Source organism: Salmo salar, chromosome 11, assembly GCF_965601325.2.
Source record: "Salmo salar chromosome 11, fSalSal1, whole genome shotgun sequence".
NCBI classification, from domain to species: domain Eukaryota; kingdom Metazoa; phylum Chordata; class Actinopteri; order Salmoniformes; family Salmonidae; genus Salmo; species Salmo salar.
Genome location: NC_138301.1, coordinates 114,514,771 through 114,658,949, shown reverse-complemented (window position 1 = coordinate 114,658,949; position 144,179 = coordinate 114,514,771). Strand labels below are relative to the sequence as shown.

At 42.6% G+C, this 144,179-nt stretch overlaps 2 protein-coding genes and 2 long non-coding RNA genes across 7 annotated transcripts; 2 read left to right on the top strand and 2 right to left on the bottom strand.

Annotated features, from left to right (window-relative positions):
- Positions 1 to 28,547: 28,547 nt before the first annotated feature.
- LOC106593431 (globoside alpha-1,3-N-acetylgalactosaminyltransferase 1) lies at positions 28,548 to 112,179 on the bottom strand. Of its 3 annotated transcripts, XM_045690178.2 has the most exons (11): positions 60,891 to 61,185; positions 51,651 to 51,705; positions 51,518 to 51,553; positions 43,766 to 43,837; positions 43,443 to 43,478; positions 38,489 to 38,623; positions 36,096 to 36,147; positions 34,109 to 34,264; positions 33,357 to 33,481; positions 29,358 to 29,520; positions 28,548 to 29,160 (listed from the first exon to the last, which is right to left on the bottom strand). In XM_045690178.2, exons 1-11 carry the CDS (start codon positions 60,898 to 60,900, stop codon positions 28,960 to 28,962), a joined length of 1,041 nt encoding a protein of 346 aa, XP_045546134.2. In that variant the 5' UTR covers positions 60,901 to 61,185; the 3' UTR covers positions 28,548 to 28,959. The 3 variants fall into 3 exon arrangements, with proteins under 3 accessions (XP_045546134.2, XP_082814424.1, XP_082814423.1); XM_082958298.1 differs by lacking the exons at positions 51,518 to 51,553; positions 51,651 to 51,705; positions 60,891 to 61,185 and adding an exon at positions 112,168 to 112,179; XM_082958297.1 differs by lacking the exons at positions 51,518 to 51,553; positions 51,651 to 51,705 and having other exon boundaries at positions 60,891 to 61,130.
- On the top strand, positions 45,482 to 50,033 carry LOC106563766 (uncharacterized). The gene is made up of 3 exons (XR_006757716.2): positions 45,482 to 46,017; positions 48,923 to 48,980; positions 49,091 to 50,033. It is a non-coding gene; the product is annotated as an uncharacterized LOC106563766 (long non-coding RNA).
- On the top strand, positions 61,206 to 66,485 carry LOC106563764 (uncharacterized). The gene is made up of 2 exons (XR_001319312.2): positions 61,206 to 61,449; positions 65,532 to 66,485. It is a non-coding gene; the product is annotated as an uncharacterized LOC106563764 (long non-coding RNA).
- Positions 86,493 to 109,304, bottom strand: LOC106593699 (globoside alpha-1,3-N-acetylgalactosaminyltransferase 1). Of its 2 annotated transcripts, XM_082958299.1 has the most exons (8): positions 109,011 to 109,303; positions 108,683 to 108,718; positions 95,689 to 95,823; positions 92,931 to 92,982; positions 92,505 to 92,660; positions 91,983 to 92,107; positions 87,570 to 87,732; positions 86,493 to 87,365 (listed from the first exon to the last, which is right to left on the bottom strand). In XM_082958299.1, exons 2-8 carry the CDS (start codon positions 108,691 to 108,693, stop codon positions 87,165 to 87,167), a joined length of 843 nt encoding a protein of 280 aa, XP_082814425.1. In that variant the 5' UTR covers positions 108,694 to 108,718; positions 109,011 to 109,303; the 3' UTR covers positions 86,493 to 87,164. The 2 variants fall into 2 exon arrangements, with proteins under 2 accessions (XP_082814425.1, XP_082814426.1); XM_082958300.1 differs by lacking the exon at positions 95,689 to 95,823 and having other exon boundaries at positions 109,011 to 109,304.
- Positions 112,180 to 144,179: the final 32,000 nt, after the last annotated feature.

Sequence of the window (144,179 nt, the reverse complement as noted above, 5' to 3'; positions counted from 1 at the left end):
GGAATGCTCAAAGACGGGATCGGTAGCCCTCAGACTTAGTCTCTGACCCACTCACAATAAACGAGCGTCGGTGACGTCTACGCGCCCTGAGTAGGAAACGACATGGGATTTTGTCTCTGATCTCAAAAACTAGTCAGGGACAGCTAAATAGGAGCCAAAATCAGCTTTTACAAACGGCACATCTCAATAGGTGGTCCAGGTAAGTCATGACATAGCTGAAGTGGGGGGGGGGGGGGGGGTTAAGTTTATTTGCCATATGTAATAAATATATTGGAAATGTAATCTTACTCACTTGATTGCTAAGGCGGGTTAACTGGATCTTGCCCATGGTGCTGATTGGCTAAGAGGCATTGATGGGTCTTGTCCATGGTCCTGATTGGATAAGAGGAGTTGACTGGTTCTTGTCCATGGACCTGATTGACTAAAATGAGTTGATTGGTTCTTGTCCATGGTCGTGAAAAGGTACAGTATTTATTACAAATGGAAAATGAACTGGAACTGTAATATCCTTGCCGTTATGGTCTTGTAAGACTAAGTACATCTGAGAGTTTGAATAACAGGTGATCTGACCGAGGCCATTGTGACCTGTTCAACCTTTAGATGACCTTTCAATTACCTTTTAATGACCTTCTGCCCAGGTGATTAGGGTCCAGTCGTGTCTCGCACTGATTGGTCGAAACGAAGGCCAATTGGGTCGACCTTTTCATTGGAAAGGTCCACTCCACACCCTCCTACCTGTCTTCTCCTCCCTCCCTTCTTCCTCCGGCTCTTTCGTCCATCTTCCCACATCCTGCTCTATCTCCTCTTCCTCCATCTCTCCTTCCCTCCCTCCCTCACACCTCACCATTCTTCATCCTGCTTTCCCCTTCTCTCTCTCTCTCTCTCCCTTCTCTCTCTCTCTCCCTTCTCTTTCTCTCCCTCTCTTGCTTCATCTTGCTCTCTCTCTATCCTCTATCCTCTCCTCCTCTTCCGTCCTCGTTTTGGTTCTGAAGTGGTAACACAATGAACCTTATCGACCACTGTGTTGTTAACCACAGCAAATTTGTAGCTGTGCTCTCCTACATTTCACCCATGCTCCCTCCCATTTCACTGCACTCTCCTAGTCCACGTCCAAATGGCACCCTGTTGCCTTTACAGTGCACTACTTTTGACCAGGAATCATAGGGCTCCAGTCAAAAGTAGTGCACTATATAGGATATATGGTGCCATTTGGGACACAGCCTCACCGTGCTCTCCTACTTCTCACAGTATGTTGCTATGAGAGAGAGAGAGAGAGACCTATGTTATCTGTCCTCCCAGCTCCTACGGGAAAGGTGTGGCCACCGCTCTCTGATACTGATGGTTTGGAAGCACATATTGGACTATTCCACAAAGAAATAGCTATTAGGTAAGGATAAGAAATACAGAGCTGGATATTGGACAGATATCCAGCTGATACAACGGGTATCAGTAAAGATGGGACAGATATAGATCTTAAAATGATATAGAAAAGGTTTTTGATAATGTTTAGATCTGATTGCTGCTTGGGGATATGGAATCTATAGAGAGTTTGGTGATCACAGACATGTCACATGCATCATGTGCTTCTGTGTGTTATTTAAGCAATCAGGCCCGAGTGGCTAAGGGCTGTTCTTGAGCACGATGAAACGCGGAGTGTTACGACACAGCCATTAGCCGTGGTATGTTGGCCGCATTTCACAAACCCCAGAGGTGCCTTATTGCTATTATAAACTGTCTACCAACATAATTGCGTCGTGCTCTCAGCCATGGTATATTGGTCATATACCACACTCCCTCGGGCCTTATTGCTTAACTATATAACACCACATACTGCAGGTTCCACTCATTGGTGGTGTTTGTTATCTCTTCATGTGAATTAGATAGATTTCTAAACTGACTGACTCTTGCCTTTTGGACCATGCCATTTGATAGAGAGAGGACATGGAGAGAGAGGTGGGTTAGGGGGTGATGGAACATTCCTATCACTATTCGTTGTGAGATCAAGTTTCAGATAGAGTGACAGACGGGATAGAGGGAGACAAGGTTGAGATCAATGCCATTTTAACTCTGCCAATTCAGAAAGGCAATTGAAATTCAATTCACTAATTGAAATATGCTTGTAGAAAGCAATGGACTATTATTCATTCATTTCTTACATTGACTGAATTGCGATAGCAGTGACCCGTAAACCCTGGTTGGAGACAGAGGAATGGAGAGGTGGAGATAGTGACTTCAGAGAGAGGGATGACAGAGGAGTGGAGATAGTGACTTCAGAGAGAGGGATGACAGAGGGGTGGAGATAGTGACTTCAGAGAGAGGGATGACAGAGGGGTGGAGATAGTGACTTCAGAGAGAGGGATGACAGAGGGGTGGAGATAGTGACTTCAGAGAGAGGGATGACAGAGGAGTGGAGATAGTGACTTCAGAGAGAGGGATGACAGAGGAGTGGAGATAGTGACTTCAGAGAGAGGGATGACAGAGGAGTGGAGATAGTGACTTCAGAGAGAGGGATGACAGAGGAGTGGAGATAGTGACTTCAGAGAGAGGGATGACAGAGGAGTGGAGATAGTGACTTCAGAGAGAGGGATGACAGAGGAGTGGAGATAGTGACTTCAGAGAGAGGGATGACAGAGGGGTGGAGATAGTGACTTCAGAGAGAGGGATGACAGAGGGGTGGAGATAGTGACTTCAGAGAGAGGGATGACAGAGGGGTGGAGATAGTGACTTCAGAGAGAGGGATGACAGAGGGGTGGAGATAGTGACTTCAGAGAGAGGGGTGGAGATAGTGACTTCAGACAGAGGGATCAAATCAAATCAAATTTATTTATATAGCCCTTCGTACATCAGCTGATATCTCAAAGTGCTGTACAGAAACCCAGCCTAAAACCCCAAACAGCAAGCAATGCATGTGAAAGAAGCACAGTGGCTAGGAAAAACTCCCTAGGAAAAACTCCATAGAAAGGCCAAAAACCTAGGAAGAAACCTAGAGAGGAACCAGGCTATGAGGGGTGGCCAGTCCTCTTCTGGCTGTGCAGGGTGGATATTATAACAGAACATGGTCAAGATGTTAAAATGTTCATAAATGACCAGCATGGTCAAATAATAATAATCATAGTAGTTGTCGAGGGTGCAACAAGCACGTCCGGTGAACAGGTCAGGGTTCCATAGCCGCAGGCAGAACAGTTGAAACTGGAGCAGCAGCACGGCCAGGTGGACTGGGGACAGCAAGGAGTCATCATATCAGGTAGTCCTGAGGCATGGTCCTAGGGCTCAGGTCCTCCGAGAGAAAGACAGAAAGAGAGAATTAGAGAGAGCATATTTAAATTCACACAGGACACCGGATAAGACAAGAGAAATACTCCAGATGTAACAGACTGACCCTAGCCCCCCGACACATAAACTACTGCAGCATAAATACTGGAGGCTGAGACAGGAGGGATCAGAAGACACTGTGGCCCCATCCGATGATACCCCCAGACAGGGCCAAACAGGCAGGATATAACCCCATCCACTTTGCCAAAGCACAGCCCCCACACCACTAGAGGGATGTCTCCAACCACCAACTTACCGTCCTAAGACAAGGCCGAGTATAGCCCACAACGATCTCCGCCATGGCACAACCCAAGGGGGGGCGCCAACCCAGACAGGAAGACCACGTCAGTGACTCAACCCACTCAAGTGACGCACCCCTCCCATGGACGGCATGGAAGAACACCAGTAAGCCAGTGACTCAGCCCCTGTAAAAGGGTTAGAGGCAGAGAATCCCAGTGGAAAGAGGGGAACCGGCAAGGCAGAGACAGCAAGGGCAGTTCGTTGCTCCAGCCTTTCCGTTCACCTTCACACTCCTGGGCCAGACTATACTTAATCATAGGACCTACTGAAGAGATAAGTCTTCAGTAAAGACTTAAAGGTTGAGACTGAGTCTGCGTCTCTCACATTGGTAGGCAAACCATTCCATAAAAATGGAGCTCTATAGGAGAAAGCCCTACCTCCAGCCGTTTGCTTAGAAATTCTAGGGACAATTAGGAGGCCTGCGTCTTGTGACCGTAGCGTACGTGTAGGTATGTACGGCAGGACCAAATCGGAAAGATAGGTAGGAGCAAGCCCATGTAATGCTTTGTAGGTTAGCAGTAAAACCTTGAAATCAGCCCTTGCCTTAACAGGAAGCCAGTGTAGGGAGGCTAGCACTGGAGTAATATGATCCAATTTTTTGGTTCTAGTCAGGATTCTAGCAGCCGTATTTAGCACTAACTGAAGTTTGTTTAGTGCTTTATCCGGGTAGCCGGAAAGTAGAGCATTGCAGTAGTCCAGCCTAGAAGTAACAAAAGCATGGATGAATTTTTCTGCGTCATTTTTGGACAGAAAGTTTCTGATTTTTGCAATGTTACGTAGATGGAAAAAAGCTGTCCTTCAAACAGTCTTGATATGTTCTTCAAAAGAGAGATCAGGGTCCAGAGTAACGCCGAGGTCCTTCACAGTTTTATTTGAGACGACTGTACAACCATCCAGATTAATTGTCAGATTCAACAGAAGATCTCTTTGTTTCTTGGGACCTAGAACAAGCATCTCTGTTTTGTCCGAGTTTAAAAGTAGAAAGTTTGCAGCCAGCCACTTCTTTATGTCTGAAACACAGGCTTCTAGCGAGGGCAATTTTGGGGCTTCACCATGTTTCATTGAAATGTACAGCTGTGTGTTGTCCGCATAACAGTGAAATTTAACATTATGTTTTCGAATGACATCCCCAAGAGGTAAAATATATAGTGAAAACAATAGTGGTCCTAAAACGGAACCTTGAGGAACACCGAAATTTACAATTGATTTGTCAGAGGACAAACCATTCACAGAGACAAACTGATATCTTTCCGACAGATAAGATCTAAACCAGGCCAGAACTTGTCCATGTAGACCAATTTGGGTTTCCAATCTCTCCAAAAGAATGTGGTGATCGATGGTATCAAAAGCGGCACTAAGATCTAGGAGCACGAGGACAGATGCAGAGCCTCGGTCTGACGTCATTAAAAGGTCATTTACCACCTTCACAAGTGCAGTCTCAGTGCTATGATGGGGTCTAAAACCAGACTGAAGCGTTTCGTATACATTGTTTGTCTTCAGGAAGGCAGTGAGTTGCTGTGCAACAGCTTTTTCTAAAATTTTGGAGAGGAATGGAAGATTCGATATAGGCCGATAGTTTTTTATAATTTCTGGATCAAGATTCGGCTTTTTCAAGAGAGGCTTTATTACTGCCACTTTTAGTGAGCTTGGTACACATCCGGTGGATAGAGAGCCGTTTATTATGTTCAACATAGGAGGGCCAAGCACAGGAAGCAGCTCTTTCAGTAGTTTAGTTGGAATAGGGTCCAGTACGCAGCAGGGTTGATGGAGAGGTGGAGATAGTGACTTCAGAGAGAGGGATGACAGAGGAATGGAGGGGTGGAGGTAGTGACTTCAGAGATAGGGAGGACAGAGGGGTGGAGATAGTGACTTCAGAGATAGGGAGGACAGAGGGGTGGAGATAGTGACTTCAGAGATAGGGAGGACAGAGGGGTGGAGATAGTGACTTCAGAGATAGGGAGGACAGAGGGGTGGAGATAGTGACTTCAGAGATAGGGAGGACAGAGGGGTGGAGATAGTGACTTCAGAGATAGGGAGGACAGAGGGGTGGAGATAGTGACTTCAGAGATAGGGAGGACAGACAGAGGGCGAACGGAGGGGTGTGGATGGATAGATGACAGAAAGAGAGAGTCACGGGATGGAGAGAAAAATTACAGAATGAGAGCAAAGGATTTCCTAATTAACTCACAGTATAACAGATGTATAGAAACTTAACATAGAAATGAAGAAAATTCACAATCTTTGGATTTTTTTGTATCCTGCATATCCTTGTGTTGACACTTATTCACTCACTCCATTCATACTGTTTGATCACATGACAGATGATTCTCCTTCATTTCCTCTTCTTTCAATGCTAGAAGTTTTGTATTTATTATATCTTGTAAAATGTCACATTTATATGCAATTACATTAGAGAGAAGTTGCAGAGAGGACCTATCTGACAGGAATATCTAAAACAGGAGAGAATAGTATTTTTTTCTGGTTTTGAGGGCTATCAACTAGCTAGCTAGTAATCCGATTGTTCTGATCACTCTTATTCTCTCCATGGTAATTTTATTTCTGCCAATATTTAGAAAAAAAATCAAAATGGATTGCATGATTGCTCATCCCTCTGATGTTCGAAAGCAATTTTCATGGGTGGATAACACTTTTACATGATCTGTTGCTGTTAGAGGATTCAAACTTTTTCAAAATGTTCCTACAACCTCTTCTGTTAATTGTATGCAGTTTTACAATGTTTTCTCATTTATTCTTGGCTTTATAATAATTTCACACTATGAGTCGTTGGATGAAACCAAAAATAGATATAGTTGAATTCTCATGCTTTATCTGTTTATTAACTTTTTGTAGGAAATTACTAGACACATTCCATGTTCATGGCAAACAACTGTAGATATAAGTTATTATTAAAAAAACACTGAAAAGAATCTTTGAAACCTAAACCTTAACCCTGTTTTACAAAATGAACTATATCTTAACAGTATCATGGTAGTCTAATATTGATGTATATGTTAGAACATGCTATTACAAAGTATGTAAAGTATCAATGACAAATATTAGTTTGTTTTGTTTTCAGATAGTCATGCATTTACATCCCAATAGGGCCTCTCTGAAACATTCTGAAACATTTTCACTTAGCAACTTGTCACGATTGTGTGGAGAGACGGACCAAGGCGCAGCGTACTCTGAGTTCCACATTTTTATTTTTGTGAAACTTACAAAACGGAAATAAACAACGAACCATAACATAAGCGGTGCAGCATGCACTAACTCAAAATAAGATCCCACAAAAACCAGTAGGAAAATGGCTGCCTAAATATGATCCCCAATCAGAGACAACGATAAACAGCTGCCTCTGATTGGGACCCATACCAGGCCAACATAGACATAAAACAACCTAGATAACCCACCCTAGTCACACCCTGACCTAACCAACATAGAGAATAAAAGTCTCTCTATGGTCAGGGCGTGACAGAACTACACACTTCTATCTATAACAGCAACAGACATTTTTACTGTGGAAATGTAAGGTTATTGACATGGCAAATGGCCATTCAAAATGTTCCATTCTTCCGTATGGAACAACCACTGACCTCTGTGTAAAATATGAAGACTTACGAGTAGAGACATGTGCTTTGGATATGTCAACTGGGAACTAGTCCTGAAATGCTGTTTAAAGAAGCTTAACGGTATCTTCCTAAGCTCAAGATATGTTCAAAAATCTACTAATTACTGATCGTCTCATAGGGGATTTATTGCAGGAAATCAGACAATTTAAAGGACTGTATTTCTGGAGTGCATTAGTCCACAGCCAAATCCTTTTGCATGCACACTGTACCTAGAGTGATAACACCTTGCAAAGGAGAAGAGTGTAGGTCAAAGCCTTGGGCTGTAGTACTTTGCACAAAGTGGTATGGCGATTTGGACCAGTAATTAGAAGATATTTGAACATATCTTGATCTTTGAAAGAGATAGTTAAGCTACTTTGAACACAATTTCAGGACTAGTTCCTGGTTGACATATCCAAACCACATGTCTCTACAACTAATTCTTCATTTCTTACACAGAGGTCAGGGGTCATTCCATATGGATGAATGGAACATTTTGAGGGACCATTTGTCAAATCAATAACATGATTATACTTCAATTACAGTTTTTCTAGCATTAATGGTTCACATGGGATTTGCAAATAGACATGAATAAGTCACATTACAAGGAAGCACTTTTGGTGAAAATGTTACAGAGAGCTATATGGCCCATAGATCTCAAGAGAACACAAAATGCAAGGAGGCCCTATAATTGTACAAGTATCAAAGAGGCCCTATCAAGTAGCAGAGAGACCATATCAAGTAACAGAGAGGCCCTGTCGGTATCAAAGAGGCCCTCTCTCACTCTTTCTCGCTATCTCTCTCTCTCTTTCTCCTCTAACCCAATCTGATAGCAGCTAATGAGAATGATTAGAGCTTGCTAATTCCTTTAGCTAAATCGCTGCTCTTCCCCCGTTCATTTCACTCCTCCGCTCTCCCCTCAACTCACCTGCCACGGCTATGTAGGAGGCATCAAGTCTGGTCCTCCTTCTAAGAACAGAGAGGGGGCAACTCACCTGTCACGGCTATGTAGGAGGCATCAAGTCTGGTCCTCCTTCTAAGGACAGAGAGGGGGCCAACTCACCTGTCACGGCTATGTAGGAGGCATCAAGGCTGGTCCTCCTTCTAAGGACAGAGAGGGGGCCAACTCACCTGCCACCGCTATGTAGGAGGCATCAAGTCTGGTCCTCCTTCTAAGGACAGAGAGGGGGCCAACTCACCTGTCACGGCTATGTAGGAGGCATCAAGTCTGGTCCTCCTTCTAAGGACAGAGAGGGGGCCAACTCACCTGTCACGGCTATGTAGGAGGCATCAAGTCTGGTCCTCCTTCTAAGGACAGAGAGGGGGCCAACTCACCTGCCACGGCTATGTAGGAGGCATCAAGGCTGGTCCTCCTAAGGACAGAGAGGGGGCCAACTCACCAGCCACGGCTATGTAGGAGGCATCAAGTCTGGGCCGTGAATGACCATGTGTCCACCTGCCTATCCACCCTCGAGCTGATATTTGGATTGAAATTGTGGGTGTGTGCGTGTGTGTGAGTGTGAGTGAACTAGTGTGACGGCCACATACGTCCGCAACACAAATGTCAATAATCAGCCGGGGTCACCCGTGATACAAGCCAGTATTCGAAGTCCATGTCTGAGGACATCAGGAGATGACGTGAAAACCGAGCACTAAGGGTAACAGTGAGCGCTGTAGATTTCGGTTTGGCTAGGGCGTTGTGGATGGATGGGGATGGCAGATTGGTGTAAGCATCTGTCTCTGATTCCAAAGGTTGTAAGTTTGAATCCAGCTATAAAAAAATGTTTTTAAGCTTATCCCAAACCTTACCCTAACATAACAAATTCAGAGTTAAACGTAACCTTAAGCACATTGAAATTTGACATATGCAACAACCTCAAAATGTGACGTTTGAGAAACAGGGATGAATGTCTAATTCTGATGCGAGACTGTGAGAGCTGGTTGTAGTTGTCAATAACATGCCTGCGCCTTAATGCAAAGCATCATTATAAGGGTTACTAATAAACCAAAGTAATCAATATTGGTGTGTGTGTGTGTGTGTGTGTGTGTGTGTGTGTGTGTGTGTGTGTGTGTGTGTGTGTGTGTGTGTGTGTGTGTGTGTGTGTATGATGAGGGCAAATTCTGATTGAACAACGAGGACAGGAGAGTTGCTCCATGCAAACATTTTCTCGTTCCCCTCCCTCTCTTCCATCTTATTTCCCCCTCTCCTCTCCATGTGGCTCTAGTGATAAAGTTAATTAAGGCCCATAATTAGCAATGGATACATGAGTTCACACACAGAGATGATCAGGTCAGGACTTAGGCACTGTGTATGAGTGATGCATACTGGTTTGATTTACAGAGATTTGTGTTCGGTATTGGCCTAATTATTTTCAGCATTACCTCTCTCTCTCTGTTTCTCTTTTCCATTCCTTCTCTTTCTGTCTCACCACCTCGCCCTCTCTCTCTTTGCCTCGCCACCTCTCCCTCTCTCTGCATCGCCACCTCTCCCTCTCTGCATCGCCACCTCTCCCTCTCTGCATCGCCACCTCTCCCTCTCTGCATCGCCACCTCTCCCTCTCTGCATCGCCACCTCTCCCTCTCTGCATCGCCACCTCTCCCTCTCTGCATCGCCACCTCTCCCTCTCTGCATCGCCACCTCTCCCTCTCTGCATCGCCACCTCTCCCTCTCTGTCTCTGCATCGCCACCTCTCCCTCTCTGTCTCTGCATCGCCACCTCTCCGTCTCTGCATCTGCATCGCCACCTCTCCGTCTCTGCATCGCCATCTCTCCCTCTCCCTCTGTCTCTGCATCGCCACCTCTCCCTCTCCCTCTGTCTCTGCATCGCCACCTCTCCCTCTCTGTCTCTGCATCGCCACCTCTCCGTCTCTGCATCTGCATCGCCACCTCTCCGTCTCTGCATCGCCATCTCTCCCTCTCCCTCTGTCTCTGCATCGCCACCTCTCCCTCTCCCTCTGTCTCTGCATCGCCACCTCTCTGTCTCTGTCTCTGCATCGCCACCTCTCCCTCTCCCTCTGTCTCTGCATCGCCACCTCTCTGTCTCTGTCTCTGCATCGCCACCTCTCCCTCTGTCTCTGCATCGCCACCTCTCCCTCTGTCTCTGCATCGCCACCTCTCCCTCTCTGTCTCTGCATCGCCACCTCTACCTCTCTGTCTCTGCATCGCCACCTCTCCCTCTCTGTCTCTGCATCGCCACCTCTCCCTCTCTGTCTCTGCATCGCCACCTCTCCCTCTCTGTCTCTGCATCGCCATCTCTCCCTCTCTGTCTCTGCATCGCCACCTCTCCCTCTCTGTCTCTGCATCGCCATCTCTCCCTCTGTCTCTGCATCGCCACCTCTCCCTCTGTCTCTGCATCGCCACCTCTCCCTCTGTCTCTGCATCGCCACCTCTCCCTCTGTCTCTGCATCGCCACCTCTCCCTCTGTCTCTGCATCGCCACCTCTCCCTCTCTGCATCGCCACCTCTCCCTCTCTGCATCGCCACCTCTCCCTCTCTGCATCGCCACCTCTCCCTCTCCGTCTCTGCATCGCCACCTCTCCCTCCCTCGCCACCTCTCCCTCTCCCTCCCTCTCTGCATCGCCACCTCTCCCTCTGTCTCTGCATCGCCACCTCTCGGTCTCTGTCTCGCCACCTCTCTAACTACCAACTCTATGTTTATCACATTTCCTCTCTCCTCCTCTCTTTCTCCCTTACTCTTCTCTTCTTCCTCCATCCTCTCCTATTCTCTCTCTATGTATTAGATGTATGTTTTTCTCTGCCTTGCTCTCCCCCAACCTCTCTCCATTCCTCCCTCTCTCCCTCTCTCTGTGGGGGATAGAGCAGAGACCTCAGCGCTGTAGACCATCCCTGTCCCCTGGGTAGGTTGGTAAACACTGTCTAATTGGCCTTTGTATCATCACAGAATGCTGTACGGAACCGTAAACACACCAGCACAACTCTGCTATACCTCTTCAGCTATATACAGCCTTCCCCCAGCTCGAGGGCCACATCACGTTTTGAAAAATACATTTAGGGACCAATTTGTTAGTCAAAATCAGATTGCAGGCCAGAAAAAGGGTAGTTATTTCAAAATATCTAGCTCCGTTATCATGTCTCCATACCAATATGTGTTTTATCTGGTTTCAGACCTTCAAGAGTAGCCTGGAGTCATTTATTTATTCAACATAATCATTTCCCACTAAAACAGATCTATTACAGTTTACACACGTTTGCTGAATCTTTGGCCACAAAACCACAAACACAAAACTCTACAAATCTCTAGCAAAAGAAAACACTGCATTCAAAACTGTTTTATCCCTTTCCAAAATGTTTATTTTTTTGCATCAAAATGACACACGCGTCATATGAATAGATCTGTCTGCCAACCAACAGCACACTGATGTGCTCAACACAAAAACACTACAATGAATATCCCATCAGTAGGTTTAGGCCTTTTGCATTTTCAGTGTTACACTGTAGCCGGTTGTAAAATATTTATACAGTAAGGTATGCCTACTAAAATATACATAAATAAACACACACAGTAACAAAAACATTGTCATTTATTTCCAAAATGCAGTATTTTTGAACACTTGTGTTTTGTATGTAACACTTTCCAAACCCAACAGGAGAAAACCAGGAAAAACATTCAGGAAGATAAAGGGTTTTCTGTTCTAAAATAAAACATGAAAGTGGCTCATTCTTTCAAAACTCTAAACACAAAAAGACAAAAACACGCAAAATGTAAGAAATAAAGAAAGACATTAGGCTGCATCCTGCCTCGTATTTTGGTCTGGTCCCAGCACCTCATCTACATCACAAGCCATGTTCTCCCTGGCTAAACAGTGGGGAAAGAATCTTCTGGAGTGACGGATCCAGCCGCTGAAAGCCCCCACATCAACATCACCACATGCATCCTCCATTGCCTGGAGAAGAGGCATGCATGTGAGGGGATGGCGGTCACACACCTTCCATCGCCATGCCAGAAAAAACAATTCAATTTGGTTTAGGAATGGGGAATATGGTGAGAGGTATAGAACAATAAATTGTGGGTGGTCGATGAACCAGTTGTGGACCAGTGCAGCCAGGTGGGAACACGTTATCCCAGATGACAACATACCTGGGCTGCTCTGGTCCACCCCTCTGCTCGGCTGGAATGAGGAAGCCATGTAGTGTGTCCAGGAATGTGATGAGAAGGACGGTGTTGTAGGGATCAAGGTTGGCATGGTGATGGAGGACACCTTTCTGGCTGGTGATATTCCCTCCACGCTGTCCAGAGACATTCACAATGTCACGGTGACCAATAATGTTCCGTCCCCATCCACTTCTTCTGGCTAGGTTGAAGCCAGCCTCATCAATGTAAATATAAACGTGCTGAATTGCAGCGGCATCCTGCTCCAAGACTCTCTGAAACAGACAACAAGACAATATGTGACGTAGACCTAGAGCAGTCAATATGGTGAGGCACAATACACTGGATTACAGTACTGTAATGTGTCCATACAGTGCTGATATGATAGTAAATTCACAGTATAGTACTTACTAGCACATATTCACAGCGATGTTATTTAACCCTCCCTGAGCTCAAATGGCACCCTGTAGACCTGTTTCATCTGGATTCGGTTGCGCTGTAATACAAGGTCCAACGTAGACAAGCCCACCTGGTGAATGTTATTGAATATTGTGTTGTCTGCAATTATGTGGTTCTGGATTTCTCATAGTCTAATGGTGTTGTTTGACACCACCATGTTCACAATACTGGTCTCCTGTTCTGGCGTGACCAGCCGGGGTCTTCCACCACGGCCTGGTCGTCTCTCTGTTCTGGTCTGAACGGTGTCTTCCACCATGGCCTGGCCGTCTCTCAGTTCTGGTCTGAACGGGGTCTTCCACCACGGCCTGACCGTCTCTCAGTTCTGGTCTGAACGGGGTCTTCCACCATGGCCTGGCCATCTCTCTGTTCTGGTCTGAACGGGGTCTTCCACCACGGCCTGACCGTCTCTCTGTTCTGGTCTGAACGGGGTCTTCCACCACGGCCTGACCGTCTCTCTGTTCTGGTCTGAACGGGGTCTTCCACCACGGCCTGACCGTCTCTCTGTTCTGGTCTGAACGGGGTCTTCCACCACGGCCTGACCGTCTCTCTGTTCTGGTCTGAACGGGGTCTTCCACCATGGCCTGGTCGTCTCTCTGTTCTGGCGTGAACAGACGGTGTCTTCCACCACAGCCTGGCCTTCTCTCAGCTCTGCAGAAGATCCACAAATATGATATGATTGGTTACAGTTAGCTAAAATAATCTATTTTCTTTCAATATGAAATGACATTACTGTAACATTGGCCAACAATCACTGAGTAATAGGCCTTCTGATATGTCGGACTGCAGTATACATACATAAAGAGCATAGTGTAGACGGTAGGTAACTTGTCATTTCTGAATGTACGGATGATAGATGCAACCGTGTAGCGGCTCAGGTTGGGCTGAACTCTCTGCCCAGCCTCCCTCATACTCAATCCATGGTTGAGCACATTGTCAACCAATGTGGTCCTGATCTCATCTGAGACAACTGTCCTTCCTCGTCCTCCTCTTCCTCTCACTCCTTCACCATTTTCCTCCAAAACAGGAGGGCTCATCTGTGGCCTTTTATAGTGCTAAAGCTCTGATTTCTAAGTGAACAATTCAGCAACTAGTGTTTACACCTGTGAGGAGTGGGTGTTGCCGATTGGTGTATAGAGCTCGGCATTGTGATTGCGTTGCTTTCCAAAAGGACTAAAGACATTTTAATTCATGTTGAATGTTGTGCCTAATGTAGAGAACTGTGTGTCGTGTTGTGCAAAAAGTGTGATATAGAATTGAAAACTGAGTGTAAAGCAGGAATTGCGCTTGCAATTTTTCCAGATTTTGGTTTAGAGATTTGGTTTCAGGTTACGGTGATTGCGTTTCAACTTCCAATTTTAGTGTGTAAACAAATTTGGGGAAAAACTGTAAATCCACCATGTTTATTTCCCTGTTTTAGATTGTGTATAGATATAGAGTCTAGGTTGAATGCTGTTAACCCTTCCAATACATGCACACTCTCAGTGAACCCACAGTGCGTTTTTAGATGCATCTGCAATTGATTGAATTTGGGCCAAAAGGCCATATACAGATTGTATGTGGTTATATCAAACAATGCATGAGTTATGCCCAACATATACACTTTTACACTAAGTGACTTACAGGTGGTGCATTCAACTTAAATATAACAACCACAAATTATGATCATTGCAAGTAGAAAAACATTTTATTTTTTTATTGTCAATATACTGCTTGAATGGCTATTGTTACAGAACCAATTAGACAGGCCTACTGTTACACTGTACTCACTGGGTTTAGGGGTAATATGCTTGCCTAATTGTTGCGTTACCTGGTGTGTGTTTTAACGTGAAACTATATGAGTGTGTGGACTGTGTTGAATGCACATTGCCTTCAGAATGTATTCACATCCCTTGGCTTTTTCCACATTTTGTTGTATTAGAGCCTGAACTTGAAATGGATTACATTTAGATTTGGTATCACTGACCTACACACAACACCCCATAATACCAAAGCGGAATTATGTTTTTTAACATTTTTACAAATTAAAAAAACATTTACATTTGAAATGTCTTGAGTCAATAAGTGTTCAACCCTTTTGTTATGGAAAACCTAAATAAGTTCAGGATAAAAAAAATCTTAACAAGTCACATAATAAATTGCATGGATTTTTTTATAATAAATTGGATGGATTTTTTATAATAAGTTCCATGGATTTTTGAACGACTACCTCATCTCTGTACCCCACACATACAATTATCTGTAAGGTCCCTCACTCGAGCAGTGACACCAGCCTTCACTTTGGCTCCCCCTCCTGTCCAGCTCAGGCGTTCGGCGTTGCAGGCCTTCTCGCTGCAGCCGAACCTACTGCTGGCAAACGCCCTTCACTCATCAACCCAGGACTTGTCTCGTCATCATTACACACACAGCTGGTTCCAATCCCCACTCTATCACTGTATATATACTCCGTCTGACATTTGTCTTTGTCGGTCATTGTAAATGTTACTTGTTTTCCAGAGAGGAATCTCTCCTACTATTTCCTGAGTGCTTTATATTTTGCACTTTGGGTTCGCCCTGTGCCTTTTTGTTTATGAAGATATATTTTGAGCACAACAGCGTTTGGGTTTCATCCCACTTTGTTCTAAGGTGCTAAATATATTCAGTAGTTCTAAACCTGCGACTGCCTCCTGCCTACTCCTCTCTACACCCGTGACAGGTCCCTCAGCCGAGCAGTGAATTTCAAACACAGATTTAACCATAAGGACCAGGGAGGGTTTCCAATGCCTCACAAAGAAGGGCACCTATTGGTTGATGGGTAAAAAAAGCAGACATTGAATATCCCTCTGAACATGGTGAAGTTATTAATGACACTTTGGATGGTGTATCAATACACACAGTCACTACAAGGATACAGGTGACCTTCCTAACTCTGTTGTCAGAGAGGAAGTAAACCACTCAAGGATTTACTCATGAGGCCAATGTGGACTTTAAAACAGTAAAGAGTTTAATGGGTGTGATAGGACATAACTGAGGACTGCTCAACAACAAATTCCAAATCAAATTCTATTTGTCACATACACATGGTTAGCAGATGTTAATGCGAGTGTAGCGAAATGCTTGTGTAAGAAATACATAAAAAAATAAAAAATACTGCATAGTTTCCTAGGAACGCGAAGCGAGGCGGCCATCTCTGTCGGAAGTAACAAAAAACAGAGCTCATCTGTGGCCTTTTATAGTGCTAAAGCTCTGATTTCTAAGTGAACAATTCAGCAACTAGTGTTTACACCTGTGAGGAGTGGGTGTTGCCAATTGGTGTATAGCACTAACCTAATTGACACAGTGAAAAGAAGGAAGCCTGTAAAGAATAAAAAATATTCCAAATACTGTTTGCAATAAGGCACTAAAGTAATACTGCATAAAATGTGGCAAAGTGATTAACTTTATTTCCTGAATACAAAGTGTTATGTTTGGGGCAAATCCAATACAACATATTACTGAGTACCACTCTCCATATTTTCAAGCATAGAAAGAGCTGCATCATGTTATGAGTATGCTTGTAATTATTAAGGACTGGGAAGTTTTTCAGGATAAAAAAGAAACGGAATGGAGCTAAGCACAGGCAAAATCGTAAAGCAAAACCTGGTACAGTCTGCTTTCCACCAGACACTGGGAGATGAATTCCCCTTCATCCACAACGGGCTCGAGAGGCGTTGGTCAAGTCATGCATCCTCCAGAACATCACCCGCCAAACCGTGTTTCTTAACACCGGCCCGCTTAATCAGGAAGCCAGCCACACCAATTTGTCGGATGAAATACCGTTTAGCCTGTCTGGGCTAGGGGGCAGTATTTTCACGGCCGGATGAAAAACGTACCCAATTTAAACAGGTTACTACTCTGGCCCAGAAACTAGAATATGCATATTATTAGTAGATTTGGATAGAAAACACTCTGAAGTTTCTAAAACTGTTTAAATGGTGTCTGTGAGTATAACAGAACTCATATGGCAGGAAAAAACCTGAGACAAAGTCAACTAGGAAGTGGAGGATCTGAGAATTGTAGTTCTTCTTTCTAGTCCCTTTCGAAACTATAGTATCTGTGGGGTTACGCTGCACTTCCTAAGGCTTCCATTGGCTGTCAAAAGCCTTCAGAAAGTTGTTTCAGCCTTCTCCTGTTACTGGGCAGATAATAGGAGCTCAGTTACTGAGTGGACTGCCTGTGGACAAAGGGATTGGATAGGCGCGGTCACGCGAGCGTGCCGTTCCTTCTTTTTCTCCTTGAATGAATACGCTATTGTCTGGTTGGAATATTATCGCAATTTTACGTAAAAAATACCATAAAGATTGATTTTAAACAGCGTTTGACATGCTTCTAAGCACGGTAATGGAACACTTTGACTTTTCGTCTCTGGTACCGCGCTCGCGTGTTATGCCTTTGGATAGTGCTCTGAACGCACAAACAAAATGGAGGTATTTCAAATCAAATCAAATTTATTTTTATATAGCCCTTCGTACATCAGCTGATATTCTCAAAGTGCTGTACAGAAACCCAGCCTAAAACCCCAAACAGCAAGCAAAGCATGTGAAAGAAGCACGGTGGCTAGGAAAAACTCCCTAGGAAAAACTCCCTAGAAAGGCCAAAAACCTAGGAAGAAACCTAGAGAGGAACCAGGCTATGAGGGGTGGCCAGTCCTCTTCTGGCTGTGCAGGGTGGATATTATAACAGAACATGGTCAAAATGTTAAAATGTTAAAATGTTCATAAATGACCAGCATGGTCAAATAATAATAATCATAGTAGTTGTCGAGGGTGCAACAAGCACGTCCGGTGAACAGGTCAGGGTTCCATAGCCGCAGGCAGAACAGTTGAAACTGGAGCAGCAGCACGGCCAGGTGGACTGGGGACAGCAAGGAGTCATCATACCAGGTAGTCCTGAGGCATGGTCCTAGGGCTCAGGTCCTCCGAGAGAAAGACAGAAAGAGAGAAAGAGAGAATTAGAGAGAGCATATTTAAATACACACAGGACACCGGATAAGACAAGAGAAATACTCCAGATGTAACAGACTGACCCTAGCCCCCCGACACATAAACTACTGCAGCATAAATACTGGAGGCAAAGACAGGAGGGATCAGAAGACACTGTGGCCCCATCCGATGATACCCCCGGACAGGGCCAAACAGGCAGGATATAACCCCACCCACTTTGCCAAAGCACAGCCCCCACACCACTAGAGGGATGTCTCCAACCACCAACTTACCGTCCTAAGACAAGGCCGAGTATAGCCCACAACGATCTCCGCCATGGCACAACCCAAGGGGGGGGCGCCAACCCAGACAGGAAGACCACGTCAGTGACTCAACCCACTCAAGTGACGCACCCCTCCCATGGACGGCATGGAAGAACACCAGTAGGCCAGTGACTCAGCCCCTATAAAAGGGTTAGAGGCAGAGAATCCCAGTGGAAAGAGGGGAACCGGCAAGGCAGAGACAGCAAGGGCGGTTCGTTGCTCCAGCCTTTCCGTTCACCTTCACACTCCTGGGCCAGACTATACTTAATCATAGGACCTACTGAAGAGATAAGTCTTCAGTAAAGACTTAAAGGTTGAGACTGAGTCTGCGTCTCTCACATTGGTAGGCAGCCCATTCCATAAAAATTGAGCTCTATAGGAGAAAGCCCTACCTCCAGCCGTTTGCTTAGAAATTCTAGGGACAATTAGGAGGCCTGCGTCTTGTGACCGTAGCGTACGTGTAGGTATGTACGGCAGGACCAAATCGGAAAGATAGGTAGGAGCAAGCCCATGTAATGCTTTGTAGGTTAGCAGTAAAACCTTGAAATCAGCCCTTGCCTTAACAGGAAGCCAGTGTAGGGAGGCTAGCACTGGAGTAATATGATCCAATTTTTTGGTTCTAGTCAGGATTCTAGCAGCCGTATTTAGCACTAACTGAAGTTTATTTAGTGCTTTATCCGGGTAGCCGGAAAGTAGAGCATTGCAGTAGTCCAGCCTAGAAGTAACAAAAGCATGGATTAATTTTTCTGCGTCATTTTTGGACAGAAAGTTTCTGATTTTTGCAATGTTACGTAGATGGAAAAAAGCTGTCCTTGAAACAGTCTTGATATGTTCTTCAAAAGAGAGATCAGGGTCCAGAGTAACGCCGAGGTCCTTCACAGTTTTATTTGAGACGACTGTACAACCATCCAGATTAATTGTCAGATTCAACAGAAGATCTCTTTGTTTCTTGGGACCTAGAACAAGCATCTCTGTTTTGTCCGAGTTTAAAAGTAGAAAGTTTGCAGCCATCCACTTCTTTATGTCTGAAACACAGGCTTCTAGCGAGGGCAATTTTGGGGCTTCACCATGTTTCATTGAAATGTACAGCTGTGTGTCGTCCGCATAGCAGTGAAATTTAACATTATGTTTTCGAATGACATCCCCAAGAGGTAAAATATATAGTGAAAACAATAGTGGTCCTAAAACGGAACCTTGAGGAACACCGAAATTTACAATTGATTTGTCAGAGGACAAACCATTCACAGAGACAAACTGATATCTTTCCGACAGATAAGATCTAAACCAGGCCAGAACTTGTCCATGTAGACCAATTTGGGTTTCCAATCTCTCCAAAAGAATGTGGTGATCGATGGTATCAAAAGCGGCACTAAGATCTAGGAGCACGAGGACAGATGCAGAGCCTCGGTCTGACGTCATTAAAAGGTCATTTACCACCTTCACAAGTGCAGTCTCAGTGCTATGATGGGGTCTAAAACCAGACTGAAGCGTTTCGTATACATTGTTTGTCTTCAGGAAGGCAGTGAGTTGCTGTGCAACAGCTTTTTCTAAAATTTTGGAGAGGAATGGAAGATTCGATATAGGCCGATAGTTTTTTATAATTTCTGGATCAAGATTCGGCTTTTTCAAGAGAGGCTTTATTACTGCCACTTTTAGTGAGCTTGGTACACATCCGGTGGATAGAGAGACGTTTATTATGTTCAACATAGGAGGGCCAAGCACAGGAAGCAGCTCTTTCAGTAGTTTAGTTGGAATAGGGTCCAGTATGCAGCTTGAGGGTTTGGAGGCCATGATTATTTTCATCATTGCGTCAAGAGATATAGTACTAAAACACTTTAGTATCTCCCTTGATCCTAGGTCCTGGCAGAGTTGTGCAGACTCAGGACAATGGAGCTTTGGAGGAATACCCAGATTTAAAGAGGAGTCTGTAATTTGCTTTCTAATGATCATGATCTTTTCCTCAAAGAAGTTCATTAATTTATTACTGCTGAAGTGAAAGCCATCCTCCATTTGCGAAGGCTGCTTTTTAGTTAGCTTTGCGACAGTATCAAAAAGAAATTTCGGATTGTTCTTATTTTCCTCAATTAAGTTGGAAAAATAGGATGATCGAGCAGCAGTAAGGGCTCTTCGATACTGCACGGTACTGTCTTTCCAAGCTAGTCGGAAGACTTCCAGTTTGGTGTGGCGCCATTTCCGTTCCAATTTTCTGGAAGCTTGCTTCAGAGCTCGTGTATTTTCTGTATACCAGGGAGCTAGTATCTTATGACAGATGTTTTTAGTTTTTAGGGGTGCAACTGCATCTAGGGTATTGCGCAAGGTTAAATTGAGTTCCTCGGTTAGGTGGTTAACTGATTTGGACATAAATATGTATTATTTCGAACAAAAACAACATTTATTGTGGAAGTAGCAGTCCTAGGAGTGCATTCTGACCAAGATCAGCAAAGGTAAGGGAATATTTCTAATACTAATTCTGAGTTTAGGTTGCCCCGAACTTGGCAGGTGTCTGTGTAGCTCTCTGTGATGGCTGAGCTATGTACTCAGAATATTGAAAAATGTGCTTTCGCCGTAAAGCTATTTTAAAATCTGACAAAGCGGTTGCATCCAGGAGTAGTCTATCTATAATTCTTTAAATAATTGTTATATATTGTCAACGTTTATGAGGAGTATTTTTGTAAATTGATGTGCACATTCACCGGGGGTTTTGGTGGGAATACATTTTCTGAACATCACGTGCCAATGTAAAATGCTGTTTTTGGATATAAATATGAACTTTATCGAACAAAACATACATGTATTGTGTAACATAAATGTCCTAGGAGTGTCATCTGATGAAGATCGTCAAAGGTTAGTGCTTCATTTAGCTGTGTTTTGGGTTTTATTGACACATGTCCTTGCTTGGAAAATGGCTGAGTGATTATTTTTGTCTATGTACTATCCTAACATAATCTAATGTTTTGCTTTCGCTGTAAAGCGTTTTTGAAAATCGGACAATGTGGTTACATCAAGGAGAAGTGTGTCTTTAAAATGGTATAAAATAGTTGTATGTTTGAGAAACTTGATTTATGACATGTTGTTTTTGAATTTGCTGCCCTGATATTTCACTGCCTGTGAGGTTTAAAGGTTAGCGTCCCACGTAGCCCATAGAAGTTAACTGACGACCAGGGTCAGCCTGCAGGCTCCCGGCCAAGTAAAGCCCCCGGCCTTCCCCCCTCTAACCCTGATGACGCTGGGCCAATTGTGCACCACCCTATGGGACTCCCGATCACGGCCAGTTGTGATACAGCACGGGATCAAACCCGGGTCTGTAGTGACACCTCAGACCACTACGCCACTCGGGAGGCCGATGAGTCTGAATTTTAACTGGGAACATGCATATGTATGGCATGCGCCAAGTTTATACATCTCAATATAACAGGTTAATCACAGGATTTGCTGTGATTAATCAAGGTTAATCTCAAATTCAGAATTTGCTCAAATTGAGCTGTAATTTAAGTTTTTTTTTATACAGAAAGCATTACAAGAATATTGACTTCTTGATTTTGTCCAAAGTAACGGTTAGTGAAATCAGGTAAATTGATAAAGCACACATTCTTTAACCTCAATGTCCTTGTTGGCGGGGTCAGTTTTAAGATTTAAGAACAACGACAAGCAGGTCTAAGCGGTAATGTGGTTGGTAATGGCATGGAATTTGAGAGTGGAAACACAAACAATCCAGACGTAATGCACATTGCCCATATGCTCATAGAACAAGAGAGGAGATATGCTTTATGTGCCAGTAACCCTTGTATTTAGAAACGTAAAAAAACTAATCGTGCATAGCCTCCCCTCCCCTCAATGAAGGCTGTTTATGTTTTGCATTTCTGAGGTGATAGCAATTTCTGAAGTAATAGTAGCCAAGCCTATCAATAAAGGCTTTGGCTCATGAGACTGCTCTGAAATTAATCTTAAAATCACCAAAGCTCCAAAGCGCTATTAAAAAGATCAAGTTTGTGAGCAGCAAAAGAGTGAACGGACATCTCTTTTTATCTATGTAGGCTTATATAAATTATTTTTGCCAGCTCCTGTTATTACCCCTTTCACATGTGTCCACCCAGCTAGCACATAACGTTCTGAGAACCGTTTGTTTCTTAGAGCATGGTTGTCCTATGGTTACTTTGCATACAACCTTCCCACAACTTTCTAGGCATGGTGCAGGATAGTTGCTTGGCTTTGGAACATTCTCAGCATGATAATTTTTTTTGGTTTTTCATTACTTTAACTGAACGTTTCAGAAAAGTTCAAAGATGGTTATATTTATTTCCATTTTGGTAATGTTCTCGGAACGTTATCCAACTGGTTTGACTTTGGGAATGTTTTCAAATAGTTCCAAGAATGTTAAGAAACAACCTTCTGTGGGAATTACAGTACTTCAGCATAACCACAAAAAAAACTTTAGTAATGTTCAAAGAACGTTCTAAGAACGTTATTTAAAAACATATACATCTGTTCTTCTCGGGATCAACTAAACTATCTCTATCAGCAATCTTGTTAAGTGTGTTCAGTTGTGTTGGCTGCACCCACTAATTGGCCACACCTGATCTATATGAGTTCTTGTTTCCTTTGAAACAGGATCTGTTTGAATATCCTATAATGAACAGCTTTGCATGAGTTCACAAAACACAGTATGCTAGCGCAATCTTGGTGGCGCAGTGGACTAATTCCATGGCTAGAGGACAGAAGATCATAGGTTTGACTCTCACCGATGCCATGCCACAATAAAAAAGTAATGTGTTTAAATTATTAATGCTTCAGCAAATTAATTTCCATGTGTCCTATCTGTGCTTTGAGTTCAAAATAGTTAACCCAAACTATGCTAGCAGTTTTACTAAAAGTCTAATTGAAACATGTTCTCAGAACGTTAATAAAACCTCCCAGGAAAATGTTCAAGGAACCATAATAAAACGTTCTCCGAATCTCCCTAAAATGTAACGTTTCTAGAACAGGTGCAAATATTTTCACAAACGTTTTGTTCCCAGAACCAAAAACGTACATTCCCACAACTTCCAGAGAACCAAATGTGCTAGCTGGGCATATGCCCATCATGAAACAAGAGATGAGATGATGCCGGTGACCCTCGTACTTAGAAACATTAAAGTTATTTTACTATAACAGTTGCTTGCTTTCCATTTCAACAGCAATACGTCATCGGGTGTCTTTTTTTAAATCCTGGCCTTGCAGTCAAGTAGCCTATTCCTAAAAATGGTTTAAATGTTCCATTTGTGATAAGTCCTTGAATTGAAAATATACTGTACATCCTAAAACATACACATATATGCCTACCTGCATAATTAATTGTACTTGTTCCAGTTCCAAGTATCCATCCCTTTTTCCAAAGAACGGCTCATCTGGTTATCAAATATGCGATCTTCCAAACTCATTTAAAATATTCAGTCCTATAGTTCAGTATCAACGATAGGCCTAGGCTATATGTTGCTCAATGACAACGTGCCTCACACATACAATACAATTTACGGAAGCCTAGTATTTTATATATATATTCGTTAAAGCCAATTACAACATTGTTGACTACCCATACTCCAAACATACAGTACGAGTCAAATATTTGGACACACCTACTAATTCAAGGGTTTTTCTTTATTTTTACTATTTTCTACATTGTAGAATAATTGTGAAGACATCAAAACTATGAAATTACACATATGGAATTATGTACTAAGCAAACAAATGTAACAGTTGCTAGCTAGATAGAGCTCACTAAGGACATTTTCAATTAGTGTATTTCGAAAGTGAGTTGTTGGCATGCACCGAGACGTTAGCGTTACAAGCTTACAACTGACTGGCTGTGGCTAATATTAGCATAGTTATTAAAAAAAAAAATCATGAAACTACAGTCTGGCACAGTGATTCCAGACCTGCTCTCTTAGTTGTACATAAAGGTTATGGGGAGGGCCGGTAGGGTAAGTAACTGATCTTGACACAGGTCTTGGTTGTGGTGGTCAGCTAGTGAAGAGGTCCCTACGTAACCACGTCACGTAGCCTAGTCTAGTCGTCACCCTACTGAATTTTAATCGTGGGACAGCCAAATAAAAAAAATTGATAAGAAAAGGCAATCGAGTTTGACATTTTTCAAGTCCAAAAATCCAGAGAAAGATGGTGAATGGAACCCAGAACGAGCCAGATAACTGTCAGTGACGGAGGAGTGGAGTGAGGGGCAAACTGTTCCTGATGGTGATGCCTTAGCTAGCAGCGCTGCTAATCTCACCAGGTCAACAACACCACCTCCACTAGCTAGTAGGCCTACTAGCAAGTCAGACTCAGCGGGAGAGGGAGACGGGGAGCTGGTGGGGAGGGGGGCAGTCCATCCACCAACGAAATGCTCGGAGCAGGTGCAATTTGCAGTTCAAGAACAAGCAAACGTATAACCCCTTGCTTGTCATGCAGAATTATAGGTAGGGCAATTGGGTCTAGAAATGACTGGAGGGATTAAACTGGCAAAAGAGTGGGTAGAATGTACAGTAAATTAACATCCTATGCATCAGACGTAAAAAAACAACGAGCCCTCATTTGGTGGCAGCAGGCCTTATACACAAGGCTAAAGAGGACACCCAGGTTAACACTCAAAATTAAGAGAAAATATATATATATTATTTTTTATACTATAGCCAGTCTTCAGAACAGCCTTAGAAGGAGGCTAAACATCATAACCACATGCCTGCTCATGGCTTTGAGCAAGAAGTTGACTCTCAGGAGTTAAATTGACTTTACATGGGGAGAGTCATTGGGGGAGGTTTATATTAGGACATTTTTTTTTTCTTTACCTTCACAGCAAAGAACAAGTTTGTAATCTGAATATGTGCTTCATATTATCACATAGGCAGGAGGCTTATATATTCTCATGTGTTCTGCTGTAGCCTACATTGATTTATTTTATTTCAAGTTATATTCCGATATTGTGATATTTGTTCTACTGTTACATTGATGTCTTGAAAATTACATAAAATGTGAGTCTTGTAAACCCACAGCTGAGTAGTGTGCATATGGCGGGTGTTCTGCAGTGTCGTTTAAAAATGTTGCTGTACATTGATGTCTAGAAAATTAGGTTATAAGGAATTCAAACTTGTGTAAGCCCCACAGCTATACTCAAGCATGTGGGCATACTGCAGTGAAGTCTAAAATGCTTTGAATGAATTAGCACCTTGGAGAGTGCTGACCGTTTCACCAACATAAATAGTAGACTATTTGGCTGTTATGTTGTGTTGGACACTTTTTTTTCCTCAATGTGTTCTGGTAACTCAGAGCTCAGACCCTGGATAAACCCCCCTCCCCCTCTCACGCCCATTATGTGTTCCGGATGGATACACTTTCTGGCTGTCGGCATGGTTGTTCATACCGTGAAACTGCAGGAGCAAACCAGCTGGGTACAGGAATATACATAATTTTTTACATGGTATTCTGATTGCATAGAGCGTTTGATTATTGAAATCAGCCTCAATTTAACTTCAGAGTTGCTTTGTTCTTTCTGAGTGCTAATCAGGCACATTTCCGGGGTACAGCTCTAGCCGGGGAAAGGTCACCAGAAATCAGGGATGTCTGGTCACCTTACCCGCCTACCCAAAACTCGTGGCTTGTTGGGAGAGTTGTCTGTCTGAAAACGACCCTCTCCACATTGGCCACGAAAATCCGACATGATTCCCAGACCTAGTGCCGTTGCCCTAGGTCTGGGATTTCACCATCATTCTAAAGCCCTAGTTATTTTTTATGAAGATTGATTTATTTAATGTGATTAGTGATTAATTTACGTCTGCCCCTCATTTTAAGATCAACGCTGTTACATGAACTGAACTCTTTTTAATAGTGAAACTATTCCCTTTATCCATTATTTTTTCAAAGGAAACAAAACATCTAATAGTCCAAATTCTAGTGTAAAAGCAGATCAGCTCATTCTACTTTTATATATCTATCTATAAAGGCATTTACAAAATAAATCCTCAAAATACTAGTTTGAATAAAAATCTAAATCCCCATACTTTGGCACGACTCCCATTGTTAGGGTGGAGACAAGACCATCTCATCATTAAATATAGTATCTCTGGTTAAGGAAGGATCACATAATTCCACCCAGGTCATCAGGAGGGCTAAGCTAATGGGCTTGTTTGACATTGCAGCCGACAGCGTATCCAACATTTCAGCCGACAGCGTAGCCGACTCGTTATTATTATTATTTGTAGATCAGTCAGTCACAATTTACCTATGATACATCACGGTTTTGATGCTCAAACATTCTATTGCTGCGGTTCAAACTCATTAAAGATATACCCTTGTCCACTTGCCCTCGCCTTATGCCCTTGGGGAACCCCCTCGCCATCTTGGTGGGCGGTCCAAATGATTAGCCAAGCAAGGGAAGTTTGCAACGTAAGCCCCTCAGCCCTCGTTTTTAGTCGGCTTTGCGAGTGTATTATTATGTTCACTCCGGGGCCTGAAACTCCCCATGAGTCAATTTGCAACGATTGTACATCCGCTAAGAAGTCAGCCAAAAATGTAAACCTCACCGTCAATATGGAGTCAACATACAAGTGTAAGTAAAAACGAAAATAAATAAATTAGAAATTGTGCTACTAATGCACATGACGGCACAAACACGTCTCATAAAAGTAATGATGTTTTTGTTTGGTTAGCTTTTGGAAATTGTAGAAATAAAACATTTTCCTTCTACAGAAGTTCTTGCTGGACAGGCTAATGTTATTTAGCTAATTCATTTGCTAGCTATCATACAGTAGGCGTATATTAATAATTATATATTTAATGTAAGTAGACATGCACTCATAATTGACTGCAGCACATTTAAAGCACCCACAAGCTACCGGTGGCTGAAAACAATCATCGCGGGATGAATGAGTGACGAATTTGCCTGCAAGTGTATACTTGTCAGACGTCATCAGAAGTGTCCACTTAATTTGAGGGCTGAGGGGATAGGGTGTCTTAAGTGTTTGGACTTTTAAGCCTATAACTGCAGGTGGCAGTAAATCTCCAACCTTGGCTTTATACAACACACGCCAGGTGGCAGTAAATCTCCAACCTTGGCTTTATACTTGTTCAAAACAACACACGCCAGGTGGCAGTAAGGATGCTTTCAGTTTGTTTACCAACTCATAGAAGTAGTAGAAGAAGAAAATTGACTACTTCAAAATGGACAATTGGAATTGGGCTTCCCGTGTGCTCACAGATGCCATGATGTGACAGATACATCATTTATTAACTTGGAAGGCATCTTGGCTGCGTAGATAACATTTTGATTTTGTAAACCAAACTTTCAAAAAATTCTACACATTTTTTCATTGAACTGAGAGAAGATTTTGCAGTTTTGAAGCAAATTTCAATAAATACTACACAGTTTGGCATGGAGCTAAGAGACAATTTTGCAGTTTTAAAGCTAATTTCCAGTAATTCTATGCATTTTGCTATGGCTAATGCTGTGTTCCTCTGCTCAAACATTAGAACAAAATCAATGGGCATGTTTCCTGAATACCCAGTTTTTGGAATGTTCTATTCTCCCTGACTGTCTAGCTTTTATTTGATTGTTAGTTCTCAGAGATGGTATTATTACAAAATATATAGTTAAATATATTTTCTGCATGCTTTCTATCTGGTTTTTCCATCCCATAAATGACCACTTAGATGACCCCGCCTAACAAGTTTCTACACAGACAAAACCCTGTAATGGGCTCCAATGTCCTCCGTATTAAAGAGAGAGTTCGAGTTTTTGGCAATGAAGCCATTTACACCACAAAAGTATGTGGACAGCTGCTCGTTGAATATCTCCTTCCATTTGACTACTTAAAAATGGCGGAAGCATGGTGGGAGCCCTCAATGGCGCTGCCGTTGCTACAATGGCTTTTTGGCCACTAGAGCTATCTATCATTCTCTATGGCTAGAACATAACTTTAGCACACAGGTGAAACAGGTATACCTTTATACAGATGGTCCCTCCCTATTAGAGCTCTGCTACCCAACCCTGCCAGACCCTGACACTATACATCAGGTTAGTGCCTGTTGTTTCATCAATAACCGGGGTACGGGCAGGGCATCACTAAATTGATCAGTAACATTTTGAAGCCGAGCCATTTGCTCGTGCTCTGCTGCGCAGTACAGTCATGTCTGACTAAGATCATAACATGGTGTCAGAAGTGCTTCAACACTGTCAGAGTCAACAGGAGAGATTATTTCACAGAGGATAACAACACTCCTTGAGTTGTCGGCGTTTACAGCGACAAAGAGTAGCTAGCTAACAGTTAACTGCTCTCCTAAGTCTCGTCATTGAGCAGCCCAAGACAAAGCCATTGATATGCATACTCACCTCGTTATGCATCAGGACGGAATTCCGTTGGCCGTACATCATTTTCACGCAGTCTTGGTCCGCTACTGGTTGGACAATGTCAGACACGACGACCACAAATGCCAGAAAGATAAATGTAATTTAATGTATAAAATGTCAACTGACTTAATAATAATAAACTTTATTTGTATAGCGCTTTTCAATACAAGTATTAAAGGGCTTCACATCATAATAACTGTAAAACCTTTTCACAGATCAGGGGATGCTAACATGTCGCTGTTAGGGTGGGCACCAACAACACGCTCAGTTGTCTAGAACATCATTCTTTTGTTGTGGCAGTTCTTAGAGATGAGGAAGACTCGAGCTTAAATGTAGTTAACTCTTGAGTCTTTAAAACTCTAGAGTCGTTGTCATCACCTCAGCGGGAGTCTAATTAGCGTAATAAAAAAATCCCGATCAAAATCTGTCTGTTTAAGCTATAGAAATCTGTCTGTTTAAGCTATAGAAATCTGTCTGTTTAAGCTATAGAAATCTGTCTGTTTAAGCTATAGAAATCTGGGTTTTGCATGGGCTGCATCTCAAGGGTTCTCCCTGACCTCTGCCTTGTTCTTGATGACAGAGGAGAAGCGGACCAGTTTAATCTCCTTGGTATCCTGTCCTCTAGCGTCGTCCCACACGTATTCAGGTGACAGCAGCTTGGTGGGCTTATTCTTCACCAGGTACCAGTTCAGGTGACTCTCCTCCTGCCACACAGCCTCAACACCCATGGACTTATCCACCTGGGGGGGTGGAGAGGAAGAGGAAGAGGGGGGTGGGGACAGAGGAGTGAGATAGGGGGAGAGAGTGAGTGACTGCGTGCCTGCCTGCCTGCGTGCGTGCGTGTCGGAATGCCTTTCTGTCTGCATAACTGTCTGTCAGGTGTGAGTGAGCGTTTGCCTGCCTGCGTGCTTGCCTGCGTGCGTGAGTGCGGGCCTACCTCCAGGTGCTCCCTGCACGTCTTGGTCAGCCTGTGAACATCCTCCAGCGCTCCTCCGAATATGTTGGCCTGGTAGTAGAAGTCTCCCTGGTCCTGGGGTACAGATGCTGTGGAGACAGTCCGCCGCTCGTAGGGGTACTGGCTACGGGGGTACATGTAGAACCTGCAAGACAATTTTATTTAACCCGGAACATACCCTAACTAAGGTCAGGGTAACACTTTATTTAGATAGTTTGTAGAGCACCTACGAATGTAACATTTCAACTAATTATATACTAGCCCTAACTCTGAACTTAATCCTTACTCTCACCCTAAACATAACCCTAGCCTCAACCCTTGCTTAGCAACAGATTTTTTGATGGTCATACTATCTGTAGAGTATCAACAGATGGAAAATCTTGTTGCCACTCCTTGTCACATTTTTTGGCCTTTTCCAGACAAAGAATAGATTTCAACTGCCTCTGAGCGATGAGCCCAGCCTAGGAGACTGTATATTAAACGGGACAGTCTAGCGAATTCAGCAATTGTGGTTATATCTAGCTGTGAAATTATAGGCCGGATTTAGAGCTCTCAACATGAAAAAAATCTGAAATAATTTAGTAGAATTGAAACACAACCACTTTCTCATGGTCACAGAAAGCTGAAGTTGTCACGAGTCTGCAGACATTCAAATGGTGCTTCTGCGTCGCTCAGAGGACTCTTGGTAGAAAATGCCGTCAGTTATATGAAATGGGGACTAATTTGTACTGTCACCAAATATGATCATATTTGTTTTACAGTTATAAGAAAAGTGAAACCTTAGTAAGTCGTTTATTATTTGATTGTTACTATAATTAGAAAGCATTTCAGTAATTTCAAGCCCCATTTCCCCACTTTTGTTTTATAGAGAGAAAATCAAACTCAGCAACAACAAAAAAACATCCTCTCACTGTCAACTGTGTTTATTTTCAGCAAACTTAACATGTGTAAATATTTGTATGGACATAAGATTCGACAACTGAGACAAACTGAACAAGTTCCACAGACATGTGTAACGGCCGTCGTCGCAATGAGATCAAGGTGCAGCGGAGGATGTGTTCATCATAAAGGATTTTAATAAACGAATGAACACTACAAACAAAACACGACAAGAAACGACAGCCAAACAGTCCTGTCAGGATTAACACAAACCTAGACAGAAAATAATCACCCACAAACCCCAAAGGAAAAACAGGCTACCTATGTATGACTCTCAAATCAGCAACAACGATCTACAGCTGTTCCTGATTGAGAGCTACACACGGCCAAACCAAAGAAACAAACCAACATAGAAAAATAAACATAGAACGCCCACCCATGTAACACCCTGGCCTAACCAAAATAGAGACCAAAAAAACCCTCTCTATGGCCAGGGCGTTACACCATGTGACTAACAGAAATAGAATAATGTGTCCCTGAATAAAGGGGGGGTGGGGGGGGGGGGTTAAAATCAAAAGTAACAGTCAATATCTGGTGTGGCCAACAGCTGCATTAAGTACTGCAGTGCATCTCCTCCTCATGGACTGCACCAGATTTTCCAGTTCTTGCTGTGAGATGTAACCCCACTCTTCCACCAAGGCACCTACAAGTTCCCGGACATTTCTGTGGGGAATGGCCCTAGCCCTCACCCTCCGATCCAACAGGTCCCAGACGTGCTCAATGGGATTGAGATCCGGGCTCTTCGCTGGCCATGGCAGAACACGGACATTCCTGTCTTGCAGGAAATCACACACAGAACGAGCAGTATGGCTGGTGGCATTGTCTTGTTGGAGGGTCATGTCAGGATGATCCTGCAGGAAGGGTACCACATGAAGGAGGAGGATGTCTTCCCTGTAATGCACAGAGTTGAGATTGCAGGAAATGACAAAAAGCTCAGTCAGATGATGCTGCAACACACCAAACTAGACCATGATGGACCCTCCACCTCCAAATCGATCCCACTCCAGAGTACAGGCCTCTGTGTAATACTCATTCCTTCGACGATAAACGCGAATCCGACCATCACCCCTGGTGAGACAAAACCACGACTCGTCAGTGAAAAGCACTTTTTGCCAGTCCTGTCTGGTCCAGCGACAGTGAGTTTGTGCCCGGATGTACCGATCCTGTGCAGGTGTTGTTACACGTGGTCTGCCACTGCGAGGACGATCAGCTGTCCGTCCTGTCTCCCTGTAGCGCTGTCTTAGGCGTCTCACAGTACGGACATTGCAATTTATTGCCCTGGCCACATCTGCAGTCCTCATGCCTCCTTGCAGGATGCCTAAGGCAGGTTCACGCAGATGAGCAGGGACCCTGGGCATCTTTCTTTTGGTGTTTTCAGAGTCAGTAGAAAGGCCTCTTTAGTGTCCTAAGTTTTCATAACTGTGACCTTAATTACCTTCCGTCTGTAAGCTGTTAGTGTCTTAATGACCGTTCCACAGGTGCATGTTCATTAATTGTTTATGGTTCATTGAAGCATGGGACACAGAATTTAAACCCTTTACAATGAAGATCTGTGAAGTTATTTGGATTTTTACGAATTAGCAAAAAAAGAAACATCCCTTTTTCAGGATGAGTTTATATATTTTATTTTAATATTTTTCATAATATTTGTATTACGCAATTTATAATTATGTTTACCAGAAAGGTGAGTTCCAGACCTTTCTAGAACTATGCAGCATTACTAGTTATTGTTTACGGCCATCTTATGAAAAACAGTTACTTTTGGGGATGTCCATTTAGGCGTAAATCTACATTTTGCCACGTTCAAGTTAAACGACAAGTTTTATTTTTTATAACCAATTAAAAAATACACTACATGACCAAACGTACGTGGACACCTGCTTTATCGAACATCTCATTCCAAAATCGTGGGCATTAATATGCAGTTGCTCCCCCCTTAACAGCCTCCACTCTTCTGGGAAGGCTTTCCACTAGATTTTGGAACATTGTTATGAGGACTTGCTTCCATTCAGCCACAAGAGCATTCGTGAGGTCGGGTACTGATGTTAGGCGATTAGTCCTGGCTGGCAGTCGGCATTCCAATTCATCCCAAAGGCGTTCCATGGGGTTGAGGTCAGGGGTCTGTGCAGGCCAGTCAAGTTCTTCCACACCGATCTCGACAAACCATTTCATTATGGACCTCGCTTTGTGTCGGACTGCCAGATGGTGACGTGTGATTCATCACTCTAGAGAACGCGTTTCCACTGATCCAGAGTCCAATGGCGGCGAGCTTTACACCTCTCGAGCTGACACTTGGCATTGCGCATGGTGATCTTAGGCTTGTGTGTGGCTGCACGGCCATTGGAAACCCATTTCGTGAAGCTCCCGAAGAACAGTTCTTGTGCTGATGTTGCTTCCAGAGGCAGTTTGGAACTCGGTAGTGAGTGTTGTAACCGAGGACAAACGATTTAAACGCGCTACGCGCTTCAGCACTCGGCTGTCCCATTCTGTGAGCTTGTGTGACCTACCACTTTGCGGCTGAGCCGTTGTTGTTCCTAGACATTTCCACTTAACAATAACAGCATTTACAGTTGACTGGGGCAGTTCTAGTAGGGCAGATATTTGACAAACTGACTTGTTGGAAAGGTGGCATCCTTTGACGGTGCCACGTTGAAAGTCACTGAGCTCTTCAGTAAGGCCATTCTACTGCCAATGTTGTCTATGGAGATTGCATGGCTGTGTGCTCTATTTTATACACCTGTCAGCAACAAGTGTGGCTGAAATAGCCGAATCCAATGATTTGAAGGGGTGTCCACATACTTTTGTATATACAGTGCATTCGGAAATTATTCAGACCCCTTCCCTTTTTCCACATTTTGTTACATTACAGCCTTATTCTAAAATTGATTAAATATTTGTTTCCCCTTTGAGTAGCTATTACGTGTTTAAGTAAGTATTAACAGGTGTGGACGCTGGCCCTTTAAGTAAGTAGGTAAGTAAGTTTTACCAGGGGTGGATGCTGGCCCTTTAAAGTAAGTAAGTTAATAAGTAAGTAAGCATTACCAGGGGTGGATGGCGGCCACCAGTCTCCCCAGCGCCTCGGACCCCACACGGCCATGGAACCTCATGTCTACATCCAGGCAGAAGATGTAGTGCGCCTCCCGGTGGATGTGATCCTCAATGGCAGTCTGCTCACAAATAGATGGTTGGTGGATGTTCAGTAGAACTTCAATCAATCAATCAATCAAAGTTGATTGTCCTCAGATGTAAATTTTGTTTGCAGGCAGGGTTAAAATGATAAATACACAGTCCATACAATCTACTGTCAACAACATTTAAACTAACTAGTATGCACTAGTAGGCATATCCTCTTAACTGTAACTCTACAAAGCTGTTGCCTATTATCAACAGTTGATATTTTATTGATAGTTGGGACATCTGTAGGGAGCTACTACTACTACTACTACTACTATGACATTTTCACATTTAGTCATTTAAATGCCTAGTTAAATAAAGGTTACATTTTTTATTAAAATAAAATTTAGCAGATGCTCTTATCCAGAGCGACTTACAGGAGCAATTAGGGTTAAGTGCCTTGCTCAAGGGCACAGACAGATTTTTCATGTAGTCGGCTTGGGGAGTCAAACCAGTGACCTTTCAGTTACTGGCCCAACGCTCTTAAACGCTAGGCTACCTGCCGCCCTACTACCACTACTACTACTACTAATAATAATAATAATCTAATAATATGAATAGTTCATGAAAAATAAACTAAAATAACTCATAATGTAGCAATAATATGAATAAAGTGTGACCTGGATGAGCTCCATGCGGCGGAGGGATATCTCCTGCCAGCGGTCGAACTTCGGCACCCTTACGATGCTGAGCAGCCTGCCGACACCAAGAGTCACGTTGCTAGGCACATCGCCGGGCAGGTCGGTGAACACGTAGTAGTGCACATCCAGCCCCACCTGGAATGACATTTCAATTAAATTGGATGGAATTTGTAATGAATTGTGTTACTTTTAAATGTAATAACATTTAATTTAATCTGGACCAATGAATAACATCACACAGGCAGGAGGATTTAATCCTAAATCATCACTCCTACAGCAGTCTTTATAAATATGGGTCCAGATTTACTCCTTTTAAAACTGTCTTCTAAATGATACACACACACACGTTCAAAAGTTTGTGGTCACTTAGAAATGTCCTTGTTTTTGAAAGAAAAGCAAGTTTTTGTCCATTAAAATAACATCAAATTGATCAGAAATACAGTGTGGACATTGTTAATGTTGTAAATGACTATTGTTGCTGGAAACGGCAGATTTTCCTTATGGAATATCTACATAGGCGTACAGAGGCCCATTATCAGCAACCATCACGTCTGTGTTCCAATGGCACGTTGTGTTAGCTAATCCAAGTTTATCATTTTAAAAGGCTAATTGGTCATTAGAAAACCCTTTTGCAATTATGTTAGCACAGCTGACACTGTTGTGGTGATTAAAGAAGCAATAAATCTGTCCTTCTTTAGACTAGTTGACTAACAGCGCAAACTGGCTCTAACCTGAATAGAAAGTGGGAGGCCCCAGTGCACAACTGAGCAAGAGGACAAGTACATTAGTGTCTAGTTTGAGAACAAGATGCCTCACAAGTCCTCAACTTGCAGCTTCATTAAATAGTACCCGCAAAACACCAGTCTCAAAGTCAACTTGCGACTCCGGGATGCTGGCCTTCTAGGCAGAGTTGCTCTGTCCAGTGACTGTGTTCTTTTGCCCGTCTTTCTTTTTATTGGCCAGTCTGAGATATGGCTTTTTCTTTGCAACTCTGCTGTTTTGTGAAGGGAGTAGTACACAGCGTTGTACGAGATCTTCAGTCTCTTGGCAATTTCTCGCATGGAATAGCTTTCATTTCTCAGAACAAGAATAGACTGACGAGTTTCAGAAAAAAAGGCCTTTGTTTCTGGCCATTTTGAGCCTGTAATCTAACCCAGAAATGCTGATGCTCCAGATACTCAACTAGTACGAGGATAGTGAGAGGACATCAGTCTGGAGAAAGCTATAAAATCATCTCAAAAAGATTTGAGTGCCATCATTCCAATGTGAGGCAAATCATTTACAAATGGAATGCATTTAACATGACAGTAACTCGGCCTAGAAGTGGACGCCCTTCCAAAATATCCCCAAGTGCCACAAGAACAATAATAAATCAGGTAAAAGCCAACCCAAACATAACATCTCCCTTGCTGCATCTCAGATAACTGTGCATGGTTCAACAATAAGAAGAACACTGAATCGAAATGCCATTCATGGGAGTGTTGCTAGGAAGAAGCCTCTGCTTTCAAAAAATAACCAAACTGCCCGTCTTAACTTTGCCAGAGACCACCTCGACAAACCTGAAGGTTTCTGAAAGTCCATTCTCTGGACTGATGAGTCCAAAATTGACCTTTTTGGTCACAATCAACACCACTATGTTTGGCGAAAACCCAACACTGCCTACCACCAAAAGAACCTTATCCCAACAGTCAAGCATTTACTTGGAATGTCTTTATTACGAATTGGGGATTAGATAAGGATTTTATGTTTATTTTAATATTTTATAGCTAAATAATGACCAGCCTTGTAGGGTTCACATACTTTCAAGCAGCACTGTGTGTGTGTAATATATATATATATATATATATATATATATATATATATATATATTACACACACACACACACACACACACATTATTGTTATCCCTGGACCTTCTTTATATTATACCAGTCAATCCATTTGATAGATAGTTCTGGATTCTCACCATGAAGTGCTTCTCAGCTGACTCTAAGAAGTCACGGAGAAAACGAGTGTATCTGTAAGGAAGAATAGAGATGAAAAACATATACAGAACCAGTCAAAGGTTTGGACACACCTACTCATTCAATGGTTTTTCTTTATTTTTACTATTTTCTACATTGTAGAATAATAATGAAGACATCCAAACTATGAAATAACACATATGTAATCATGTAGTAACCAAAAACATTCCCAGGACATAGACATATCTGATATTGGCAGAAAGCTTAAATTCTTGTTAATCTAACTGCACTGTCCAATATACAGTAGCTATAACAGTGAAATAAAACCATGCTATTGTTTGAGGAAAGTGCACAGTTATGAACTTGAAAAGTTATTAATAAACCAATTAGGTACATTTGGGCAGTCTTGATACAACAGTGTGAACAGAAATGCAATGGTTCATTAGGTCAGTCTAAAGCGTTGCCCATACATTGCTGCCATCTAGTGACCCAAATCTAAATTGTGCCTGGGCTGGAAGATGGTACAAAAACAATTACAAAAAAACGCATGTTTTTTTCTTTGTATTATCTTTTACCAGATCTAATGGTGTTATATTGTCCTACATTCACTTCACATTTCCACAAACTTCAAAGTGTTTCCTTTCAAATGGTATCAAGAAAATGCATATCCTTGCTTCAGGTCCTGAGCTACAGGCAGTTAGATTTGGATATGTCAATTTAGGTGAAAATTGAAAAAAGGGACGATCCTTAGACATGAAGGTCAGTCAATCCGGAAAATGTCAAGAACTTTGAAAGTTTCTTCAAGTGCAGTCACAAAAACCATCAAACACCATGATGAAACTGGCTCTGTTGAGGACTGCCACAGGAAAGGAAGACCCAGAGTTATCTCTGCTGCAGAGGATAAGTTCATTAGAGTTACCAGCCTCAGAAATCGCAGCCAAAATAAATGTTTCACAGAGTTCAAGAAACAGACACATCTCAACATCAACTGTTCAGAGGAGACTGCGTGAATCAGGCCTTCATGGTCGAATTGCTGCAAGGAAACCACTACTAAAGGATACCAATAAGAAAAAGAGACTTGCTTGGGCCAAGAAACACGAGCAATGGACATTAGACCGGTGGAAATCTGCCCTTTGGTCTTATGAGTCCAAACTTTAGGTTTTTGGTTCTAACCGCCATGTCTTCGTGAGATGCAGAGTAGGTGAAGGAATGATCTCCGCATGTGTGGTTCCCAACGTGAAGCATGGAGGAGGAGGGGTGATGGTGTGGGGGTGCTTGCTGGTGACACTGTCAGTGATTTATTTAGAATTCAAGGCACACTTAACCAGCATGGCTACCACAGCATTCCGCAACGATACGCCATCCCATCTGGTTTGCGCTTACTGGGACGGTTATTTGTTTTTCAACAGGACAATGATCCAACACACTTCCAGGCTGTGTAAGGGCTATTTGACCGAGAAGGAGAGTGATGGAGTGCTGCATCAGATGACCTGGCCTCCACAATCACCTGACCTCAACCCAATTGAGATGGTTTGGGATGAGTTGGACCACAGAGTGAAGGAAAAGCAGCCAACGAGTGCTCAGCATATGTGGGAACTCCTTCAAGACTGTTGGAAAAGCATTCCTCATGAAGCGGTCATCAAGGCAAAGGGTGGCTACTTTGAAGAATGTAAAATATTAAATATATTTTGATTTGTTTAACACTTTTTTTTGTTTCCACATGTGTTATTTCATAGTTTTGATGTCGTCACTATTATTCTACAATGTAGAAAATAGTACAAATAAAGAAAAACCCTTGAATGAGTAAGTGTGTCCAAACTTTTGACTGGTACATCTATGTGAAATGATTAAAGTTACTACATCTTCAATGATGGATAAAAAAAATAGACATGGAGAAAACAAGAAGGTGAAACATTCAGGTTGTAAATAATGAATAATGTGAAACGTTCAGGTAGGACAAGCAAGTGTGCCTGCAGGGGGAAATGTATGTAAAAGACACAGCTAGAGACAGACTGCATGCTTGTGACATGAGATGGCCTTATTCAGAAATATGAAGTCCATGTAGAGTTATAGTGCGTGTCCCAAACATTAACCTATTCTCTATATAGGACTCGGGTCAAAAGTAGAGCACTGCATAGGGAATAAGATGCCAGTTGACAAACAACCCCACTTACGAACGGTTTGAATAATGCAGACAGGCAACATAAAATGAGGTTATGATGAAGATAACATCAACCAAAGATATTAACACATGAGGTGAATGCATGTGGATAGGTGCATGCTTGTGTTAGTGGCAGCAGTCTTGACATTTCTTGTAGGTGATACATACACACATAGGAAGTGATGTAACCATTGCCTTGGCAACAGGTTTCTACACATGGAATCTGTAACTTACTTCCCTACAGCAAACACAGTGGTAGCGATGGTGAGGTTGTGGGACCTGAAGGCCTCGTCTATGACCAGGGGATCGAAGGTCCCCTCCCAGACTATAGGAGCCAGCCATGGGGTTACAGTCAGCACATCAGTCCTCCTGAATAGTAGTAATAATAATAACAACAGTAATAATAATAATTAGAAAATTAAATTTCCTGAAGAAAATATGAGTGCTTACTAGCTTGTTTTAAAGTATTTATGGTTTTGCAGTAAGTTATAGTAGTGGTTGCGACTGCAATAGAAATGGTTGTGACTGGTTATAGTTGAAAAAATAGGTAAATAAAAACATTAATTGAATGATTGATTGGTTGGTTGATAAGAAATTATAGCCTGAACATGTGAAAGTTGGTTTGGTGTCTAGCTTCCCAGTTCGAGAGTGACAATTATTGTTGGTGGGTTTATATGCTAATTTACGCACATTTAAATAGTTATAATTATAACGTTTTGAAAATGTTTGTAGTTGAAATGGCAGCTAAAATAGCATTGAATCCATGAAATTGCATGATAATTTATGAAAATGTACATTGTTTATAGTATTTAAAGGTTAGGATAGCCTGGACGTTTTAAAGTTGGTCTTGTAGCTTAAATGGCCAAGGAGCAGGACCATTTTGAATAGCTACCACTGTATTCACATGGCTGTTATTCAAACCTATGTTAATTGATGTACATTTTAAATGGTCATAGTTGAAAAGGTATAGATAAATGGAACGCTTGAACAGTTCAAGAGTTACTGTTACTGTTAGTGGGTTATTGAATGGAAATTTGAAGTTTGTTTGGAGCTTTTGGAGGTAGAAAAACCTCATGCTTGATGCTTAGGTGGAGACTGGTTGAGCAGCTCAGATTGTATGGACAAAAACAAATTACCAGTTTCCCAGCTTCAGACAATAACACATTCTTGACCAGGTACGGATGTCGCATTATCAAGGACCTCAGCCACCCGAGCCACAGCCTGTTCACCCCGCTATCATCCAGAAGGCGAGGTCAGTACAGATGCATCAAAGCTGGGACTGAGAAACTGAAAAACAGCTTCTATGGCAAGGCTGTTAAACTGTTAAACAGCCATCACTAGTCGGCATCCATCCAGTACCCTGCCCTGAACTTAGTTACTGTCACTAGCCGGCTACCACCCGGTTAGTAAACCCTGCACCTTAGAACAGGGTTCCCCAACTCGTGGCCCACGGGCCGAATTTGGCCAGCAGGTTCTCTAACAAAAATAAATAAATCAATATATTATTTTACTTTCATTGTTGGACATAAAATACCGTAAAAAAAGAACTGGAAATCAGCGCCAAGTGATTTTAATTTAAGAAATCTGATCCCAGGTATTCCCATGCATAATAGAGCAACACATGATTGTATACAAATGTAAGCAAGGTTTGAAATGATTGTGTTTTAGTCAAACATGATATCTGCTTGGGCTTCTTGCGGTCAATTTGCAGTCTACAAATTATTTGTTCCAAAAAAATCTACACACCATAACGTTTTTGCTTTGTTTTCTTTTTTTAAATGTTTGCAAATTGTATAAAAAAAATATAAAACAGAAATATGTAATTTACATAAATATTCAGACCCTTGGCTATAAGACTTGAAATTGAGCTCAGGTGCATCCTGTTTCCATTGATCATGCTTGAGATGTTTCTACAACTTGATTGGAGTCCGACTGTGGTAAATTCAATTGCTTGGATATGATTTGGAAAGGCACACACCTGTCTATATACGGTCCAACAGTTGACAGTGCATGCCAGAGCAGAAACCAAGAAATGAGGTCGAAGGAATTGTCCGTAGAGCTCCAAGAAAGAATTGTGTAAAAAGGCACAGATCTGGGGAAGGGTACCAAAAAATGTCTGCAGCATTGAAGGTTCCGAAGAACACAATGGCCTCCATCATTCTTAAATGGAAGAAGTTTGGAACCACCAAGACTCTTCCTAGAGCTGGCCGCCCGGGCAAACTGAGTAATCGGAGGAGAAGGGCCTTGGTTAGGACTCTCAGACCATGAGAAACAAGATTCTCTGGTCTGATGAAGCCAAGATGGAACTCTTTGGCCTGAATGCCAAGTGTCACATCTGGAGGAAACCAGGTACCGCTCATCACCTGGCCAATACCATCCCTACGGTGAAGCATGGTGGTGGCAGCATCATGCTGTGGGGATGTTTTTCAGCAGCAGGGACTGGGAGACTAGTCAGGATCAAGAGAAAGATGAATGCTGAAGTACAGAGATCCTTGATGAAAACCTGCTCCAGAGCACTCAGGACCTCAGACTGGGGCTCACCTTTCAACAGGACACGACCCTATTTTACTTTTATTTAACTAGGCAAGTCAGTTAGGAACAAATTCTTATTTACAATGACAGCCTAGGAACAGTGGGTTAATTGCCTTGTTCAGGGGCAGAATGACAGATTTTTACCTTGTCTGCTCTGGGATTCGATCTAGCAACCTTTCGGTTACTGGCCCTCTAACCACTAGGCTACCTGCCGCCCCCATAGCCAAGACAACGCAGGAGTGGCTTCGGGATGAGTCTCTGAATGTCCTTGAGTGGCCCAGCCAGAGCCCGGACTTGAACCCGATCGAACATCTCTGGAGAGACCTGAAAATAGCTGTGCAGCGACGCTCCCCATCCAACCTGACAGATCTTGAGAGGATATGCAGAGAAGAATGGGAGAAACTCCCCAAAAACAGGTGTGCCAAGCTTGTAGCGTCATACCCAAGAAGACTCGAGGCTGTAATCATTGCCAAAGGTGCTTCAATAAAGTACTGAGTAAAGGGTCTGAATGCTTATGTAAATCTTATACACTACTCAAAAAAATAAAGGGAACACTAAAATAACACATCCTAGATCTGAATGAATGAAATAATCTTATTAAATACTTTTTTCTTTACATAGTTGAATGTGCTGACAACAAAATCACACAAAAAGAATCAATGGAAATCCAATTTATCAACCCATGGAGGTCTGGATTTGGAGTCACACTCAAAATTAAAGTGGAAAACCACACTACAAGCTGATCCAACTTTGATGTAATGTCCTTAAAACAAGTCAAAATGAGGCTCAGTAGTGTGTGTGGCCTCCACGTGCCTGTATGACCTCCCTACAACGCCTGGGCATGCTCCTGATGAGGTGGCGGATGGTCTCCTGAGGGATCTCCTCCCAGACCTGGACTAAAGCATCCGCCAACTCCTGGACAGTCTGTGGTGCAACGTGGCGTTGGTGGATGGAGCGAGACATGATGTCCCAGATGTGCTCAATTGGATTCAGGTCTGGGGTACGGGCGGCCAGTCCATAGCATCAATGCCTTCCTCTTGCAGGAACTGCTGACACACTCCAGCCACATGAGGTCTAGCATTGTCTTGCATTAGGAGGAACCCAGGGCCAACCGCACCAGCATATGGTCTCACAAGGGGTCGGAGGATCTCATCTCGGTACCTAATGGCAGTCAGGCTACCTCTGGCGAGCACATGGAGGGCTGTGCGGACCCCCAAAGAAATGCCACCCCACACCATGACTGACCCACCGCCAAACCGGTCATGCTGGAGGATGTTGCAGGCAGCAGAACGTTCTCCACGGCGTCTCCAGACTCTGTCACGTCTGTCACATGTGCTCAGTGTGAACCTGCTTTCATCTGTGAAGAGCACAGGGCGCCAGTGGCGAATTTGCCAATCTTGGTGTTCTCTGGCAAATGCCAAACGTCCTGCACGGTGTTGGGCTGTAAGCACAACCCCCACCTGTGGACGTCGGGCCCTCATACCACCCTCATGGAGTCTGTTTCTGACCGTTTGAGCAGACACATGCACATTTGTGGCCTGCTGGACGTCATTTTGCAGGGCTCTGGCAGTGCTCCTCCTTACACAAAGGCGGAGGTAGCGGTCCTGCTGCTGGGTTGTTGCCCTCCTACGGCCTCCTCCACGTCTCCTGATGTACTGGCCTGTCTCCTGGTAGCGCCTCCATACTCTGGACACTACGCTGACAGACACAGCAAACCTTCTTGCCACAGCTCGCATTGATGTGCCATCCTGGATGAGCTGCACTACCTGAGCCACTTGTATGGGTTGTAGACTCCATCTCATGCTACCACTAAGTGAAAGCACCGCCAGCATTCAAAAGTGACCAAAACATCAGCCAGGAAGCATAGGAACTGAGAAGTGGTCTGTGGTCCCCACCTGCAGAACCACTCCTTTATTGGGGGTGTCTTGCTAATTGCCTATAATTTCCACCTGTTGTCTATTCCATTTGCACAACAGCATGTGAAATTTATTGTCAATCAGTGTTGCTTCCTAAGTGGACAGTTTGATTTCACAGAAGTGTGATTGACTTGGAGTTACATTGTGTTGTTTAAGTGTTCCCTTTATTTTTTTGAGCAGTGTATTTCATTTTTTTTTTTTATGGTTTGCAAACATTTCTAAAAACCTCTTCTTGCTTTGTCATTATGGGGTATTTGTGTAGATTGATGAGGAATAAAAACTATTTAATGAATTTTTAAATAAGGTTGTAACATAACAAAATGTTTTAAAAAAGTGGGGGTCTGAATACTTTCTGAATGCACTGTATATACAGTCATGTGATAAAGTAACTGCACCCCTGGAAAGTGGTGTATTTTTTTATTTTTACATATTCCCCTGCCTACAAGGCCAGCATCCCGGAGTCACCTCTTCACTGTTGACATTGAGACTGGTGTTTGCGGGTACTATTTAATGAAGCTGCCAGTTGAGGACTTGTGAGGCGTCTGTTTCTCAAACTAGACACCCTAATGTACTAGTTCTCTTGCTCAGTTATGCACCGGGGCCTCCCACACCTCTTTCTATTCTGGTTATAGTCAGTTTGTGCATTCAGGGCTCCAAGCACCCAATTTATAATATAATATAGAATTCAAACAATAGAATACAGCTCTATTGTAATGCTGTCTGCATGTGCTACCACTTACACTGGTTCCATAAGCTTGGCTTGCTTGCCCTGTAATCTGAAAAACACGGGGAGCAGGTTTACTTTTTGCAGAAACAGACTGGCACGGAGATAATAATAAAAATGTTGAAGGCTAAGACTTGCTTGGGGTACCAGTCTGTTTGTGCCATCATGCCACTTCTTGTCATGTTTGGGATGAAAAGGAGTGGCACGATTGCACAAACAGATCTGGGACCAGGCTATGTTTGGTTGATGAAGTAATGAAAAGTTATTAATAGTATAAAGAGTACAGTGCAGTACGGTTCAGCAGGTGTGTACAGTCAGTACCCACACGTACTCACTCACCTGTTATTCAGCACAACCTGGTGATTCACCTGGCGCCATGTTAACCCCTCATAATTCTCACTGGGACCCTCACTGACAGATATACAGCAGAGAAAGAAGAGAGAGAGTGGTTCAGTTAGTAGAGCATGGCGCTTGCAACACCAGGGTTGTGGATTTCTCCCATTCGTCTCTGCAGATCCTCTCAAGCTCTGTCAGGTTGGATGAGGAGCGTTGCTGCACAGCTATTATCAGATCTCTCCAGAGATGTTTGATCGGGTTCAAGTCCGGGCTCTGGCTGGGCCACTCAAGGACATTGAAACCCAAAGCCACTCCTGCTTTGTCTTGGTTGTGTGCTAAGGGTCATTGTCCTGTTGGAAGGTGAACCTTCAACCCAGTCTGAGGTCCTGAGCACTCTGGATCAGGTTTCCATTAAGGATCGCTTTGTACTTTGCTCCGTTCATCTTTGCCTCAATCCTGACTAGTCTCCCAGTCCATCGCGCTGAAAAACATCTCCCACAGCATGATGCTGCCACCACCATGCTTCACCGTAGGGATGGTGCCAGGTTTCCTCCAGACGTGACGCTTGGCATTCAGGCCAAAGATTTCAATCTTGGTTTCATCAGACCAGAGAATTATGTTTCTCATTTCTCATGGTCTTAGAGTCTTTAGGTGCCTTTTGGCAAACTCCAAGCGGGCTGTCATGTGCCTTTTACTGAGGAGTGGCTTCCGTCTGGCCACTCTACCATAAAGGCCTGATTGGTGGAGTGCTGCAGAGATGGTTGTACTTCTGGAAGTTTCTCCCATCTCCACAGAGGAACTCTAGAGTTCTGTCAGAGTTTCTATCAGGTTCTTGGTCATCTCCCTGACCAATGTCTTTCTCCCCCGTTTGCTCAGTTTGGCCTGCCGGCCAGCTCTAGGAAGAGTCTTGGTGGTTCCATACATCTTCCATTTAAGAATTATGGAGGCCACTGTGTTCTTCGGGACCTTCAATGCAGCAGAATTATTTTTGGTACCCTTCCCAGATCTGTGCCTCGACACAATCCTGTCTTGGAGCTCTACGGACAATTCCTTCGACCTCAAGGCTTGGTTTTTGCTCCGACATGCACTGTCAACTGTGGAACTTTATATAGACAGGTGTGTGCCTTTGGTAAATTCAATTGATTGGACAAATTTTGGAACAGGTGAACACCAATCACGTTGTATAAACATCAAAGATGATCAATGGAAATCGGATGAGCTCAATTTCGTGTCTCACAGAAAAGGGTCTGAATACTTATGTAAATAAGGTATCTGTTTTTTATTAGTTAATACATTTGCAAAAAAATCTTAAAACCTGTTTTCACTTTGTCATCATGAGGTATTGTGTGTAGCTAGCTGAGGAATTTTTTTGTTTAATCAATTTTAGAATTAGGCTGTAACGAAATGTGGAAAAAGTAATGGGGTCTGAATACTTTCCGAAGGCACTGAAGGTCAGTAACCCTGGTATTATCTACTGGGTTTACAGTGCCCTCCGTAATTACTGGCACAGTGCAGCATGTTTTCTTCCTTTGGCTCTATACTTCAAGACTTTGGATTTGAAATCAAACAATGACTATGAGGTTAAGGGGAATGGAAACACTTTAAGAAGTAAATATAAGCAGAGATGTATTCAATCCACTATTACTAAACATGTCCATTTAACATTAAAAAAAAAACATCTTTATATTTAGTATTTTGATCGTCAACAAGGTTTATTTGAGCTATGGTCAGCGCCATTTTAAATTGCCATAGTAATGACGTCACTGGTAGGAATCAGCAAATTGTCTGTGGTATTGAGTTTTCGCATGGAGGGTGAATCGAAGAGAGTGAGGTTAGGTGTGGACAACAAGTAGTAATTCAAACATGAACTGTATAGAGCCAGGCTGTATGAATTGGCTCCCAAAAAAATCCCTCGGTAAACTACCATCGGCTGCCCAAGGACCCACAACTTTTGAAGAAGTGGCTCCATGTCCTGAAGAGGAAAGACGTGCCAGCTCGAGCAAGCAGGATCTGCAGACATCACCTCGCAGAGGGAGACTTCACGATGAAGGGCACTTTCGATGTGGCAACCGGGAGTTTCTGAATGGAAAGGAGTCATTGGCCTACATTGAAACCCTCTGCTTGCGCCTCCATTTGACATTGAGGGTTATGGTGTAGGGGTTACTGACCGACCATCATCAACATCGCTGACTTTGGAGTCAAGCAAAAGTGACTGAATGGAGGAGGCGATGCGAGTCAATGCAATGGAGCCTGAGGTAACGCTAACCAGTCATGACTGTTGTTGACTAGGCTAGTGTTAGACACTAGACAACTTTGTTGCAACTCTAGTTGAAGGTAACTAGCTAATTGCGTCTGAAGTGTTTTGTGTAACACCTCACAGCAAATAACGTTGCTAACTGCAACTAAAATTGAAACACAATTTATCCGTGTACCCATGTTATTAGGTAACATTAGTTACTGTAGCTAGCTTCCACCTCAGTCAAGTACTGTAATACATTTCGTTTACAGATTATTATTTTTTTGTAATGTTTTGTTTAATCCACCTCATTTAGCTAGACTGAAGACATAGCTAATGTTTGCTGAAAAATAAATGTCCCTGTATTTGCTGTGTGTGTGTGTGTGTGTGTGTGTGTGTGTGTGTTTGAGTTTATTTTATTTTTACAGGGACAGTGCACATTAATCAACGTTTCAGTAAAACTGCCGGTTTTAGCCAGCCGGCTAATTTTCAACCGCAGTCCCTGGGCAGGTTATTAAAAACAATTACAATATAGACAATCATTGAACAGTGAGCACACGCAGAGTAACATAGGACAAGCAAGACATAGCATACAGACAGAGCAACATAGGACAAGCAAGACATAGCATGCAGACAGAGCAACATAGAACAAAAAGCAACAAGACAAAATCCATAAAAACAACAGTGTTTCCACACCTCACAAGCTACAGACAACAGACAACATGGAAAGCGGCAATACACAGCTAGGGATTATGTTCACAAGTCTGATTGACCTTTAGCCATGTCTTCATGCATTTTGTGAAAGTGTGATATGTGGTGCAGTTATGTGTGTCTGATGGCAGTGTATTCCAGACATGGGAAGCTCTCAGAGAAAGCCGATTTACTAAAGGTGCTTTTCCTTAAGGGAACTATACAGTCACCTCTCGTGGCAGACCTTGTGGATCTGCTGCCATATGTTTGGGTTTTCTGTTTTACAAAAATACTGAGTGGAGGGGGAGCTAGGCCATTTAGGATCTTGAATACAAGACATGCGTCGGTGTATTGCACAAGATTTTCCCAACTCAGGAGCTCATGCTTTCTGAGGATGTAACAGTGATGATGGCTATTGGGCTTTCTATCGAGCACTTTGAGAGCCTGTTTGTAGACAGACTGAATAGGTTTTAATGTTGTATAGCAAGCTTGGGTCCAACTAGTCAAGCAGTATGTTAAGTGGGGGAGTATCATCGATTGGAAATACAGTTTTGCTACCTCTGTGGTCAAACAATTTCGTATAAATCGGAAATTGGCTAGGTTGAATTTGGTTATTTGAATTACCTTTTTTACATGCTTTTTAAAAGAGAGGTTGGAATCAAGTATGATTCCAAGGTACTTAAAATCAGATACCACCTGGAGCTTCTCCCCTGACACAGACATCTGGCTCAGTAGCATCTGTTGCCCTCTTTGTGAAGAACATGCAAACTGTTTTTTTCACATTGAGATGCAAACACGAGTCACTGAGCCACTTTGTAACCTGGACCATTACAGTAGTGAGTTCTTGTGCAGCTTGTTGTTTGCATGCACATATCACTGTATCATCTGCATACATTTGAACTTCAGACCCAGTGCAGACGGAAGGCAGATCATTAATGTACAAGCTGAACAGGAGGGGCCCCAGTATTGACCCTTGGGGCACGCCCACATCATAGCTAAGAGTGGGCGACAGCTCACTGCTCACTCTGACACACTGAGTTCTGCCTTCAAGGTATGATTTCATCCATCTCAAGGCATCGGGGGAAAAGTTTTGTGATGAGAATCTCATGGTTAACAGTATCGAAAGCCTTCCTTAGGTCCAGAAACACAGCCCCAACAACGCCCCCTTTGTCCATCTTGGACTTCACATTTTCCAGAAGAAAGCAGTTGGCTGTTTCTGTGGAGTGTTTCGCTCTGAAGCCAAACTGCATGGAGTGTAATGTGAAGGGGCTGTTGTTGAGGTGGGAAATCAGTTGTTCTGCTACACACTTTTCAACAACCTTCGACACTACAGGTAGTATACTAATGGGCCTGTAGTTACTCACATCAGCAGGGTCGCCCGATTTAAAGATGGCCGTTATTATGGCTGACTTCCATACCCTTGGAAACACCCCCAGACCAATAGATGTGTTGGTGACCTTAGTAATGGGGCCAATGAGTGACTCTTTGTAGTTTTTAAGAAAGGTAGAGTCCAGCCCAAACACATCTTTGGATTTAGAGTTCTTTAGTGAGCTAATCACCTTGTTCACCTTTGACTCAGAAACCTCCCTTATGATGAAGACAGGTTGAGCGTCATTCACTAGCACTGAGCCCAATAAACCAGTGGAGGGGTTCAGTGTCAGTACCTTGACAGAGTCAATAAAGTAGGAATTGAAGGCTATTGCTATTTCAACTGCATCCTGTGTTAGATTGTTATTCACCATGATTTCTAGTCTTTTTGCTGTGTTACTATGGTCTTTCCCTGTTAACTTTTTTAGATTCTCCCAGATCAATTTAGAATTTCCCTTTGCCTCACCAATTACGTTAATTAAAAAGTTTGCCTTGGCCTGTCTGATTTCTTTCATCACCTTATTTCTCAACATGGTAAACCTACGTCTGTCATGCTCTAATTTGGATTTTAGGGCTGTTTTTAGAGCATAATCTCGTTCTTTCATCAATTTCCAAATTTCTCCATTTAGCCAAGGAAGAGTGCTCTTTTGGCCAGGTTTGGATTTGATTTTCTTCAGGAAACCATTTATTGTAGCCTGGATTGTGGATAGAAAAACCTCACTATCAGCTTCCACGTCTGTATAGGACAAGAGATCATTCCAGTGTGTGTGTGTGTGTGTGTGACAAAGCATACAACATGTAGCTTTTTAATGCCAACTGATATATTTGGGTTCAGTTGTCTTAACAAAACTTTTGTTTGTTTTCAGGATGACATCTCCATCCCGGAAAATGTTTTCATCCTGGAGGAGACTGTGCAGGAGGCAGGTGATACATGCAAATAAATGTTATTTCTAAGGCTATTGCTTATTTCAAGTATATGCAGTGATTGTTTAATATAACTATAGCCTAATCGATGCCTTGTTTTCTACCAACAGGAAAGAACAGTTAGTACAGCATGCCAAACTGACCCCTAGGTGCCAGATTGTTCCTGTGCTGCGGTGGAGAAGAGGTCCACTGGGACCATCACTAAAGAGCTCAGCTAGATTGCGCTGACGACCATCAGTATACAACCGAGTCCTGCCCCTATACGCCACAGATGGAGCTAACGGAGAGTGAGATCAGTGAAGATCAGAACTCGCTGTATGAACCTGAGAGCTCAGAATCACAATCATCACAGTGCGACTAAAGATATACTATTAATCACTTTGGGGGAGCGAGCTGGTGTTCTGAAAATGGAGAAGGAGCAGGTCATTCAACAGTGAATTCAAAAGATACACCCACCCATTAAGGGAATTGGAGTGAAATTGTTTTTCCAGATTTCTTTTTTTACTTGTTTCAATGGATGTGCTACTCTGTATTGGTTCTGCTGTTCCGACTCTCTCTCAACCTATTTATGCTCAGCTATGAAAAGCCAACTGACATTTTCTCCTGAGGTGTTGAACTGTTGCACCCTCTATAGCCACTATGGTTATTATTTTGATGTAAAAAGGGCTTTTGTAAAATACATTTGATTGTTTGCTGTGCTGGATGCTGTGTATTCACTAACTTTCTGAATGACGGAAATGTTTATAGTATCTGTAACATATCTTGGTGTGTATTTAATCTGCATCTTAACTTCTTAAAGTGGCAATCAGCAGTAGAAACAATAAAAGTGTCTCCCTGCTCCTCTTTCGGTAAAAAGCTGAGAAATGGGACTAGAGAAATGTAACCACTCAAATTCATAGACAGAGCTATAGATGCAAGGACTGACCATCCATGATATCAACATTGTAATCCTGTTTCTATTATCTGTTTCCACTACCATGTACGCAGTTCGCTTTGGATAAAGGTGTCTGCTAAATGACATACTATTAAAATCTACTTTGACTCTGCCAACTAGTTGCCCGTGTGTGTACCATTCATTTCCAATAGATGGCAGCCAAAGCTAGTTGAAGTCACTACTCTAGCGACAGGGACATGGGATTAGTGCACACTGAAAGTAGTTCACTTCAAAGCAAGTTTATCTGGTTACACTTGAACCTGTTGTAATAGTGGACAAGCTAACTAACACTATTTTTACAAACGACCCAGGCATTAGGTCTATGTCTTAGGCTAGATATACTAAATTACTTTTATTCTGTGCCTTTGCTTCTGGCTATGCGCGCCTTATGGAAGAAACGGCACATGCAGGGATGAGACGCCGTACACCTCGTCCAATTCTCCCTTGTGCCGATAGGGTGAACTAGCGATAAACTGCCTGCCTGTATGCTTTGCCAACAAAATCATACAAATGATTCTGATACCGAAACTAAATCACAATGTATTTATAAGGAGCACGCCCCATTATTGGTTAGAATGAGATTTCATTAATCATGATGCTGTCTGCGATTCCAACTCTGGTCGTCTAAAGGTAAATGTGTTACCAAAGTGCCAAACAGCGCTGACGATAAACATATTTATAGGATCTATCTATATATAGGAACACCAACCCACTACTAACATTATTACATTTTTTAAACGTTTTACAGCCACCATCCATTGGGATTTTGTACTGTATCGCCACCATCTCTCTACAACACACACACTCCTAGTCTAGCCATTACTTGGCAGTATCCCCACTCACGCCAGTTTGTGTTTGCCTACGCCAACCCTCTAGCTGAGGTGTTTCAGGCGGCATATCTGTGTTGCGACTGCTACGAGAACGAACTCTTTAAATCAGGGGCAACGATCGGCTCAAACATGAACGGCTTCAGTAGGTTTATTGGCTCCCTAACTAACAATTATTTCATTCTCTGTAATAAACTCATTCTCAGACTTTGAGCTACTCTGTAAATTCAGCCATTTTGTGGTGTTCCAAAATGTTCTCTCCTGCCTGTGACGCAACAATGCCAATATGGCGATTTACAGTTACAGTTAGATGGCATTCTATATCATAGTGTTTCCGTTCCCCTTTAAATACTTTTTGTACATAGTCCCCCCATTTTAGGGGAGAAAATAATATTGGACAAATTCACTTATGTGTATTTAAGCAGTATAAAGTTATGTATTTGGTCCCATATTCATAGCATGCAATGATTACATCAAGCTTGTGACTACACATTTGATGGATACATTTGCTGGTATCATCCACATTAATGTCGAAGTGTTTAGAAACCAATTATACTCTTATTTATCATAAAAGTGACTCCAAAATGACACAGCACATTATTTACCATTCATTTGTATTGGGCACAAAATAATCTGAAACACAATTAAAACAAACAGCTAATGCATCCAACAAATGTGTAGAACTTTAGCTACACCTTACAGCACAGCTTTCACCCAGCTTTAACAACACCTTACAGCACAGCTTCCACCCAGCATTGTAATACATGTTTTCTTACTTGAGAGAGACAGATTCGCATCGTGAGAAGACAAGCCTTTGATGAGGAGAATAAAAAAATGAAACAACAATAGTGATGACAATAAAAACTCAAAAGGTTCCAATGTAGGCTACAGCTTCTAAAATGTCATTACCAGCAGAGAACCATTCCCCCAGCCATTACTAAAGCAAGTAGCAAGTGTTCACGTTCTGGAGAAGAAGAATAAAAAAAAACTGTCATTAACCACCAACAATATGAGATGAAGGAAAAGTAATTTCTGCTAAATAAGAAGTACTGTAACTACAGTACCAGTCAAAGTTTGGACACACCTACTCATTCAAGAGTTTCTTTATTTTTAATATTTCCTACATTGTAGAATAATAGTGAAGACATCAAAACTATGAAATAACACATATGGAATCATGCAGTAACCAAAAAAGTGTTGAACCAATCAAAATATATTTTATATTTGAGATTCTTCAAAGTAGCCACTATTTGCCTTGATGACAGCTTTGCACATTCTTGGCATTCTCTCCACCAGCTTCATGAGGTAGTCACCTGGAATGCATTTCAATTAATGTTAATTTGCGTTTGAGCCAATCAGTTGTGTTGTGACAAGGTAGGGGTGGTATACAGAAGATAGACATATTTGGTGAAAGACCAAGTCCATATTATGGCAAGAACAGCTCGAATAAGCAAAGAGAAACAACAGTCCATCATTACTTTAAGACCGGTGAAAATCTGTCCTTTGGTCTGATGAGACCAAATTTGAGATTTTTGCTTGCAACCACCCTGTCTTTGTGAGACGCAGAGTAGGTGAACGGATGATCTCCACATCATTCCCCACAGTCGAGAGTGGATGAAACATTAATGTTACATGTCAGTTACAATACTAGCTCAGCACTGCGAATAAACACTAGTTTAGTTGTTTTCTGTTAAGTTAAACAGCATTTACCTTGCCAGTTACATCTGTCATCTAAATAGTAGCCAGTTTCTGCTCTGCTTGCTTTTACAACTCGGTGATCGAACGCAACAGATACAGTGCATTCGGAGAGTATTCAGATCCATTGACTTTTCTCAAATTTAGTTACAGCCTTATTTTTTCCCCCCCTCATCAATCTACCCACAATACCCCATAATGACAAAGCAAAAGCAGGTTTTTCTAAAATGTTTGCTATTTATTTTATTTTTTTATAAAACTGAAGTATCACATTTACATAAAAATTCAGACCCTTTACTCAATACTTTGTTGAAGCACCTTTGGCAGCGATTACAGCCTCAAGTCTCCTTGGGTATTTCATATTTTTTTATTTAACCTTTATCTAACCAGGCAAGTCAGTTAAGTACAAATTCTTATTTACAAAGATAGCCTACACCAGCCAAACCCGGGTGACGCTGGTCCAATTGTGCACTGCCCTTTGGGACTCCCAATAACGACCGGATGTGATGCAGCCTGGATTCGACCAGGGTGTCTGTAGTGACTCCTCTAACACTGAGATGCAGTGCCTTAGACCGCTGCACCAGTCGGGAGCCCCATGACGATACAAGCTTGGCACACCTGTATTTGGGGAGTTTCTCCCATTCTTCTCTGTAGATCCTCTCAAGCTCTGCCAGGTTAGATGGGGAGCATCGCTGCACAGCTATTTTCAGGTCTCTCCAGAGATGTTTGATCAGGTTCAAATCCGGGCCCCGCTGGGCCACTCAAGGACATTCAGAGACGTATCCCGAAGCCACACCTGCGTTGTCCTGGCTGTGTGCTTAGGAAGTCCTGTTGGATGGTGAACCTTTGCCCCAGACTGAGGTCATGAGCGCTCTGGAGCAGATTATCAAGGATCTCTCTGTACTTTTTTCTGTTTATCTTTCCCTCGATCCTGAATAGTCTCCCAGTCTCTGCCGCTGAAAAACACCCCCACAGCATGATGTTGCCACCACCATGCTTCACCATAGGGATGGTATTGGCCAGATGATGAGCGTTGCCTGGTTTCCTCCAGACATGACACTTGGCATTTAGGCCAAAGAGATCAATCTTGGTTTCATCCAACCAGAGAATGTTTTAGGTGCCTTTTGGCAAACTCTATGTGGGCTGTCATGTGCCTTTTACTGAGAAGTGGCTTCAGTCTTGCCACTCTACCATAAAGGCCTGATTGGTGGAGTGCGGCAGATATGGTTATCCTGATGGAAGTTTCTCCCATCTCCAGAGAGGCACTCTGGAGCTCTGTCAGAGTGACCATTGGGTTCTTGGTCACCTCCCTGACCAAGGACCTTCTCCCCCGATTGATCAGTTTGGCGGGCAGCCAGCTCTAGGAAGAGTCTTGGTGGTTCCAAACTTCTTCCATTTAAGAATGATGGAGGCCATTGTGTTCTTGGGGACCTTCAATGCTGCAGAAATATTTTGGTACCCTTCCCCAGATCCTGTCACGGAGCTCTACGGACAATTCCTTTGCAACATTACTTGTTTATTTCTCTGACATGCACTGTCAACTGTGGAACCTTTTATAGACAGGTGTGTATCATGTCGAATCAATTCAAATCATGTCCAATCAATTGAATTTACCACAGGTGGACACCAATCAAGTTGCAGAAACATCTCAAGGATGATCAATGGAAAAAGGATGCACCTGAGCTCAATTTTGAGTCTCATAGCAAAGGGTCTGAATACTTACAGTACCAGTCAAAGGTTTGGACACACCTACTCATTCAAGGGTTTTTCTTCTTTTTTTTTGTTGTATTTTATACATTGTGCAATAATAGTGAAGACATCAAAACACATATGGAATCATGTAGTAACCAAAAAAAAGGGTTAAACAAATCACAATATATTTTAGATTCTTCAAAGTAGCAACCCTTTGCCTTGATGACAGCTTTGCACACTCTTGGCATTCTCTCAACCAGCTTCACCTGGAATTATTTTCCAACAGTCTTGAAGGAGTTCCCACATATGCTGAGCACTGGTTGGCTGCTTTTCCTTCACTCTGCAGTCCAACTCATCCCAAACCATCTCATTTGGGTTGAGGTCAGGTGATTGTAGAAGCCAGGTCATCTGATGCAGCACTCCATCCCCCCCCCCCCCCCCCCCCCCGCCTTGAGGTTTGTTGGGTCATTGTCCTGTTGAAAAACAAATGAACATCCCACTAAGCGCAAACCAAATTATCAAGGAACCTACCAGGTACCACCCTAAATCCGTAACCATGGGCATCCTCTTAGATATCATCCTGACCAACTTGCCCTCTAAATACACCTCTGCTGTCTTCAACCAAGATCTCAGCGATCACTCTCTCATTGCCTGCGTGCTTAATGGGTCCGCGGTCAAACGACCACCCCTCAACACTGTCAAACGCGCCCTAAAACACTTCAGTGAGCAGGCCTTTCTAATCGACCTGGCCCGCGTATCCTGGAAGGATATTGACCTCATCCCGTCAGTAGAGGATGCCTGGTTGCTCTTCAAAACTGCTTTCCTCACCAGAGTCAATGTGTGGGGGCATCGGTTAGTTGAGGTAATATGTACATGTAGGTAGAGTTAAAGTGACTATGCATAGATGATAAACAGAGTAGCAACAGCGTAATAGAGGGGTCTGGGTAGCTCTTTGATTAGCTGTTCAGTTGTCTTATGGCTTGGGGGTAGAAGCTGTTAAGAAGCCTTTTGGACCTCAACTTGGTGCTCCAGTACCGCTTGCCGTGCGGTAGCAGAGAGAACAGTCTATGACTAGGGTGGCTGGAGTCTGACAATTTTTAGGGCCTTCCTCTGATACCGCCTGATAGAGGTCCTAGATGGCAGAAAGCTTGGCCCCAGTTATGTACTGGGCCGTATGCACTACCCTCTGTAATGCCTTGCGGTCGGAGGCCGAGCAGTTTCCATACCAGGCAGTGATGCAACCAGTCAGGATGCTCTCGATGGTGCAGCTGTAGAACCTTTTGAGGATCTCAGGACCCATGCCAAATCTTTTTATTTTCCTGAGGGGGAATAGGCCTTGTTGTGCCCTCTTTACGACTGTCTTAGTGTGTTTGGACCATGTTAGTTTGTTGGTGATGTGGACATCAAGGAACTTGAAGCTCTCAACCTGCTCTACTACAGCCCTGTCGATGAGAATGGGGCGTGCTCGGTCCTCCTTGTCCTGTAGTCAACAATCATCTCCTTTGTCTTAATCACGTTGAGGGAGAGGTTGTTGTCCTGGCAACACACGACCAGGTCTCTGACCTCCTCCCTATAGGCTGTGTCATTGTTGTCGGTGATTAGGCCTACCACTGTTGTGTCATCGGCAAACTTGATGATGGTGTTTGAGTCGTGCCTGGCCATGCAGTTATGCGTGAACAGGAGGGAACTGAGCACACACCCCTGAGGGGCCCCCGTGTTGAGGATCAGCATGGCGGCTGTGTTGCTACCTACCCTTACCACCTGGGGGCGGCCCGTCAGGAAGTCCAGGATCCAGTTGCAGAGGGAGGTGTTCAGTCCCAGGGTCCTAGCTTAGTGATGAGATTTGAGGGCACTATGGTGTTGAATGCTGAGCTGTAGTCAATGAATAGCATTCTCACATAGGTGTTCCTTTTGTCCAGGTGGGAAAGGGCAGTGTGGAGTGCAATGGAGACTGCATCATCTGTGAATCTGTTGGGACGTTATGCAAATTGGAGTGGGTCTAGGGTTTCTGGGATAATGGTGTTGATGTGGGCCATGACCAGCCTTTCAAAGCACTTCATGGCTACAGTTGGTCAGCACATGCCCGGAGCACACGTCCTGGTAATCCATCCGGCCCCGGAGCCTTGTGAATGTTGACCTGTTTAAAGGTCTTACTCACGTCGGCTACGGAGAGCGTGATCACACAGTCGTCCGGAACAGCTGGTGCTCTCATGGTTCAATGTTACTTGCCACGAATTGAGCATAGAAGGTAATTTAGCTCGTCTGGTAGGTTTGTGTCACTGGGCAGCTCATGGCTGTGCTTCCCTTTGTAGTCTAATACTTTGCTAGACATGTCACATCCGATGAGCGTCGGTGTAGTATGATTCAATCTTAGCCATGTATTGATGCTTTGCCTATTTGATGGTTCGTCGGAGGGCATTGCGGGATTTCTTATAGGCTTCCGGGTTAGAGTCCCACTCCTTGAAAGCGGCAGCTCTACCCTTAGCTTAGTGCGGATGTTGCCTGTAATCCATGTCTTCTGGTTGAGGTATGTACGTACAGTCACTGTGGGGACATCATCGGTGCACTTATTGATGAAGCCAGTGACTGATGTGGTGTAATCCTCAATGCCATCGGAAGAATCACGGAACATTTTCCAGTCTGTGCTAGCAAAACAGTCCTGTAGCTTAGCATCTGCTTCATCTGACGACTTTCTTATTGACCAAGTCACTGGTGCTTCCTGCTTTAGTTTTTGCTTGTAAGCAGGAATCAGGAGAATAGAATTATGGTCAGATTTGCCCAAATGGAGGGCGAGGGAGAGTTTTGTACGCATCTCTATGTGTGGAGTAAAGGTGGTTTAGAGTTTTTTCCCCTCTGGTTGCACATTTAACATGCTGATAGAAATTAGGTAAAACTGATTTGAGTTTTCCTGCATTAATCACCACAAGTTCAAAGAAGCTCAGTCCAAACTTGGAATAGCATCAGCTGAACTTGTACAGCTCTCAAACACTCGCTGGGCACGCCAGCTGCGGTTCATAAATGCAGTCCTGGACACTTGAACTGCCATTTTTGATTGTCTTTCTGCCATTGGATCCCCCATGGCTGTTGGTCTGAGAGCAAAGCTTCATACGTTTTCTACTGATGTTTCAGTCCCTTCTTCCTATAACTGAGGGACTACCCAAGTTCCTCCAGAAAGAGACTGTAGACCTGGCAAAAGCTTGTTTCGGCAAACAAGCTGTATGTGACACACTGATCGGCAAACGCACAGATGCATTTGCCACAGATCTTTATTGACAGAACCAAAGCACTTTGTGAAATTCACAATATTCCAGAGGCAGATGCAGCAAGAAAGTGCAAACGAAGGAAAATGGGAGATTTTGTGGTGGAGACCTCCTTGGGTTTAGGCACAGAATTGTCATGTTCCCAAACAATGAAAACAGAGTTGTTGCTCCCTTGCTTGGACAGGATGGGTTGTGAGCTTGACCAGCGATTCTCGACTGTAGATGCAGGTCTGCTCAAAGGCATACAGGCATGCAGCCCCAACTCAAAAAACTTCCTAGATACATCATGCTTAACTGAGTTTGCCAAGCACTATGGTATTGATGTTAAAACAGAAGAGATGTTGGTGTCCAGTAACTTTCTTGCCCGGAAAAGAGAGGCTGGATGTCCTCCCAAAGATATGCTTGCTGTGCATAACCTCCTGGCTGATGATATGTTTCCTTCTCTGAAGAAATCATTCAGGTTGTCCTCACAATTCTTGTGATCAGCTGCTCCTGTGAAAGGTCCTTTAGTGCACTGCGCCAGCTGCACTCCTGGTTGCGTAAGACAATGGGTCAGAAAAGTCTTGCAAGTCTTGCAGCCATGTCCATTGAGGGTGAAGTGCTTGGGCCACTAAGCCACAATAGTGTTATTGACCGCTTTGCCACCTTTAAAAATAGGAGGTACACTATGATGCGTCCACCCACAAAATAAACATCAAGAGAGAAGCAGGAGGAGACGTTCTGTAATATAGGTTGTAATATTTGTTTGGAATCTTACTTTATCAGATTTTATTCCTAATTATTTTTCAGTTTTTAAAATCGTATTTAGCTCATTAGTTGAGGTTAGATACTGTTTAAGATTTTCCATGTGTCTGAATTATTGCGTTAATTTTGAGCAACAAATTTAAATAAAGATGTTTTTCTAATGGTATAATATAACCTGCATGTCCTCACATTTCCCTCCCTCTCTCAAAATAACATCCCAAAAGTATTTTGGCTAGATCGTACAGCCATTGTTGTGCCTTTTGTTGGTGTTGGATGGATGGGGACAGAGTGGGCTTTAATTTCTTTATTTGGATAGAATTTAAGTAAGTCATATTAGATCAGTGTCTAACACAAACTATGAGACAGGTATACTTTTAGCCAACCTTGACCAAAAATAACCTTATTTTGATCGATTTTACACCCGTTGTTACTCTAAAAATACATGATGAAAATACGTTTTGGGGGCTTTAAAACAATTCCTGGGGGAGTATGGCCAGACCCCCCTAAAAGAGGCTTAGCCTCCCTATCCATGAATCTTTAGTGACGTCCCTGTTTACTACCTTTCAGACATAATGACCAATGTAATTAAAATGACGTAGTAGAATGTGAACGGATTAGGTTCATGTTCTAAAAGACGGAAGGTATTGAATTATCTTAAACAAAAACATTCAGACGTAATTATGCTCGAAGATGCCCACCTGCTGGAAAAGGATGCTTCTTGGGTGGGAGACAGATGGGTGGGCAATGCTTACTATAAAAATTTTTTTTTAAATTAATTAAAAAAGATGTGTATTCTATTTTCCAAAAGTATACATGTTCAAGTAGAAAAAGAGTTAGGACAAATAGGGGCAAATCTTGATTTTACTTGTAAGGGTTTCAGGACAAAATATTTAAGCTCCGAATGAAGAGGACCCAGGCTTCTTCCTTCAATTTAACAAAATAATATTGGATTTCGGTTATTTTCCTTTGATCCTAGGGGGGTATTATAATCAGATCCCTGATGCATTTTTACATCCAAAACTGGTCTTTATGATATATGGACTGATCAATCCAACCGCTGGTGATTACACATTATTTTAGAATAGGCACACTGTTTATTCACGCATCGAATATTGATATAATTCTCGTCATGGGGCGGCAGGTAACCTAGTGGTTAGAGCGTTGGGCCAGTAACCCGAAAGGTTGCTAGATCGAATTCCCGAGCTGACAAGGTAAAAATCTGCGTTCTGCCCCTGAACAAGGCAGTTCACCCACTGTTCCTAGGCCGTCATTGTTAATACGAATTTGTTCTTAAGGTCTACATGATGAGATTGTGACTCCAACTTTACTAAGATATATTTTTTATTTTGCCTAGTTAAATAAAATAAAAATATATATTTTAGTGAAGTTGGAGTCACGCGATGATACGGTGTTTGCTCCTCCCACAATGACTCGGGAAACCATGCAGTTTATTAGGCTACAGATTAAATACTTATGATGAAGGTGGTGAAAGTGCACGGTGATCTTCATGCTCCTTTCCCATTAATATCGAGGGTCTTATTCTTGTGACATGATGATCGATGCTTGACTGCCGGTTGACACTTATCCACACAATCTCATCATGTAGACCTGCACTGTATCTGCAAACTGTTGCACTCTAGCCATGTGCCAAGACCAGTGTGGGCACATTTGCTACTTAATGTAGTAGAATTGAAAATGCGACGGAAACACATTGAACTTTAGATTTTTATTCGGTAGGCTACATGTTGTGTGTGCCACGTCATTTATATCCGCAACAAGTCCATTTGGTGGAAACACACCACTAGTGGTATAATGGCAAAACAACAACAAACGTATGCGGAATTTAGAATATTCGTATGAAAATATGTTGCCAATTGGATGGAAACCTACAATACTTTTGGAAATCACTATGACTCTGGTCGTGGCTAAATCCGGTGTAAACAATGCACGTTCATGAGATTTGACGCTTCATAATGATGGTTGCTGGCCAGCGACCTTTACTAGGCTGTTACAAGTGTGGATTATTTTGCCATTCACTCACGTAGTAGCCTATCCCGACCAAAAGCCCTTCACCGGTCTGATCATCAATCAATGTGATTTTGTTTCACTGAAAAATTTAGTCTGTATATTTCGTTATTTGATCTCCGGCTGGGCAAATAAATGGAGGAACGAGGTAGCTAATCTATTCGTTTGCTAATGCATCACTGATCAGAAACATTTAGCATGCTATATGTAGCATAAATCAAGTGTATTATTTTACTATTGATTTGCGTATAGGCAACTCGACTTGTGAAATAGTAACACAATACTTATATACTTTAGAAAATATAGATTGCTATTATTTTCTGTGCGTATCACCCTACGCCTGATGCCAACTAAGCGTAGAATAGGCTATACGGCCAGGTGTAGCTCATTGAAGGGTTTACACCCAGGTGGTTCCTATTTGCACCAAACCTGAAATATATTTTCTTGTATAATATTTAAGTTGTATTATGTACATATAATATTATATATATTTAGTATTATACGTGTTATTGATACCCAATTAGCAGTCAATAGGGTGAACAGTCATGTATTTCCGAAAGAGCCTATTCACTGACCTCAATACATGAATGTAATAGAGATTTCATAAAATACATTCAATTAGATAGATAAAAACACTCACTCAAACTTTTCTTCACTAACTTATCTATTCAAACGTATCATATCTATATGTAAGGACATTAAATATTTATTTTTTCAATTGATTTGTACTCACTTCGTATCATTTTTACTGATGCTCCTGAAAATCACCTGGTCCAAGTTGTCTGTATAGTATAAGGTGCATATAGCTATCTATACCTCACTTTATACTAAATCTATATTTCCATTGAACTCACACCGGTCTCCAGGAGTGTGTACTTGTTCACGCCCCGTTACGCATTTAGAAGCATTGGATTAGTGCGAGGAAGGTTCCACTATATTCTTCAACTCTCACACCATAAAGTTCATTTAAAATTCACGAGCGGGGGGTGTGCAAAAGGGTAGAATATTGTTATATGATGCGAGCCTGTCTATGGTTACGGTCCAAACACTAAAAAGACACACCCTCGTCCACTTACCCTCGCCTTATGCCCTTGGGGAACCCCCTCGCCATCTTGGCGGGCGGTCCAAATGATTAGCCAAGCAAGGGAAGTTTGCAACGTAAGCCCCTCAGCCCTCGTTTTTAGTCGACTTTGCGAGTGTAGAATTATGTTCACTTCGTGTCCCGAAACTCCCCATAAGAAAAGTCTGCGAAAACTTAAAAACGACATCAATGGAGAAGTCAACATACAAGTGTAAGTAAAAACGAATGCAAATAAGTTCAATGTTGCTACTACGTAAAAAGTAATTGTTTTTGTTTGGTTAGCTTTTGGAAATTGTAGAAATAAAACATTTTCCTTCTTCAGAAGTTCCAGCTAGGCAGGCTAACGTTAGTTAGCTAATTAATTTGCTAGCTATTATACAGTAGGTGTATATTAATAATTATATATTTAATGTAAGTAGACATGCACTCATAATTGACTGTAGCACATATAAAGCACCCACAAGCTACCGGTGGCTGAAAACAATCATCGCGGGATGAATGAGTGACGAATTTCCGACCATTTATAAATCCTTCCTTCCTCGTCAATTTAACAAATAATAATAATAATAATAATATTAACAAACACGGGGAGTACAGGAAGTACATGTGGGAACACAAGTATATATAAATAATATACAAAGGATAATTTGGCTAGGGGGTACAATATCACATTACACAAGGACCTTAAGGGACATACATACACTTATAATTCTAACAGCTTTTTTGTTAGTAGAGTATTTAATTGTCTTAAAATATTGTTCAATTTATTTTTAAGGTTAGAAAATGTGGTGTTTTGTTTGTAAATTTACATTTGTGAATATGAAATTTGGCCAAAAGAATAATGAAATTAATTACATAAAAATGTTTCAGCTTATTTCTATCGAAGGTAAAGAGTCCAAGCAGTGCATCTCTCCACAATAGTGTAAGATCTTCATAAATGTGTTCAATTATAAATCTACTGATGTCTTGTCACAGTTTTCTTAAATGAATACAATGCCAAAAAAGATGCAACACTGTTTCTGGGTGGTCATTACAAAAGGAGCAATTTGAGTTTGTTTTCCTTTAAACTTCTTCATATAGTGGTTGGCAGGATAATATTTATGAAAAATTTTAAAGTACACTTTAATTTTGTTAACAAGTAGGTATGTGTGTGGCAACATCCAAACTTTTTTCCAATAAATATTATCAATAAATCCGTTCCAATAAGGTATAGATACAACATCCTGCTAAAACAAGGTTCGTATCGCTCTGTTGTTGAATGGACCAAAAGATAAACAAATCTTTCGTACTGATGAGTCAACAGGTTCAGCGGAAGGTAGGCTCTGAGAGTCAGGTCTTGACACGTTCCTGAATAATAAAGTAACACCTGAGGGAATGGCATCTAAAACAATTACAAAATCTTTAGGTGTTACAGGGACCTTGTAAAGTGATAAGAATTCCTTATAACTACGTTTAAAAAAACCTCTGCATTTACAAGTTGGCTTACCAATAGGATATTATTTCAGAACCAATATTCTAATAACAAAGAAGTATTTTTATACAATATCCCGATTATTCCATATATAATATCTGTGTGGAGAAAAATTATGCTCCTAAATGAAGGACCATGACAAGAAAACCTGCCGATGAAAAGCAGAAAGTTTCACTGGAACTTTGTCAATATTATGTCAAACCAACATGAAGTTAAGGCCACCAAAAGTAGAGAAGACATGATGGGGAATAACATTCCACATAGAAGTGGGGCTTCTTACGAATTGTTTTATCCAATTGATCTTAAAAGTAAAATTTGAGGGAGTAAAAGTGGTTGTTCCACAGGATATCATAAGGTGAATGCACCAATTTGTAAGTCGCTCTGGATAAGAGCATCTGCTAAATGACGTAAATGTAAATGTTATTAGGACTCCCTCGCCCCTCGTCAGAAGTCATGATACGTCATCAGAAGTGTCCACTTAATTTGAGGGCTGAGGGGATAGGGTATGTCTTTTAAGTGTTTGAACCAAGACTAAGTTGTATATGGTAGTGGTACCACTTCACAGTAAAGGACATTTAACTGGGAACTGGTGTACTGGTGCGAGGGAGCCCAGAGATCTGGGTATCCGTGTGTAACAGATGTTAATCGTACTCGCCAGTGTTTTGTTCAAAGAAATCACCTCAGCCAGCGGTCCCAGTTGAGCATTATTTATTATCTGTAGTTAAATAGGAAGCAGCACGTTAGTTGTGCAGGGATTAATGATGTTGATGGCTGTCGATGGTAAAATCTGTAGCATGAAAACAACTGTGTTAGCAGTGAGTTTGTGACCACTACGTCGGTGCATGCTAGCTAACACTTATATACAGCAATCATATACCAAAGCACATCCCAGAAAGCCCCTCAATCCCTAACATGTATAAACCAGAAATGTACAGCAAACTTGTACACACTGTAAAATATAAAAATAGAATACAGTATTCAGAACGTGACCTACCCGTTGCATCACATTTTCATACTGGGGAGACCTGACCTTCGCGATCTCCCCCTTTGTGCAAACGGAGCCAATAACAAAACGCCTTATTGTCATGGGAATTGAACCAACCAATAAGAATGCTTGAACATTAAATACATTTCTTTAGAGGCACGTGGAAACATAACCAACCCTGTTACACATGCGCCTTTCATCAATGTCTTAAAAAAAAAGTTTTAATCATTTTGACAGTAACCCTGCAAAAAGTCATTCATAAAACGTTTTAATTTCCATATGTAATAGGAAGCTAAGCATTTGTTTCTTGGACTTCAAGAATGTGACTGTACAAAGTGCATCAGGCCGTGAAAAACAAATCATCGAACTGATTGAAAGTATTGGGATATCGGTAAATAAATACTGTGGTCGAGGTTACGTGGAGCTTATTCAGATGTTCCAAAGCGCATATCAGACCGAGAGCCTAATGCTTCTTAGGTAGGTCTTTGTGAGTTGTAGGGCTCTATTCAATATGGAGCGCTAATGCGTTAAAGATTCCGAAATAGAAATGTAATGGTAATTTCCGATTGAGCCAACATATGCAGTTTACCGTGAAGGCGGTCTCCGCTAAAGCAGGAACATCGCCTTTAAATTTCAATCACGCTGTAAAACCGGTCTTCCGCAAAGCGGTTGGAATAGAGCCCTAATCTCTCCTCAGAAGCAACAGTGACAGGGATGGTCAAAAACAACTTGATTGCCGTGGCAACATCTGGGAAACTAGGAGGAAGGGAGTGACGCTTCAAATACAGCAGTTCAGCAACATCTTTAATCGCCGGCCACAACACATTATGGAAAGAGATTAACTGTATGAATCCAATTTTAATTGTCACATGCTTCGTAAACAGGTGTAGACTGACAGTAAAATGCTTACTTACTGCCCTTCTCAACAATGCAGAGAGAAAAATATAAATAATAGAAAGAAAACACCAAGAATAAATACACAATGAGTAACGATAAGTGTACCAGTACTGAGTCGATGTGCAAGGGTACGAGGCGATTGAGGTAGATATGTACACTGAACAAAAAATATAAACGCAACATATGAAGTGCTGGTCCCATGTTTCATGAGCTGAAATTTTTTTTAAAAAAAAGAAATTTTCCAAACGCACAAAAACCTTATTTCGCTCAAATTCTGTGCACAAATTTGTTTACATCCCTGTTAGTGCGCTTTTGATCCTTTGTCAAGATAATCCATCCACCTGACAGGTTTTGGCATATCAAAAAGCTCATTAAACAGCATGATCATTACACAGCTGCACCTTGTGCTGGGGACAATAAAAGGCAGTTGTGTCACACAACACAATGCCACAGATGTCTCAAGTTGAGGGAGGTGCAATTGGCATGCTGACTACAGGAATGTCCACCAGAGCTGTTGCCTGATAATTGTATGTACATTTTTATACCATACGCTGCATCCAATGTAATTTTAGAAAATTTGGCAGTACGTCCAACCGGCCTCACAACTCGCAGACCATGTGTAACCACGCCAGCCCAGGACCTCCACATCCTGCTTCTTCACTTGCTGGATCATCAGAGGGGGTGCTGAGGAGTTGTCTCTTTTGTGGGGTTAAACTCATTCTTATTGGATGGGCCAGGCTCCACAATGGGTTGGCCTGGCTCCCAAGAATAAGCTACCAGTGTCACACCCTGATCTGTTTCACCTGTCTTTGTCTCCACCCCCTTCCAGGTGTCGCCCATCTTCCCCAGTGTATTTATACCTGTGTTCTCTGTCTGTTGCCAGTTGATTTTGTTTGTCAAGCCCACCAACTGTTTTCCCCTTGCGCTGGTCTTTTTCTAGTTTTCCCAATTTTGACCATTCTACCTGCCCTGACCGTGAGCCTGCCTGCCGATCTGTGCCTTGTCACACACCCGTGGATTATTGACCCCTGCCTGCTCTGACCCCAAGACTGCCGGCCGTTCTGTACCTTGTGGACTCTGATCTGGATTACTGACCTCTGCCTGCTCTGAACCCAAGACTGCCTGCCGTTCTGTACCTTGTGGACTCTGATCTGGATTACTGCCCTCTGCCTGCTCTGACCCCAAGACTGCCTGCCGTTCTGTACCTTGTGAAGTCTGATCAGGATTACTGCCCTCTGCCTGCTCTGACCCCAAGACTGCCTGCCGTTCTGTACCTTGTGGACTCTGATCTGGATTACTGACCTCTGCCTGCCCTTGACCTGTCGTTTTGCCTGCCACGTTCTAGTAATACTTTTATTAAAAGTGATAACCAGCCAAACAAGCTTGTAAGAATTGTACTTAAAACCACCTTTCTACTCATCTGGAGGTTGAGCATTTGTTCATGTCCATCTCTGTAATGTGTATGTATCTTTGTAATTATATAGGGGAGACCAGGAATGGTTGTAACACTTCACCTTTGTCAGTTTCTCAGATTGTATCAAGTTTTGAATACACAAATGTAAACAAAGTACCTACATCTGTCCTTTACAAATTGGTGTGGTTATATGTAAATCAAACTGCAAGTTAATGGTATTACATTAAATACAAGGAGTGAAGTGTTACAATTCACCCCATGGTCTGGGTTAGTTGTAACAGAATGAAAAAGTGCATAAACCATGACATGCAACTAATTATTGAATGCCTTAGAGACCATAAGGGCAACATTACATTATAATATTTTGCTTGGCAGAAAAAAAATGGACCTGCCTAAAACAGCTGGAAAGAACATAGCACACACACGTTTAGCCTAGTTATTGTTTGGTTGAGAGAGGGTAAAATAAAAATGTAATTTATATCTTTGCCTTCTGAGCACTTGAATTTTTTGATGCTCTTTTTCCAGTGCTTGCTTGTTTTGGTAATAATTGCAGTCTTTCTCCTCTTCCTACCACTTGTATTTTCCTGGTCCCTGGGGCTTACATCAACTGGGTTGTAATCAGGTGTTTCCCAGCCATAGCCTGATACATGTGTGGAGGTGCCATGTGAAGTGGCTGGCGAGGCGGCCCGGGTGGCAGCCGGAGAGGCGAGGCTGGATAGCAGTGGAGATGCGGGGCTGGATAGCAGTGGGCACAGTGGTCTGAGTGGTGGCTGAAGAGGTGACCTGGGAGGCAGCTGGCAAGGCCAGTCTGTCAGCTGGAGCAGGGCGATCAGTGACATGTGAGGGTGCAGTCACGTTCCTGAAATACATCAGGGTTGTATAGCCAAATACTGGTTCACCTGAACCCAGCCTGTACATTGGTGGGTGTTGTGGCACCTGGTAGTGCTATTTTAGACAAGGCCTGGAATGTCATATATGGTCTTTCCAGGGTTCATCTTCATCCAGGCATCACGTTTAGCACAGTATTCTCCCTGTACACCAAGTCAGAACAGTAGGATAAATAACAGCTGCTCATAAGCAGAAAATGAATGCTCTCAATGAACAATATTCGATGATGACAGTTCTCTAAAACAGTCTATAGTCTACATGTGCACCACCAAGTCAAAACAGTAGGCTAAGTTGAGGGGGAGACACATAGGCTACTAACAGCTTACTACACAACATACACTTAGTGTTAGTTTCTTAGCTACAGTATACATATCTCCCTGGCACATCACTGTTGCAGAGGCATACAATACATATTTTTGGACTCACCGGGGAGTGCTAAAGCATTAATTATGTCAGTTCTGATTTTCTACATTAAATTACATTTATCTCTGACATCTGTGGTCGTGTCTGACATTACATTTACATTTTAGAAGACGTTCTTATCCAGAGAGACTTACAGTAGCGAGTAAATACTGTACATGTTCATATTTTTTTGTATTTGTCCCCGTGGGTATCGAACCCACAACTTAGGCGTTGCAAGCTCCATGCTCTACCAACTCAGTCACATGGGACCCCATATTCAAATCTAATGGGTTGTTGTTCTCAATGCATTTTGCTACACCTGCAATAACATCTGCTAAACATGTGTTTGTGACAAATAACATTTGATTTCATTTGATTTGAATGGTTCGGTGTCCCGGGCACAGATTAAGCCTAGTCCTGGACTAAAAAGCTCTTTCAGTGAAGAATCTACATGGGAAATGACTTTTAGTCCTGGACTAGGTTTAATCTGTGTTTGGTAAACCGGCCCTATAGAACGGTAGAACAGCAGCAGTAGTAGAGGACTGAGTTCAGGAGTGCATCGCCAGCCATGGTTGAAGCATTTCAACCATACCCTCGCAAAACTGACCATCCTACCGATCCTCGACTTCGGCGATGTCATTTACAAAATAGCCTCCAATACCCTACCCAATAAACTGGATGCAGTCTATCACAGTGCTATCCGTTTTGTCACCAAAGCCCCATATACTACCCACCACTGCGACCTGTACACTCTCGTTGGCTGGCCCTCACTTCATTCTCGTCGCCAAACCCACTGGCCCCAGGTCATCTACAAGACCCTGCTAGGTAAAGTTCCCCCTTATCTCAGCTCGCTGGTCACCATAGCAGCACCCACCCGTAGCACGTGCTCCAGCAGGTATATCTCACTGGTCACCCCCAAAGCCAATTCCTCCTTTGGCCGCCTCTCCTTCCAGTTCTCTGCTGCCAATGACTGGAATGAACTACAAATATCTCTGAAACTGGAAACACATCTCTCTCACTAGCTTTAAGCACCAGCTGTCCGAGCAGCTCACAGATCACTGCACCTGTACATAGCCCATCTATAATTTAGCCCAAACAACTACCTCTTCCCCTACTGTATTTATTTATTTAGCTCCTTTGACCCCAGTATTTCTACTTTGCACATTCATCTACTGCAAATCAATCATTCCAGTGTTTTACTTGCTATATTGTATTCACTTTGCCACTATGGCCTATTTGTTGCCTTTACCTCCCTTATCTCACCTCATTTGCTCACATTGTATATAGACTTTTATTTTTCTACTGTATGTTTGTTTTACTCCATGTGTAACTCTGTGTTGTTGTATGTGTCGAACTGCGTTGCTTTATCTTGGCCAGGTCGCAGTTGTAAATGAGAACTTGTTCTCATCTAGCCTACCTGGTTAAATAAAGGTGAAATATAAAAATGCGGTGCCTCCACCTAATACGCATAATCACGTGAACGGTTAGATAGGCAGGCTTGCACTCCTTGTGACTAATCCATTTGTTCCATTGTGCCAGGCAAGCTCAATCAAGACCAGATAAAAGTATTTTAAATTATTCCAAATAGTATTTGAACACAACCAGCCTCATCCCATATATAAGGATGATCCAGACTGCTCTCTGTGATCCCCGGCACACAAAGCTCAACTATTGATTATGCCTAAACCTACATTTTTAGACAAGAAAATTATTTTACCTGGGCAACAGCAACACAGTGCAATAAGGAATGTTTTGTTATCAAGTGAGTACACATGTATTGTCTATAGGCTGTAAACTGTGGTGATTTTAAGATCATTTGAATAACCGCTCAAACATTTTGTTTTGTTTCATGTCGAAATAACTGCATAGCCTACAGCCTAGTACTGATCATGCAACCATTTGGATCAGTTTGGGTCTATTCTCGACCGTTTAGAAAGTCACATTAGCAGTTCACTCATGGTGTATTTTGTCAGAATGTAGCCCGGTGTTATTAAGATAGGCCTACTATTGGAAAATACTGCCTTCTTTCCCACTCCATTTTTGCCCCCCTCCCTCCCTCCCTACATCTACCCCTAATTCCTCATCTGAAATGTTTGTTTATGGTAACCTCTGTTAAAAACCTCTTCAGCGTCTCGTCCCGTCAGCAGGATCAAAATCCAGGGAAAACTCCTAGCGACATTAGCATAACGAAATGTAATATTTTTATTTTTTCAAATATAGGACTGTCTCATATCGTTTTATAGATACACCTCTCCTGAATCGACCCACGTCGTCCGATTTCAAAAAGGTTTTACAGGAAAAGCAAATCATTAGATTATGTTAGAGGAGTCCATCGTAAAAGCAGCAACATAGCCATTTTCCGACCAACCACATGCATCACAAATAACCAAAAACAGCTAAATGCAGCACTAACCTTTTACAAACTTCATCAGATGACACACCTAGGACATCATGTTACACAATGCATGCATTCTTTTGTTCAATAAAGTTCATATTTATATATGAAAACAGCATTTTACATCGGCGTCTGACGTTGACTAACTATTTTCCCGTCAAATGCAATCCGGGGAAACAGAGCTACAATTTTACTGAATTACTATTCGAAAACATGTTTAAAATGTAATATTGTCATTCTAAGATTTATAGATGAATATCTCTTGAAAGCACCTGTCATACCAGATTTAAAAATAACTTTACTGGGTAATCACACTTAGCGATAAAAGGGGATGCGATACTCAGAAAATGAGCTAGTAAATACAGCTCGGCGCCATCTTGGAACAATCGCATATCACATCTAATGTTGTATAATATTGTCAATAATCCCTTACCTTTAGTTGTCTTCATCAGAAAGCACTTCCAGGAATCCCAGGTCCACAACAGATGTATTTTCGGTCGAAAAAGTCCATCCTGTATGTTCCATTAGCTTGCTGTTGTTAGCGCGTCTGAAGGCTGTATCCAACTACTCTGCCGTGCGCGCCACAGCGTTTCGAAATAAAACATTATTTTCCCATTTAGGTTCGTTCAAACATGTCAAACGTTGTATAACATAAATCTTCAGGGCCTTTTTCAACAAGAGAGCCAATAAGATTCGAGGGGGATGATTTCATTGTGTTTCAAAACGTTTCCAAAGGTGGGGGTAGACAGGGCCGCCGGCGTCATAATGGTGATGGCCCTCCCCCTGTGACCAATTTCCAACGCGTCTCATTCACTGAGTTTCGACAGTAGAAGGCTCAAAACACTTTGTAAAGACTGGCGACATCTTGTGGAAGCAATAGGAAGTGCTCAATGAACGATATCTCACGGTGTGAATAATAGGCAACGACGTGAAGTTGAGTCCACAATTCAGAATTCCACTTCCTGGTTCAATCGGTCTCGGGGTTTTGACTGCCATATGAGTTCTGTTATACTCACAGACACCATTCAAACAGTTTTAGAAACTTTAGGGTGTTTTCTATCCACAGGTATTAATTATATGCATATCCTAGCTTCTGAGTCTGATTAGTAGGCCGTTGAAAATGGGCACGAATTTTTTCCAAAATGCGCTGTGGCGCCCCCTATGCATTCATTATATTAGTCATTTACCGTTTGGTCTCATTGTTGGAGTGGATATGTGTCTTGCAGAACTCACAACCTATGCTACACTTGTGAGAAACACGTTTTTGTTTTTCATCACATTTACAAGATTTGTCAATTTATTCATTGTCTTTTGTTTGAAACGCTTCTGTCAATGTTGAGTAAGGACGCGAACCTGATTACCGTATAGCAGTTGGACTAGTCTACCTGATCTGCGCACAAATGTAGACCTATAAAATGTTCCCATTTGGGAATGGCTGATTTAGTATTTCTTATTGTCTTAACTCACCACTACTAATGAGCTGTGGTGCTTCTCAAAGTTAATTCCCTTCACCTGAAACAGCAATTAAACGAAGTCTTTTTTTTTCTAAGAATCAATTGAGAATGACAATAGTTACTCAAAGTATTTGAACAATATTTCCACCCCTCTCTCTTTCGATAACCACTTGGCATGAAAGGGAAAAATGCAATGCTCTGATCCAGTGGAAATGTCAAAAAACCTGTACTTCTTATCCCATGCACAAAAAAATAGTCTACAGCTGTGTCTGTCCTGAGCTCATTGGCGTGCGTAGCCAATGTGATTTGTAGGATATTTATTTTTTAAAATCAGGATACTTTCTACCTGCAGGCTTCAATGTTTTTATTTGTTGGCTTTATGCACGTTATTATTACATAGTTGGCTATAGTCACTTGTTGGCTGAAAATTCAATCATCGCGGGATGAACGAGTGACGAATTTCCGGGCAAGGGTGATCCATTTAAAATTAATTCCATCCTCCCTTGCCCTGCAAGTATATTCTCGTCAGACGTCATGATACGTCTCAGAAGTGTCCATTTAATGAGGGCGAGGGGATAGGATATGTCTTAAGTGTTTGGAATGCAGCCGATAACGCCTGGGGAAAGAACCAAAGGGAGTGACAGATATAGATAGGGGAGGAAATGAGGAAGGTGATGGAGTCAAAGTGAGTCTCATGAAGCGCAGGTGTGCGTAACTGGTGGCAGGTGTGCGTATTAATGAGTAAACTGGCGACATCGAGCACCAGAGAGGGGGAGCGGGAGTAGACGTGACAGGCTCTGTCTTGGCTGCATTTCAAACTAATAAAAGACACACCCTGTCCACTTACCCACGCCTTATGCCCTTGGGGGAACCCCCTCGGCCATATTTGTTGTCAGTCCAAATGATTAGCCAAGCAAGGGAAGTTTGCAATATAAGCCCCTCAGCCCAGTTTTTTTTTTTTTAAAGAAGTTTGCAGTGTACAATTATGTTAACTTCGGGTCTGACAAATTACTCAAGGGCTGCATTCCAAACACTTTAGACACACACCCTATCCCCTCAGCCCTCAAATTAAGTGGACACTTCTGATGAAGTGTCATTACGTCTGACGAGTATACACTTGCAGGGCAATGGAGGAAGGAATGAATTTTAAATGGACAGCCCTTGCCCGGAAATTCGTCACTCGTTCGTCCCATGGCGATTGTGTTTTTAGGCACCGGTAGCATGTTGTTGTTTTATATGCACTAAACAGGCCACGAAGTGAACATAATTGTACAATCGCAAACTCCATTGAAAACGAGGGCTGAGGGGCTTACGTTGCAAACTTCCCTTGCTTGACTAATCATTTGGACCGACACAAATACAGTTGAAGTCGGAAGTTTACATACACCTTCGCCAAATACATTTAAACTAAGTTTTTCTCAATTCCTGACATTTCATCCTAGTAAAAATTCCCTGTCTTAGGTCAGTTAGGATCACCACTTTATTTTAAGAATGTGAAATGTCAGAATAATAGTAGAGTGATTTTATTTCAGCTTTTATTTCTTTCATCACATTCCCAGTGGGTCAGAAGTTTACATACAGTCAATTAGTATTTGGTAGCATTGCCTTTAAATTGTTTAACTTGGGTCAAACGTTTCGGGTAGCCTTCCACAAGCTTCCCACAATATATGTTGGGTAAATTTTGGCCCATTCATCCTGACAGAGCTGGTGTAACTGAGTCAGGTTTGTAGGCCTCCTTGCTCGCACATGCTTTTTCAATTTTGTCCACAAATTTTCTATAGGATTGAGGTCAGGCCTTTGTGATGGCCACTCCAATACCTTGACATTGTTGTCCTTAAGCCATTTTGCACAACTTTGGAAGTATGCTGGGGTCATTGTCCATTTGGAAGACCCATTTGCAACCATGCTTTAACTTCCTGACTGATGTCTTGAGATGTTGCTTCAATATATCCACATAATTGTCCTGCCTCATGATGCCATCTATTTTGTGAGGTGCACCAGTCCCTCCTGCAGCAAAGCACCTCCACAACATGATGCTGCCACCCCCGTGCTTCACGGTTGGGATGGTGTTCTTCGGCTTGCAAACCTCTCCCTTTTTCCTCCAAACATAACAATGGTCATTATGGCCAAACAGTTCTATTTTTGTTTCATCAGACCAAAGGACGTTTCTCCAAAAGTACGATCTTTGTCCCCATGTGCAGTTGCAAACCGTCTTTGTTATGGCGGTTTTGGAGCAGTGGCTTCTTCCTTGCTGAGCGGCCTTTCAGGTTATGTCGATATAGGACTCGTTATATTGTGGATATAGATACTTTTGTACCTGTTTCCTCCAGCATCTTCACAAGGTCCTTTACTGTTGTTCTGGGATTGATTTGCACTTTTCACACCAAAGTACGTTCATGTCTAGGAGACAGAACACATCTCCTGACGGCTGCGTGGTGCCGTGGTGTTTATACTTGCGTACTATTGTTTGTACAGATGAACGTGGTACCTTCAGGCGTTTGGAAATTGCTCCCAAGGAAGAACCAGACTTGTGGAGGTCTACAATTTATTTTCTGAGGTCTTGGCTGATTTCTTTTGATTTTCCTATGATGTCAAGCAAAGAGGCACTGAGTTTGAAGGTAGGCCTTGAAATACATCCACAGGTACACCTCCAATTGACTCAAATTATGTCAATTCGCCTATCAGAAGCTTCTAAAGCCATGACATCATTTTCTGGAATTTTCCAAGCTATTTAAAGTCACAGTCAACTTTGTGTATGTAAACTCCTGACCCACTGGAATTGTGCTTAAGTGAAATAATCTGTAGGTAAAAAAATTGTTGGAACAATTACTTGTGTAATGCACAAAGTGGTTGTCCAAAACTATAGTTTGTTAGCAAGAAATTTGTGGAGTGGTTGAAAAACGAGTTTTAATGACTCCAACCTAAGTGTATGTAAACTTCCGACTTCAACTGTATGTCCGTGGGGATTCCCCCAAAGCCATAAGGCGAGGGTAAGTGGACAAAGCTGTGTCTTTTATGAGTTTGAAATGCAGCCTGTGTCTTCATTATTTAATCAAATGGTGTGCCCAATGCATCAGACAAGTTCAGTAAATACAGTTGATTTTATTTAAACACATATGTCTGTATATGGAAAAATACATGTTTTAAAATTTTGGCGATCAGTCAAAAGAAAAGACTACTCTTGGTGGACAGAGATTTTTTTTGGGGGGGGGATGGGCCTAGTAGAAAGCAGGAAATTAGCTTTAGAAGCGCAAAAGATATGAGGGAGGACCCCCTGCCAGGTTAAGTTAGTCGCGCCCCAGTATTTTACATTCAGCAAACAAAGAGCAAGCCTACATCTCACCTCTAAGCTATTAGTAATTCAAATATTTCGAAATAAGTGTCCAAGTTTTTGTAGTATGGCTTTTCCTGGGACTGCACACGATTTAAGAGGAATATCCGAGGTAGCGGAGAGACCAGGTGCCTATACAAAGTGAAAATGTTGTTTTCATCAACCTAACTCGTGCTGCGCGCAATGTTATATCAGAGAACAACGCCGTTCGCGGGCAGACTAGTGGGTGAAACCATTCCATTCACAAAAGGGTGTAATGTTAATAACGTTTATTTTCCTTATGTGTTTAATTTATACAAATATTTACTACCATTGTACTAAGGTTGGCAATATATTATAATAAAGCATTGCATGCATTATCATTGCTTTTGTGTACAGGCATAGAGCAGTAGAGTAGAGAGAGGCGCTTGCTGAAGTTGCGCGCGCACACACAGGTGGGAATTTTTCTTTAGCCTAGGGTCCTGGAAAAAAATGTTGCCTTTATAAACGCATTTCATGCAATTCTACATACTTTTAGATGACTGGAGACTTTAGCAGAATATTTTTAATACCTCACAAATTATCTAAATGACAGGCTATACTTTGACACTGACAAACTGAGAATCTGAAATCAATAAACACGACCTTGTCTTGAATCCATCAATAGTCCCGGCCTAGGTGTGTGGAGACATGGAAGTGGATAGCTTCGTAGCCTACAGACAGACTCGTGTTCTCTTTTCAACAGGATCTGTGTTTCCCGCGGTTGTATTTGAAATGACGCGAAAGGCCGGTTTTGGGCGCATGCTGTTCGCTGACAGATTTGCCTGCGCCTTCATGACTGTAGCCATGCCTTGTGATTGGGCTACAGACAATCCAAAGCTAGGCAATTAACAAAAACAAGTATAGGCCTACTCGAGGTGTATTATCGGGAATTATTTAATTTATTTCTAAACAGACAGCAGCAATTCTATAACTTTGGCAAATGTATTTCAATTTATAAAGGATGCTGCGGCACCTCCATCACGCTTCCCTCGGCTATGATTCTCTAAGAAAATACATGATGACGTGCAACGCTTGAGAGATGGACGTTGCAGGCTCATATCTATCAGAGCAGGGAGCGGAGAGATCATAGAAAGTGAATCCCATTCTAGTTCTGTGATAGATACAGGCGCGCTTCTCGTTGGTCTATATAGGCTAAAATATTCCGCAAACCATTTACGAATACATTTTTAGAATATCAGGCACTGTTTTCACATTACGTTTTTTAAGGGGCAGTCAGGAGAATTAAAGAAGAGTCAACTTGAATTGACCCTGATTGCTTTCATTATCGTTTTTACATTGCAAACATTGACAATTATTTGTCATGCCACGAGAGGCACTGTAAAATAACAATTAGTGGGTTCTGAGTGCTTCTCCCATATTTTTTTATTTATTTCACCTTTATTTAACCAGGTAGGCAAGTTGAGAACAAGTTCTCATTTACAATTGCGACCTGGCCAAGATAAAGCAAGCAGTTTGACACATACAACAACACAGAGTTACACATGGAGTAAAACAAACATACAGTCAATAATATAGTAGAAAAATAAGTCTATATACAAAGTGAGCAAATGAGGTGTGATAAGGGAGGTAAAGGCCATGGTGGCGAAGTAAATACAATATAGCAAGTAAAACACTGGAATGATTGATTTGCAGTAGATGAATGTGCAAAGTAGAAATACTGGGGTGCAAAGGATCTAAATAAATAAATACAGTAGGGGAAGAGGTAGTTGTTTGGGCTAAATTATAGATGGGCTATGTACAGGTGCAGTAATCTGTGAGCTGCTCTAACTGGTGCTCAAAGCTAGTGAGGGAGATGTGTTTCCAGTTTTAGAGATTTTTGTAGTTCATTCCAGTCATTGGCAGCAGAGAACTGGAAGGAGAGGCGGGTGAAGGAGGAATTGGCTTTGGGGGTGACTAGTGAGATATACCTGCTGGAGCGCGTGCTACGGGTGGGTGCTGCTATGGTGACCAGTGAGCTGAGATAAGGCAGGGCTTTAACTAGCAGAGACTTGTAGATGACCTGGAGCCAGTGGGTTTGGCGACGAGTATGAAGTGAGGGCCAGCCAACGAGAGCGTACAGGTCGCATTGGTGGGTAGTATATGGGGCTTTGGTGACAAAACGGATGGCACTGTGATAGACTGCATCCAATTTCTTGAGTAGAGTGTTGTAGGCTATTTTGTAAATGACATCGCCAAAGTCGAGGATCGGTAGGATGGTCAGTTTTACGAGGGTATGTTTGGCAGCATGAGTGAAGGATGCTTTGTTGCGAATTAGGAAGCCGATTCTAGATTTAGTTTTGGATTGGAGATGCTTAATATGAGTCTGGAAGGAGAGTTTACAGTCTAACCAGACACCTAGGTATTTCTAGTTGTCCACATATTCAGAACAAATTAATGATGATAAGGAAGTTGTATCCATAGTTTCCCCGTTTGGCTTCCGTGTTTTATAAAGCGTTCGAACATGAGGTGGATGCAAATACAGGACTAAATGTCCGAAATGATATGAGACTGAAAACGGAGCTAGCAAGCTCACAGTAGCTAGTGGTAGCTCATATTAAACACTTAAATAGCAGAACAATAAAATATGACAGTAGCGTTGTCAAGTGTGTCTACTGCCATATACACATGATGAATGTATGTACTTGCATATCAGCAAGGAAGCACACTGGCCTTGGCTAACGCAAAGAAAACAGTATGGCTGAAACGATCTCACTTGAGTTCTCTGGAGCTAATCTCCTCTGACCACGAGATTGCCCAGAATGCTCTGCTCCATTTCACAGGTGGGCAGAGCTACAGCTCTGATATGATGAGCTTCTATCTATTCTACTATGATAACTACTACACTATATATACAAAGGTATGTGGACACCCCTTCAAATTAGTGGATCCTGATATTTCAGCCACACCCGCTGCTGACAGGTGTATAAAATCTAGCACACAGCCATGCAATCTCCATAGACACACATTGGCAGTAGAATGGCCTTACTGAAGAGCTCAATGACTTTCAACAGGGCACCTTCATAGGATGCCACCTTTCCAACAAGTCAGTTTGTCAAAATCAACTGTAAGTGCTGTTTATTGTGAAATTGAAATGTCTAGGAGCAACAATGGCTCAGCCACCAAGTGGTAGGCCACACAGCCCTTGTGCTGAAGCGTGTAATGCGTAAAAATTGTCTATCCACGGCTGCAACGCTCACTCCAGGGTTCCATTCCAAACTGCCTCTGGAAGCAACGTTAGCACAAGACCTGTTCATTGGGAGCTTCATGAAATGGTTTCCATGGCCGAGCAGCCGCACACAAGCCTAAGATCACTATGCGCAATGCCAAGCATCAGCTTGAATGGTGTAAAGCTTGCCGCCATTGGAGCAGTGGAAATGTGTTCTCTGGAGTGATGAATCACGCTTCACCATCTGGCAGTCTGATGGATGACTGTGTTTGGCTGATGCCTGGAGAACACTACCTGCCCCAAAGCGTAGTACCAACTGTAAAGTTGGTGGAGGAGGAATAATGGTATGGGGCTGCTTTTCATGGTTCGGTGAAGGAAAATCCGCTACAGCATACAATGACATTCTAGACGATTCTGTGCTTCCAACTTTGTGGCAACAGTTTGGGGAAGGCCCTTTTCTGTTTCAGCATGACAATGCCCCAGTGCACAAAGCAAGGTCCATACAGAAATGGTTTGTTGAGATCCGTGTGGAAGAACTTGACTGACCTGCACAGAGCCATGCCCTCAACCCCATTGAACACCTTTGGGATGAATTGGGAAGCCGAATGCTCTTGTGGATAAATGGAAGCAAGTCCCCGCAACAATGTTCCAACATGTAGTGGAAAGCCTTCCCAGAAGAGTGGAGGCTGTTATAGCGGCAAAGGGGGGACCAACTCCACATACTTTGGTGATGTAGTGTATTTGTTCACAGCCTTTCGTTCAGATAGATGTGTTCAGTACACCTGCCATTCAATTGAGAAAATATATATATATTCCAAATCTGTTCCATTAAGTCGATGTTGAATGAGATTCAGCAGCAGGCACAAACACTGAAAAACAGCAAACAGAACATAACCTGCAGTTCTCATGTCTCTCATCAAACAAGGGTTACTGATCTTAAGAGACAATAAAGTTAACAATAAACTGATTTATTTCAATTTATGCATTTCAAATTGGTCAACAATTTCACCACTTTAAAATATATTTTTTCAAAGAAACATGAAACATCTAATAGTCAAATCCTAGTGTAAAAGCAGATGAGTTGGTTCTACTTTTTTGGGCCATTTTCTGGTGTTTCGTGGTAGAAAACAGATCGTTGAGAGTAAAACGTCAAGCCTGAAATATTCACTGATATCAATACATAAATTCACAATAGATTTAAAATTAAATAAAGTTAAATATATATATAATGCAATAAACACGCCTTTTAAACATTTCTTCACTTATCTACTAAATCATATCACTTCTATTTATATGTAGTGACATTAATTGTGTATTTTTTTAATTGACTTGTAACCATTGTGTACCATTTTGACTGCTGTTTCTGATAATCACCTGGTCCCAGTTGTCTGTACAGTATAATGTGCACCTACAGTAGCTGTCAATACCTGTCACATTCTACAACATGTTTCCATTTAGCTCCAACACCTTTCTGCATGCAAAACCACAGGAATGACGGCACAGTAGTAACCCCTGTCTGCCTCTCCCTCTCCTGCTGCTGCTTTGTCTATAAGTAAATGTTACATCCACTGTGTTCCTAACCAACCGCTCTCAGTCCCTGCATGCAAATCCACAAGATGCAATTCCTCCCCTACCAAACAACCACTTCCCCTACCAACAGAATCACAAAACCTGCCTCCCTGATCTCAAAACCCAGAACCAAATCTTACAGATGTTGGGAGTGTGCGACTACTGCCTCCACAAGGACACGCTGCAGGCAGGGCCTCTGTTTACCAGTCTCATCTTCTCATCCTCTTCTTTTGGTTCTGTAAATGTTTTCTTCTTAAAACTGCTCCCATGATTATTCCTCTACGATGGTGTTCTGCATGCTGTGAATCTGCATAGCTCTTTGTCAAATTTCATTGTGCTACAGGCTACTGCTGCATAAATAGACTATTGTTGATCTGTGTTACTTCCTCTACACTGAATGAATTTAGTCAACATTCAACATGTTCTGTGTTCATTCATAAGACTGCAGTGTATTCACTAGGAAGCAAACAGCCAAAACAAGGAGGGATTCATCTAAACTTGTCCAATGAGAAACACTTGTTTTTGTTCCAAAATGTTTTACTACGGTGTGCACTAATGAATACACCCCTGCTGTAATATGACCCAAATATAGAGTTTGTATGACCTATTTCCTTTTAAAGGTTTGTGGGGTTCAGTCCTAGTACAGCAGGACAATGTCTCCCCCTACTGTAGGTCTGTGTGAACTGCTTGCTCTCCTGGACTGTCCTCAACCACTGTTATTGTTATACCACTCTAGGACTAGGGCCAGTTTCCCAGACACTGTCACAGTTTAAACCTAGTCCAGGTCAAAAAAAGCATTCTCCATGGAGATTCTGTATTGAAAGAGCTATTTAGTTCAGGACTAGGCTTATTCTGTGTCTGGGAAACCGACCCATTGAGAATAAAACCCTGATACATTTAAATGTCAGACACCACGACCACAGATGTAAATGAAGTATAATCATAAACCTGGGATGGGCAACTGGCAGACCGCGGGCCTCCTTTTGAAGGCCTTCTGATCAATTTCAACAAAATGTTTTTTATTTTTAGGAAGTCAGTAGGGTCTCAAGTTACTGTTGTGAGTTAGAATAGTAGAATACACAAAGTGCAATTTCCAAATGTGGTTGTGCATCAGTTTCTCTCTTCTGTCAGTCACTGATAGTCAGTCAATTATCCCATGTCAGCAATTTTTTTTAGATTGCTATCTTAGCTGGAACCTAAACTATCTAAACTTGTTAACATGGTCAAATTACCGGCCCCGGGGTCCCCAGTGATTTTTGTAGGGAATATAGGATGCCATTTGGAACATTTGGGTAACTTTAACAAAATTCCCCAGTTTACCAGAAATCCTGGATGGAAGATACCTGGAATTGAGAGGAAATAAGGTGGAAATCCGGTAATCCTCAAACCAGGGAATTTTGTAACTCTACTATTGTTATTCTTTAAGGTCATACGGTTCATCCCCAAATCCAGGGAACTAAGGGAAACATAGCCAGCAGATACGACCCGCTTGCTTACAGCTGCACTAGGTTTGGACAGGCTTCCTGGTTAGGTTAAGACACCGCAGAGTCGGTGGGAGATATGGCTCAGAAAACATACTTCAACCCAAGGATGAAAAAAGGCCTTGTACTGCGAATTATACCATCGGTCACACCAAGAAGATTGAACGACTTCTAGTTTTCCGGAAAATTGTCAATTTTTTTGTCCTCATGCCATTTGGAATAACAGTGTCAGTCTACCAGCTACTTTGTTGTTTTGGAGTTGTATTTATTAGGGATCCCCATTAGATCTTCCTGGGGTCTAAACATATTAAAGCACTTACATCACATATAAAACAAAAGATAAAACAGTACATCATATAACATTATTAAACCACTACATATCTACAATACAAAATGTTTAATACCACCATATAACAATATCACACTGTGTGCGTATGCATGAGTCTGTACTTTGTGTGTGTCTCTTCACAGTCCCCGTTGTTCCATAAGGTATATTTTTACCTGTTTTATTTTTATTTATTTTTTCTGATTCCACTTCTTACATCAGTTACCTGATGTGGAATAGAGTTCCATGTAGTCATGTTTCTATGTAGTACTGTGCACCTCCCATAGTCTGTTCTGGACTTGGTGACTGTGAAGAGACCTCTGGTGGTATGTCTTGTGGGGTATGCATGGCTGTCCGAGCTGTGTGCTAGTATTTTAAACAGACACCTCGGTACATACAGCTTGTCAACACCTCTTACAAAAACAAGTAGTGATGAAGTAAATTTCTCTTCCACTTTGAGCCATGAGAGATTGACATGCATGTCATTAATGTTAGCTCTCTGTGTACTTTTAAGGGCCAGCCGTGCTGCCCTGTTCTGAGACAACTGCAATTTTCCCAAGTCCCTCTTTGTGGCACCTGACCACACTACTGAACAGTGAGTCTATGTGCGACAAAACTAGGACCTGTTCAAAGCAATGGGCCGGAGATGTCATGTTGGAAGTGAAAATGGCGCAAGTGAATGTTCTGTTTGAATCAGATGGCATGTTGAGTGGAGATGAGTAAGAATAATTGCATTACAGTGGTGAACACAAAAGGAAAAAAGAGAAGTAAAGTGGTGGTGGAATCTAGTAAATCCAACCATAGTTCTGATTCGTTTTTGGTCAGGATTTTGGATTTTGACTGGGAGGTCAGTTTGAAGTCTATAAAAATCGTGGATGCGTTGGATAAGGTGGCATCGGTGAGAGAAACGAGAAATGTGATTATTTTGGTTTTCTGCGCATCTATGGAACAGAAGGAGAGTGCTCAGCACCTCTAGAAGATATAGGTTGGAAATGTGTCGTGTGTGGATCTTCAATGCAGGGAACCTATCAAGGGTGTCATCTCTGGGGTGATGCTAGAAGCGAATGTGAAGGATATACGTGACGAATTGGATCAACTGGTTGGTGCACACCGAATGACCCTAGTGTTTATTTTCATTGGTTATCAACTGGACAGCACAAATAGGAAATCTGAGAAAACGGTCATCGTTGTGAATGTGGTGTTTTTGAGGGCTCTGGGATTTTACAGCAGTGGCATTACAAGGAATCCCGTCGATGAATGCTTTCTCCTCGCAGGCCCCTGTGAGAGGGATATGATTTGAATGGTGACTGAAGGAGTGGGATGTTTTTTTGATTAATTATTTGTATGATGTATGGTTTTCTTGCCCCTCCCCTTTCCCGCAAAGGAATAGTTTTGTATCAGTAACCCATACAGTAGGTGGTGGCAAAACACCAGTAGGTTTTAGTCTGCCATAAAACCTCAAAGAAGATTAAGGAACACAACGTGCCATGCCACGATGGCTTCTGTGGCTAATGCTAGTTAGGATCAGGACAAAAACAGCAGTTTACTTAAAAACCATCAGTCGTACCATCTACTCAATGTAACAGTTGGGATAATAAGACAATTCGGAGTATAACGCATTTATAAACTCTAGACTGAAGTACATTTTGGGAGCCATATCCCACACCAGCTCTGCAGTGTCTTAATCTACACAGGAAGCCTGTCCGACCCTAGTGTAGCAGTAAGCAAGTAGGGTCAAATCTGCTGGCTGAGGGAAACTCTACTACAGAAACATAAAAGCCAAAAGTCGCTCAGCTTTCTTACCGTGATAGTATCTGCCGTTACGTCACAATTTCGACTGTCTGCCTCAAGGACCTCCAGTTTGTTCTGTAGGAGCTTCAGCACAGACGCCTGGAATGAAACAGGAAAATGCTAAAATATATCAGTTTACTGAGAAAACATTTTCTCTAAAGGGCAGCAGCACCTACACTAAGCAGTGGTGTGCAATAATTGTTACTTTTTTAGGAAAAAACTAAATGTCATGGTCATTTATTCTATTGGGACATAAATGTTTCCGACAGAAAAGTTTGTATTTCTCCCCATGCAGACTGCAGAGGACACCTGCAGTTGCTTTCTCCTTCGAGTAGGCCTCACAGAGGTTCTTCAAAGCCCGGTTGAGGGGTGCATCACTGAGTTTTGATCTTTTCCTACAGACTGGACATTCCTTCACTTCTCTCTCCCTCCAGTAGCCATGTATACAGTCTTTACAGAAGCTGTGGCTACACAACAGGATGACTGGGTCTCTGAAGATGTCTCGGCATACAGGACAGGTGAGGTCCTCCTCTGGAAGAGAAGATGTGGTGGCCATTTCCCCCCTCAAAAAGTAGGGTACTAGGGGGTAGCTAGCCCCCCCTAAGAACAATATCTAATTGCTGACACAAAAAAAGCAACGTTTAGAAAGAAATTGGTATGTGGATGAAGGTCATGCTTTAGGCGAATAAACTATAAAGGGAAATAAATGGCCACAGTTTACACATTTTTTGTTATTTCATGAAATGTTGTTTTTAGAAAAGGGGCTTTTTTTAAGTACCGGGGTAACTGCAGTCTTTAAATCCCAGCAGTCTTTAAAATGACATTCAGGAGCCAAAAGGTTTTCAATAGTTGTTTTTAATTATTTTTTTTTTTAAATATTAATTGGAATATAAAATTGGAATGGAATATACTGTAACTAATAACATAATAGAACATTTAATAACAATAACTTAACTAATTACTTCAGTGTGACATTTGTGGCAACTATCTTATGCTCTGCTATTGCACGATTCTAATTTGTACATAAGTCACAAATAAAGCTGTCCCAAGTAAAATTGGAGCACCACTCATGAGCCCACATCCTGCACTGCTCACACCTAATCCAGTCCCCAGCTGTGACTGAAAACAGGGGGAGAGATGACAATTGAAAAGCTCTCTCTTCAAAACGTATCGAGATATCTAGCTATATGACATACAATGCTGTGTAAAATAGCTAAAAGGCTATAAAGTAACATTAGCTGTAAAGCTATCAGTCACTAGTGGAAACATTTATAACTGCAATTAAGTTACGTTATCTTTTTAATGTATTTTACCTCAGACGATCTGGTAGTAAGGTTGCTAGCTAGCACTCCTAACAGTTTATTATAACTAGCTAGCTAGCTAGCATTTACTGCTAGTGAAGTTGCTAGCTAGCAAGTTAGCATAAACTAGAACTGATTGGGCCAGTCATTGTCTAAATAACAGGTAGAAACACATTCATAACCATAAAGGGGTAACTAGGCCCAGGGGCCAGTAACCCCCTAGTAAAGGGGGGGGGGGGGGGGGGGGACGAGTTGCTCCCAACACACTCATGCAACATATTACTACTTTACTCAAAAATGATCTACATTTTTCTCTTTAAAACAAGTGCATTATTTATCTTAAGGCTTTCCTACTTGTATATTTAAAAAACAATTATAGATCTAACTTCATTGGAATATATCTACAACAATTTCATCAACTTACAGTGAGGGGGAAAAAAGTATTTGATCCCCTGCTGATTTTGAACGTTTGCCCACCTACAAAGAAATGATCAGTCTATAATTTTAATGGTAGGTTTATTTGAACAGTGAGAGACAGAATAACAACAAAAAAATCCAGAAAAACGCATGTCAAAAATGTTATAAATTGATTTACATTTTAATGAGGGAAATAAGTATTTGACCCCCTCTCAATCAGAAAGATTTCTGGCTCCCAGGTGTCTTTTATACAGGTAACAAGCTGAGATTAGGAGCACACTCTTAAAGGGAGTGCTCCTAATCTCAGCTTGTTACCTGTATAAAAGACACCTGTCCACAGAAGCAATCAATCAATCAGATTCCAAACTCTCCACCATGGCCAAGACCAAAGAGCTCTCCAAGGATGTCAGGGACAAGATTGTAGACCTACACAAGGCTGGAATGGCGTACAAGATCATCGTCAAGCAGCTTGGTGAGAAGGTGACAACAGTTGGTGCGATTATTCGCAAATAGAAGAAACACAAAAGAATTGTCAATCTCCCTCGGCCTGGGGCTCCATGCAAGATCTCACCTCGTGGAGTTGCAATGATCATGAGAACAGTGAGAAATCAGCCCAGAACTACACGGGAGGATCTTGTCAATGATCTCAAGGCAGCTGGGACCATAATCACCAAGAAAACAATGGGTAACACACTATGTCGTGAAGGACTAAAATCCTGCAGCGCCCGCAAGGTCCCCCTGCTCAAGAAAGCACATACACATGCCCGTCTGAAGTTTGCCAATGAACATCTGAATGATTCAGAGGACAACTGGGTGAAAGTGTTGTGGTCAGATGAGACCAAAATGGAGCTCTTTGGCATCAACTCAACTCACTGTGTTTGGAGGAGGAGGAATGCTGTCTATGACCCCAAGAACACCATCCCCACCGTCAAACATGGAGGTGGAAACATTATGCTTTGGGGCGGTTTTTCTGCTAAGGGGACAGGACAACTTCACCGCATCAAAGGGACGATGGACGGGGCCATGTACCATCAAATCTTGGGTGAGAACCTCCTTCCCTCAGCCAGGGCATTGAAAATGGGTCGTGGATGGGTATTCCAGCATGACAATGACCCAAAACACACGGCCAAGGCAACAAAGGAGTGGCTCAAGAAGGAGCACATTAAGGTCCTGGAGTGGCCTAGCCAGTCTCCAGACCTTAATCCCATAGAAAATCTGTGGAGGGAGCTGAAGGTTCGAGTTGCCAAACGTCAGCCTCGAAACCTTAATGACTTGGAGAAGATCTGCAAAGAGGAGTGGGATAAAATCCCTCCTGAGATGTGTGCAAACATGGTTGCCAACTACAAGAAACGTCTGACCTCTGTGATTGCCAACAAGGGTTTTGCCACCAAGTACTAAGTCATGTTTTGCAGAGGGGTCAAATACTTATTTCCCTCATTAAAATGCAAATCAATTTATAACATTTTTGACATGTGTTTTTCAGAATGTTGTTGTTGTTATTCTGTCTCTCACTGTTCAAATAAACCTACCATTAAAATTTTAGACTGATCATTTCTTTGTCAGTGGGCAAACGTACAAAATCAGCAGGGGATCAAATACTTTTTTCCCCTCACTGTATTTGCATCGACCCCCTTATTGTTATTTTTTTAACCGACTTTCTTGCACAGGCTCGATTTACACTAACTGGACTCTAACCAGATACTGACACTCAATGACAATCCAACACAAACACAGACGCATATTGACACCACACACACATTCCTTCACATGCAGCTACAAATTAGGTGAAACAGATTTCAGTTTCCTTGCATTAAAATCACCGGTCACTAACAGCCGCTCTGGATGAGAATTTTCTTGTTTGCTTACGGCCCTTTACAGCTCATTGAGTGCGGCCTTAGTGTCACAGCATCAGTTTGTGGTGGTAAATAAGACAGCTACGAAAGAAATTGATGGAAGAGAGTTTAATAGTACGGTCTACAGCTTATCATGAGGTATTCTAACTAAGGCGAGCAGAACCTTGAGATTTCCTTAATATTAGAGATGGCAGACCAGCTGTTGTTAACAAAGACACACACAACCCTTCCCCAAAGCTTCCCCAACGCAACCTTTCTGTCCTGCCGATGCAAAGAAGAACCAGCTATACACTGATTAAACAAAACATTAGGAACACCTGCTCTTTTCATGACATAGACTGACCAGGTGAATCCAGGTGAAAGCTAGGATCCCTTATTGATGTCACTTGTTAAATCCACTACAAATCAGTGTAGATGAAGGAGAGAAGATAGGTTAAAGAAGGATTTTCAAGCCTTGAGACAATTGAAACATGGATTATGTATGCCTTTGAACGAGGTATGGTAGAAGGTTCCAGCCGCACCGGTTTGAGTGTGTGAACAATTGCAACTCTGTTGGGTTTTTCACGCTCAACTGTTTCCTGTGTGTATCAAGAATGGTCCACCACCCAAAGGACATCCAGACATCTTTTCAGTCATAGGAAATTATGACGGAAACATTAAGTAAAACTTAAGATCAGTGTTAAAAAAAAAACACACAAAGTAGCAGAATTGGTCAGCAGCCCATAAAACGTCTGCTATCCATTCCAGCAACATTCTCTTCTCCTCTCATGGGTTCTCCCTGACCGCTGCCTTGTTCTTGATGACAGAGGAGAAGCGGACCAGTTTAATCTCCTTGGCTTTCCCTCCTCTAGCGTCGTCCCACACGTATTCAGGTGACAGCAGCTTGGTGGGCTTATTCTTCACCAGGTACCAGTTCAGGTGACTCTCTTCCTGCCACACAGCCTCCACACCCACAGACTTATCTACCTAAAGGGAGGGGGTGGGGAAGAGAGGGGGGGAGATAAGGGGAGAGGGTGGGGAGAAGGGGGAAGAGCGAGGGTGAGAAGAGGGGAGGTAGAGGGAGGAAGGGGAAGAGTGGCGGGAGGAAGGGGGGGTTGAGAGAGTGAGTAAGTAAGTGAGCGTTTGCCTGCCTGAGTGCGTGAGTGCTTGCCTGAGTGCATGAGTGCCTACCTCCAGGTGCTCCCTGCACGTCTTGGTCAGCCTGTGAACATCCTCCAGCGCTCCTCCGAATATGTTGGCCTGGTAGTAGAAGTCTCCCTGGTCCTGGGGTACAGAGGCTGTGGAGACAGTCCGCCGCTCGTAGGGGTACTGGCTCCGGGGGTACATGTAGAACCTGCAAGACAATTTTATTTAACCAGAAACATACCCTAACTAAGGTCACGGTAAAACTTTATTTAGATAGTCTGTAGAGCACCTACGAATGTACTATCAGTAACATTTCAACTAACTAACTATCTACTAACCCTAGCCCTAACCCTGAACTTAGCCCTTAGCCTCACCTCAACCCTTAGCCTTATTCTAAACCTAACCGTAACGTTAGCAAGCAGTTGCTTATCAACAGATGGATAAACTATCTGTAGAGTAGCAACAGATGGAAAATCCTGTTGATACTCCATGTCACAGTTTCTGGCCTATCCAAAGAATCGATTTCATCTGCCTCTGAGCGATGAGCCCAGCCTGGGAGACGGTATATTAAAGGCCGACAGTCTACTGAATTCAGCAAATACGGTTTTATCTCACTGTGATATTCTCAGCTGGATTTAGAGCTCTTTTAACATGGAAAAAATACTAAATCATTTCGTAGAATTGAAACACGACCACTTTCTCGTGGTCACATAGGGACCAAATCCCTTTGTAAGTAAAGCTTAAGTTTTAACGAGTCTGCACACATTCAAATGGTGTCTCTTTGTCACTCAGAGGACTCTTGGTAGAAAATGATCTGTCGTCAGTTAAATGAAATGGGGCCAAAATTGTACTGTCACTAAATACAATCATAATCATTTTACCGTTTATAAGAAAGGTGAAATCTTATAGTAAGTCATTTATAATTTGATTGTTACTATATTTATAAAGCCTTTCAGTCATCTTCCACTGTTGTTAAATATGGAAAACAAACCATATGATTTTTTTTATATTTAATAATTTTGAACTATGTACTTGAGCTTGTGTCCTTAAAAGTGAGCAATTTATAATTATGTTTACCAGAACGGTGAGTTCCAGACCTTCCTGGAACTATGAAGAATTACACGAATTACTAGTTATTGTTTATGAAAAACAGTTACTTTTGGATATGTCTACAATATTTAGGCAGAAATTTATATTTTGAGAAGGTATTTTTTAGAAGCACATTTTTGTGATTTCACTTGTTTTTGATAAACTTACCCTAAAACAACAAATCACTTACTCATCCTCGTTATGCAGTATGGGGGCACTGATAAAACATCAACGAAGGCTCAAAAACCGGCAAAGCTCTCACTATATTGATGCAGGTCTTTAGATGTTGTACACATGAAATTGAGTCATGCAGGTATTTTTTCATTTTTTGAGGGGGTAGATCATCTTTGAAATTGCAGATAGTTTGTAGTTTCCATCAATGTAATTGTCTATATAATTTCCAATCCTCCATATTTTTTTTGTAAATATATACAGTGCTTTCGGAAAGTATTCAGACCCCTTGACTTTTTCCACATTTTCTTGCGTTACAGCCTTATTCTAAAATTGAATACAAATAACTATGCTCACCAATCTACACACAATACCCCACAATTACAAAGCAAAAACCGTTTTTTTTTAGCAATGTTTGCAAATTTATTACAAATAAAAACATAAATACCACATTTACATAAGTATTCAGACCCTTTGCTATATGAGACTCAACATTTTGCTCAGGTGCATCCTATTTCCATTGATCATCCTTGATGTTTCTACAACTCTGTGGGAGTCCACTTGTGGTGAATTCAATCGATTGGACATGATTTGAAAAGGCACACACCTGTCTATATTTATGTCCCACAGTTGACAGTGCATGTCAGAGTAAAAACCAAGCTATGAGGTCGAAGGAAATGTCCATAGAGCTCCGAGATAGGATTGTGTCGAGGCAAAGATCTGGAGCATTGAAGGTCCCCAAGAACACAGTGGCCTCCAGCATTTTTAAATGGAAGAGGTTAGAACCACCAAGACTCTTCCTAGAGCTGGCTGCCTGGCCAAACTGAGTAATCGGGGGAGAAGGGCCTTGGTCAGGGAGGTGACCAAGAACCCAACAGAGCTCCAGAGTTCCTCTGTGGAGATGGGAGAACCTTCCAGAAGGATATCTGTCTTTGCAGCACTCCACCAATTAGGCCTTCATGGTAGAGTGGCCAGACGGAAGTCACTCCTCAGTAAAAGGAACATGACAGCCCACTTGGAGTTTGCCAAAAGGCACCTAAAGACTCTCAGACCATAAGAAACAAGATTCTCTGGTCTGATGAAATCAAGATTGAACTCTTTGGCCTGAATGCCAAGCGTCACATCTAGAGGAGCACATCCAGGAAAATGCGGAGAAGCTACACCATCTGTGCGCCGCCATGGATCGCGTTGTCCAGAATATGGACCGCTGGGAGAGACAGGGAATTCATCTCCACCAGCCCAACCGGGGTCTATCCGGAGTGCCCCTTGTCAACCTGAACCCGGTGGCATCCGTCTAGCCATGCCTCAGGGTTACGACGGAAGTGCTGCCAACTGCCAGGGTTTCCTACTCCAATTAGAACTTTATCTGGCCACGGTCCACCCAGTTCCAACTGACCTTGAGAAGAGTTTCACCCTCGTCTCGTGCCTCACCAGGAGAGCCCTGGAGTGGCTGGCCCGCTCTAGAAGGCTGAGATACGGGAGGTTCCTCCGCACCCTCTGGACATTGAGGGGGCCCTGGCGTACTCCGTTCGATCCATCCTGGATTCGAGACGTCGGGCGAGGGGCCTTCAGTACCTTGTGGACTGGGAGGGGTACGGTCCGGAGGAGAGATGCTGGGTTCCGGTGGAGGATGTGTTAGATCCTTTACTGCTGCGAGAGTTCCATCGTCTCCATCCGGATCGCCCTGCACCTCGTCCTCCGGGTCGTCCCCGAATCGCGCTACTGGAGCCGCGCGTCGGGGGGGGTACTGTCACGACTTCTGCCGAAGTCGATGCCCCTCCTTGTTCGGGCGGTGCTCGGCGGTCGATGTCACCAGTCTTCTAGCCATCATTGATCAGTTTTTCATTTTCCATTGGTTTTGTCTCGTCTTCCTACACACCTGGTTCCAATACCATTCGTTACATGTTGTGTATTTAACCCTCTGTTTTCCCTCATGTCCTTGTCGGTGATTGTTTGAGTTATGTACGCGTGTATTTTGTATCGGTGTGCGACGGGTTATTTTTACCCATGTTATTTGTGTACTTTGGTTTTGGAGTTAGTTTTTTTGTTAATTAAAATACTCCAGTTTAACCAAGTTGGTTTCTCCTGCCACCTACAAACACGACTATGACACAGAGTATATTTTACCTTTAGATATCTTTTGTTTGCTTTTAGTCCAATCCGTCATCTACCCTCAACCCCTCCCATCTATCTCTGAAGACCATCCAGTTTTATATTTGCCGTATATATTTTCCAACTGTGCTGTGACGTTTCACAAAAGTTCTTAACCTTTTTTATACTCTCATAATTTTTGAAGATTGTAAATTGTTTTTTGCTAAGAGAATTATTATATTATTGATCGAATGACTATGACTTTTCAAATCCCCCAGCAGTGCTATATGCAGGGTTAGCTCCAAGTAAATATTGCAATTATTCAGACATTCCTGAACCTGCAACAAAAAACAAGCTACATATGGACAGTACCAAGTAGTCATGCAGATCTTAGATGTTGTACACATGACATTGTGTCATTCCAAACTTTATCCACAACGTTACATTCCCTTTTGTGCGACTCAAGCCATTTCCTCTATCCAGCTGTTCCATTGCCTGTGTAGCCTGCTGCTTCAGGTAACTGCCAAAATAAAGGACACACCAACATATTGTCCTAATAAGGCCATCACGAAAAGCCAGAACAACTACAAGGCGCCTAGGCACAGAGTCTACAAGTGTTTGGAACTTCCTGTGTGGAAACACCTGCTTTCAATACACTTTGTATCCCTCATTTACTCAAATGTTTCCTTTATTTTGGCATTTACCTGTAGAATGGATGGAGAGGTGTGATCGACAAAATGGAATATAACGTTGCGGATAAAGTTCGTAATGACACAATTTCATGTGAACAACATCTAAAGACCTGCATCAATATTCTGAGAGCTTTGACGTTTCTAAAATGATATATTTGGATGTTTTTGAAGTCTTTGTTCATGTTTTTTCAGGGCCCTCATACTGCACAACGAGGATGAGGAAGTGATTTGTTGTTTGGGGTACGTTTATCAAAAACAAGTGAAATCACAAAGGTGTCCTTCTTTAACATACCATTTACATAAAAAAATACAGATTTTTGGTTGTACCATTTTTGACTGGCCCTTTAAGTAAGCATTACCAGGGGTGGATGCTGGCCCTTTAAAGTAAGTAAGTTAATAAGTAAGTAAGCATTACCAGGGGTGGATGGCGGCCACCAGTCTCCCCAGCGCCTCGGACCCCACACGGCCATGGAACCTCATGTCTACATCCAGGCAGAAGATGTAGTGCGCCTCCCGGTGGATGTGATCCTCAATGGCAGTCTGCTCACAAATAGATGGTTGGTGGACGTTCAGTAGAACTTCAATCAATCAATCAAATCAATCAATCAAAGTTGATTGTCCTCAGATGTAAATTTTGTTTGCAGGCAGGGTTAAAATGATAAATACACAGTCCATACAATCTACTGTCAACAACATTTAAATTAACTAGTATGCACTAGTAGGCATATCCTCTTAACTGTAACTCTACAAAGCTGTTGCCTATTATCAACAGTTGATATTTTGTTGATAGTTGGGTCATCTGTAGATCATCTATAGGGAACTACTACTGCTACTTCTACTGCTGCTGCTACTAATAAACTCATAATAATATGAATAGTTATTATTAATAATAAACTAAATAACTCATAATGTAATAATAATATGAATAAAGTGTGACCTGGATGAGCTCCATGCGGCGGAGGGATATCTCCTGCCAGCGGTCGAACTTCATCACCTTCACGATGCTGAGCAGCCTGCCGACACCAAGAGTAATGTTGCTAGGCACATCGCCGGGCAGGTCGGTGAACACATAGTAGTGCACATCCAGCCCCACCTGGAATCACATGGAATTACATTTCATTCAAAACTATTTGAATTTGATGGAATTTGTAACAAATTGAGTTACATTTAATTAATTTTAAATATAATTACATTTAATTTAATCCTAAATAATCACTCCTACAGTACTCTTTATAAATATGGGTCCAGAATGCTAAACGGCATTTATTTGAATTATTATCATTATTATTATTCCCTCATCATCCCAGAACCTTCTTTATACAATAACAGTCAATCGATTTGATAGATAGTTCTGGATTCTCACCATGAAGTGCTTCTCAGCTGACTCTAAGAAGTCACGGAGAAAACGAGTGTATCTGTAAGGAAGAATAGAGATGAAAAACATATACAGAACCAGTCAAAGGTTTGGACACACCTACTCATTCAATGGTTTTTCTTTATTTTTAATGTTTTCAACATTGTAGAATAATAATGAAGACATCCAAACTATGAAATAACACATATGTAATCATGTAGTAACCAAAAAAGAGTTAAACATATTTTATATTTGAGATTCTTCAAAGTAGCCATCCTTTGCCTTGATGACTCCCGAGTGGCGCATCGGTCTGTAACGGTCGTCGTATGTAGTGGACCAAGGTGCAGCGGGTTGAGTGCACATATTAACTTTTATTGAGACACGAAACAACAAAACAAGAAAACGAACGAACACACAGTACTACAATAAAACTACAATAACAAATAACCCCTTATACTGGTCAGGACGTGACAGTACCCCCCCCCCCCCCCCCCCAAAAGGTGCAGACCCCGGATGCACCGACACAAAACACAAAAATAAACCCAAACTAAAGGGAGGGAAGGAAGGAAGGGAGGGTGGCTACCGTCACCGACGGTTCCCGTGCTACACCCCCCCTCCCCAATCCTCCTACTGTGGAGGTGGCTCAGGCTCTGGCCTTAGTCCCCCACCTAACCTGTCCACCCCCGCTGAATACCTCGGGCTGAAGCGCGTCGCTGTAGACCTCGGGCTGAAGCGCGTCGCTGGCTGCGCCGATTCCGGACTGTAGGGCGACTCTCTCGGCTCCGGACTGTGGGCCGTCTCTCTCGGCTCCGGACTGTGGGCCGTCTCTCTCGGCTCCGGACTGTGGGCCGTCTCTATCGGCTCCGGACTGTGGGCCGTCTCTCTCGGCTCCGGACTGTGGGCCGTCTCTGCTGGCTCCGGACTGTGGGCCGTCTCTCTATGGGGCACTGTCGCCGGACGCTCTGGGCGGGGCACTGTCGCCGGACGCTCTGGGCGGGGCACTGTCGCAGGACGCTCTGGGCGGGGCACTGTCGCCGGACGCTCTGGGCGGGGCACTGTCGCCGGACGCTCTGGGCGGGGCACTGTCGCCGGACGCTCTGGGCGGGGCACTGTCGCCGGACGCTCTGGACGGGGCACTGTCGCCGGACTCTCTTCACGGGGCACTGTCGCCGGACCCTCTGGGCGGGGCACTGTCGCCGGACCCTCTGGGCGGGGCACTGTCGCCGGACCCTCTGGGCGGGGCACTGTCGCCGGACCCTCTGGGCGGGGCACTGTCGCCGGAAGCTCTGGGCGGGGCACTGTCGCCGGAAGCTCTGGGCGGGGCACTGTCGCCGGAAGCTCTGGGCGGGGCACTGTTGCCGGAAGCTCTGGGCGGGGCACTGTCACCGGAAGCTCTGGGCGGGGCACTGTCGTCGGAAGCTCTGGACGGGGACTGCGCACTGAAGGCCTGATGCGTGGGGCTGGCTTAGGACGCGCCAGACTAAGGACACGCACCACAGGGCTAGTGCGAGGAGCAGGAACAGGACGAGCTGGACTGGGCTGACGCACTGGAGGCCTGGTGCGTGGGGCTGGTAGTGGAGGTACCAGACTGGTGACACACACCCCAAGGCTAGTGCGAGGAGCGGGAACAGGACGTACTAGACTGGGCTGACGCACTGGAGGCCTGGTGCGTGGTGCTGGCTTTAGAGGCACCAGCCTAGAGACACGCACCTCAGGGCCAGTACGAGGAGCAGGAACTGGATACACCGGGCCATGGGTAAGCACTGGAGGTCTGGAGCCCACCTCCTGCACAACCCGTCCTGGCTGGATAGTAATAGCAGCCCTGCACGGGTGGAGTGCTGGCACAGGGCGAACTGGGCTGTGCAGAGGCCTGATGGTTGCCGTGCGTAGAGCAGGCGTAGGGTAGCCTGGGCCTAGGAGGCGCACCGGTGGCCGGATGCGCTGCGCAGGCATCCTCCTTCCAGGCTGGATGCCCGATCTAGCACGGCACTTGCAAGGGGCTGGGATCGCTCGCACCAGACTGTGCGTCAAAGGCACTGCATCTCAGTGCTAGAGGCGTTACTACAGACCCTGGTTCAATTCCAGGCTGTATCACAACTGGCCGTGATTGGGAGTCCCATAGGGCGGCGCACAATTGGCTCAGTGTCGTCCGGGTTAGGGTTTGGTGCGAGGTGCGAGGTGAATGCATGTGGATTGGTGCGAGGTGAATGCATGTGGATTGGTGCGAGGTGAATGCATGTGGATTGGTGCGAGGTGAATGCATGTGGATTGGTGCGAGGTGAATGCATGTGGATAGGTGCGAGGTGAATGCATGTGGATAGGTGCGAGGTGAATGCATGTGGATAGGTGCGAGGTGAATGCATGTGGATAGGTGCGAGGTGAATGCATGTGGATAGGTGCGAGGTGAATGCATGTGGATAGGTGCGAGGTGAATGCATGTGGATAGGTGCGAGGTGAATGCATGTGGATAGGTGTGAGTTGAATGCATGTGGATAGGTGTGAGGTGAATGCATGTGGATAGGTGTGAGGTGAATGCATGTGGATAGGTGTGAGGTGAATGCATGTGGATAGGTGTGAGGTGAATGCATGTGGATAGGTGTGAGTTGAATGCATGTGGATAGGTGTGAGGTGAATGTATGTGAATAGGTGCATGCTTGTGTTAGTGGCAGCAGTCTTGACATTTCTTGTAGGTGATACATACACACATAGGAAGTGATGTAAACATTGCCTTGGCAACAGGTTTCTACACATGGAATCAATGACTTACTTCCCTACAGCAAACACAGTGGTAGCGATGGTGAGGTTGTGGGACCTGAAGGCCTCGTCTATGACCAGGGGGTCAAAGGTCCCCTCCCAGACTATAGGAGCCAGCCATGGGGTTACAGTCAGCACGTCAGTCCTCCTGAATAGTAATAATATTAATAATAAATAATAATAATAATAATAATAATAATAATAGCAAAAACAACAGTAATAATAATTTGGAAATTACGTTTCCTGAAGAAACTGTGTGTGCTTACTAACCTGTTTTAAAGTATTTATGGTTTTGCAGTAAGTTATAGTAGTGGTAGTAACTGCAGTAGAAATTCTAGTGACTGGTTATAGTTGAAAAAGTAGGTAAATGAAAACATTAATTGATTGATTTGTTGGTTGATAGGATAGGATAGCCTGAACATGTGAATGTTGTTTTGGTGTCCAGCGTCACAGTTCAAGAGGTACAGTTATTGACGGTGGTTATTAAATACTAAGTTATGCACATTTATAACGTTGTTATGTAGCTGGAATGGTAGCAGTAGCATTAAAAAGTGTCTACCACTGTGTTCTTATGTTTGGCATTGAATCCATGAAATTATATGATAATTTATGCAAATTAACATTGTTTAAAGTTTATAAAAGGTTTCAACGAATTTGACTTCAGGATAGCCTGGATGTTTTTAAAGTTGGTCTTGTAGCTTAAATGGCCAAGGAGCAGGACCATTTTGAAAATCTACCACTGTATTCACATGGTTGTTATTCAAACCTATGTTAATTTATGCAGAAGTTAAATTCAAAAGGCTCTTGCACATCTGAGCTATCTTTTTTTGCAGGTCCATGGTAACGGTTGAATGAAATGAGCAAAAAGAAGGAACCCGCACACTGCTCTTGATAGTATCAATTGTGTACATGAAAGATGTTAGCCGCTGGCTACGTCCCTTCTGTCTTCAAGAGAGCGAGAGTTGCACCCCTTCTGAAAAAACCTACACTCGATCCCTCCGATGTCAACAACTACAGACCAATATCCCTTCTTTCTTTTCTCTCCAAAACTCTTGAACGTGCCCTCCTTGGCCAGCTCTCCTGCTATCTCTCTCAGAATGACCTTCTTGATCCTAATCAGTCAGGTTTCAAGACTGGGCATTCAACTGAGACTGCTCTTCTCTGTGTCACGGAGGCTCTCCGCACTGCTAAAGCTAACTCTCTCTCCTCTGCTCTCATCTTTCTAGACCTATCTGCTGCCTTTGATACTGTGAACCATCAGATCCTCCTCTCCACCCTCTCCGAGTTGGGCATCTCCGGCGCGGCCCACGCTTGGATTGCGTCCTACCTGACAGGTCGCTCCTACCAGGTGGCGTGGCAAGAATCTGTCTCCGCACCATGCGCTCTCACCACTGGTGTCCCCCAGGGCTCTGTTCTAGGCCCTCTCCTATTCTCGCTATACACCAAGTCACTTGGCTCTGTCATATCCTCACATGGTCTCTCCTATCATTGCTATGCAGACGACACACAATTAATCTTCTCCTTTCCCCCTTCTGATAACCAGGCGGCGAATCGCATCTCTGCATGTCTGTCAGACATATCAGTGTGGATGACGGATCACCACCTCAAGCTGAACCTCAGCAAGACGGAGCTGCTCTTCCTCCCGGGGAAGGACTGCCCGTTCCATGATCTCGCCATCACGGTTAACAACTCCCTTGTGTCCTCCTCCCAGAGTGCTAAGAACCTTGGCGTGATCCTGGACAACACCCTGTCGTTCTCCACTAACATCAAGGCGGTGACCCGATCCTGTAGGTTCATGCTCTACAACATTCGCAGAGTACGACCCTGCCTCACACAGGAAGCGGCGCAGGTCCTAACCCAGGCACTTGTCATCTCCCGTCTAGATTACTGCAACTCGCTGTTGGCTGGGCTCCCTGCCTGTGCCATTAAACCCCTACAACTCATCCAGAACGCCGCAGCCCGTCTGGTGTTCAACCTTCCCAAGTTCTCTCACGTCACCCCGCTCCTCCGCTCTCTCCACTGGCTTCCAGTTGAAGCTCGCATCCGCTACAAGACCATGGTGATTGCCTACGGAGCTGTGAAGGGAACGGCACCTCCATACCTTCAGGCTCTGATCAGGCCCTACACCCAAACAAGGGCACTGCGTTCATCCACCTCTGGCCTGCTGGCCCCCCTACCTCTGAGGAAGCACAGTTCCCGCTCAGCCCAGTCAAAACTGTTCGCTGCTCTGGCACCCCAATGGTGGAACAAGCTCCCTCACGACGCCAGGACAGCGGAGTCAATCACCACCTTCCGGAGACACCTGAAACCCCACCTCTTTAAGGAATACCTAGGATAGGATAAAGTAATCCTTCTACCCCTCCCCCCCCCTTAAAAGATTTAGATGCACTATTGTAAAGTGGTTGTTCCACTGGATATCATAAGGTGAATGCACCAATTTGTAAGTCGCTCTGGATAAGAGCGTCTGCTAAATGACTTAAATGTAAATGTAAAATATTACCGTAATTTCCGGACTATTAAGCGCACCTGAATATAAGCCGCACCCACTGAATTTTTTTAAAATTATTATTTTGAACATAAATAAGCCGCACATGTCTATAAGCCGCAGGTGCCTACCGGTACATTGAAACAAATGAACTTTACACAGGCTTTAACGAAACACGGCTTGTAACAAAAATAAATAGGCTTTAACGAAACACGGCTTGTAACAAAAATAAATAGGCTTTAACAAAACACGGCTTGTAACAAAAAATCTAAAATTAGCAGTAAGCTTTAGTTGTCTTTTTGCACTGAGTCAATTCCTCACGCTGCTGTTTCCAACGTCTTATCATCGACTCATTAACCTGTTATGGCTAGGGGGCAGTATTTTCACAGCCGGATAAAAAACGTACCCGATTTAATCTGATTATTACTCCTGCCCAGAAACTAGAATATGCATATAATTATTAGCTTTGGATAGAAAACACTCCAAAGTTTCTAAAACTGTTTGAATGGTGTCTGTGAGTATAACAGAACTCATTTGGCAGGCCAAAACCTGAGAAGATTCCATGCAGGAAGTGCCCTGTCTGACAATTTCTTGCCCTTCTTGATTATCTCTATCCATTACAGAGGATCTCTGCTGTTACGTGACACTTCCTACGGCTCCCATGGGCTCTCAGAAGGCGGCAAAAAGCTGAATCGTGGCTTTGCAGGCTCTGGCTGAAAAAAAGTAGCGCGTTTGGGTAGTGGCTGGTTACAGTACTGTGAGACTCAGGCGCGTGCCCGAGTCGACCTCATGCTTTGTTTACTTTCCTCAGTTTAGCTAAAAGGAGATTCCCGGTCGGAATATTATCGCTTTTTTACGAGAAAAATGGCATAAAAATGGATTTTAAACAGCGGTTGACATGCTTCGAAGTACGGTAATGGAATATTTAGAAATCTTTTGTCACGAAATGCGCCATGCTCGTGACCCTTATTTACACTTCGGATAGTGTCTTGAACGCACGAACAAAACGCCGCTATTTGGATATAACGATGGATTATTTTGGACCAAACCAACATTTGTTATTGAAGTAGCAGTCCTGGGAGTGCATTCTGACGAAGAACACCAAAGGTAATCAAACTTTTGTAATAGTAAATCGGAGTTTGGTGAGGGCTAAACTTGGTGGGTGTCTAAATAGCTAGCCGTGATGGCTGGGCTATCTACTCAGAATATTGCAAAATGTGCTTTCACCGAAAAGCTATTTTAAAATCGGACACCTCGATTGCACAAAGGAGTTCTGTATCTATAATTCTTAAAATAATTGTTATGTTTTTTGTGAACGTTTATCGTGAGTAATTTAGTAAATTCACCGGACGTTTGCGGGGGGTATGCTAGTTCTGAACGTCACATGCTAATGTAAAAAGCTGGTTTTTGATATAAATATGAACTTGATTGAACAAAACATGCATGTATTGTATAACATAATGTCCTAGGGTTGTCATCTGATGAAGATCATCAAAGGTTAGTGCTGCATTTAGCTGTGGTTTTGTTTTTTTGTGACATTATATGCTAGCTTGAAAAATGGGTGTCTGATTATTTCTGGCTGGGTACTCTGCTGACATAATCTAATGTTTTGCTTTCGCTGTAAAGCCTTTTTGAAATCGGACAGTGTGGTTAGATAAAGGTGAGTCTTGTCTTTAAAATGCTGTGAAATAGTCATATGTTTGAAAAATGGACATTTTTGTATTTTTGAGGAATTTGTAATTCGCGCCACGCCCATCATTGGATATTGGAGCAGGTGTTCCGCTAGCGGAACGTCTAGATCAGGGGTGTCAAACTCAAATACCCAGTGGGCCAAAATGTAAAACCTGAACAAAGTCGCAGGCCAACATTGAACAAATGAACCTTTTAATATGGACCCAAACAAGTTTTGCTTTAACATTGAATATGGAACAAGCATCGCTTATTACCATACAATATATAATTTAATATTGGAGACATGCAAAATCGAATTTCAAATGAAAAAACACATCAATGGCATTCATTTATTAAATAAATAAAATGTAAATAAAAATCGTATGCCTCTTTTCTATTTGCAGCCTTCTGATTTAAATACCAAAATAAACTTTTTCCACTGGCTAATAATTTTACAAATAAAATGATAATAAATCAATCAACCATTCAAGCCCATGCCTTGTAGCAAGAAAAAGTGCACAAAGAAAACGTTAATTATTGCACACTGATCTAATCTGATGTGCCCAAGCCAGATACCTGGCATCTCTTCTTGGATGCTAGTTCATCAATGTCTGGGCTCAGGCTCTGAGCTGAAGAAATCCTTGTTTCATAGTGTCGTCTAATGTTGCACTCCTTACTTACAGCCACGTTGACTCCACAAACAAGACAAACAGGTTTGTCTTTTACATATGTAAACAGATATTCTGCCTCCCACTTGTCCAGAAAGCTGTTTTCTGCCTTTCTTTTCGCCATTTTTGGGAAGGGATAGCGCGCTGACAGTTGTAGCGTCTATGTTGCTATGACTACTGTCACAGAGGAGAGGGCGTTTTTGGGTCCTGTCCTGATTGGCGCGCGAAAACAACAGCAGAGCATTATGGGATTCGTAGTATTAGCGGTGAATGCGCTGTATAATACCGGCGGGCCGGCTCTAGTAGTAATTTGGTATTGTCTCGTGGGCCAAATATAATTACCCCGCGGGCCAAATTTGACACCCATGGTCTAGATAAAGACCAAGCTCCCGTGTAGCAGCTCTATTTCCTTTTCCAACAGCAAGATCAATCACCTTCAACTTGAAAGCTGCATCATATGCATTTCTCCGTGTCTTTGCCATGATGAGGGTGACAAAATGACTACGTAATCAGAATGATGGGAAGTTTGAGGTGCTCGATTTAATCTAAACAGTAAACAAAAAAGTTGTTTGACCTTAACCCGTTCGGCAATTTCATTGGTCTAATGAAAGCTTCATGCCACCAAAAAAAATGAGCACGTCACAGAATATGTTTTTTTGGAGAAAAAATAATTGAAAGCGGGAAAAATCCATATATTAGCCGCGTCATTGTTTAAGCCGCGGGGTTCAAAGCCTGGGGAAAAAGTTGCGGCTTATAGTCTGGAATTTACGGTAAACACGTCTGTAAAACCGCAATGAGGACATGATCCAAGCAAGTTTTCATAAATCATTGGGTACATCTCAATGAGGGTGAAAAACCCAAAACATTCTCTTTTGCTCAGAGTATTATTTATATCACTTCCCGTCTGATATCTTAACTTTCTCTATGCCACAAAATCACAAAGGTAGAAATGTCATGTTTTAGGTCATTAAAATGTACTGCGACTGGATAATCCCTGTCGTTTCTCCAAATTGAATTTTTATGTTTACTGATTATCTGTTTGAGAGAACGAGAGGTTTTACCTCCATAGCACAGCCCACATGGACATTTAATAATGTAGATAACATGGGTGGTGGAGCACATAATAATGTCATTTATTTGGAACCGTTTTCCTGTATGAGGGTGGCAGAAACATTCACACTTCATCACATTGTTGCACTGTGCGCAACCTCTGCATTTATAGCTACCATTTGGAAGAGGGCGTAAAAGAGCCTGGCTGATTTTCTTTTCTGGCTGGCAGTTGGCATGGACCAATTTATCACGTAAATTGCGACCCCTCCTATATACAATAGGTGGTGGATTCTGAAATTCAGCTGGCAAAACTGGGTCCGATGATAAAACATGCCAGTGTTTCTTGACAGCATCTCCCACTTTTCACGAGTTCAAAGTATATGTGTTTGTGAACATTTCAGTGTTCTTTAGCTCTAATCGGTCTTTTTTTGTAGCAGTTCGTCTCGTGTTTTCCCCAATGACAAATTAAGAGCTTCATCCACACATTGTGGAGAATAGCCTCTTCTTAGAAACCTAGTGCGCATCTCCGCTGCTTTTTCTAGATAATCCTCTGTGGAGTGGCATATACGGCGCAGTCTGAAAAACTGGCTTCTTGGAAGTCCTATTTTTAATGGCTCAGGATGGAAGCTGTCCCCCTGTAATAGAGTATTTCTGTCCGTTTCTTTTCTTTACAGAGTTGTAAACAGGGTTCCATTTGATTTATCAATCCACATTTCGAGGTAATGAACACGTTTAGTGTCACATTCAATAGTGAATTTGAGATTGGGGTCAATGTTATTGAGAAATGCCATAAAATCAGCTCCTTTCCCGTTCCTCCCCATATTCAAAACATGTCGTCAATATATCGATAACACTTTATTCAAAAATAGATGTTCGTTTTCATTATTAACAAAACGTTCTTCAAAAAGACCCACATAAAGGTTAACATAGCTCGGAGCGAATGTGGAGCCCATCGATGTTCCATTCGTTTGGAGATAGAATTCATTATCAGACCTGAAATAGTTATACGTCAAAACATATTCAGCCAGCTCTAGAATAAAAGTTGTTGGTGGATATTCGTTAGTATCTCTGTCTCTTAAATAGTGAGCAAGGGCTGCCAGCCCCCTCTCTGGGGAATGCTGGTATATAGACTCTGCACATCTAATGTGACCAAAATACAGTCTTCTGCTAAACCCGTTATTGGTAACATTTTGTTTATGAAGTCTATAGTCTTGCAATGCTTGCACATTAGTTTTAATAAAAGTGTCTACAAAGTTCGACAACGGCTCTAGCATTGAGCCTATTCCTGCCACCACTGGTCTGCCTGGATAATTAGCTTGTTGGTGTTTTAGATGTGTAATTTTGGCAAAATGTACAAGCATGGACGTGTGGCACATTTGCAGCAAATGTATTTATATTATGGTTTTGAGATAAGGTTATTTAATAGGTCCAGATTAGAGAATATATCCCTTTGGAACACCTGTGTGGGATCAACACTCAGTTTTCTATAGAAACGTTCATTACTGAGTTGTCTCTGAATCTCTGCTTTGTATTTTTCATAGTCTAAAACGACCACAGCACCCCCCTTGTCTGCAGGTTTAATAACCAAAGATAAATGTTTCATTAGTTCATTAAGTGCCATGGTAACAGATGAAAAATATGAGAAAAAATAAAACCTGCACACTGCTCTTGATAGTATCACTGCTCTTGATAGTATCACTGCTCTTGATAGTATCACTGCTCTTGATAGTATCACTGCTCTTGATAGTATCACTGTTCTTGATAGTATCACTGTTCTTGATAGTATCACTGTTCTTGATAGTATCACTGCTCTTGATAGTATCATTGTTCTTGATAGTATCACTGTTCTTGATAGTATCACTGCTCTTGATAATATCACTGCTCTTGATAGTATCACTGCTCTTTAATAAGCTTCACATATCGGCCTCAAGGCCTTCCTCAGAGCTTTTGTGATTTAATTTTTTTTTTATCACCCTTATGTAAACATAGCTCCACCCAATGCATCGAATAGGGTTGGAGTCGAGGGAAAATAATACATTTTTACCAACTAAATGTATATGAATGGTAGGACAAAGCTGTGTTTATGTAATCTAATTTGAGTCAGTCTGCAAATTTCAACGTTTGGTGTTTGTAGCAACACCGAACCATGCATGAGAGCACCAGATATTCCGGACGACTGTGTGATCACACTCTACGTAGCCGATGTAAGACCTTTAAACAGGTTAACATTCACAAGCTCGCAGGGTCAGACGAATAACCAGGACTCGTACTCAGACCATGAGCTGACCAGCTAGCAAGTGTCTTCACTGACATTTTCAACCTCTCCCTGATCCAGTCTGTAACATCTACATTTCAAGCAGACCACCATAGTCCCTGTGCCCAAGAACACCTATCTAAATGACTATCGCCCGTAGCACTCGCATCTGTAGCCATGAAATGCTTTAACCTCTCTGGGCTAGGTGGGACGTTTGCGTCCCACCCTAGTCAACAGCCAGTGGAATCCCGTGGCGCGATATTCAAATACCTTAGAAATGCTATTACTTCAATTTCTCAAACATATGACTATTTTACACCATTTTAAAGACAAGACTCGTTAATCTAACCACACTGTCCGATTTCAAAAAGGCTTTACAACGAAAGCAAAACATTAGATTATGTCAGCAGAGTACCCAGCCAGAAATAATCAGACACCCATTTTTCAAGCTAGCATATAATGTCACAAAAACCAAAACCACAGCTAAATGCAGCACTAACCTTTGATGATCTTCATCAGATGACACTCCTAGGACATTGTTATACAATACATGCATGTTTTGTTCAATCAAGTTCATATTTATATCAAAAACCAGCTTTTTACATTAGCATGTGACTAGCATGTGACTAGCATTCCCACCGAACACTTCCGGTGAATTTACTAAAATTACTCATGATAAACGTTCACAAAACACAACAATTATTTTAAGAATTATAGATACAGAACTCCTTTATGCAATCGCGGTGTCCGATTTTAAAATAGCTTTTCGGTGAAAGCACATTTTGCAATATTCTGAGTAGATAGCCTGGCCATCACAGGCTAGCTATTTTGACACCCACCAAGTTTGGTACTCACCAAACTCAGATTTACTATAAGAAAAATTGGATTACCTTTGCTGTTCTTTGTCAGAATGCACTCCCAGGACTTCTACTTAAACAACAAATGTTGGTTTGGTTCCAAATAATCCATAGTTATATCCAAATAGCGGCGTTTTGTTCGTGCGTTCAAGACACTATCCGAAAGGGTAAAGAAGGGTGACGAGCACGGCGCATTTCGTGACAAAACATTTCTAAATATTCCATTACCGTACTTCGAAGCATGTCAAACGCTGTTTAAAATCAATTTTTTCTCATAAAAAAGCAATAATATTCCGACTGGGAATCTGCGTTTAGGTAAAAAGAGGAAAGAAAATAAAGCACAGGGTCGACTCGTGTACGCGCCTAAGCCCATTGTCCTCTGATCGGCCACTTGCCAAAAGCGTAAATGTGTTTCAGCCTGGGGCTGCCTCGATATCATTCAGCTTTTTCCCGGGCTCTGAGAGCCTATGGGAGCCGTAGGAAGTGTCACGTTACAGCAAAGATCCTCAGTCTTCAATAAACAGAGACAAGAAGAACAAGATCTTGTCAGAGAGGGCACTTCCTGTAAGGAATCTTCTCAGGTTTTTGCCTGCCATATGAGTTCTGTTATACTCACAGACACCATTCAAACAGTTTTAGAAACTTTAGGGTGTTTTCTATCCAAAGCCAATAATTATATGCATATTCTAGTTACTGGGCAGGAGTAGTAACCAGATTAAATCGGGTACGTTTTTTATCCGGCCGTGTCAATACTGCCCCCTACCCCCAACAGGTTAACCCACACCTGCGTGGCTGCACACAACTCCAACACCATCATTAAGTTTGCTGACGACACGACGGTGGTAAGCCTACGACGACGATGCGAGACCTGGCTGTGTGGTGCCAGGACAACAACCTCTCTCTCTCTCTCTCAACGTCAGCAAGACAAAGGAGCTGATCGTGGACCACAGGAATGGAGAGCCGAGCACACCCCCATTCACATTGATGGGGCTGTAGTGGAGACGGTCGAGAGCTTCAAGTTCCTCGGTGTTCACATCACTAAGGACCTATCATGGTCCAAACACAACAACACAGTCGTGAATAGGGCACAACAACGCCTCTTCCCCCTCAGGAGGCTGACGAGATTTGGCATGGGCCCCCTGACTACTGGCTGCATCACTGCTTAGAATGGCAACTGCTCGGCATCTGACCGCATGGCGCTACAGAGGGTAGTGAGTACAGCCCAGTACGTCACTGGGGCCAAGCTCCCTGCCATCCAGGACCTCTATACCAGGTGGTGTCAGAAGAAGGACCTAAAAATTGCCAAAGACTCCATCCACGCAAGTCACAGTCTGTTCTCTGTGCTACCGCACGGCAAGCGGTACCGGAGTGCCAAGTCTGGGACCAAAAGGCTCCTGAACAGCTTCTCCCCAAAGCCATGAGACTGCTGAACACTTAATTAAATGGCTATCTGGAGTCTCTGCTTTTCACCGACTACCTACATGTACAGCACATATTACTTCAATCAATAACCAAACCAAACTTACATGTACATATGTGACCCGTTTCAAAAAGCTAGGCATATGTTGCACGTCACAGTAGAAGCATTTTCTGTCAGAATGCCTTCTGGAATATGTGAACTTTCACGTGCCTTAACAACAAACGTCTTTTCCATCTGTAAATACAAATAAAATAGTTCAATTACGAGCCTAGTTGGTTGAGCCACTGAAAAATACAGGAACCTCCTGCTAGCCATGATTGGCTAAGATAATGGGTGGGCTCGACATGCCGAGGGATGAGTTCGGATTGGTCTGCCATGTAGCATGCTTCTGTCTACAACATCAGCTGCTCAGTATGTGTGGATAATCCTTTCTACCAGTTTTTTTTAAGATGTCATGAAAACAGAAAAAGTATTGCTACTGCACTCATTTATCCATGTACACGGTTAACATTTTCAGATATTATACATTTCAAATTTTGTCAGAAAGTTGTTTTCATTGCAAGTTTAAGCATACTGTTAGCTAGCTAACGTTAGCTGGCTGGCTTGCTAGCTAACGTTACGTGTATGATCTGTGCAGTAATATTATTTGTATCTCAGAAAGCTATTTGCATTGCAAGTTATAGACTGTTAACTAGCTAGCTAACACTAAACTGATTTGTTTAGCTTTAGCTACCTGCAGATTCATGCACGGTGGTATGAGTTGTTATTATGGTTCATTGTTTAGCTAGCTAGCTAGCTGTCTGGCCATCTATATATCTAAACAAATGACTCCACTCTGCAAGTATCAATTTCACTGTACCATTTACACCTTCTGTATCCTGTGCATGTGACAAATAAACTTTTTATTTTATTTGAGATAGTGTGTTTACCAGAGACGGTAATGTGAAGAACAACATGACCTGCACGAAAGTCAAATTAGGATATAGCCACAGTAATAGATAGTGTATTTTACTACTACTTTTTGCTACTATGTTCACCACTTCGTCTTGAAATCTTTAGTTGTTTACTACTCTACCTTATTCACTCTGGTCTAACATGTGAATCCTTAAAGAGATGGGTGGGGCTGATCAAATTATAGTAAATTAGCTTTTTAGTACTTATGTGGATGGTAGTTTGGCAAAAGCTGCACATTTTGATCATTTTTATTTCAGAGAACATTATTTACAAGTCTAATGATATTTTGATGAGAAATAAGTAGATATTTTGCTTTGATTGTTGATTTTTCCAATAGTTTCTTCTTGGGGTAAAAATGACCACTGTTCGTAATCCAGGTATGCAATAAAAGTTGGTAGTTTGAGGGTTAGATATTGTTGTAGTACAAAAAGTATAAATGCAATCACAAATATTTTTCTAAAGCAATCTAAGTTTGGGCGTCTGCACATTTAAAAGTGGGTTTCGTGTTTGTAGCTTAAATTGTTTAAGCCCTAGAGCGGGCGGAATGATAACAATATTAGCATGTAAGAAAGCTAGTGTACCCTTGATGAGTATGAGCTCACTACTGTAAGTTGCTCTGGATAAGAGTGTCTGCTAAATGACAACAAATGTAATAAAACAGAGATAATTCTGTTTAAGCAGAAGACGGTGTCTAAGTAGACATCTTAGAGGCAGAGTGGAGTATTCCAGTCCATAGTTGAGTAATCCTGGTCTTATCCATGTAAATGGATAAGACCAGGATGGTCCCGTGTGGCTCAGTTGGTAGAGCATGGTGTTTGCCTTCAGAATTTGTTTTTAATTAGAATAAATCATTGGCCACTTTAATAAATGGAACCCTAGTCACTTTAATAATGTCACTTTAATAATGTTTACATATCTTGCATTACTCATCTCATATGTATATACTGTATTCTATACTATTCTACTGTATCTATGCTGCTCTGACATTGCTCGTCCATATGTTTATGTATTCTTAATTCCTTTACTTAGATTTGTGTGTATTGCGTATATGTTGTGAAATTGTTAGATAATACTTGTTAAATATTGCTGCACTGTCGGAACTAGAAGCACAAGCATTTCCCTACACCCGCAATAACATCTGCTAAACACAGTATGTGACCAATAAAATTTGATTTGATTTGAAACACCCAAAGTCACTTAACATAATCATCAAGATAAACATCCAATAGTGGTAGAACTCTCATGAAAAGACATTATGAAGTACGTTATAAAGCAAGTATGTACTACATAGTATTTACCATAATGGTATACAGTAATTAAGCAATAAGGCACAAGGGGGTGTGGTATATGGCCAATATACCACGGCTAAGGGCTGTTCTTTAGCGCGATGCAACGCGTAGTGCCTGGAAACAGCCCTTAGTCGTGGTATATTTACCATACATCACAAACCACGAGGAGCCTTATTGCTTTTATAAACTGATTACCAACGTATTTAGAACAGTAAAAATTAAATTAAATTGTTATACCAGTGGCTTTCAGCCAATCAGCATTCAGGGCTCGAACCACTCGGTTTATAATATAATCTAGAATTCAAACAATAGAATAAAGTTCTATTGTAATGCTGTCGTCTGCATGTGCTGCCACTTACACTGGTTCCATAAGCTTGGCTTGCTTACTCTGTAATCTGAAAAACACGGGGAGCAGGTTTACTTTTTGCAGAAACAGACTGGCACGGAGATAATAATAAAATGTTGAAGGCTAAGACTTGCTTGGGGTACCAGTCTGTTTGTGCCATCATGCCACTTCTTGTCATGTTTGGGATGAAAAGGAGTGGCACGATTGCACAAACAGATCTGGGACCAGGCTATGGTTGGTTGATGAAGTAATGAAAAGTTATTAATAGTATAAAGAGTACAGTGCAGTACGGTGCAGGTTCAGCAGGTGTGTACAGTCAGTACCCACACGTACTCACTCACCTGTGATTCAGCACAGCCTGGTGATGCACCTGGTGCCATGTTAACCCCTCCACATACTCACTGGGACCCTCACTGACAGACAGACAGCGACAGCAGAGAAAGAAAACAGAGAAAGAGCGGTTCAGTTAGTAGAGCATGGCGCTTGCAACGCCAGGGTTTTGGATTTGATTCCCACGGGGGACCAGTATGAATAATTATGAGAATGTATGCACTCACTACTGTAAGTTTCCATGGGTAAGAGCATCTTCAAAATGTAAAAATATAATGTAACAGAGATAATTATGTCTAAGCACCTGTACAAGTAGACACCTTAGAGGCAGAGTGGAGAATTCCAGTAAATACAGCACCTTCGGAAAGTATTCAGACCCCTTAACTTTTTCCATATTTTGTTAGATTACAGCCTTAATCTAAAAACAAAATTTAAAAAAAGTATTCCCTCAATCTACACACAATATCCTATAATGACAAAGCAAAAACAAGTTATTAGAAATGTTTGCTAATTTATTAACTTAAAAACAGAAATATTACATTTACATAAGTATTCAGACCCTTTACTCAGTACTTTGTTGAAGCACCTTTGGCAGCGATAACAGCATCGAATCTTCTTGATTATGACGCTACAAGCTTGGCACACCTGTATTTGGGAAGTTTCTCCCATTCTTTTCTGCTGATCCTCTCAAGCTCTGTCAGCTTGGATGGGGAGCGTTGCTGCACAGCTATTTTCAGGTCTCTGCAGAGATGTTTGATCGGGTTCAAGTCTGGCCTCTGGCTGGGCCACTCAAGGACATTCAGAGACTTGTCCCGAAGCCACTCCTGCGTTGTCTTTGCTGTGTACTTAGGGTCGTTGTCCTGTTGGAAGGTGAACCTTTGACCCAGTCTGAGGTCCTGAACGCTCTGGAGCAGGTTTTCATCGAGGATCTCTCTGAACTTGGCTCTGTTCATCTTTCCCTCGATCCTGACTAGTCTCCCTGCCACTGAAAAACATCCCCACAGCATGATCCTGCTACCACCAGGCTTCACCGTAGGGATGGTGCCAGGTTTCCTCCAGACATGACACTTGGCATTCAGGCCAAAGAGTTCAATCTTGGTTTCATCAGACCAGAGAATCTTGTTTCTCATGGTCTGAGAGTCTTTAGGTGCCTGTTATGTGCCTTTTACTGAGGAGTGACATCCGTCTGGCCATAAAGGCCTGATTGGTGGAGTGCTGCAGAGATGGTTGTCCTTCTGGAAGGTTCTCCAGAAGGAGAACTCTGAAAGACTCTAGGGGTCTGTCAGAGTAACCTCCCTGACCAAGGCCTTTCTCCCCCGATTGCTCAGTTTGGCCGGGCGGCCAGCTCTAGGAAGAGTCTTGGTGGTTCCCAACATCTTCCATTTCAGAATGATGGAGGGCACTGTGTTCTTTGGGACCTTCAATGCTGCAGACATTTTTTGGTACCCTTCCCCAGATCTGTACCTCGACACAATCCTGTCTCGGAGCTCTACGGACAATTCCTTCGACCTCATGGCTTGGTTTTTGCTCTGACATGCACTGTAAACGATGGGACTTTATATAGACAGATGTGTGCCTTTTCCATAATCATTTCCAATCTATTGAATTTATCACAGGTGTACACCAATCAAGTTGTAGAAACATCTCAATGATGATCAATGGAAACAGGCATCTGAGCTCAATTTCGTGTCTCATAGTAAAGGATCTGAATACTTATGTAAATAAGGTATTTCTGTTTTTTATTAGTTAATACATTTGCAAAAAATTCTAAACACCTGTTTTCGCTTTGTGATTATGGAGTATTGTGTGTAGCTAGCTGAGGATTTTCTTTTACATACATTTTAGAATAAGGCTGTAACGCAACGAAATGTGGAAAAAGTAATGGGGTCTGAATACTTTCCGAAGGCACTGAAGGTCAGTAACCCTGGTATTATCTACTGGGTTTACAGTGCCCTCCGTAATTACTGGGACAGTGCAGCATGTTTTCTTCCTTTGGCTCTATACTTCAAGACTTTGGATTTGAAATTAGACAATGACTGTGAGGTTAAAGTGCAGACTGTCTAGCTTTAAATTCATCCATATTGAGTGAACCATTTAGAAACTACAGCACTTTTTGTACATAATCCCCCCCATTTTAGGGGAGCAAAAAAAATTGGGACAAATTCACTTAAGTGTATTAAAGCAATATAAAGTTATGTATTTGGTCCAATATTCACAGCACGCAATGATTGCATCAAGCTTGTGACTCCACAAATGTGTTGGATGCATTTGCTGGTAGCATCCACATTAATTTACAATAAATTATTTACAATAAAAGTGAGTCCAGAATGACACAGCACATTATTTACCATTCATTTGTATTGGGCACAAAATAATCTGAAACACAATTAAAACAAACAGCTAATGCATCCAACAAATTTGCAGATCTTTAGCCACACCTTACAGCACAGCTTTTACCCAGCATTAGCCACACCTTACAGCACAGCTTTCACCCAGCATTAGCCACACCTTACAGCACAGCTTTAGCCACACCTTACAGCACAGCTTTCACCCAGCATTAGCCAGACCTTACAGCACAGCTTTTACCCAGCATTAGCCAGACCTTACAGCACAGCTTCAGTCACACCTTACAGCACAGCTTTCATCCAACTTTAGCCACACCTTACAGCACAGCATTCACCCAGCTTTAGCCACACCTTACAGCACAGCTTTCACCCAGCTTTAGCCACACCTTACAGCACAGCTTTCACCCAGCTTTAGCCACACCTTACAGCACAGCATTCACCCAGCTTTAGCCACACCTTACAGAACAGCTTTAGCCACACCTTACAGCACAGCTTTCATCCAGCTTTAGCCACACCTTACAGCACAGCTTTAGCCACACCTTACAGCACAGCTTTCACCCAGCTTTAGCCACACCTTACAGCACAGCATTCACCCAGCTTTAGCCACACCTTACAGCACAGCATTCACCCAGCTTTAGCCACACCTTACAGCACAGCATTCACCCAGCTTTAGCCACACCTTACAGCACAGCATTTCACCCAGCTTTAGCCACACCTTACAGCACAGCTTTCAGCCACACCTTACAGCCACAGCTTTCAGCCCAGCTTTAGCCACACCTTACAGAACAGCTTCCACCCAGCATTGTAATACATGTTTTCTTACTTGAGAGAGACAGATGTCGCATCGTGACGAAGAGCAAGCCTTTGATGAGGAGAATAAAAAAATGAAACAACAATAGTGATGACAATAAAAACTCAAAAGGTTCCAATGTAGGCTACAGCTTCTAAAATGTCATTACCAGCAGAGAACCATTCCCCCAGCCATTACTAAAGCAAGTAGCAAGTGTTCACGTTCTGGAGAAGAAGAATAAAAAAAAACTGTCATTAACCACCAACAATATGAGATGAAGGAAAAGTAATTTCTGCTAAATAAGAAGTACTGTAACTATATTTTATAGTAATTATAATGCAATACAATGTAATGCAGATAGACACACACACACACACACACACAGCCAGGTAGCCTGGTGGGTAGGAGGTTGGGCCAGTAACTGAAAGTTGGGTTAAAGTGGAAGACACATTTCAGTTGAATGCATTCAGTTGTACAGCTGACTAGAATGCTCTTCAAGCCAATCAGAAACGACTATTCAACAATGAGATGGTATAATGTCTTATTGAACTAGGGTATCCACACATCTATAAAACAAAGGAGATTCCTGCAAAAATATTATTTGAAGATATTTGATTCCCTAAATCAAGAGCAGGAGAACAAAAACAACATTGATTGATAGCCTTATTAGGTGTTCAGGATTTTCATAATATTTTAATGCTTTTAATGAGTGCAGGCACGGAATAGACCACAACAGCTTTCTAGCATATTTGGTTGTCGAAATTAGGAAAGTTTACTGAAAATGTTTCTGTTTACATTGTGCCTGCCTTTACTCACATAAAAAAGGTTGGATGGAAACCTGGTTACTCTCTGAATGAACAGCATACTGAAGCCGAGTGCTGCCCAAAAGGCCTCACTTTACATGTACAGGGAGATCTACAGATTCACCACAGGGAATATAGATTTTTACACATATTTCAATATGAAAATAACAAGAAACTTTAACTTTGAGTTTTTTTATGATTATTTTCTTGAGACAAGCAACATCCTGAACATGCTGTCCTGTCTTATGACATTCAACACCTAACCCACGCATGCCCCTGGGGCCGTTGGAACCAGTTAGGCGTAAAAATTTCTTAAATGCTTAGTCATGTGAGGCACGTCCAACACTTGTTTCACATAGCCAGAGCCATATACAATGCATTCGGAAAGTATTCAAACCCCTTGACTTTTTCCACATTTTGTTACGTTACAGCCTTATTCTAAAATTGATTAAATCAGGGTTTTTTTATCTCATCAATCTACACACAATACCCCATAGTGACAAAGCGAAAACAGGTTTTTAGAAATTGTATTTCCGTAAGTATTCAGACCCTTTGCTATAAGACTCGAAATTGAGCTCAGGTGCATCCTGTTTCCATTGATCATCCTTGAGATGTTTCTACAACTTGATTGGAGTCCACCTGTGGTAAATTCAATTGATTGGACATGATCCAGGCTGTATCACAACCGGCCGTGATTGGGAGTCCCATAGGGCGGCGCACAATTGGCCCAGCGTCGTCTGGGTTTGGCCGGTGTAGGCCGTCCTTGTAAATAAGAATTTGTTCTTAACTGACTTGCCTAGTTAAATAAACGTTAAATAATAAATGCAAATCAATTTATAACATTTTTGACATGCGTTTTCTGGATTTTTTTGTTGTTATTCTGTCTCTCATTGTTCAAATAAACCTACCATTAAAATTATAGACTGATCATTTCTTTGTGGGGGGCTCTTTAATCCAGCACTTGAAATAAAACAGTGAGGACAAAGTGCTGACTGTCAGCTTTAGTTTGAGGATATTTTCATCCATATCAGGTCATTTTCATCCATATCAGGTCATTTTCATCCATATCAGGTCAACCGTTTAGAAATTACAGCACTTTTTGTACATAGTCACACCATTTTAGGGGACCAAAAGTATTGGGGAAAAATTCTCTTATATGTGTATTAATGTAGTCACAAAAGTTTCTGATTATTTTGTGGCCAATAGAAACGTCACAGTCAGTCGGACTGCCATTGGACTCAGTGGGGCAGTGGAAATGCGTTCTCTGGAGTGACGAATCACGCTTCACCATCTGCCAGTCCGACGGACAAATCTGGGTTTGGTGGATGCCAGGAGAACGCTACTTGCCAAATGCATAGTGCCAACTGTAAAGTTTGGTGGAGCAGGAATAGTGGCCTGGGGCTGTTTTTCATGGTTCGGGCTAGGCCCCTTAGTTCCAGTGAAGGGAAATCTTAACGCTACAGCATACAATGACATTCAAGACAGTTTCTGTGCTTCAAACTTTGTGGCAACAGTTTAGGGAAGGCCCTTTCCATGACAATGCCCCCGTGCACAAAGCGAGGTCCAAATAGAAATGCTTTGTCAAGATTAGTGTGGAAGAACTTGACTGGCCTGCTCAGAGCCCTGACCTCAGCCCCATCAAACAACTTTGAGATGAATTGGAACGCCGTCTGTGAGCCAGGCCTAATTGCCCAACATCAGTGCCAGACCTCACTAACGCTCTTGTGGCTGAATGGAAGCAAGTCCCCACAACAAATGTTCCAACATCTAGAGGAAAGCCTTCCCAGGAAAGTGGAGGCTGTTATAGCAGCAAAGGGGGGGCGACTCCATAGTAAGGCCCATGATTTTTGGAATGAAATGTTGAATGAGCAGGTGTCCACAAACATTTGGTCAGGTAGTGTATTTGTGTGTCTAACTTTCTCACTCATCATTATTCACGATTAATTCAGGACTATCCTTAATCATGGTAGCATCCAAATTAATGTTGATGTGTTTATAAATAATGGAAACTCATTGAACTTTAGATTTGTATTTGGTACATAAAAGCTTAAGTACATGTGTGACTCGATTCAGGAAACTAACCGTATGTCACTTCACACGAGAGGCATTTGAATGTAATTTTGTTTTAAATCAAAATGCATTTTTTGCCCAGAAATGGCTTCTGGAACATGTGAACGCTACGAGAGCGAAACCAATCAAAGCAATCAAATGTATTTATAAAGCCCTTGTTACATCAGCAGATGTCACAAAGTGCTTATACAGAAACCCAGCCCCAAACCCCAAGAGCAAGCAATGTGGATGTAGAAGCACAGAAACACTCTGAATTTACTAATGGACAATCTGACAACGCTCTGAATGTACGAACAACCCAGAGCGCACTCTGGCACTCCAGATTAGATTTAGGGAACACAACCGACGAACAACCCAGAGCGCACTCTGACACACTGGAGGCAATTTACAAATGCACAACTCTGGTCATAGCTAAGGGTACGTTCGTAAATTGCCTCCAGTGTGTCAGAGTGCACTCTAGATCATTCGTAAATTAAGAGCGTTTTGCTCTCTGAGCGTTCAGAGGGCACCGGACGCTCCGGTCGAGGAGAAGGGTTGATCCGAGCGTTCTGACTTCACAACGGCAGTCAAGCACCCAAGCTAACTGTCTAAAGTTGGCCAGTTGCTAGCTACTTCCAGACACAAATGAGAGAACACCTCACTCTGACCATTTTACTCGCCCTAGCAGATCTGGGCGAGTAATATCTACATGTAAGGACATTAAGTATTTATTTTTCAATTGATTTGTACTCACTTTGTATCATTTTTACTGATGCTCCTGAGAATCAAGTGGTCCCAGTTTTCTCTATAGAAAAATCTACAGCGGCTATCTATAACTGTCACTTTATACAAATAAATATTTCCAATGAGCTCCCACCGTTTCATCTCTCCCGAAGTGTGCACTTGTTCAGTCCCCCTCGGGCACTGTAGGAAGCATTGGATTGGTGCAAGCACGGTTGGAGGGAGGTTCCTTCACGTTCCTCTGATGACGATGATGATGATGATGATTCTTCTTCTTCTTCTTCTTCTTCTTCTTCTTCTTCTATGATATAATGGCAGTCTGCAACCAAATGTTAAAAGGTGTATGACGCCACCTACTGTGCTGGAGTGTGAGGTCATCACTGTTTACAACATAAGCTCCACATTTCTAAATCCTCCCACCTAACTCAATGCTTCTGAGGAACTAAAAAGAGCCCTACTAACTGACCTTTGAATCTTGGTCCACCAACCTTTTTTTGGAGGGCATATAAATGCCATCCCGTGTGCTCAGAGTCCCATGTCTTCTGCCACACATCTGTCAAAAAGGCTCTGATCTTACATTTGGCCTCACCTCTACCCAGTGGAACATTAATATCAATTAAATCTAAGCTCTTTTGGCTAACTGGTCCACATTTTCATTACCTTCCACACCTTAATGGTCTGGGACCCAGCAGAATCTCACTACTACACCCAGTCTCTCAATTCTCAATAATTTGTTAACATTTTTTTATTTCACCTTTATTTAACCAGGTAGGCCAGTTGAGAACAAGTTCTCATTTACAACTGCGACCTGGCAAAGATAAAGCAAAGCAGTGCGACACAAACAACAATACAGAGTTACACATGGAATAAACAAATGTACAGTTAAAAAAAAAGAAAGTCTATATACAGTGTGTGCAAATGGTGTGAGGAGGTAAGGCAATAAATTAACACTGGAGTGATAGATATGCAGATGATGATGTGCAAGTAGAAATACTGGTGCGCTAAAGAGCAGAAAAGTAAATAAAAACAATATGGGGATGAGGTAGGTAGATTGAATGGGCTATTTACAGATGGGCTATGTACAGCTGCAGCGATCGGTTAGCTGCTCGGATAGCTGATGTTTAAAGTTAGTGAGGGAAATATAAGTCTCCAGCTTCAGCGATTTTTGCAAATCGTTCCAGTCATTGGCTGCAGAGAACTGGAAGGAAAGGCGGAGGTGTTGGCTTTGGGGATGACCAGTGAGATATTCCTGCTGGAGGCGTGCTACGGGTGGGTGTTGTTATCGTGACCAGTGAGCTGAGATAAGGCGGAGCTTTACTTAGCAAAGACTTATAGATGACCTGGAGCCAATTGGTCTGGCAACGAATATGTAGCAAGGGCCAGTTGATTAGAGCATACAGGTCGCAGTGGTGGGTGGTATATGGGACTTTGGTGACAAAACAGATGGCACTGTGATAGACTGCATCCAGTTTGCTGAGTAGAGTGTTGGAGGCTATTTTGTAAATGACATCGCCGAAGTCGAGGATCGGTAGGATGGTCAGTTTTACGAGGGTATGTTTAGCGGCGTGGGTGAAGGAGGCTTTGTTGCAGAATAGGAAGCCAATTATAGATTTAATTTTGGATTGGAGATGTTTAACATGAGTCTGGAAGGAGAGTTCACAGTCTAGCCAGACACCTAGGTATTTGTAGTTGTCCACATATTCTAAGTCAGAACCGTCCAGAGTAGTGATGCTAGTCGGGCGGGCGGATGCGGGCAGCGAACGGTTGAAAGCATGCATTTAGTTTTACTAGTGTTTAAGAACAGTTGGAGGCCACGGAAGGAGTGTTGTATGGCATTGAAGCTCGTTTGTAAGTTTGTTAACACAGTGTCCGAAGAAGGGCCAGATGTATACAGAATGGTGTCATCTGCGTAGAGGTGGATCAGGGAATCACCCGCAGCAAGAGCTCGTTGATATATACATAATAACATGAATACCTCCAGTATGCCTATAGTAGGTCACTCCTATTAGATTTACCAGATTATATATTCAATACAGACAGGGAATCTGAGCATACTATAATTCTGACAGGTTGTACGTCCTCCACCGTTGGAGGGCAACTACTATCACCAACAGTTCAACTGACTATACATCTGCTAGAATTCTACATATCTGCACATAAAATTCAGGAACATAAACATCTGCTCCTGTGCACCTACTATCTGGGTCCTTGGATCCATCTGTGAAAAGCAGTAAAAATGCATAAAAACTTATACCAATGTAATTGTCAACCAGAGTATGTGACCGTGCCCAATTTGACTGGAGCGAGATTCCCAAAGGCTGGAGCATCTGCTTTCTCGCCTGTTCCAATTTTGCTGCAGTGGCGCTCACTTCATGAGTTCAGGGCAATCCTTGTCCAAGCATGCATGTGTAGTCTACTTGTGTGCTGCTATAGACCCTTCCTTTAGCTACAGTCATGGAGTTCGCTAAATATTTTCATTAAGGAACTGATAAAAGCACGCAGGTGCTAAATGAAGTTGACTTACAAACTGAGGACCAAGAGCAAGAGACAGAGTGCAGTGATTTAGTGTCCACAACTAAAGAATCATTGTGGAATCTGAAAAGACACGTATCTCAAAAGCCTGCTACATGCACATGCTAAAATAAAGGAACGAGGTGGGTAGATAACTAAATGTGTCATTGTAGCAAAGTATTTATAAACAAAACATATGATATCTTAAACGTTTAGTTCATTTTCGTTCTATTATCTATACAAAACGTTTTTATTGATTTTAGCCCAATAGGCCTGGCATATTCCCAAGTTCAAGGAGCTTTCTGTTTTGATTGGGTTATTTTTCCTAAAAACCTTTAGGCCTACCTATAGAGTAACAAAAAAACAACTCTGCATCTCTGCCCAGCCTGGCAAGAGTGGCCAAAAGGGTGTTTAGCATCCCCAGTGGCTCTGCAAGTGTGGAGAGGATCTTTTCCACTGCTGCCCGGCTCTCCATTGTAACATTCGTTGTGGTGGATGGACCAAGGCGCAGCGGGTTGAGTGCTCATATTCACTTTATTTGAACACTATTGAACAAAACAAGAAAAACGACCGACCGACCGACCGACCGACCGACCGACCGACCGACCGACCGACCGACCGACCGACCGACCGACCGACCGACCGACCGACCGACCGACCGACCGACCGACAGCCTTGCATGCAACACACAGCTATGCAACGAACAACCTCCCACAAAACCCCATGAAAACAAACTCCTAATTATAGGACCTTCAATCAGAAGCAACGATAACCAGCTGCCTCCAATTGAAGGTCCAACCCCAATAAACTAAACATAGAACTACAATAGACTACACAGAACATAGAAATATACTAACATAGAACAATTACAAAAAAAAACGGAATACATAAACCAAACACCCCTCTACATAAACACACAACCCGAACCATATAAAACAAATACCCCCTGCCACGTCCTGACCAAACTACAATAACAAATAACCCCTTTACTGGTCAAGACATGACATCCATGAACTAAATGCAAGAGCCTGAAGCCACAGATTGGCCAAACTCGTGTTTCTAAAAATGAATTCAAAAGGCACTAATAAGACATTTTTCGTTTAATTTGTATTTAATTCTAAGTAAGTCACAGCCTATATGCTTAATTTATATAATATTATGATTTAATACAAAGGAATGTTGTTTAAATGCTGAGTGCTTTAAGTCCCTACCAGCCTATTGTGTCGCACTCTCAAATCCTTCACAATGTAATCCTTTGTAGGCTCTAGACTTAAAATAATGTAAATAATATAGCCTAAATAATTCATTTCCATTCCTTCTTGGGCTCCCTGTCTGGCTCCTGACCTATTTAGAGTGTTTATATGCTGTATAATGTTACATGTAGCCTATTTGAAATGATGTTCGCTTCTTACATTCACCTTTTCATGTTTATTCAAATACTTTTCATTGGTTTCAACACTTAAAAACAAATTGGTAGGCCCAGGTAGTCACAGAAATAGATGGGTGTTGGTTAAATTGTGATTTTAATGAATGGAGCGAATTTGGAGCAGCAGTGTTTTTTCCTGTGAGGAGTGGTAGGAAACACACGCAGCACCAGTGTGCTCCGCTCCATGAGCGATGAGCAGGATTTCCAACCTCTCAAATTCTCTGTTGTTAACCTATATCACTGACATCTGACCAATCTTTTCGTTAGATTAACAACAGGACCCAGGAGTAACCACAGAGGAACATCCCCTATCCCCACAGAAGGGCCAATCTCCAACTCCCTCAAACTGTCATCAGCAAGCTTTCCAACCAAAACCACGGCCTTGTCTGCTAGTATACAGTACATTCAACCCCCTTGACTTTTTCCACGTTTTGTTACGTTACAGCCTTCTTCTAAAATGTATGTAAAACATTTTTTATCATCAATCTACACACAATACTCCATAATGACAAAGCAAAAACAGTAAAAAAAACAAAACACATTTACATAAGTATTCAGACCCTTTACTCAGTACTTTTGGCAGCGATTACAGCCTCGAGCCTTCTTGGGTATTACAGCCGCAGGACGACACCGGCCAGAGGGACAGCCCCGAGGACAAGGAGCGTGCCGGTCTGGGGGGCGAAGATGGAAATCACGGATGATGTTGGGGTCCAGAATGTCCTCCACCGGAACCCAACACCACTCCTCTGGGTCGTACGCCTCCCAGTCCACCACGTTCTGGAGCCGACCCCCATGACGTTGGGAGTCCAGTAGGGATCAGACAGCACCTCCCTCGACATGAGATACGGTAGTCACTGGGAAGCTGTAACCTATATGGAGAACCTTGAATGGCCCCACAAACCGGGGGCTCAACTTCTTGCAGGGCAGGCGGAAGTTTGACTCCCTTCCAGTGTGTTCTGGGTTTTCAGCCGGCCCTGACTCTGTGGACTCTGGGCCAGACCGAGGCTCTTGCGGTTGATGTTCCAGAAGTGTGGAGTGACGCTCATGTGAGACTCCAGCGCGCCGTCCATCGTCGAAAAGAACATGCAGACCGCCATCGCAGTGAGACCCCTGTGTTCCACCCTGGGGATCGTGTCTGGCTCTCTACCAGGAACCTCCCACTCTGCCTGCCCTGCAAGAAACTGAGCCCCCGGTTTGTGGGGCCGTTCAAGGTTCTCCGGAGGGTCAAAGAGGTGACGTACAGGTTACAACTGCCCAGTCACTACAGTATCTCACCCTCGTTTCAAGTCTCCCTTCTCAGGCCGGTGGTTCCTGGTCCCCTAGCTGATGCTGTCACCCACGACACCCCGCCACCCCCCCTGGACATGGAGGGCAGTCCAGCGTATGCTGTCAGATCTCTGCTGGACTCCTGACATCGTGGGGGTTGGCTCCAGTATCTGATGGACTGGGAGGGGTATGGCCCTGAGGAGCTGTGTTGGGTTCCGGTGGAGGACATTCTGGATCCCAACATCATCTGTAGATTTCCACCTTCGCTGCCCAGATCGACCCGCTCCTCGTCCCCGGGGTCACCCTCCTGGTCGGCGTCGTCCTGCGGCAGGAGCCGCACCTCATAGGGAGGGTACTGTCACGTCTACTCCTGCTCCTCCCCCTCCGGCTCGCGACGTCGCCGGAATACTAATCACCGGTCCGGAAACAGACGCCTCACAATTCCTCAACTGGCAGCTTCATTAAATAGTACCCACAAAACACCAGTCTCAAAGTCAACAGTGAAGAGGCGACTCCGGGATGCTGGCCTTCTAGGCAGAGTTCCTCTGTCCAGTGTCTGTGTTCTTTTGCCATCTTAATCTTTTCTTTTTATTGGCCAATCTGAGATATGGCTTTTTCTTTGCAACTTTGCCTAGAAGGCCAGCATCCCGGAGATGCCTCTTCACTGTTGACGTTGAGACTGTTTTTTTGCGGGTACTATTTAATGAATCTGCCAGTTGAGGACTTTTGAGGCGTCTGTTTCTCAAACTAATGCACTTGTCCTCTTGCTCACTTGTGCACCGGGGCCTCCCACTCCTCTTTCTATTCTGGTTAGAGACAGTTTGCACTGTTCTGTGAAGGGAGTAGTACACAGCGTTGTACGCGATCTTCAGTTTCTTGGCAATTGCTCGCATGGAATAGCCTTCATTTCTCAGATCAAGAATAGACTGATGAGTTTCAGAAGAAAAGTCTTTGTTTCTGGCCATTTTGAGCCTGTAATTGAACCCACAAATGCTGATGCTCCAGATACTCAACTAGTCTAAAGAAGGCCAGTTTTATTGCTTCTTTAATCAGAACAACTGTTTTCAGCTGTGCTAACATAATTGCGAAAGGGTTTTCTAATGATTAATTAGCCTTTCAAAATTATAAACTTGGCTTAGCTAACACAATGTGTCATTGGAACACAGGAGTGATGGTTGCTGATAAGGGGTCTCTGTACGCCTATGTAGATATTCCATAAAAAATCTGCTGTTTCCAGCTACAATAGTCATTTACAACATTAACAATGTCTTATCTGTATTTATGATCAATTTGATGTTATTTTAATGGACAAAAAAATAGCATTTTTTTTAATTTATTTATTTTTGGAGAAAAAAAAGGAAAATAATCTATGGTATTGCGTCACTTCTCAGCTGTCGTCAAAATGGATTCCCCATCAGTTCAGCCTGAAAATCCCTCTGATAATCTTTTGTCACCGCATCAATCTTGATAATTGTAAACCACTGGCAGAATCGAGGTGAATCTTTGGTAGGTAGAACGGTGAACAATAACTTATTTTCGTACTTGTTTGTAATTATGATGACAAACATTAGTGAAAAACAAACACTTCAAAGAAATCAAGCCTAGAGATGTTCTGAAGTATTTAATGCCATTATTCAAGTTTGTGGGCACGACCCCTCTACTTAGCGGGAGGCATCAGCATTCGCTATGAATGCCGGACGTTGTGGTTCACTATGAGCAGATGAATACACAGGGATCAAAACTTCCAGATTCTACCAGTGAAATTAAAATGTTTTAGTTCTAGCATGCGGTTTGGATAATTGTGATGTTTATGATAAAAACGTAATGTTATTAATATAGTAATGACTATATGCCGTGGCAGAGCCAGGGTGAAATTCCCCTTTAAGGTTAGAGTTAGGGGAAGGGTTAGCTAACATGCTAAGTAGTTGCGAAGTAGCTAAAAAGCAGTAAGTAGTTGAAAAGCGAATTAGCTAAAATGCAAAAATTATCCTGTGATGAGACTCAAACTCGCAACCGCTAGAAGTTTGCGTTATACTCCCACCCCGACCAACCACCATACTTTCGTTTTTGCCTTTAGTAACCCTCTGTCTTATGTAACCATACCAAACGTAACATATCATACTAATTTCAATGTCCCAGATTTACATTTACTATGTTACATCTAGTCTATGGGACCAGTTTGCGTCATATGGTCTCACGTCATGTGGTGGGAAACATTCTCACAGCGTGTTTTGGTGTGTGGGAGAGAGAGGGAGGATGCTTCAAAACAGTGCGGATATCCCAAATTACACCCTATTCCATACCTAGCCCTATGGGCCCCGGTCAAAAGTCGGGCACTAGGGAAAAGGGTGACATTTGGCACGCAGACAGGATATGTGAGCACTGTAGGCCACTACCTTAGCCCAGATGCCCGGAATGTTGTGGCACATACAGGTCAGTAGTTATTATAGAGTGGTTTATGTCAAACTATTTTTCACACCTCGTTGATTGATGAACACCACTCCCCTTGTTGAGTGGCTAGGACTTTAATACCAGACTATTTGCATTGCCCCTCTCCCCCTTCTACGCTGCTACTCTCTGATAATATCTATGCATAGTCACTTTAATAACTCTACCTACATGTACATACTACCTCAATTACCTCCACACCGGTGCCCCCCGCACATTGACTCTGTACTGGTACCCCCTGTATTTAGCCTCGCTATTGTTATTTACTGCTGCTCTTTAATTATTTGTTATTCTTATCTCGTACCTTTTTTTGTATTTTCTTAAAACTGCATTGTTGGTTAAGGGCTTGTAAGTAAGCATTTCACTGTAAGGTCTACACCTGTTGTATTCAGCATTTCACTGTAAGGTCTACACCTGTTGTATTCAGCATTTCACTGTAAGGTCTACTACACCTTGAATTCGGCACATGTGACAAATAACATTTGATTTGAGTGGCCGGGGCATTACCACATTGTTGTATGTAAATATCACACCCATCGTTCTGAGTGGCTAGGATTTTAATTTCACACCCAGTGAGTGGCCGGGGCATATCACATTGTTTTATGTAAACATCACACCCCACTGTTCTGATTACAGTATTGTGGATGTGATAAGGGGTCCTAGTGTCTGTGTGTAGATATGCCGCCCCTGTATTGGTGGGGAGGCCAGCTGATGTGGGCTCCAGGTCTGGACATGCAAGATCAGGGTTGCGTCTGGGCATGAAGCCTATACCATTTTCCTTAACCAATCAAATCAGGGGGGTTGTGAAAGGTGTTGGTGGGGTGACAGAGACTGTTGTGTTGATCAAGGGGCTATTGTATTGGGGTCTATGGTTAAACGGTGGGCGTTTATGTGATGGGTTAGTTAGGATGAGAAGTCCATGTCTGGGCATGACATCTACAGTATAACCAGTGAGAATGCTTGAAGTTGTGATGGGGTAGTCAGGATGGGGTAGTCAATATATGTATTTCCACATGCAATGTGTCTGTGGGCATTTTTTTACATTTTTGTCATTAAACAGAGCTTCTTATCCAGAGCAATTAGGATTGAGTGCCTGAGATGACTGTCTATTCATTACATTACTATGAATTGATACAACTGCTCAAAATGATAAGTAACTGTTGCATTACTCTTAATGCATAGTTTTATGGAAACTGATGAACAATATTCCATGTTTAGATCATGAAAGTTTCAGGATAACGAGATCAATTGACACCAATTACCATGGAACGTGAACCAATTGGGTTACATTATCTATGGATGTAATATTTCATCATCCTTCTTTATCAGACACTGTTTCTATGGTCCCATGTACCATTTTTCCAGACCATGTTTTCAGATTTGACATTACTGTACACTCACCAGCCACTTAATTAGGAACACCTATCTCCACAACAGCCTGAATTATTGACGGTGTTGTACGTTAACAGATGCCCTTCTGCACACCACTGTTTTAAACACCTGTTATTTGAGCATTTGTGGCCTTTCTGTTAGCTTGAATGAGTCTGGAAATTCTCCTCTGACCTCTCTCATTAACAAGGTGTTTTTGTCCACAGAACTGCCGCTCACTGAATGTGTTTTGTTTATCGCACCATTCTCTCTAAACTCTAGAGACTGTAGTGTGTAAAAATCCCAGGAAGGCAGCTGTTTCTGAGACGCTGGAACAACCATGTGTGGCATCAACATTCATACCACGGTCAAAGTTGCTTAGATTACGCATCTTGCCTGTTCTAATGTTTGGTCTAACAACAACTAAAGTTCTCTACTCTATATACTTTATGTATTGAGTTGCAGGCAGCCACATGATTTGCTGTTCAAAGGAGCAGGCTATGTGTGTTGACACGCAGGTCTCCCTAATGAAGTGGCTGGTGAGGGTATGTATGCAGGCCCTTGTAATTGCTTTTCCAATACTGCCAACTCGTTACTGGTGATTGATTTCACATTGTGGTACGAGTATATAGTGAAATGAGTGGTATCCACCTACAACAACATAGCGATAACATGGAGCGGGCAGGTGATCCAGGTCACAATAGAGGTCAAGCAGTGGGAGGAGGAAGACGAGGAAGATGTGGTGGTCAAAGGAATGCAGGGGACAAGCACCCCTTTTGAGAGGTGGTCGTGGACCTCGTTTGAGAGATGTGGGGGAACGTGGTAGAGGACAAGGCCACGGACCAAGACAGTGGCAGCAACAGCAAAGAGTCCAATGAAATCCGAGCAATAGTTGTAGACCATGTCGTAAATCATGGCATGACAATGACTGAGGCAGCCACAATGATTCAACCAAACCTCAGAAGATCAACCGTGGCCTCAATCATCAGAACTTTCCTCAATGAGAACCGGTAAGTCTTCAGCATGCACTAAACATTAGGCTACTCTTAATTGTCAAATGCATGCCAATGTGTACCACAGAGTAGGTGATGTGACTAAATGTGTTCTTACTGTAATTTTCCCTGCAGAATTGAGACTAGGCAGAGGCAAAATTCTGTATGACCAACAAGAGCGTGCTGTGGCCAATTTGGTTCGGGTCAGAAATTATATTTGCCTTACAGAAATTCGGCAGCACATCTTGGACAATGACGACATGTTCAACAATGTGGAAGCCATAAGTTTGCCGACTATTGCACGCATGCTGAAAAGGCACCAGGTGTCTCTAAAACAGCTATACCGTGTGCCTTTTGAAAGAGATGCAGACAGAGTGAAGCGACTGAGTACGTTCAGGTATGTTCAGTTTCAAGATGCCTGTTGTGAAAAATTCCCACAAAATTCTACATCGTTGCAATCAGTAATTCTCTTTCCAAAATGTACTTTTAGAGGGTGATGGAGCTGGATGCTGACAAAAACCATCACAAATTCCTCTTTTTGGATGAGGCAGGCTTCAACCTGGCCCAGACAAGGAGGAGAGGTCGGAATTTTATTGGCCAGCGGGTAACCATCCAAGGACCTGGACAACGTGGGGCCAACATTTTTTTTATTTTTTTTATTTATTTCGCCTTTATTTAACCAGGTAGGCCAGTTGAGAACAAGTTCTCATTTACAACTGCGACCTGGCCAAGATAAAGCAAAGCAGTGTGACAAAAACAACACAGAGTTACACATAAACAAACGTACAGTCAATAACACAATAGAAAAATCTATGTACAGTGTGTGCAAATGTAGAAGAGTAAGGCAGTAGGCAATAAATAGGCCATAGAGGCGAAAAATTACAATTTAGCATTAACACTGGAGGGATAGATGTGCAGATGATGATGTGCAAGTAGAGATACTGGGGTGCAAAAGAGCAAGAGGATAAGTAATAATATGGGGATGAGGTAGTTGGGTGTGCTATTTACAGATTGGCTGTGTACAGGTACAGTGATCGGTAAGCTGCTCTTAAAGCTGATGCTTAAAGTTAGAGAGGGAGATATAAGACTCCAGCTTCAGTGATTTATTTTATTTTATTTTATTTTTTTATTTTTTTTCCAATTCGTTCCAGTCATTGGCATTAGAGAACTGGAAGGAAAGGCGGCCAAAGGAAGTGTTGACTTTGGGGATGACCAGTGAAATATATCTGCTGGAGCGCGTGCTACGGGTGGGTGTTGCTATGGTGACCAGTGAGCTGAGATAAGGCGGAGCTTTACCTAGCAAAGACTACTAGATGACCTGGAGCCAGTGGGTTTGGCGACGAATATGTAGTGAGGGCCAGCCAACGAGAGCATACAGGTCGCAGTGGTGGGTAGTATATGGGGCTTTGGTGACAAAACGGATGGCACTGTGATAGACTACATCCAATTTGCTGAGTAGAGTGTTGGAGGCTATTACATCACCATGTGTGCGGCTATATCAGAAGATGGTGTGGTGGGACACAGACCTCGTATTGGATCATATAATGCAGCTCTCCTTGTAACCTTCCTTGATGAGCTAAATCAGGTCTGTAGAGCTGATGGCATGACCTATGTCATTGTGTGGGATAATGTCAGGTTTCACCATGCTCAAATGGTGCAAGCATGGTTTCAGGCCCATCCACAATTTATCACCCTGTACTTACCCCCATACTCTTTCCTTAACCCAATTTAGGATTTTTTCTCCACGTGGAGGTGGAAGGTATATGAACAAGCCACCCTTCTCCAGACCATGGATGACGCATGCAATGACATCACGGCAGACCAGTGTCAGGCCTGGATTCGCCATGCCCGAAGATTCTTCCCAAGATGTTTGGCTAATGAAAACATCCATTGTGATGTGGATGAGAACCTATGGCCAAATCCACAAGACGGGTTTGATGAAAATATAGAAGTACAGTAACCAGCCTTTGTTTTGCTTTTTACCGTAAGCCAGGTGAGGAACACTGCAGTTGATGTTTTACTGTAGTTTTTTCTTTTTTGTAGCTAAATATTTTTGCTTTGATTCAAAGAAACCGATTTTGTGATTTTATTGTATTTCATCAATAAATGTCAGATTTTATTCAATGATTTCCACTGTCTGTAGTATTCTCTTTACTAGTCCTTTTACAGTGATGTATTTATGTGTAGTACCATAATGAAACATGTATCACATATTTTATACTACAATATTTAATGACTGTACGAACAATTACACAGTGAAACTATTGGTATCTTGTGTGTGGGTGATCTAAATAAATGTTCCTATGATATTTCATGATACATTTGTTATTTGAACCAATGATTCTGCAAGTGCAAGGTTTCTTTAAAGATATAAATGCACAATGCAATGTTTTTAACATTGGACAGCCTGTGTTACAAGTGATGGCCGTTTTCAGTTTTGTGTCAAGAGTTTTGAAAAATGACAACAAGGTTCTGAAATTAGTGCCAACGTGATTGTAAAAAACTGTATTAATAACCAGAGCTGCAACTCTAAAACATGCAGGATTAATTTAAAACATGCAGGGTTAATTTTAAAAAAGCAGGGTTCATTTAAAACATGCAGGGTTCATTTAAAACATGCAGGGATCATTTAAAACATGCAGGGTTCATTTAAAACATGCAAGGTGAATTTAAAACATGCAGGGTTCATTTAAAACATGCAGGGTGAATTTAAAACATGCAGGGTGAATTTAAAACATGCAGGGTGAATTTAAAACATGCAGGGTGAATTTAAAACATGCAGGGTGAATTTAAAACATTTCAACTAGTTTGTGTGTGTGTGTGTGTGTGGCTGTGTGTTTAGGGCTGTGGGGTCATGACATTTTGTCGGATGGTGATTGTCAAGCAAATATCTACCAGTCTCACGGTAATTGACCGTAATTAACATAAACGCATTTAGCATCTCGTGGCTTCCACCCATAGCCTATGTTACGTGTTACGTTTTTCTTTTTCCCCTGCTAGTGTGTTTGTCTTGGGCATTACAGGTGTACCGAGTTGCGGCTAACGATGGTGGGCGTGGCTGTAGCTGATTACAGAGAGGATATCTGTTTGCCGTGTGAGAAGAGAAGAGAAGAGGAGGAGAGAGAGAGAGAGAGAGAGAGAGAGAGAGAGAGAGAGAGAGAGAGAGAGAGAGAGAGAGAGAGAGAGAGAGAGAGAGAGAGAGAGAGAGAGAGAGAGAGAGAGAGAGAGAGAGAGAGAGAGAGAGAGGAGAGAGAGAGAGAGAGAGAGAGAGAGAGAGAGAGAGAGAGAGAGAGAGAGAGAGAGAGAGAGAGAGAGAGAACACTTGTTTTTTGTTTGATTATTTGTGTTAATTTCCTTGTGTTTCAGCCTGTCCTCCTGAGGCGCTCCACCCTACCTAGGTCCTGGAGAAGGGAAAAGGTAGATCATGGGTGTACATTCTCACGTAGATAACCCATTGTTTTATACACTAGGTTAGCCGGGCGGGTGTCACCCTTGTATTTTTCTTGGAACCAGGTAGGACAGTGGGTTAGGGTTTAGAATGTGTTAGGAAGGATTAGGTGTGTAGAAGAGGAGGGACCTTTTGTTTATTTTCATTACTTGGACCCCGATCCCAAACATTTCCTTCTCTTACCTTCCCTTGTTGTGGTTGTTTTGTTTCTTATTCATTATTTATGGGTGTGTTATATTGTTTATTTAACTAATTCACTAAACATCCCCTGAGGGTTAAAATTGAGTTCTGGTTGTGGTCTGATTTATTTATCGCTCATTGCACCCCACATTTCTTCCCTTTTCATCTGTATTACCTGGTGTGTTTAGGCCCAGGCATTTACGTCTCCTCCTCAGACGAGCTACACCCGAGGGGAGAACGTAATATGGGGGCTCATCCGGGATATTTTTGATCCAGCTTGTGCCTGCACACTAGGGTAGTAAAGGTGGATTGGGTGGTTGTTGTGTTTGGTGTAGTGTTTAGTGCTGTGTAGTAGTTAGGTGCTGGATTTAGAATATGGCCAACTTTAACCTGAAGTTTTTTCTGGATAACCCAACGTGGGAGGGTTTTGAGAATTGTAGGAGAGTGGATTTAGAGACTTTGGCAGACCATTTCGATATCTCCGTGCCTAGGGGTTTTGTTAAGGCGGAGGTAAAGGCATTGGTATTAGCGGCACTGATGGAAAAGCAGGTGTTGGTTTTGCCTCGGCCTACGGTTGGAGAGGTGGTGGATGCTCTGGGTACCCCGACTAGGCCCGACGATGAGGTCGAGTATAAATCCCCGGACACCTTGCCTCGATTTGACCCTCTTTCTCCTGTGCCTACGGCTATACATTTGCAGATGGAGGCAGAAGAGCGAGCACAAATCCGAAAGGATGAGCTACATCTCAAGTTGGAGATGCGCCGACTGGAGTTGGAAGCAGAAAAGGACCTTAAGATAAGGCAGATGGACTTCGAAATGCGCAAATTGGAATTAGAGGCGGAGATGGCGAGGCTGGCCGCTGTCCCTGCCATTTCCAATGGTGTGTTTTCCACCCCAGGATCTGCCTCTACCTTTGACATTAGCCGGCATATTGCTTTAGTTCCACAATTCCGTGAGTCTGAGGTTGACTCTTACTTTTGTGCATTCGAACGCATAGCAGTGGCTTTGAATTGGCCTAGGGACGTGTGGCCGCTTCTACTCCAATGTAAATTGTCCGGTAAAGCGCAGGCGGTATTGGGTACTCTTTCTCTCGCTGATAGTCTTAATTACGACATAGTTAAGGCTACTGTGCTCCGTGGGTATGAGCTTGTGCCAGAGGCTTATAAACAAAAGTTTAGAAAGCACTCCAAATCCTCTATAAAAACTTTTGTTGAATTCGCTAGAGAGAAGGAGTCTCTCTTTGACAAATGGTGCTCAGCGAGTAAAATCAATGACTTTGAAGGTCTTCGTGAATTAATGTTATTGGAAGAATTTAAAAACAGCCTCCCAGAGCGGTTGGTTGTATACATTAATGAACAGAAAGTGTTAAAGTTATCTGACGCCGCGGTGCTTGCAGATGAATTTGTGTTAACACATAAAACGGTGTTTCCCACACACCGTAGTGAGACTAGACCGGTTGTATCCTCTTCTGTCTACTATTCACCCCGTTACTCAGGAAGTACACGGCTGAATCAAAAGGAGGAACGCGCATGTTTTTACTGTCATAAAGTAGGACACGTAATTTCAGAATGTATGTCTCTAAAACACAAGTCACCAGCTTCAACCCCTAAACTCCATAAAAGTGTGGGTTTGATTAAAGTAACCAATAAGAGCTCTGTAAAGGAGAGTCCTGAAGTTGTACTAAGTCGTCCTGATCAAACGTACGACCCGTTCATATTTAAAGGCTTTGTTTCCCTGACAGATGATTCTGGAGACCAAAAGCCAGTTTTGATATTGAGAGATACTGGTGCGGCTCAGTCTGTAATTCTCTCGAGTGTTCTGCCTTGGTCAGAAGAGTCTTATTGTGGCTCTAGTGTATTATTGAGGGGGATCGAAATGGGTTGTGTGCCTGTTCCGTTACATACTGTCCATTTGACTTCTGATCTAGTGAGTGGATATTTCAGAATCGGTGTACAGTCCGAGCTTCCCGTACATGGGGTTGACCTAATCATGGGTAACGATCTAGCAGGAGGCAAAGTTGTGCCTGTGTTAGAAGTACTAGACAAGCCTGATGCTCAGTTAAGTGCTGATGTTTTGGGAACTACGTTTCCCGACGCATTTCCAGCGTGTGCCATTACGCGGGCGCAGTCACGTTGCTTAGGTACCATGGTAGACTTAGCTGACTCTGTGCTTGCACCTATGTTGAATGGGGAAGATATTCAGTGTTCTACTCCTGTGTTCCCAGTGAGTTCTGATCATGATGATGGAAATAAAGACAAGACAATGGCTTCCTCGGTGGACTGTTTAAGGTTGCCAGTTACTCGGGAGGAGCTAATAGCTGCCCAGATAGAGGATGTGGGCTTGGCCAAATGTTTTTCCTCCATGTTACCTTTGAGTGACAAAAACAGGAAAGGTGTCACGTATTTCCTTGAGAAGGGGCTTCTGATGAGAAAATGGACTCCCCGTGCTGACCTAGAAAATGATTGGAGTTCCGTTAGCCAGATTGTAGTTCCTGCCCCGTTTCAGACAAAGGTGTTGTCCCTAGCTCATGATATTCCCTGGTCTGGTCATCTAGGGGTGACTAAAACCTACGACCGACTCCTCCGTCATTTCTTCTGGCCGGGAATGAAACTGGATGTGGCTCGCTATTGCCGTACATGTAGTACTTGCCAGGTGGTGGGGAAGCCTAACCAGGTAATTTCCCCGGCTCCTCGCTGCCCTATTCCGGTCATGGGAGAGCCGTTTGAGAAGGTAATCATTGATTGTGTTGGTCCCTTGCCCAGGACTAAGTCGGGTAATCAATTCTTGTTAACAATAATGTGCACTGCTACAAGGTACCCAGAGGCGATTCCTATGCGTAAAATCACAAGTAAGGCAATTGTGAAGGCGCTGATTAAGTATTTCTCTACCTTTGGATTTCCAAAAATTGTACAGACAGATCAAGGCACAAATTTTACATCAAAATTGTTTGGAAGTGTGTTGAAGTCCTTGTCAGTGTCCCATCAGATGTCTAGCGCTTATCACCCGGAGAGTCAGGGCGCGCTGGAACGTTGGCATCAGACGCTAAAAGCTATGTTGCGTAAATACTGTATGGACACAGGAAAAGATTGTGATGAGGGGGTGCCCTACGTGCTGTTTGCTATTCGGGAGACCGTACAGGAGTCTCTTGGGTTTAGCCCAGCTGAGCTAATCTTTGGTCATACCGTGAGAGGCCCTCTCAAGGTACTGAAAGAACAACTTATGGCTGATGATTCAGTTGGGTCCTCTACTAATGTACTAGACTATGTTAGTCAAGTCCGGGAGCGGTTGCATGACGCCTGTGCTGTAGCCAGAGAAAATCTGTCTTCCACACAAAAGAAAATGAAACGTCATTTTGATGTTAAATCTGTGTTTCGTTCTTTTCAACCAGGTGACCAAGTCTTGGTGTTGTTGCCGGTACCCGGCTCGTGTCTCTCTTCCAGTTTCTCTGGCCCATATGTAGTGGACCGAAAACTCAGTGATACTGATTATGTTATCAAAACGCCAGACCGTAGACGACCATTTAGGGTATGTCACATTAACATGATTAAAGCCTATCTTGTTAGAGGTGGTACCGAGTCTCCCATTACCAGTGAAAAACCTGTTGTATCCTCTGTTGCTTCTGTGAGCCTGGTTACTCACCCAGGAGTCAGCCTAAATGATGAGGACGGTTTGGTGATGCGGAATACTCCTGAGCAGTGTGCTCGTTTGTGTAATTCTGAGATGGTGGCGTCTCTCCCAACCCATTTGTTGCATTTGAATGATCAGCAGAGATCTGATATTGAGTTACTAATCACTGATTTTCCAAGTCTCTTTCAGGATGTTCCCAGTCGTACCAATGTGTTGAAACATGATATAAATGTAGGTGATGCTGCTCCAATCAAACAGCACCCTTATCGTGTGAATTCAATCAAGAGAGGAGTGATGAAGAAAGAGGTAACTTATTTACTGGAAAATGAGATGGCAATCCCCAGTGGCAGTCCTTGGAGTTCCCCCTGTCTGCTGATTCCAAAGCCTGACGGGACTCAAAGATTTTGCACTGACTACAGGAAAGTGAATAATGTTACTATACCTGACTCATTCCCTTTACCTCGCATGGATGACTGTATAGACACCATTGGATCGGCTGCGTATGTTACTAAGCTTGACTTGTTAAAAGGTTATTGGCAGGTGCCTTTAACCCTTCGTGCCTCTGAGGTGTCTGCTTTTGTAACTCCTGACAGTTTCTGTCAGTACACAGTGATGGCTTTTGGAATGAGGAATGCTCCAGCCACGTTTCAACGTTTGGTAAATATTGTGTTGGCTGATGTTCCTGATTGTACTGCATATCTGGATGACCTGGTTGTTCATTCGACTACCTGGCTTGATCACCTGAGCACATTGAGGGCTGTGTTTGCACGCTTGGCCAACGCTTCTTTGACCCTTAACTTAGCCAAATGTGAGTTTGGAAAGGCAACTGTTACATATTTGGGTAAAGAGGTAGGTCGGGGTCAGGTGCGTACCGTAGCAGCTAAGGTGGATGCTATCACCCGGTTTCCTGCCCCTGCCACTCGCCGAGAATTACGCAGATTTTTAGGCATGACGGGTTATTATCGTACATTTTGTAGGAATTTCTCAACAGTTGTAGCCCCACTGACTAGGTTACTCAGTCCTTCAGTATCCTTTGAGTGGACCGCTGAGTGTCAATCTGCTTTTGACTCTGTAAAAGCACTATTGTGTACTTCTCCTGTTCTTTCTGCCCCTGATTTCCAGAAACCATTTAAGTTGGAGGTGGATGCCAGTTCAGTGGGTGCAGGTGCTGTACTATTACAGGAACACGATGGTCTAGATCACCCAGTTTGCTACTTCTCTCGAAAATTCAACAGCTGTCAGTCAAGGTATTCCACTATCGAACAGGAGACCCTGGCGCTGTTATTTGCCCTACAATTTTTTGAAGTTTATGTTGGCTCCAGTGTGTTGCCTGTTGTGGTATACACAGACCACAACCCTTTAACTTTCTTGAGCCGCATGTATAACCACAACCAACGTCTTATGCGTTGGGCGTTGGTTATACAGGGTTATAATTTACAAATTCAGCACATAAAGGGTTCGGAAAACATCGTTGCGGATGCTTTGTCCCGTGCCTAGTAAAAAATTAAAAAAATACTAATAGCACCAGGCATTGATAACTTTGCTGTTGTAAAAAAATATATATATGTATGTAAGGGTTTTATCATAAACCCAGGGGTTTACTCTTTTTGGGGGGGGCGTGTTACGTGTTACGTTTTTCTTGTTCCCCATTTTTTCCCCTGCTAGTGTGTTTGTCTTGGGCATTACAGGTGTACCGAGTTGCGGCTAACGATGGTGGGCGTGGCTGTAGCTGATTACAGAGAGGATATCTGTTTGCCGTGTGAGAAGAGAAGAGAGGAGGGAGAGAGAGAGAGGACACTTGTTTTTTGTTTGATTATTTGTGTTAATTTCCTTATGTTTCAGCCTGTCCTCCTGAGGCGCTCCACCCTACCTAGGTCCTGGAGAAGGGAAAAGGTAGATCTGCCCATGGGTGTACATTCTCACGTAGATAACCCATTGTTTTATACACTAGGTTAGCCGGGCGGGTGTCACCCTTGTATTTTTCTTGGAACCAGGTAGGACAGTGGGTTAGGGTTTAGAATGTGTTAGGAAGGATTAGGTGTGTAGAAGAGGAGGGACCTTTTGTTTATTTTCATTACTTGGACCCCGATCCCAAACATTTCCCTTCTCTTACCTTCCCTGGTTGTGGTTGTTTTGTTTCTTATTAATTATTTATGGGTGTGTTATATTGTTTATTTAACTAATTCACTAAACATCCCCTGAGGGTTAAAATTGAGTTCTGGTTGTGGTCTGATTTATTTATCGCTCATTGCACCCCACATTTCTTCCCTTTTCATCTGTATTACCTGGTGTGTTTAGGCCCAGGCATTTACGTCTCCTCCTCAGACGAGCTACACCCGAGGGGAGAACGTAATATGTAGTGTAATTAACATAAACGCATTTAGCATCTCGTGGCTTCCACCCATAGCCTACAAGCCACTTGTCACAGTATCCACAGAAAACGGTGCCCCTCCTCGGCCGGGCGGCACTCGCCGGTCGTCGTCGCCGGTCTACTAGCTGCCACCGATCTGTGTTTCTGTGTTCATTGTGTTTTGTCTGTCTAGGTCCGCACCTGTTGTCATTTCTGTCATTAGTGGGGGGGTATTTAGTTTGTTCCTTTGGGGTTGTGTGTTGTGCGGGATTGTTTGTTTGTCAGCGGGTTTACGCTGTGGCTGTTTCTTCTCTATCGTTTTTATATTGGAGGATTTATTTTCTCGCTGGGCTGCGGGTGTGTGTCTGGCTGTGTGTTTAGAGCTGTGGCAGTCATGAAATTTTGTCAGATGGTGATTGTCACGCAAATAACTGCCAGTCTCACGGTTATTGACCGTTAATTAACATAAACACGTTTAACACACACGCAAACTGGGGTAAAAATGTGGGGGTGAAATGGTTTTCATTCATGTTTTGTATTATGTTTTAATCTCCAAATCTCTGTTGGAATCCAGTCTGTCTGCTCACTTTTGATAATGGTGTTTTCCTGCTAATTGATTGCATTTTGGAACATTTGCGCTTATAGCCTAGTGCCATGCTTTGCTCTGCTTATAATGTGAAAAATTGCCTAATAGTTTATCAACATTTTAAGCTAAACTGTTGCATCACCCTCATTGCTTAAAAAGTTTTTTTGATGCTAGTGGTGGTATTAATTTGGTATCTATCGCATCCCACAACTGTCCCAGACTATATTTGGAATATTTATTTTTGCACAGAATAGAATAGGTGAACTTTTGTACTATGGGGGATAGTAGATTGACATAGGCTAGTGCTTTTGCTGTTTGTTAGGCCTACTCATTTTGTTGGCTGAGGGAAAGTAAATGTGGACAGTTCTTCCTATATCTTCAATATCCAATGTGTCTGTCTTCACTTCTAGCCTGTGAAAAGATGTGACAGAGAGCCATGTGAGTGCGAGATGGTTCGGAGCACGCAGGCGAGAGAAGGGGTTTATAATTATTATATTCAGCCCAAGGGCACAACAGCCACTGGTAGCAAAAGGCATACCTTTTATTAGGGGGCATTACGGCCACACAAAGGGGATGCCACCGGGAAATGCTAGGCATTATCAAGTGCTTGTCAAATTGTGAATGAGAGACTGATGAAGTGTGTACAGCCTGCGCAAAAAAACTAAGCAGAGCTCATGCCTTTTATGCAACTTTTTTCAAATCATTTTTAGAGTCAATTCATGCAGACTAAGAATGTATTAAAAATCAAAACATCTAGCCCAATGTTTGTATCACAACTACAGTTGCATTAATAACTCTAAATTAAGCATATAGGAGGACCAGTTTCTTTGTTAACCGCTCAACAGAGAATAGATCGTATGTGAGCCCTCCCTCAAGTCATTTGGAGAAAATATCCTTTCTATTTTATTCAGCTTTGTTCAATTGTATTCTTCATACTATACAATAATATAAAATAATGCCCAGGAATTCTAAGCAAATCTTGTCTGCTAAATGAACTAGTGTGCGTGATTTTCCCTTTGTGGATTACCTGTTTCCCTTTTGGGTATTGTGCACTCCCAGTGCCTTTTGATCACCTAGTGTGTGGGTGTGAATAAACTTCGAGCTACTGGACGATATCTCCTGCATTTGACTCTACTCCTTCCTCCTGCCCTAAGTACCCGTGACACCACTGATGCAGACCTTCGGAACATCTACATTTTAAAAAGTCTAATAAATCCATGTAATATAGCCTACACCGTCACAATAAATCCATTATTTATTTTAGACAGGTCTAAAGAAACATGATATAAAGAAAATGTAGTCTATTTCAGAAGAACAGAATAGCATACTCTGAGTTATCCTTATGTTAGGTCCTGATCTGGCTAGGCCATATGGCTGTAGGCTACACTAGTTCATGTGTAGCCTACAGACATATGGCCTAGCCAGATCAGGACCTAACATAAGGATAACTCAGAGTATGCTATTCTGTTCTTCTGAAATAGACTACATTTTCTTTATATCATGTTTCTTTAGACCTGTCTAAAATAAATAATGGATTTATTGTGACGGTGTAGGCTATATTACATGGATTTATTAGACTTTTTAAAATGTAGATGTTCCGAAGGTCTGCATCAGTGGTGTCACGGGTACTTAGGGCAGGAGGAAGGAGTAGAGTCAAATGCAGGAGATATCGTCCAGTAGCTCGAAGTTTATTCACACCCACACACTAGGTGATCAAAAGGCACTGGGAGTGCACAATACCCAAAAGGGAAACAGGTAATCCACAAAGGGAAAATCACGCACACTAGTTCATTTAGCAGACAAGATTTGCTTAGAATTCCTGGGCATTATTTTATATTATTGTATAGTATGAAGAATACAATTGAACAAAGCTGAATAAAATAGAAAGGATATTTTCTCCAAATGACTTGAGGGAGGGCTCACATACGATCTATTCTCTGTTGAGCGGTTAACAAAGAAACTGGTCCTCCTATATGCTTAATTTAGAGTTATTAATGCAACTGTAGTTGTGATACAAACATTGGGCTAGATGTTTTGATTTTTAATACATTCTTAGTCTGCATGAATTGACTCTAAAAATGATTTGAAAAAAGTTGCATAAAAGGCATGAGCTCTGCTTAGTTTTTTTGCGCAGGCTGTACACACTTCATCAGTCTCTCATTCACAATTTGACAAGCACTTGATAATGCCTAGCATTTCCCGGTGGCATCCCCTTTGTGTGGCCGTAATGCCCCCTAATAAAAGGTATGCCTTTTGCTACCAGTGGCTGTTGTGCCCTTGGGCTGAATATAATAATTATAAACCCCTTCTCTCGCCTGCGTGCTCCGAACCATCTCGCACTCACATGGCTCTCTGTCACGTCTTTTCACAGGCTAGAAGTGAAGACAGACACATCGGATATTGAAGATATAGGAAGAACTGTCCACATTTACTTTCCCTCAGCCAACAAAATGAGTAGGCCTATGTCAATCTACTATCCCCCATAGTACAAAAGTTCACCTATTCTATTCTGTGCAAAAATAAATATTCCAAATATAGTCTGGGACAGTTGTGGGATGCGATAGATACCAAATTAATACCACCACTAGCATCAAAAACTTTTTAAGCAATGAGGGTGATGCAACAGTTTAGCTTAAAATGTTGATAAACTATTAGGCAATTTTTCACATTATAAGCAGAGCAAAGCATGGCACTAGGCTATAAGCGCAAATGTTCCAAAATGCAATCAATTAGCAGGAAAACACCATTATCAAAAGTGAGCAGACAGACTGGATTCCAACAGAGATTTGGAGATTAAAACATAATACAAAACATGAATGAAAACCATTTCACCCCCACATTTTTACCCCAGTTTGCGTGTGTTAAACGTGTTTATGTTAATTAACGGTCAATAACCGTGAGACTGGCAGTTATTTGCGTGACAATCACCATCTGACAAAATTTCATGACTGCCACAGCTCTAAACACACACAGCCAGACACACACACACACACACACACACACACACACACACAAACTTGGGTAAAAATGTGGGGGTGAAATGGTTTTCATTCATGTTTTGTATTATGTTTAAATCTTCAAATCTCTGTTGGAATCCAGTCTGTCTGCTGGAGAGTTCATCAGAATCTCTCTTGTGTGTGTGTGTGTGTGTGTGGGATAATGGCTTGTTTGTGTGACAAAATTTCATGACTGCCACAGCTCTAAACACACACAGCCAGACACACACACACAGCCAGACACACACAAACTTGGGTAAAAATGTGGGGGTGAAATGGTTTTCATTCATGTTTTGTATTATGTTGAAATCTCCAAATCTCTGTTGGAATCCAGTCTGTCTGCTGGAGAGTTCATCAGAATCTCTCTGGTGTGTGTGTGTGTGTGTGTGTGTGTGAGATAATGGCTTGTTTGTGTGACACCTCTTTCTTTAGGAAGCTTTGTTATGACTTTAACTAGGCTAGGACTAACAGAGAGATAAGACATGAGTTCCAGCAGGTGGGGCCTACTGTACATACAGTACCAGTCAAAAGTTTGGATACACCTACTCATTCAATGGTTTTTCTTTATTTGTACTATTTTCTACATTGTAGAATAATAGTGAAGACATTAAAACTATGAAATAACACATGGAATCATGCAGTAACCAAAAAAGTGTTAAACGAATCAAAATATATTTTATATTTGAGATTCTTCAAAGTAGCCACCCTTTGCCTTGATGACAGCTTTGCACACTCTTGGCATTCTCTCAGCCAGCTTCATGAGGTAGTCACCTGGAATGCTTTTAAATTAAAAGATGTGGAATTTCTTTCCTTTTTAATGAGTTTGAGCCAATCAGCTGTATTGTGACAAGGTAGGGGTGGTATACAGAAGATAGCCCTATTTGGTAAAAGACCAAGTCCATATTATGGCAAGAACAGCTCAAATAAGCAAAGAGAAATGACAGTCCATCATTACTTTAAGACATGAAGATCAGTCAATCCGGAAAATGTCAAAAACGTTGAACGTTTCTTCAAGTACAGACGCAAAAACCATCAAGCGCTATGATGAAACTGGCTCTCATGAGGACCGCCACAGGAATGGAAGACCCAGAGTTACATCTGCTGCAGAGGATACGTTCATTAGAGTTACCAGCCTCAGAAACTGTAGCCCAAGTAAATGCTTCACAGAGTTCAAGTAACAGACACATCTCAACATCAACTGTTCAGAGGAGACTGCGTGAATCAGGCCCTCATGGTCGATTGCTGCAAAGAAACCACTGCTAAAGTACACCAATCAGAAGAAGAGACTTGCTTGGGCCAAGAAACACGAGCAATGGACATTAGAGCGGTGGAAATCTGTCCTTTGGTTTGATGATTCTAAATTTGAGATTTTTGGTTCCAACCGCCATGTCTTTGTGAGACGCAGAGTAGGTGAACGGATGATCTCCACATGTGTGGTTCCCACCGTGAAGCATGGAGGAGGGGTGATGATGTGGGGGTACTTTGCTGGTGACACTGTCTGTGATTTATTTAGAATTCAAGGCACACATAACCAGCATGGCTACCACAGCATTCTGCAGCGATACTCCATCCCATCTGGTTTGCGCTTAGTGGGACTATCATGTGTTATTCAACAGGGCAATGTTTAAAACTTGGTGGTTACTACATGATTCCATATGTGTTATTTCCTAGTTTTGATGTCTTCACTATTATTCTACAATGTAGAAAATAGTACAAATGAAGAAAAACCCTGGAATGAGTAGGTGTGTCCAAACTTTGACTGGTACTGTATATATTCCAAAAACTGAAAAATTGCTTCTTATTACATATCCAACTTCATATTTCAATTTTCACAAGTAGGTGGGGTTAAATGTGGAATGCCTGTCATTAGCCAAATGCACAGTGAACACTTCCTGTCCCTTCAAAGTAGTAGTTCAGCATTTTACTGTCGTGTCTTTGGCTATGCCAGATTAAGTGATATGACATGCTATTCTATAAAATAATTTCTCTAATTAATATTACCTGATTAAGCTAATCAGGTTGATGTAATTAACTAGAAAGTCGGGGCACCACGAAATAATGTTTATAGAGCTGTTATCTTCTGAATAAACTCTTAAAGACCTGGTAATCTTTTATATCAATAGCAGTCAATATTTAATCCTCACCTTATTTAGTCTCATCTGAAAGTTGTAAATTCTTGGTTATCTTCACGAACCTTGGCTAACAAGTTGAATCAGCAATATAAAATTTGGTTTAATTATTTATTTACTAAATACCTAACTAATCACACAGAATTACATCTACACAGAATGAATCATACATTGATTACAAATGATGTCATAAAGAAAACGTCCCTGGTGGACGGAACAGATGCGATAGCTGGTTACACAAAGAGAGGGGGTTGGGTTTGAGTGAAAGAGCGGGAAGACTGAGTAACAAAGGGAGAAGCTATGCTATCGTAAATACAGAATCTTATGCATTCTAAATAACTGCCCATTTGAAAAAGGAGAATGCAATAAACATTTACTCTGAGCTGCGCTTCAGTAGATTGGTCATCGATGGAAGGCCGGTTTGTCCTTTATGGATTTCTGGTCATCTGAAGAATGTCTAGTGGTAAACTGGAGCGTGGTAGAATGGATACTCTGTCCTTCCTATCCTAGCCCACGTTTAGCGACTGCTGCTAACTCAACGGCTAGGAGGTATCACTTCTGGAGTGAATAAGAGTTAAAAGTTCATACCAAGTTGCCATACTTTTAAGCTCATGCTATATTCTGGCTGGTATAGTTGAAATTCGGTGCTAATTCCGTTAGATAACCTAAGGTTGGCTTAGTTCTGTAGGTGGTTTTTGTCCTTTCAACGTGGGGACCTCAAATCCACACGTCCTTGGAACAGGTTATTATCTGAGCCCTCTTAAACGTAGGACTGTCGCCCTAACGTCCTCGGAACAGAAAGTTGCATTTTCGTCAAGGGCTTTATATATGAGGGGAGAGAAGGGCGTGTTTCATAGTTTATAACCAATGTCTGTTCACATGGGCAGGGCCACTGAGTTGAGCATAGTTTACTCTATGACAAACCGTTCTCTCATTAAGAAGCTAAATTACATTTCATCTTTTCACAAATAGTTTCATATTTAAACATTTAAATTGCACAACAATTCCATGTGAATCTGATGTGTAGAATGTCAATGTGTAGACTAGAATGTGTAGACTTTCCAAGATACAGTTTATGTCGTCCTATCATCAGTAATCATGTCTCAGACGCCAACTGATCTGGCATCATATTCATTTAGTACCAACGCATATTCTCAGCTGGTTGGATTACCGAAATATGGTTCCTTTCCCCCACCTTTTGATGTTCCCAGACTCTCTATGTTTAACAAAGGCTTTTCAAGAGTCCCTCTGTAGAGTCAAGAGAGAGAGGGAAGGGAGAAAGGTATTTATGGGGGGGGGGGGGGGTCATAAACCTTACCCACAGACCAACGTCATGACACTACCTTCATTGTATTCATATACCATGTCATCTGTTAATAGCTATTCATTTATCTATTAATGCCAATATAGGGATATTTCTCAATTTCTATTTTAGAATTAAAATAAAATAGTCACAAAAAACATGTTTATTGACCTATTAATGAAAATATGTTACTGTAAATGGTTAGATAACTGATATATCCTAGCTCCCTAGTTATCCATTAGTAATCTAATCATCGTAGACTACCTCATTTCTGAAGAGTTGTCATTTCAGAATGAGGGGCGCTGTAGCTCTGCTGGCGTTGCTATTCTGTCTGTTGAGGCCATGAGCTCAGGAAAGGAGGAGTGGTCAGAGAACGGCATCATTCAACAGGGTGACAGTGAAGAGGTAGAGAGCAGGGTGAGTTTCAGATTAAGAGCTAAAGGTTGTGAGGCTACAGAGAGGCCCCACAAATGTCTGGCCAGGCCACCACACACCCCTGCAGTACACTCCTCTCCCCACCCACCACATACTCACACACCTGCAATTTAGGCAAGATCTAGGCCTGTATTCACAAAGTGTCTGATTAGGATCACTGATCTAGGATTACTGATCAGGGCCCCCTTGTCCATGTAATTAGCAGCAAGCCTATCAGAGGGTAAGGTGGAGCCCTCACCATGTCACCACCCATCAATCACTCTCAGGCTAGGAGTTGTCTGGACAGGTCCTGGGTATCATGGATACTCACTCATACATATCCTTCTCATCCATAAAACACACTCCTACCATAAACCATGGGGTAATATCAGAACTGTTTATTTTATTTGCCCAAGGTCTGGCTATGCGAGACTACATCCAAGCAGAATCATAGATCTGTCACACAGAACAGACAATGTTTCCCCCTGCTGCCAGTCTGTGTGAACTGAACTCCTGAACTCAGTCCTCTACTACTGATGTTGGTCTACCGTTCTATAGGGCTGGTTTCCTAGACACAGATTAAACCTAGTCCAGGACTAAAAGTCATTCTCCATGGAGATTCTCCACTGAAAGAGCTTTTTAGTCCAGGTCTAGGCTTAATCTAAGCCCGGGACACCGACCCATTGAGAACAACAAGCCGTTAGATTGTATTGTTTTGGGGGAAATGCCATCGTCTGGGCGGCGTCATGGCAACACTGGAGTCCCTCGGGCGTTGACCCCAATGGTGTAAATTCTCAACATGACTCCCACCAACCATGCACACACACACACACACACACACACACACACACACACACACACACACACACACACACACACACACACACACACACACACACACACACACACACACACACACACGCCTCAGAAGAGTTGGAGCCAGCTATGACCTTTGACCTTTAAACATCAACCAGTCTGGATGAAGGACTAGCCTTACCAACGGCCCCTGGAAATAGATACTATTTCTTCAGATAATTCCCACATCTTTGCCACTAATTTCTCTTTTTTACCCTCATTTCAAATGACCCACTCTGAATAAACCAGTTTTAAATGGAGTATTGTTTTGTTTTGGATTGATTTACTACAGTAATGTTTTCGATTGATATATTACAGTAATGTTTTGGACTGATATAATACAGTAATGTTTTGACTGATATATTACAGTAATGTTTTGGACTGATATAATACAGTAATGTTTTGGACTGATATATTACAGTAATGTTTTGACTGATATTCTACAGTAATGTTTTGGACTGATATATTACAGTAATGTTTTGGACTGATATATTACAGTAATGTTTTGGACTGATATATTACAGTAATGTTTTGACTGATATTCTACAGTAAT

Bases quoted from the DNA above. Each gene is read 5' to 3' on its own strand.
- LOC106593431 (XM_045690178.2), bottom strand. The intron at 33,482-34,108 runs GTCACACTTTAT...ATTTGTGAGCAG, and splicing joins GCCGCATGGAGCTCATCCAG to ACTGCCATTGAGGATCACAT. The intron at 29,521-33,356 runs GTAATGCTTACT...ATTGTCTTGCAG, and splicing joins GTGGCCGCCATCCACCCCTG to GTTCTACATGTACCCCCGTA.
- LOC106593699 (XM_082958299.1), bottom strand. The intron at 92,661-92,930 runs GTGAGAATCCAG...ATGTGATTCCAG, and splicing joins CAGCTGAGAAGCACTTCATG to GTGGGGCTGGATGTGCACTA. The intron at 87,366-87,569 runs GTAGGCACTCAT...CCCTCCCTTTAG, and splicing joins CGTGCAGGGAGCACCTGGAG to GTAGATAAGTCTGTGGGTGT.